Source organism: Psammomys obesus, unplaced genomic scaffold (genome assembly GCF_907164565.1).
Source record: "Psammomys obesus unplaced genomic scaffold, mPsaObe1.curated_primary_1811, whole genome shotgun sequence".
Taxonomy (NCBI): domain Eukaryota; kingdom Metazoa; phylum Chordata; class Mammalia; order Rodentia; family Muridae; genus Psammomys; species Psammomys obesus.
The window spans coordinates 507790-623317 of NW_026586589.1; the positions used below are offsets into that span (position 1 = coordinate 507790).

Sequence of the window (115528 nt, forward strand, 5' to 3'; positions counted from 1 at the left end):
GCTACAGGGAATCCAGCACCTTTTCAGGCCTCCAGAGCACACCCACAGGCATGTGTACATACTTACACACGGTCACATACACAGAAAATATGTAGGACCAGATACAAACAGTAGACTAGTGACGACCAGAATCCCTGAGAATGTTAGGAACAAGGGTAGATTAGGTGAGCTGGAAGCCTAGTCTTCAACGTGCAGACCTGAATGAAGGCCTTTGTACTTACTGCTGCAGATCACCAGATGCAACAAGCCTGAGGTAGTTTATAAAACTGAAAACATATTTGAATGCAAAGCATCCTTGAATGGTAATGTGCTAGGAAGGGCTGAAGGATGTGTTTCTGCAGGAGCCCACAGCACCCAGACATTCCATAGCTACCGATTAAGATGCTACTGTTGCAAACTTTTTTTTAATATAAAACTCTTTTATTTACGTTTCTTATATCTTTTTCTCCCTTCACCCCAATCCCTTCCAACACCCCAACACCAGGTAAGAGAGAGGAAGGGTTAGTGGGAGAAGGGGTGCAGTTCTCTTTAGCTGCTTCCTGCTGGTTAGGGTTGTCTGGTTCCTTGGAGCCAGTCCAGTCCTTGTTTCAGTAGATCTCCAACGTCTTATCTCACAACAGCAACCAGGAGCAGCAAGGGGGAAGCAGGAGCAGTCTTGTTCTTTCTCTCTACTCCACTCTCTGGGCTCTGACATTTATTCTCTCTCCAGAGTCCTCAGATTCAAACTATTTGCAGCTAGCAAAGAGCTCCTCTCAGAGCCGGCATGAGGCAAATAGTCTGCTGCTGTGGATGATCTGAATCAGACCCACATCTCACACCTGTGGCCAAAACAAAACCATGTTAGATCCACAACACACTACAGCTGAGTCTGGGGAGTGGAGCATTTTTGCTTTTCTCCCTGCATGCAATGGTCCATAGTTTTTTCTTGACTAAAACCTACAATAGCTGGCACAGCACTGAGAGCCCATTCCCCTGCTCTCTGATTTGGATTAATAACAGTGCTTCGTTCTTTGGTTAGACTTTCTTGTTGGATCTGTTTAAGACCATGTAGGGGGCCAAAAATCAATCAATCAATCCCTGCCCCCCCCCATGTGTATGTGTGCACGTGTGTGGGTGCATTCGCCTGTGCCAGCGCAGAGCCAGAAACTGACGTCAGGCATCTTCCTCCATCTCACGCATTTATTTTTGAGACAGAGCCTCTCAAGGAACGTGGAGCTACTGTTTCAGCTAGTGCTCAGCCAGCCCCTGGGATCCACCTGTCCAATGACTGTTCTTTGAAAACTGTGTCCTGGGTAGGGCCCAACTTCTGTGGTCTCCACAACTCCTCTCATCAAGAGGCAGGTGACTTAGCAGGAGTGTCATCCTCCGGGCTGGCTGGCTTGGAAGGTAAGGGCCTTACCTTACCTGACATCTTTTTAACCTCAAAAAATTTCTCATCTTGGCCCTCAAAACATGGTTTCTGGACACTCAGAATGGTCTGTCTGTCTTCTCTCTCTCTCTCTCTCTATATATATATATGTGTGTGTGTGTGTGTGTGTGTGTGTGTGTGTGTGTGTTGGAGTTTAAACCTTTATAATTTTAACTTTTGTATAACTGTAATAGATAAAGCTTAGACACATAACACATTTAGCTCTCAGAATGTGTATTTATAGTTACATGTTTGCACATACACCTTAATAACCTAAACAAATATTTACTTAGCTGGGACTGTAGATTAGTTAAGGCCTTAAATGACAAAGAGGACAGACTAGGGGTTCTGGGGAGATGGACAGCTCATCACTGAAGAACACTGATGCTCTCCAGGGACCCAGGTTCAATTCTCAGCACCCACAGGGTGATTTGCAAGTATCCTTAACTCCAGTCCCAGGGGAATCCAGTGCCCTCTACTGCCAGAGGCCCTCTTGTGGTGCACAGACATACATGCAGGCAACACACACACATAAATAAAATATATATTATTCTTTAAAGAAATATATATTCTTTAAAGATGAAGTAGTAAAAGATGAAAACTTAGCAGAAAGCACAAGTAATTATTTTGTTTTTTAAAAAATTGGGGGATGGAGAGATGGCTCAGCAGTTAAGAGCACTGGCTATTCTTCCAGAGAACCTAGGTTCAATTCCTGGCACGCACATGGCAGTTCACAATTGTCTGTAACAAGAGTTCTAGAGAATCTGCCACCCTGGCACAGCCATGCAGGCAAAACATCAACACATATAAAATAAATACATCTTTTTAAAAACTGTTGTTGTTTGGATCTGTGTATGTGTGCGTGTGTATGTTGTGTTTCAGACAGGGTCTCCCTGTGTAGACAGTCTTCTTGAACCAGGTATGTAGCCCCAGCTAGCCTCAAACTCATAATAATCCTCCTGCCTCTCCCTCCATCATGCTAGGATTACAAGCATGTACCACTATGCCCAACTAAAAAAAAAAAAAAAAAATCAGTTTTTTTCCCCTACCTGCTTCTTGATTGCTGTGATCAAACACTGACCAAAACTTGGAGAAAAATGGGTTTGTTTGGGTTACACATCCCAGTCACAGTCCATCACCAAGGGAAGTCAGGGCAGAAACTCAAGCAGAAGTAAAGGCAGGAATCCCAGAGGAGAGCTGCTGACTGCTTGCTGGTTTCTTCAGCTACCTTTCTCACACAGCCACCTGCCAAGGGACGGGACCATCCATAGTGGGCTGGGCCCTCCCACATCAATCATCCACCACGAAAATGCCCCACAACACATCCACAGGCCCATCTGATGGATGCAGTTCTTTAGCTGAAGATTCCCTTTTCCCGGGTGTGTCAAGTTGACAACCAAGATCAGCCATCGTAGTTCTTCAAGCTGTTTTTATGAATGTTACTAAGAGAAGATCAGGATTAGTTCTTATCGATTTTTGGTTTTAGCTGGAAACAATCCTCTTTTAATCCAAAAGCATTCATTCATATATATATATATATATATTCCATACCTAATTTTTAAATATAATGTCTCTTTCCTTTTTCTTCCTGTATATGTGTATGTTGGCAGGTGTGTGTGTGTGCCATGGTGCATAGATGGAGATCAGAGGACAACTCTGGGGAGTTGGTTCTTTCCTGCCACTTTGTGAGATCCAGGAATTGAACTCAGGTCGTATGTGTTCAAATGTCTCTACTCCTGAACAATCTCACGACCAAACGAAACAAATAAGCAAGCAAAACTTATGAAAAAAATGAAAGGTGTGCTGAAGGCTGGGCCAGGTGCTGTAGTCCTAACAGTCCCAGTGTGAATCTGAGAGTTCTGGGTTACGTCTGTGAGTTCGAGGCCAGCCTGGTCCATATAGCAAGTTCCAGGACAGCCAGGGCTACACAGAGAGAGCCTGTCTCAAAAACAAACTAGTAATAAATAAACAAATCTCAGAACAATAGAAACACATAAATAAATAAATAATATTTTTGACAAGCTATATTTATGATAGAACAAATAAGGTCACTTGTATATACAAGCAACCTCTAATAATTTTTGGGTGTTGTAAGTGGTTCTTTTCTGGGGGGGGGGAAGAGTCAGCCTAGGTTTCCTCAACCCATAATCTCCCAGCTTCAACATCTCCAGGGCTGGGATTACAGGTCTGGATCAGCATACCTGGCTAAAGGCCAGTCTTAAGCAAGCTTCATGGCTGCCTGGATTTTAAACGGTCACTTTTGAACCCTTCCCTGGTTTTGGGCACTCCCTCTTGCACATCTGTGTTCTGCATAGGACTGATTTGTGATAACCTTGCCAAAGCTGAATTTTCAAAAGAGGCAGCAGAAGAGAATAAGCTCAAAAAATCAGAAGCTTCTCAAATGTAGCCCTGGAAACACACACACACACACATTCACTCACACACACACACTCACAACAGTATCAACCTAGATATGTAACATGAGCTCAGAATGAAGCAACTGCAGGCTGCCCAATCCTGTCTTAGGCCACATCAGCAGAGGCTCATTTTGATGGCTGAAGCAAGAGGGTGTGTTAGGCAAGTGTTTGGGCGCTGTAAACCATGCTTCCGAGAGTCCCGAAGGGTCAGACGTTCTCCTTCAGCTGTCTCAGAAAAGCACCATCCCACGGGTTGACCTCCAGAACCCATGGAAAACAAAGTCTGGCTTGGCAGTGTGTACTTACACTCCCTGCACTGGGAAGACAGACGGACAGCTCCGTGGGGCTTTCTGACCAGCCAGCCCAGCCTAACCCACAAGCTCCAGGCCAGCGAGAGACCCTGCCCCAAAGTAAGACCGATGACACCTGAATAACACTTGAGCTTGTGCTCTGGCCTCCACACATCGGCACGCACACACATATATACACACATATACATACATACACAAATACATACAAACACAAATATAAAACAGAAAAACACAGACCTTAACCACATGGGAAGAACATTTATACCAGCCCGACAAGAGGCACTGCCCAGTTCCAGAAACCAAACTATTAACAGATCCAAGAGGGCATGGGCTGGACATTAGCACTTGAGAACAAAAGGAAAAAAAAATAGAGTAATGCTTCCTTTCCAGTGTGGGACTAGACAGCCCAAGGAGGAGTCCACAGTAGGGAGCAGGGCTGTCCATCCTGCTGAGTCAGCTCACTTTTTGTGTCACTCAAAAGAAGAGGAAGAGGAGACCAAAGCACTCAGTCACTCCCAAATTCGGAAGTCATATGACCTTTTGACCTTACCCTGGGATGTGGCTTCTGCATTTCTTTTGGAGCCTGAGTGTCCTCAGTGACAGGGGCAGTGGCTGTGTTTGTAGTGGAGGAGAGCTTTGGGCCTAGCCAGGACTCCAGCATGCTGGTGGTGTTCTCAGTCAGTGAGGACCCCTCTTGCTCAATCAAAAAAAAAAAAATTAAAAAAACAAAACAAAACAAGATCTCTTATAGCCCAGGCTGGCCCTCACACTTGCTATGTAGCCATGTGTGATCTTGAACATCTAATCCTCTTTCCTCTACCTCCCAGGCACTGAGATTACAAATGTGGGTCACCATGCCTGGCATGGGTGAGGTCTTCAGACTGGGAGGAATGTACCTTTTGAGCTAGAAATGGATAAGGAGTAAACCGGGCAAGTCATCTGATAACCCACTTATTAAATGCTTTATAGCTGAAACCAGAGTGGACTGTGAAGAAAGCGGAATGCAGAGGTTAAAGGGAAATCAGTCCAAGGGCTGCTTCATCAGAGACTGAATGTCCAAAGAAGTCGGAATACAGAAACTCCCAGAAGGGTTTTTCTGAACCGTGAATCAAATGACTGAGAAGATTCCAGAAGAAAACAAGAGATGGGGTGGAGTTGATCCCATGATCAAGGGTACAGTACAGGGAGGGTGTGGGCAGAGAGACACAAAGGGAAAGAAAAGCCGGAGCTTATATAGTCCCTCCCTGCTTTCTGGGCGATTGAAGACCCACCTAAGACTAGAGGCTGCCCTCACCTGGGAGGGTCGGTGGCTATAGCTTGGGGAGGATTGTCACATTCCTTGTTCTCAAAGTGTCCTTCTGGGATCTGGCCAAGAGCTGCTCAGTGGTAGCTGACTCAGCGAGGATGGAGCCCATGCTGCCTGGCTTCTGTCTTGACTGCTCCTTTCTCAGTGGGCTTCAAGGATAAGTCAGCCAAGTGCTGGGCTCTTGAGTTACCAGGACCCACTGGTGGCAGGAGCCTCTAAGACCCTTCCCGGCCTCGTTCCCTGCAACCATCCTGGATGCCAGCAAGATGAAGCTTCCACTGTATCACATGTGGAACCAGCAGGGGCACAGGATGGAGGTTCTCCTGTGGCGACCGTCTCAGCTTTGGAAAACTGGCTCCTTATTTTGGGTTCCTTGAAGAGTGAATGGATCTGGAAAGCACTGAGTCAGGTGCATGGTTTATGGGGGAAGTTTCTCACAGAGTCACCTCATGGTCAATGGGGCTTTCTAGGTGTCTAAGAAACCTTAGAACGACTGAGATGCTTGAAGAGACACACGGCCAGCCTTCATATGCTGGAAGTCCCTCCACCTGTCCTTCTGGTGTCCGTCTGTAAGAGACCACTGCAGGTCACAGATCAATATCCCAACACTGCGCTCTTCTAAGAGGCTGCAAGGAGCAGCTTCTCTTCCTATTGGAGCAGAGCTCTCCTGTAGTAACACAACCAAGAACAAAACAGCAGGTCCCTGACCAGGGATGTATCTAATAAATGACTGATGTTTCCATGGACTACCTCAACTGGGGATGGCAAGATGGCCATCGGGGATGACACTTTTCTGTGCAAGCATGGTGACCTGGGTTCCACCCCCGGACCCATAAAGGTGCGCTGGGAGAAGAGGAACTAAAAGGCAACATCACGTTTAACAGGTGGCCAGGTATGTGGTAAATGTCTTTAACACCAGCATTCAGGAAGCAGAAGCAGGCAGATCTTCACAAATCCGAGGCTAGCCTGGTCTAAACAGTGAGCTCTATGCCAGCCAGGCAATATAGACCCAATCTCAAAATAAATAAATAAATAAATAAATAAATAAATAAATAAATAAATAGATAAATAAATAAATAAATAAATATTAACATGTTAAAAAAAATGAGTTTTCTAAGGAAGACTGGAAGCTCTCCCTTATCCTAGCATCAACTAAATGGACCCCCCCCAAAAAAAAAATACAAGAAGGAGGTGGAGGCTACAAAAGACCATACACCTTGTGGCTAATGCTGTTGTGGGCTCTTTCCTTACCTCATTAGCTCACTTCCATCCTTGAGAGCGGCTATTCTATCTACTGTTTTTTTTTAATGTTTTTAGTATATGTTTAGTATATGTGCATTGCTGTTTTGCCTGTATGCATGCATGTCTGTGTGAGGGTGTCAGATCCTCTGGAACAGGAGTTACAGACAGTTGCAAGCTGCCATTGTAAGCTGGAAATTGAACCCAGAGCCCTCTGAAGAGAACAGCCAGTGCTCTGAACCACTGAGCACTCTCCAAGCCTCTATACTATTGTTTTTAATTTGTGTGTATGTGTGTGTTGTTGTTGTTGTTGCCCTTGGAGGCCAGAAGAGAATGTTGGATCCCCTGGAGCTGGAGTTGCAGGTGACTGTGAGCCTCTTGATGTGCGTGCTGGGAATCAAACCTGGGTCCTTTCCAAGAGCAGTAAGTGTTTTTAACTGCTGAACCATCCAATATACCTCTTCCTTTTTAAAATAATTTGTCTAGTTCTACTCCATATCTAGCTTAAAAGATACAAGCTTTCCTTTGTCTCCTTGATGGCTGCCTGGATTTTCACCTAACCTGTACTGTTTTTCTTCTAGGCTCTAATCAAATTGTTCTTGAGCCTCCTTTTGAATCTATTCTGAATTCTTATATTAATGCGACTAAGAACTTCCACAGGGAGCCTCAGTTTCTTTGGTAACAAAGGAGAGAGGAGAGAACCAACTCCACAAAGTTGTGTTCTGATTTGTAGTCCCCCTGTCTCTGTCTGTCTGTCTCTCTCTCTCACACACACACACATGCACATACACATAAATAAAAGTTAGACTAAAAGGTCCTGAGCTGTTTTGCTTGCTTGCTTGCTTTAAAGAGCAGCCTTGCTTTCAGATCTTCCTGATTGTGGGGAGAGACAGCAATGCCCAACCCCTACAGAGACAGAGGAGAATCCAGTTCTTCCTGCTTCCTCTAGAGAAAGTCCAAGGACAGCACAAATATTCTGACTTCCTCCAAAATATCTGGAAGCTTTGCCTCTCGGAAAAAAACTCACACCAGCTTCAGTCATGTCTGTATTTTGGTCTTGCAGCCCCCAAAGGTCTATATGAAGGCTTGTTCCCCAGGGTGGTACTATTGGGAGATAACAGAGGCTTTACAGAGGGTCCCATCCTTCCTAATGCTACAGCTCTTTACTATAGTTCATGTTGTGGGGATTCCTAACCATAAAAGTATTTCATTGTTACATTGTAACTGCATTTTGCTGCTGTATTTTGTTATGAATTGTAATATAAATATGTAATATGCAGGGTATCTGAGATATGACCCCAAAAGGGTCACGACCCACAGGTTGAGAACCACTGATTTAGGTGGTGGGTTTCCGGAGAGGTCTTCAGGTGGATTACTGGAGTTGGGTCCTTGCAGTGTGAGTGTTTGTCATATGACAGGAAAACAATATAGCTGCTTCCCTTGATCTTGGGAAATTCAGAGTTCAAGGCTAGTACCAAGTACCAGGTTTAGAACAGGCCACCAAAGTCAAGGGAAAGGTTTATTCCACAGTCTCTCTATGGTCATCAGAAATCTCACCCTAAAGCACAGACTCCCACAGGATCGTGATAGAGCTACCTTCTGGGATGTCCCTACACTTGGAAAACTGAGGCAGAAAGAGCTTCGGTTTCAAGCCATGCTGCTGTACATAGCTAACCTCTGTCAGAGAGAAGAGTGAGAGAGGGTCAGCAGAGGTCTTTGTGTAAGACCTGGGGTCTCACAGCTCAGGAGTTCAAGATTGTGCCCTTCCCAGAAACTCCCCCAGACCAAGACTCGGTTTGCAAAAGCAAGAGGTTTATTAACCATTGCGCAATGGGGTCACCCCTGCCGGTCAGCAAAGAGTGGCACAGGGAGACAAAGGCCTTTAGGTTTTTAAAAGAAAAATTGCGGGAGATTTGAAGTTGCAGTCTTGGCAATTTAGGATTGGATGAGAAAGCTATAAAGTAAGATAATTGGTTAGTCTTAGGTGCTCAAGCTTGGCGAGTCCCGCCAAGTGTGGATGCAGCTGCAATTGAAGGTGGGGTGGTTAGCTCATCCTTGAAGATTAGGGGCTTGGCTGGAGGTCAAAAACTACTCAGAAGAAGTCTGGGTTCGTTGCTAAGAAACACTATCTCAAGGACAAGGGTCTGGTCCTTCTTTTTGCTGAGTGAAGGTCATTGCTTGCTTGCCTTTTTTCTATCTGTCCTCATAGATAGGGTCACATTTCTCCATTCTCTGGAAAGGTACTAAGAGGCTTTAACTTAACCTGAACCTAAAACTCAAAACTATAGGCTTTAGAAGACATACAGGTTACAAAGTTAGTCTAACCCTTTCATTTGTACCAACAATGGGGTGGCCAGCTTGAGAAAACACACTTGCTTGTTTCTCACACGACATGCTCCAAGAGGCACCAAGAACTCTATTCTTACAGAAGAAAAAGAAAGAGCACAGGGAAGGCTGACCCTGGTCGTTTGTTGATTGCTTGGATCATAGAGGACAGATTAGTCAATGCTCACTTACAAATTCCAAGTAGTGATAACAAGACATTTTTCTAATCATTTATAGTCTAATGGCATCGGTACTCCTACAGGGAACTAGGTTGAAATGGCTCAAGGTCCCGATTAATTATAGAATCAGACTTTGGAATCCAGGAGACTGTGGCACTATCTCAGGACTTCTATCTACCAGGCCTGCTGGGAAATGCACTTTTTCTTCACGTCTCCAAAGGTGAAGGGTGTGGCCTCCCTAGCTGGAGGACAGGCAGCATTCCAACAGACTTTCATCCACTGAGTCACTTAATCCTTACAATCACAGGCTGAGGTAAAACCTGGATTATATTCTTATTTTATAGATGGGGAAAGTAGGACAGAAGTGAATTGAAATTATGTGCCTGAAGAGACACAGCTGGAAATGGCTGGAGCTGAGCACTGGACTGGGCATGCTGAGTCCAGAGTCTACTGTGGATCCCTTCAGCATCTGTCATAAAAATATGGAGTTGGGAGACGTATGTGACAGCAGACAGTAAGCACTGTGTGTGTGCATGTGTGTGTGTGTGTGTGTGTGTGTGTGTGGAAGGAAGTATGTATGTGCATGTTGGAGACAGAGGTGGATGTTGGATGTCTTCTTCAATCACTCTCCACCTTAGTTTTTGAGGTAGAGTCTCTCACGGAACCTGATGCTCATCAATTTGGCTAGACTAGTTGGCAAACAAGTTCCAAGAACCCTCCTGCTCTGCCTCCCCAGGGCTAGGATTGCAGGCACAATTTCATGTGAATTCTGGGAACTGAACTCAGATCTTCATGATTTATCAACTAAGCCATCTCCCTGACCTCCAGAGAGTAAGCTTAAGCCATGTGGACACCTCCAAGATGGCGCCTACAGAGCATTTTGGTGGGCATCAGCATTTCTGGTTTTCCATGCCGCCGTTTTGGTTTTAGAACTGAAAACCCTGCACCTCGGGGAAACTCCGTCTGGGAAGGCTGTCCACTTAGTTATTGGCCTCTTCCCTGTAAGAATCACAGAAGGCCACTAAAGGTTTCTGACACCTAAAGACACATGCTATCCACACCACAGTCTGCAAGTTTTAGTGTTTTGAGACAGAATCTCACTAGGTAGCTCAGGTTTGTCTCAGACTCATGATTGCCCTGCCTCAGGCTCCCATGTGCTGTGGCCACAAGTCTGTCCATAACCCTTGGCTGTTCACAGCTTCTCTCAGATAGGTGAAGGCCTTCAGGTCCCCCTAGGGGCATGGGTACTGGATCCTTACTGCAGTGGGAACATACCTCTAAAAAGAAATCAACTGTAGCATTCCAATTTAGAAATAACATTCTCAACCCCATCTTTGAATTGTAATTCACCAGAGACCAATCTGATTATCTAAGGAGTGAGCTAGGCCAGAGTCTCATATCCAGTGGCTTGGGGGCCTGCCCAATCCTGTCCAGGTTCAAGGAAGAATAGTTAGATTCTGCCCCTTAGCAGGGATACAAGCCAGAGCTGGGATGCAGCTCTGCCTTGGAACAGAGAGAGAAAAAATCCTGTGTGTGAGAGTGCAAAGGGCTTCCAGAGCTGAATGAGGAAGATGCAGCCAGGCTAGGAATACTACAGAATGTTCTGGAGCCCTGAGGCTTCCCCAGACAAGAGCATAAGCCAGAGGTTACTAGCTAACTGTGGCTGACTGCAATCGCTCATCTAATGTTGTCACCATTCTCTAGGATTCTGAGTGAATAACAAGGAACTCGAGTGCACAAGCAAGCACATACATACACAAACACACATACATGTACACACACATGCACACATACACATATCCACTGACTAGGACAATGACACCCTGTGAGGTGATAACAGCAGCCAAGAGGAATCAACTATACTGTGTATACTATAGGGCCAATAATGAATAGAAATGGACAAAGAACCCAGGGCCAGAGACCTGGATATTTCGGGGAGCCACTGAGACTCAGACTTCCTGAGATCCCCAAAGGCTGAGGGGCTGAAGGAACCAGGCTCTTCTGAAGACCCATAGATGAAAGGCAGACTACCAGGGGAAGGGCTGGCTGGCTATGCTCTGAGGAACAACTAGTCAACCAGGGCTCTTTTCATAATGGACACAGACAGGATGGGAACCTTTCCAACCGGAACAGGAGACTCCCTCATGTTGTTCACATCAATGCCCTCTTCCTGGCTTGATCTCTTATTTTTTCTTCTTAGTCTTATTTTTCTTCTTAGACTCAAGGACATATACCCAGAGAAGGCACATGAACACCAGTGTCTGGCTTCCTGCTGCCATACTTTCTTCCTCTCCTTACCCTCCTCAATGCACCAGACCATTTGATGAGACAGAAAGGGCTCCCCACACACACACACACACACACTGGGTAACATCCTCTCGCTTGGTCTTCTGGGCTGAGCTGTCTTCACAGTCACGGCCTTATAGCCTGCCTCTGGATTTCATACAACAGAGAAAGAGAAAATTGTCTCTTAGTAACCGCCATCATTTGAGGATTTCCTGCTGTGAAAAGATGCTAATCCTATTTTATAACCTGAGGTGAGGTCCAGCCTCTCTCTGGCTCTTTTCCTACTCAGAGATCCAGGGAGGTCAGCCAACAGAGACTGGCAGTATGGAGTTCACAGGGGCCAGTCTGGAACACAGATGTTTTCTTTAGCTCCTGCAAAGTTTAACTAATTAGAAAACACTCGAAGGTGTGTTCTGTTATAATTCTTAGTGAGCTATTTGCTGCTGTTACTTTGTTGCTGTGGGTTTGCTTGTTTGAAGCAAGGTCTCAAGTACCCAGGCTGGCTTCAGGCTTACTATGTAACTAGTGATGACCCTCAATTCCTGACCTTCCCGCCTCAGTTGTCTGAGTGCTGGTGTTACAACATGCGTCACCACACCTGGCTGATCCAGGGCTGGAGACCGAACCGAGGGCCTTGTGCATGCCACATGAGCACTGTACCAATCCAGCTACATCCCCAGCCCTTGAATATGGCTGAAACTTTGGAGTCCAGAATTCTGGGCCCTTTAATGGCTGGAGGCTACTGGGCCAGTATTTCAGCACAGCATTATTTTACTTGTTTTTGTTTATTCACGACAGGGTAGCTCAGGCTGGCCTCAAACTCACTACTGAGCTGAGAACTACCCTGAACTTCTGGTCCCCCTGCCTCAGCCTTTGGAATGCTGGGATCACAAGCATGCACCACCACCACGAGCATTTAGATGAGGCATCTGCTACCTCCTTGCGATGCTTCCTTATCAAATAAGGATACTCTCCTTCGCCCAAGAATGGCTCAGACTATGAGCAGACAGGTCTACACTTCAGCCCTGAACTAGGCATGGCTCTGGTGTATCCAGTGAGTTAGTGACTCCGTCATCTCCATTAAGCTGAAGCAGACACAGGGGCTCCGGGCTTGCCTGAGGCTGCAGGCTGCAGGACATCATGAGTTTTGATCATCTGTACCCCGTAACTGCTCCAGCATGGATCTTGCAACCCTGAGGTTCCCAGACGTGTGCACAGCCTCACAGGGGAAGAAGACAAACTTAATGATCATCATCATCATGGGTCACATTAGGAGGGGACAGCTCACCTGAAGAACTATGAATGTTCTCAGAGCCTGGCACAGAGTCAGCCCAGAGAGCTATGTTGAGCCAATGCGGAAGCCACACTCCACTCCTCAGTCACCCGGCGTCAGAGCAGAGGCAGACCCGGGGGATTCCCTAGCTGCTGCCCCACCTCACCTGCTTTCCCCCACGCTTACTGCCTAACATGTTCACACTCAACCCCAGTGCATCTCCCACCAGCAGCCAGCTTAGAGCTCTGGCTCCTCTTGAAATGAGGGGCAGATTGCGGTCCTTGCCCTTTAGGACTGCAGGGCCACTGGGAGGACTAGATGACATCACCTATGATACGAAACAGTAAACAGCAGGCCTCACTGAGACACATTCTGTATGAAGTTAGGAGGTGTGTTGTATTTAGTTGTTATTAATATTTGCTATTGTATTTAGTTATTGATATTTGCTATTGTTTTATCTTCTTGTAACGCTGCTGTTAATCCTCAGCAGCTGTAAAACCAAATCACCACACAGAGACTGGGTTTTTAGTTAACCTAGAACACAATGCTGGGCAATATTTACTCCCTCCTCAACCTCCAAGCCCTCAGTTTCCTAACATTTAGATTTCCCACATTTTACTTGCTTTTTGTGAAATCTTAGGTCTCTCCTCCCGCTCTGCTCTCCTCTCCTCCAGCTCCTCCTCCTTCTCGCCCCTTCCTGTTCTCTAGCTCCTCCCCTCTTTCCTGTCCTCTGGCCCCTCCCATTGCACAACATTGTATCTAGTTGCTTTATTTGTGTCCTGTTTACACAAGAGTTGAGACAGGATGCTTATCACAATGCAATATCCAGATTGAAACCAGAGAGTTGGGGCTGGGGAAATCAGCATTTGAATTAACAAGGATAAGGCATATACATTTTAAAAGAACATTATACCAACAGAGGTGCAGGGGACTAACACTGCTACCTGGACAGCCTCACCGGCAGCCACCTACCTAAATCTGCACAGGGATGCACCAAGGCCCTGCTCAGATGACGGTCCCCTCTATCTCGGAGGTGTCACAATGACTGGGGTCTCCCCTGACACTCCATCATATACACGCCACAACATACAAGCTTACATTCTCAGACCAGGGCCTCAGCTTGGATTGCTAGAGAGAAGATTAACCTACCCACTGGCTACCAAAGTCATAAGACTGTCTTCTTTGATTAGTGGACATTAATTGTACAAGATAATGGGAAGAGACATAAACAGTGTGCTTTGAGCACATTTGAGGTAATGCACCAGTTACCTTCTCCATTTCTCCTCCTGACCCTTGTCTAACCAACAGCCCCTTATGATAATTATTCTGTACTTGTAATCTACTTTTCACTTTTAACTTGATTTATTTGACCTGGTGATTTTTGGTTCTATCCATTTTCCTTCTAACAGTATGACATGGAACTTTGTTTTCTGTTTTTGCTTTTTGTTTGTTTCTTTGTTTTTGGTTTTTTTTTTTTTTGAAACAGGGTTTCTCTGTGTGTCCCTGGCTGTTCTGGACTCATCCTGTAGATCAGGCTGGCCTTGAACTCACTATGTAGCTCAGGATGACCCAATTCTTCTACCTCCACTTCCCAAGTGCTGGAATTACAGGCATGCACCAACACATTCATTCTTCATAGGACCTTTTTTTAGATTGAGATTATATATATGTTCACACAACATACACACACACACAGTGGGCATACATGAGTAAAAGTGAAGTTACAGGCAATTACAAGTCAACTCACATAGTGCTGAAAACCAGACTCAGAACCTCCGCAAGACCAGGGTGTGCTCTGGACTGCCAAGCCTTCTCTCCAGCCCCTCACAGGACTTTCTGACCTCGTGAGAATGGTAGCAAGTCTTCTGGAGAGGGGAACAGCAAAAGGACTTCCTCAAGGAAGATACTTTCCTACTCTGGCCAACTTTGGATGTTGCTGAACTACATTTCCCAGCCTACCCCATCTCCTTGCACAACTCTGTGCTAAACCCTACTACAATGACTCCTGCTACAATGACTTAAATGTGCTCCTTCTGAACCTGGCTTCCTCAAACTTCCTCTTCTGACTGGCATAAACCTGACACCCAGGGTGACCTTGAGTCCCCAGTGCTGTAGATTCAGCAGGACCGGAGGGGACCACTCATCCACTCACCCAGACTAGACCAGCCTTGAATTCAAAGATCACCTGCCTCTGCCTCACGAGTGTTTGGATTAAAGGCCTGGCCTGGCAGATTGTAGTTTTGTTTTTGTTTGTTTGTTTTTTAGTGAAATGTGAAACTTTGTTAACTTTGTAATATTGACTGTTTGGCTATTGAGTTACTGCATTATTACCCTGACTCTAGTCTTAGCTGGAGCTCACCCCTAAGCAGTTTCCATAATGCAATTTACTTGCTGGAATTGGATTTACATATATTTGAAGTAGTGTCTCACTCTCAACGTAGCTCTTAATTTTGTGGCAATCTGGCTTCTACCTCCCAAGCACTAGGAATCCAGGCATGAACCACTCCACCCTAGCTCGGGTTAGACCTTGAGCTTAGTTTTGCAGGGAGGCTAAGAGAGCAGAAGTTCCTGTGTGCTTGGGAACCTACCTCAGTAACAAACTCTGTTGGGTGCAGAATGCATTTGGGGGAAGGTGTTTCTCTCCATCCCTCTTCCAGCTCTCAGCCTGATGTGTGTTGTGTGGAGAAGCTCACAGCCAGTCTGTATCAACTGGCAGGGACCAAATGACACACTCAAACAGAGTAATGGAGGAAAGCTTACCAGACTGTCTGCAAAGGTGTGAACTGTGCCATGAGCTGCCTGAGTAATCTGGACGTCAGTGTACATGGTGAAGACTACTTTCCACTAACACCTGGATGCCCCTGGGTGTGTCTCTCTGCTGCAGATACTAGGCAGCCACTGGAGCAAGCTTAACCATGTGAACTAAGCGTACCAAGAAGATAATGGAAGTAGCCTTAAAACAAGACCAGGACACTGGGAGGCGGGGAGAGATACAGTGTTTGCCTGCCACTCGAGAAGTCTAGGGTTTGATCTTTGCAAAATCTACCCACAAACACACCTGATAATGGAGGAGAGTCTGTGGTTAAGCCCCTCACTCCCTGGATACTCAGCTGGGTTAACTGCATAACCCATAATCTCCCAGAGGCTGATTCCAGAGCCCAGGCTGGTCACGTGCCTGCTACTAGGTTCTCTCACTGCTCTGTCTTTTTCTGCATTCTTCTTGTGGTGTTTCCTTAGATCTCTTTAAATAAACCCCAAACTTTGTCTCGGGATCTGCTTTTAAGAAAACCTTAGCACAGAGAGCCGAGCCCAGGGAAAGCAGCCATACATGGTGCAGTTCTTGGGGCTATTGCCTTGGAGACAGGGCCAAGAGGGGAGCGGTGGGGGTAAGAGTGGGGGGGGGAAGCCTGCCAGAAGTTACAGCCTTGCCAGAAAGACAGTTCTCTTCAATGACTCAGGGAGTGGAGGGAATAAGCATCCTGACTTCTCCCTCCTGTCACCTTCCGCCCCTCTGCCTGTGTCACAGGCAAATGAGTCCATGGTGCTGAGGACACTGGGAGGTTGCTTTGAGTACCCAGTGGTGAGGCCTATCAAAGGCTGACAACCCACCACTCAGCTATTTTCTGGAAGTTTGGTCCTGCCTAGAGAGCAGAATTTCAACAGGCCAGAATCTAGAAACTTCCCCAGGTCTGGTCAGGATGGAGACACTATGGATCTGGAGGGGTGTGGCAGGTGCAAGTACCTGCTACCAGACTCAGTAGCTGATGAGAAACACCTGCCACTGCTTTGTAAGTCAGGAGTGTGGGCTGGGCTCGGCCCAACACTGACTGAAGTCAGCTGGTCTGCTGAAGGGGTGGCTTTACAATGGTGGGGCTTCAGGGGTGGCTGACAGCTGGAGCTTGGCCAAACAGCCAACTGGAACCAATTGGAGTAGCTGAACACCACTGGAGTAGCTGAGCACGGACTTCCCGCCAGTGGCAGTGTCTTTTGGTGGATCACGTTCCTAGGGAGAAAGACCAAGAGTGGAAGTCAAAAAGCCCCAAACCCCTCCAGATAAGTAAATTCAGTAGCCTCCTCTGCCACGTTCTACCAGCAAGCCCTTCAGGCCATCCCAGGGCAAGAAGGCAAAAACAGGATCAGTAAAGAGTTGTCACCTCTTGACAGGTGGACCAGCAAGTCATCACAAGGCCTGAGCTTTCACATGCTAGATCCACTTTGGAGAATAACTGGGCTGTTAAAGCCCAGGTCCAGCTCTCTCTACAATGCACTAATTTTCCAGGAGCTCAGTGGGCTATGCCCTCTTGGGACCTCAATGACTTCATCTATAGACTGTAACAGTCCCTGCTTCACAAGATTGAATGGGATGATGGTTTTATAGTGCTTCCAGGACACGAGACATGGAGGGACTGCCCACATGTGGTGATGGTATCTTGTATCTGAAGTAACAAAGAAATCTCCCACAAAGCTACAGTACTTTAGGCATTTTTCTTTTTTGAGAAAAAAAAAATTCTCAGTAGTAGCCCAACATCCTCCTGCCTCGGCTTCCTGAATACTAAGATTACAAGTATGTATTACAGTCCCTGTCTTAGAAGAACCATTTTGATCCACCCTCTCCCTCACTCCCACCTGAATCCCAAATCCGGATTCTGCTGCCTGCATGTGCCATGGAACTGAATCTACCATCCTCCCACGGTGCCCACTGTCTCTCACCCGAATCCTTCCGGGTGTACCACGCTTCTTCAGGGCACCTCTCTTGCTGTCCCTTCATGTCAGGGCACCCAGGCAGCTCCGCCTCAAGGTGCACACACGTTGTTTAAGGATCTTGCTAGAATACAGCACTCCCTGTACAGCACTCCCCACTCCCCCCAAAAAAACCCCCAAGAGTATATTTCTAAGCAGCTCACCTATGATGTCGGCCTGGCTAATTTTCTAGACTTTAAACAGTTTGGAGGGGTTTTTCCAAAGAAAGGTTTGACGCTGTCCCGAACCCACTGACAAACTTTTCACTCGCTTCCCCAGCACGCTCACGGGAAGGGCCAAACCTCAGTGTGGTAACTTATTAGGAAATTCCACCCTGCCTGCTGGCCTCAGCCTTCCACTCTCCAACCTCCCCCTCCCCTTATTTATAGGTTTGTCTATTTACAGATGAACGGGGACACTGCCATTAAACTGGCGTTTCTACGCGTCCCTTTCTTCCCACAGACTTATCAGTGTCCCACCCCAGGGATGTCAGTGCTGAGATGTAAGGGTGTCTTCCCTAGCGTTACCCTTCACCTCATGGAAGCACAGAGCTAAGCATGTATTTTTTTGGGGGGTGGGGGGGTGTTTTTATATTCTAGAAGTTGACCATAGTATATGAAGTTTTCTGCGACGTATCCTTTCTGTCCCCGTTCATGCCTGTGTCTGAGTACACCTGCTGTGTTTTGGAGCTGATGCTCACTTTACCGCCGTATAATAATACTCTCGAGGACACAGTTCCAGAGTATTTGCTCACGGCGCCGATGTGAGCATTCTGAACAGGTCTCGATACGTGGGCACAATTCTCCGACATAACGGCCTCAGGAGAGATGAACTGTGCGTTCCTGCCCAGCCCTGTTTTCTCCAGCCAGCCATCACTCTTAGCTCCCGGGAGTCTCTCACACAGAGAACCAATGTCATCTGCATCCCACTCGCCCTCACCTGGTCAACTCCAGCCGTCGAAGACTCCGCTAAATCTCCCTAGTTACAAACTTCCGTCTCGTGATTCAGCAACAAGTGCGACTACCCCCGCAGAATCCAGCCCCACGAGGCCTTGGGGCTCTGTGCCTCCAGCTCCTGACGGTACACAGTAGGCGCCTAGGCAACCGTGGAAGCCTCGGTACAGAAGGGGCCGCGAAGGGGCCAGAGCTCGGTGAGGACACTGGGGTCGCGCCTACTGGGGGGGCTCACCTAGGAGGTTCCCAGGGTGTAACCGCCTGGAAGTTCTGGGGTCCGGAATTCCGGAAAATGCGCTCCAGGGCTTCAGGAGAGGCTGCAGGCGGGGCCCAGGACCCGGAAGGCGGGGTCTCCGGTGTGGGCGGTGCGCGGGCGGGGCTGGGCCGGGGCGGCCCGGTGAAAAAGAGCGTGGCGGGCCGCTGTCTCTGAGAGCCCTCGGGAAGCGACCCCGACGCCGAGCCAGCGCGGACCCGGAGAGCTTCGGCGGAGGGAGCCCAGCCGAAGGCGCACTCTCGGCACCATGGCCCAGACGCCTCTTTTCAACCTGCCCAAAGTGAGCACTGAGGGGCTCGGTCGCCCGGCTTCTAGCCCCAGACTGCCCCGGGGCTTAGCGAGGCCCAGCCCTGGGCGTCTTCACCCTGGAAGGATTGGGGGGACTCCCGCAAGCGTCTCCCCCTGGGTCCAGGCCTTGGCTCGCTTCCGGGATGTCGAGCAACAGACAATGTGGCTGGGAGAGTCAGAACCTGGAGGTGCTTCTTGCCGGCCTTGGGGTTCTACTGCTGCCTGTTCCCAATCCCCTCTGGGACTCAGCCTGGTCTGTCAAATGGGCATCCAGTGAGGTGGGGTTGCGCTACTGTGTGAGAGTGGGTGGGGACCTGATGTTTGAACCTCAGTAGAATGGGGCCCAGGGTCTCTAGCTGTTAAGTGTTCTGTGAGTGGCTTTATCCTTCATTGTTATGATTGTTTTGTGGGCACCAGGTAACATGGGTTTGTGGTTGCTTCCGCGGGGAAATCTGCTATCCAAGCCAGGAAAGCTCACCTGGGAGGAACCCAGTGCATCCTGGGCCTTTGGCCACAATGAGTTCATTTGAGGTCAAGCCATGGCCCCAGTGGAGAACCCCTTGTCTGTCTGCCCACAAACTGTGGCTTCTTGGGAGAGTCAGAGAGTCAGGGAGGGTCCAGGTTCCCAAGGCCAGAATTGCAGCCCTTACAGATTCTGCCCGGCAAGGGACTAGACCCAGACGTCAGCCAGGCAAATTGAATTAGTCAACAGTGTGTGGGACTGAGGACTCAGGGGGAGGAATCAATCTGCCTCAGATTTACCCCTCCAAGAGTGGGGGTGCCAGACACGGCAAAGGCGTTGGGTAAGAATCCAGTGCATAACTTGTACAATGTATTTATAGGTGGAGGGGCCTGGAGGGAGGGCAGGTGTGCCTGTATCCTGCCACCCGTGCTCTTAACATGGAGAACTCATTCTGCCCTTCTAGCTTCCGGCCCAGCCCATTCCTCCTGCGCATCTTGTCTGAGGCTCCCGACCACTGTTAGTCAGTTAGTGTTCCTTGCCATTGAAGGCTCTCCCACCCCGCCTTTTCTTCTTTTGATGATCTGAATTCTCTCCACCCTTGGTGGGGAACCACTTCTCCTGATGGGAGCCCGAGGTGGTAGATGCAACTTCCTGATGGGGTGTGACTAGAGATGCGCGGCAGGCCACACTTCTGTAGCACCTACAGTTTTGTAACGGCTCTTTGAGGAGAGCCACTGTATTGTGATCCCTGGTACTGTCATTTGGTCCATGGTGGCAATGTCATTTCCTCCCTCGGGGTCTTAGACTCCACACCTGGGGAAGAGAACTTCATTGCTGGGTCTGCTGGCACTGACTGCTATCTGGGTGTTAGAAGGTGACCGCGTGAGCAGAAAAGGTAGCGTGCTGGCTGCTCTGTCTGCGGTGTGACAGACAGGTCTCCTGTTGTGATGAGGAAGGAGTGCTGCTGGAGCTGACAGAAGTGGGATGGAGCCAGGGCTGATCAGAGTCTGGCCAGCCTGTGTGGCTGTGTTTCACCAGCTGAAGCTTACCAAAGGCCCAGCCTATACCCCGTAACTGCCCACAGCCAGTCCGTCCTGACAATGACTTTCCATCCATCCCCATGTACAGGTGAGGAAACAGGTGCAGAGAGCTTAGCTAGGATCTAGCCAAGCTGGGAGATGAGCCCACACTGAGGGCTGCCTTCAGAATCCCATTCCCTAAGTCAGGCGCCATGGTGCACGCCTGTAACTCCTATCAGTTGGACGGCTGAGATAGGAGGATTTTTGAGTCCTAGGCCTGAACTATATTGCAAGATCTTGTTTTTGGATGAAAAAAAAAAAAAAAAACACATAAAAGCCAGAAATCCTACATCTCTGTCTTTTGTGGGTGGTCTCTGCAAAAGTGTTAGGTGAGATAACACTGCACCTGAGCCAGGGGCCTTTGCTGGGTTCTTTGGTTTCTCATGCCTACCACTGGTTAGAACTTGGGGCTTAGACAACTTCAAGATGAGCAAATGATACGTTCCAAGTTTGCTTTGTTTCTTATACGTGTATGTGCGTGCAGGATGCGTGTGGAGGTCAGAGGACAGATCGGGGTGTCCATTTTCACCTCCCAGAATGTTTGAGATAGAGTTCTCTGTTGCTCAACACTGGAACACCAAACTATCTGCCCAGGGATTCTCCTGTGTCTCCCTCACATCTCACGGCAGGAGTGCTGGGTTGTGCCACTGAGTTGCCACAGCCTGGCTTTTATGTGGGCTTTGTGGATTTGAACTCAGATCCACACGCTTGCGTTGCAAGCTCTTTACTCGCTGAGCCATCTCCCCAGCCCTGCCTTTCAGGTTTAGATGCACAGTGATTCACGGCACCTGGCTTTAACTGTGCAGGCTGTCACGGAGGAGGTTTGGGTGGGGTTGAGATTCTCTTGTCAGGCCCCAAGCAATGTAAAACAGCTGGTCCATCAGCCTGCTAAGCAAGACCCAAGGCACCTGCTGCCTGCTCTGATTGAGTGCCTGCTAAATGCTTGCTTCCTGAGTACTTGCTGGGCACTAAAGAAGGTGGGGGGGCGTGCATGTGCGTGCGTGCACATTCTGACTTCATGCCTCTGGCTGGGATGAGCTGAGGCTCTTCCGAGCGGTTGTGGGGACCAGCAGCCTCATTCACAGAATCCTGGCTAAACAGGCAGCTGTCTGCCCCCTATTTACAAGTAGAGTTTTCCAAGGCCTGGCGAGGAGAAGGGCTTGCTCCAAGCTGTCTGTACACCTCACATCTGAGACTTGAGGGAACTGGCCCAGGTTGGGAAGGCTGTTTCTAGTGGGTCTTTCCTCCTGTATAGGTTCATATATAGCTTGAGTTCAGTGAGCCTCTGCTCTCCCACCCTTGGATTGTTGGTTCTGGACCAAGAGTGGTTCTAATTGCTTTGTATGATGGAAGTCACGTTTCCTTCGCAACTGCCCTCCAGGATAGGTCATGTTATCTTCATTTACATAGGAGGAGACCGATACAGAGAGGCAAAGGAACTTGCCAAAGCAGCACAACCAGAAAGCAGCTGAGTTGACCTGCAACTGAATGGAGTGCTAATTAACTGCTTTGCCAATCAATTTGTCATTTTCCTTTTGTGGAAAAAAGGGGGGCGGGGCAGAGTGAGGGATGTTACAGAGCAAGGAGTCAGAAACAGCGCCTTGGCCTTCAGGTGGACCAGGGCAGAGCCTCTGCCTCTCAGCTTAGCATCACGCCCCGAACTTCAGCTTCCTTTAATAAGCTGGGACAGAGAAACCGGTGTTCGGGGCCTTGGGGAAAACCTACACCCCCATGGCTTCTGCTACACTGCCTGGTGGGTGGCACGGGTCCCCAAGTATGCGCTTCCTTCCGGAGGCTGCAGCGGGTGCTTCCTGGACTCTGGGTCACCCTCGCTTCTTGTCTTGCAGAAACGAAGTCCCAGGTGCACTTCTTTGGGTTCATGGTGTCTTTCGGTTGCCAAAGCCACCTGCGTCCTACCTCCCATCTGCCGGGGAGGAGAGTGTCTCATCCGGTTTGACGCATAGTGGCAGTTGTTGGGGAGGGGACAAAAGGAGATTTGGTTTCATGGAAGGCTTTGTTTGACAGAAGCATGACAAAGGGCCAGAATGGGGAGGGGGTCTGTGGTCACACAGGGAGGCCAGCCACACTCCTGATTCCAATCCCGGGAGGCTGCCCAGTCCTGAGTTTCCTGTGGTGTTCTCCCCCGATCCAGGGTTGGGGAAGGCAGCACTGTGGGATATCCTTGGACAAGGGGTCCTCAACATGAGGTTGAATGCTGTATTTACCATGGGGCTAGGGTACGGGTGAGCCATGCCCCAGAGTTGGGTCAGCATCTATGTTCCGGTGGCCAGGGCTAGGCCTGAGCTGTCTGCTTTCTGCTCTCCCACATAATTACTGGAGTTAAGTACCTCACTGTGCTTTATTTGTCTCATTAAATGGGAAGTATACCCATGTCACAGACACCACACGTGGGCCTGCTTAGAACAGACATGCCACTGATGGCTGCTGTCTATAGGGACCAGCTCCACTTTCCCATCATCTGCCTAGCACCTTGCTTTGCAGGATGCAGGGAACATATTGCCAAACAAACAACTCCCCCCCCCCAAAAAAAAAACCCTCCCAGCTTTAGGGTTATTCGTTAGTTTGTAATACTCTGTCATGTTCGCCTTTGAGCCTCAGTCTTACTACCTATAAAGTGGGGGTAATCAAACTGCATTCCTAGACTGTTGAGTCATAAGATTTCCCTCAGGCAGAGATACTTCTTGCTGGCTGAGAACTTCTAGGATGGCTCATGAATAGCAGTGGAGAGCTCTACCAGGCTCTAAGGCTGCAGGGAACACCGAGGGGCTGCTTAGCTCCTTCCTGTCTGTACCTTGGAGCTATAGGAGCCCAGAAATGGCAGAGCTTGGAGGGCTTCCTGAAGGAGGTAGGGCCAAGACAGTTAATTTGCCCAATGCTGCCTTGTTTGTTGGTTTCATCCTAAAAGTCAGCCAAGAGGCCATGGGGCATGAGGCGCTGACCGCTGCTCCATTCAGGCCATTGCTAGGAAGGAGAGACTGGGGCTGGTAGTGGGCACCTGTGGTTCCTCTGGGTTCTGGCCATGGTACTCAGGGTCTGGCTGTTCTGGCCACCTGGATTCCCTACCAGATCTGCTATGGCTGACATTAAGCTTCGGGGGAAAGGGGACACTCAACAGACCCAGGAATGGAAATATGCAGCCAAGGAGTCCAAAATTTAGATCCTTGTCTTGGTTCTGTCCTCTGTCCTAACATGCCTTGTGACCTAGAATGCTGGGGGCAGGGGTTGTGAATGAGCCTCTCTGGACATCACCTGTGTGGCTGACATCGCTTAGTGCTTCCTTAGTTCCTGGACACAGTAATTATCTGTTAGTTGCTGAGCTGCTTCCTGTCCCCAGCAGCAAGGGCTTCCTGCCGCCCTGACAGATAATGGCCAACTATGAGCCAGTCTTGCAGAGTGACTACCCAGAGATGCATGGAAACTCCTCTCCAGAGAGGCCGGAAGGTTGGACAGAGGCTCGGCGCCAGGATCAGGGTGTTACTGTGGTGGTGAACAAGACCTGGACTTTGAGGCAGAGTACGTGGGAGGCTTTTCTGAGCCCGTTTAATACAGCTCCTCTTGTTGCAGCAACCCCCAGGCCTAACATTATTTCACTGTTACTTCATAGCTGACATTTTGCTACTGTTAACGAATGTAGATCTCTGATATGCAGGATATCTGATATGCCATATGCCACGCCTGTGGGGGTCAGGACCCACCCAGCCGAGAACCACTGCTCTACTGAGTCTGTGCAGCCCTGGGAAGGTCCTAAAACCCCTGTAAGCTTCCCTTCCCAAATCCAGTTACAACAGCAACCAGGTCTAATGGGAACCTTGCCTAGTGCTCAAGAGAGAATGCGATGAAGGGTCTGATGACAGCAGGAGCTCCAGGAGCCTCAACACTATCGCCATGGTTCGTCCTGTCTGCCTGAGGTGGCAGGCAAGTAGTTAAGAGCTCAAGGGCAGACTTGGGTTCATGACTCTGAATCTTTAGATATTCCTTTGAGCCTTAGTTTTCTCTTGTATGAACGAGATGTGGAGTCCTTGCCTTCAAGGACACAGTAGATACTCACACAATATGCACTCGAATGTTATTCTTCCTACCTGCTTTTTCCAGAATATGGCCGGGAGGACAGGCTTGTGCCCCATGCTCACCTGTGGTGGTAGATTGCCTTCTCTATGGCGGCTTTCTGGAATGTCCACTGGGATACCCATCTAGATTTCAGGCTGTCTGTGGAGAGACTCCATGCTTCTGCTCCCCCTGCCTCCAACCTGCTCCAGACGGCAGCTTCCATGAAGCATGGTGGGCAGCTGGCCCCGGAGGTACCATTACCCGAGGCTGGTTCTCTGAGACCCTCCTTTGGGAGCTGCTGCGTGTTGGACTCCAGCCCACTGAGCACCTACCGTGTGTACCGTGCAGCACACCCTGTGTGGTAGCTGGCCCCCATCTAAGCATTAGCAGTCCTCTGTCGAGATGTACTCCCAGCCTGCTCTCCACCCTGGAAGCCAGAGGAAGCTTTTAAAGGATGACTCTCCTGTTGGAACTCTTTCTGTTGAAAACCACGTCTGTGAGCAATTCCCAGCAGGCTTCCCCATTCCAACAGCCAGTAACTCCTTGGTGCTTGCTTCTCTCTGGCCTACTCTGCGCTCTGGGTCTCCTTCACACGGGCCTCCTGGACATGCTCTCTATGCTGTGCCCCTTGATGTCTGATGTTCTTTACCTCGTGGCTCTGGGTTGTGGGTATCATTGTAGCCTGGGAGACTCTAGCCTCTATGGGCTTTTGTTCTGGTAAGTGGGACAGGACAGAGCAGTCCAAGACAGCGTGGATGTTTCTAGACCTGGCTCATTGGATATCTGCCTGGAGCTTTTCGGAGCCTTTCTGCTCACAATGGTCTCCTGGGGCCTGGCAGGTGTGGCAGTCACATCCTGATCGTTGTTGCTATTACAGTAGAGAGCACCGTGGAGGCATCTTGTCTTGACACGTAAGTGCTTTCCCCAGAGTGGCCTTGCAGATTCCTGGCACCCACTGATGGAGTCACAAAGTCGAGAGATCCTGCCCTGACCCACTGTCTGAGCCCCCTGCTCATAGGCCAGGCCTCATTTTGCCTCCTAACCCTCCTCCCGTTTTCTAGTGACCTCCTTTACCCCCATCATCCATCAGTGTCTATTTGTGGCCAACTCACTTTCACTTTAAAAGAAATGAGCTGCTGTGACTCACTCTCCCCTGGCCCCTTCTGAGCTACATGCCAGCCATGCAGAAGTAAGGTTCATAGGAGAGCCATCTAGACCTTCTCCACTTCCTTCTATCCACACGTTCATGCCTTTCCCTAATCTGGATTCTGCCCTTGCTTGGGACTCTGGCACAGGGCTCCAGGCCACTCTTCTCAACCTTGGGAGGAAAAGCAAACAAAAAAGATCTTAAGAACAAAACAGAGCTGAGGGTGTGACTTAGCAGTAGTGTACCAGGCCTGCTCAAGGCCCTGGCTTCCATCCTCAGCGGCCCCAAAATACAGAAGCACACAGAATCACACAATTGTGCCTGAACATACCCAGAGGACTGAGGCAGAACTGATCCAGACATCAACGACTTTCCAGTGTTATGTGGTGTCCTGAAGGGTTCCACAGCCTGAGTTCTGAGACTAAAGGGCATCCATTTGTCCTCCTAGCCGTGGCCTCTAGCAGAGCCTGGCTGTATGAGATTTCTGTGGTACCTGTAACAGGTGACCACATGCTAAGTGGCTTCAAAGCCACAAAACACCCCAGGCTCCATCCCCAGCACTGAAAGGACAAAATAAAGGCAGTTACACCCCTTGCTCCCAGCCCCCACACACTGCAGTTCTGGAGGCCAGGTGTCTAAAATCAAAGTGCCAGCATGGCCTCACTCAACCTACAAGCTCATTGAACCAGCCTTTTGCTTCTTTAGCCTCTCATAGTGTCAGGCATACCAAGCTTATGCCTTCCTGGCTCCAATCCCTGCCACTGTGGTCACATTGCTGCTTCTTGTCCTGAGCATCAAAATCCTCAACTTCTGCGATGAAGACAGGAGCGTCTATCCAGGGCCTGCCCAGAGAATCAGGATACCACCTAAGATTGTGGCTCATTCCAGGTGCTACCATCTAAGAGCGTGGATGATTTCACGTGCTAACATATAGGTTTGTGGCTGATTCCATGTGTTACTGTCTAAGGTCCTCGTTACTGGTTCTAGGGCTTGAGCTGCAACTCCTGGGGCCCATGCCTGGCCAAGTGTTCTGACCCAGGGAGATCACTGCTCCTCCTCGATAAGCCTGGTGGACTATATGCCATCTCCTCCAGTCTACTATCTCTGGCCTCTATTCTCCGGGTTCTGCCTTGCCCGTACTAAATGCTAGCTTAAACCAGGGCCTGGTCCTAGACCCCAGCCTCAAACTCTTGTCTTTGGTAGCCTCTCTCCACCTTTACACATTATACTGGCCTCTCTCTGCTCTCAGCCATCTTTTTTGTGGTTACTGCCCTACTGTTCCTAATCTTTACATTTTCCTTCTCTCCACCTGGAATGTTCTGCCCTCCTCCTCACCTTCACTTGCCCAGTCAGTTCCTTTTCGTCTCTTGTGCTTGGCTCAGGCTTTCTGGGAGGCTGCTTACTGCCTAGCTGGCCTGAGTTTGTTGCTGTCTTTCACAGCACCGTGTGTCCTGTGGGAGCATCTTGGTTTGTAACTATACATTGATTCATGTGTCTGGTTTGTCCTTTGCTGGACCGTGCATGCTGAAGGAGCAAAACTTTGTCCCTCTTGTTTGCTCCCAGCAACATGTGAAGCTCCCAGCTTCACTATTTTTATTTACTCAAATCAAAAACTCCTGACTGCTAGGTAAGGCCACTCATGCCCATAGTCCTAACACTTGGCAGGCTAATGCAGGGGAATTGCAAGTTTGAGGCCAGCCGGAGCTAATAGTGAATCTCAGGCTAGCTTGGGCTACATAGTGAGATCCTGTCTCAGATAACAGTTTTTTTGAGAGAGAGAAAGAATCAGGAAGGCCAAGAGTTCCAGGTAATCCTTGGCTAAATAGTGAATTTAAGGCTATTTTGGACTTCATGAGACTACATGTACATAAAAAGAAATAAATGGCATGAATTAGGCAATTGCTATATGTCTGGAGCTTCGTGACTGACTGTCCACCTGGCCCTGTTCATGAAGACCTAGAAGAAAGGTGTACTGTTCTCCTCATGTGACATGAGAAGCTAGAAGCACAGAGTGAAGTATCTTTCTCGGGTTACAAAGGAACAAACAGAGGCCACTGTGTGTCATGCCCTCCCCAAGCACTTGGCCCTGGCTTCTGGGTGGATACTGCCCCCTCCTGCCTAGGTTAGAAAGCAGAGGCTCAGAGAGAGGAGAGAGGTGAGCTCACTTGCTTTAAGGAACTCGGCTCCACGGGCCTGTGAGCTAGGGTTCAGGTCTCAAAGAAACTCTTGGCCAAGTGGGGAAGCCAACAGCTAGTGTGATCCTAGCTGTGTGTGTGTGTGGGGGGGTGAGAACCACTCTGTCTCTTCCCAACTGGATGGCCTTACGAGTGATCTGATTGCTCTAAGGTCTTGCCAGCTGGAGGACCTGGCACTGCTGGGCCTGGTTTCTTCTGCTAGAAAAGCAGGTTCTGTGAGAGTTCCTGAGAGCTGTCCCTTAGGCCAGCAACGCCCAAATGTTCTTCCTCTCAGCCAGGCCTGCCAACTTAAATTCAGTCACCAATTTCCAGAAATGGTCCTATCCTTGCAACTGCTACTTCTGGTTCTGCCTTGGTCCAGGAAGTTTCCCGAATCTGGCAGATGACAAAGTCCCTTGGGTCACTGGCTCTGGCACCTGTTGTACTACTTAACAGCTTGGGGGAAAGACTGCTTCCCAGAGACGCTGACCGCTTCCATTGGGCCACACCTCTCCACATCCTCTGTCTAGAATCTTTGTCATAGTTATTGTACAAGAGTGTACTATCCCACACCGTTCAGTTGACGCTTAGGCCAAACATCTGAGCTCAGGCATACAAAAGTAGAGCTGGGAGTTTAGACAGATGGACTCTGTCCAGAGTCTCTGCTTGTAGCCTTGGCTTTGTGCACAAGGTGTCATACATGGGGCTGGACAAATAAGAAATGATCACCAAGACCTTTCTAGAGGACTTAGCTGTCAAATGTGTTCCTGGGAAGGTAGGCCTGACTGGCATCTGTTTGGGAAACAGCCTGGCATTTATACGTTTGCACTTACTTTGCAGTGCTAGGGTTAAAGCACAGGGCCTTCCACACGCCAAGTGTGGACTCTACCACAGGGCTATAACATGCCCCCCCCCCCCGAGGGTCTTCTATTTGAGTGTGTATGTGAGTGAGTGTATGCCTATGTGCTTGCATGTGGAGGCCAGAGGTCAGCATCAGGTGTCATGCCTCAAGAGCCATCCACCTTATATTTTGAGACAGGTTCTTGCGCGGGGGCCAGGGTGCTTGCCGATTAGGCTGAACCATCTGGCTAGTGAACCCCAGGGACCCTCCCCTCTCCATGTCCCTGCTCTGGAGCCACAGACGTGCACCACCGCACTTTAGGTGAGTGCTGACCAAACTCAGGCCCTTGCACTTGTGCAGCAAATGCTTCAACCAACCAACCAAGCTTGTGTCCTCAGGCCCCAGAGCCTGAGTTTGAGGCTGCAGTCGGCTCTTTCTGTGACACCCAAGTGTTGTCTGAGTGAGGTGGCAGAGAGCGGCAGCTCTGACGCAGTGGCGGCTGGCTCCCACTGGGACTGTGGCTGGCCTCAGGGTTCCGATCACAAGCTTTGGGGTTGGGTTGGGGTTAGAATGTTGACTCTGCTACTCCCCGGCTGTGGCTAAGGCAAAGGTTGGGTCCCTGCTTCCATTACTTGCTTGCTGTGTGACTCTGGACAAGGCATTTAGCCTCTCTGAATGCCGGTAACTACATAACACAAACACTTGACCATCCCCCATACACAAACAGGTGAGCTTAGGCGGCAGCGTCCTTGTAAAGTTGAAGTCTATTGATTAACTATCCAGGAAAAGGTGGCTTTGGAAGGGTCCTCATGCTCTGTGGTGCCTCATGCTCTTTCTCTGCCCCTTGCAGGTAGAGCTGCACGTCCACCTCGATGGAGCCATCAGGCCGGAAACCATCTTATACTTTAGCAAGTAAGTCCAGGGACAACCACATTCCTCTCCAAGATCCAAAAAAGTATTCAACTCCTATCAGGGGCCCTGGAGATCCCAGGGCTCAGCTCATTCGTTGTGGGAGTCAAGCCAGCCAGCCCTTGATGGAAGATGACGATGTTCTGCCATCTTTCCACTCCCTGCACTCCCATAGGTTGAGGTGGAAGACAAGCATCCTTCCTCCTGAGCTGTCAGGAAAAAGTGAGCCCCTCCCTCAGCATCCTTCACTCCTTTATTGTTAAGCATTCCATGTATGCTGGAAGGACGGAGCTTTCTCTCACTGTGCCCAGTGTTTAGCCTTAGCTCTACCTCTGTCCCATGTGACAGTCCAAGTGTGCTCCCAATTCCTTGGGAGGGATCTGTTTGGCATTCTTTCCTCCATGTTGTCCTTCTGGCAGCCTTTTCCTGCCCTGGTATGTGGTTCTTCAACTATGTGACATAAGCACACCACCTTGGCTGTGCTACACTGAGTTAGCTTAGTGACACAAACTCCCAAGCTGTGGAATGTCTCCATGGCTTGGGGGGCATTCTCTTGCCCACTCCCCTTTACAGGTGGGAAAATGGGAGCCATGGCAGCCAGAGGCGTCCTTGTGAGCACAGGGCAGGGTTTTAGTTCAGGGGTCCAACAGAGTCTGCGCTACTGTCACCAATGCAAGCAGAGATTTCTGTGAAGTAAGCCATGAAAAAGGAGTAGCTCAGGGCATATTGGATCACTCCAGATGTTATTATCAGTACCTATATGGCTTTAGTGTCAGGGGGAATGGATGCCTCTTGTCTTATCTCTGTGTGGCCTTTGGTCTTTTGGAGCTGGTAGCTATTGCCACAGGGCCTTGCTGAGGACATTTGGGTGGGGATACTGAGATTGGTTCTAATCAGGCATTATTAAAGGTCAAAGAAGGCTCATTATCCAGGTCAAAAAGGCATGAGTTATTCAGGGTGGGGTGGAGTGAAAGAGCAAGAAGTGAATAATGGGAGGCTGGTGTGATTTTTTCCAGCCTCAGCGCCTGCCCCCAAGGGGTTGCCCCGGATTATTGTAGCAGCAGAGAAGAGGCTCTGGCTTGTGGTGTATAAGGCAGTGACACCTTCTGTGTTTTGGTGACTGTGTTGGCAACCATCGCTTCTTCCTCCAGCCCCTGGGTTCCTGCCCTCTGTAGTGCCTCCTTCCCGGGCCCCTTCATCACTCTGCAGCCTCTCTACAGAGCATACTGAGGATCTAGCCACCCTCTGTTGCCGTCATTGTACTATTCTGAGCCACCATTGTCCCTTCCCTTCTCTACCCGCAGACTGTCTCAGATGCAAACCACAGCCTCGCCTTCCTCTGGGCTTTCAGGCTGCAGTCTGATCTTGTCTCCGAACATAGTTAGCAGTATGTCCCTCTGAAGGCTCTCCAGGATCACCATGGCTGTGTGTGGCTTTAGGAGGGTGTCTTGGAGGCAGTCTGGCCAGCAGCAAAAAGTTTAACCTGGAAGGACCAGGGGGTATTGAGAACCTCCCTCTTTGTACCAGGACCACAGCAGGGGCAGACACTATATCCCCACTGTGCATTGTGGGGACGTGGGACTGGTGAGGACTCATGACACACGGGCTGGAGCAGGGTCTAAAGGTTTACCTACTGGGAAGCCACAGGGACGAGGGCTTTTTTATTTTATTGAAGTGCTGGGAATGGAACCCAGTGCCTTCTGCATGCTGCGAAGCTGCGGTCTGAGCCCCTCGGTATTTCATTTCTTCAAACAAACACACACACACACACCAATACTACTAATAATAGTGATGATAAAATAGGAAAAACCAAGGCCTAGAGGGACCCTGTGGACCGGATCTGAGTCACAGTGGGTGGAGACAGCAGTGCATGTGCAGAAGGCAGAAACTCCCCCAAGTTCGCACCAGCTTCTTGCAGTGCATAGGGAGGCAGAGCTCCTGGTGCAGGAAGAAGGCTCCAAGGCAAAGGTGTTGGTGTGGAGATGAGACAGGGTTCTGAACTCGGGGGCTAGCACAACAGGCCTATGCTGGGTGGGGCTGTGACGTGCCAGCCAGGAGGGCAAAGGGAAAGGTCCTGCTACCAGCTCCTATCCTGGGAATTATGATACTGCACGGTAGCTGCTGTGTCTGATAGCTTCTGTATGGCCATATGTCCAGCCATCTCTGCCTGCCCCTGGGCCTGATGACATCATGGGCTTGCCATGGTATTCACCCTGGCATCAGCCTACCTGCTTGAGATGTGTTGCCTTGCCTCTGACCATTCCACCCTGAATGTATTTCATCTTGGAAGTCAAGCAAGGCTGACATCCTTGGATGGGAGGTGTGATTTGTCATGGCTTCTGGCTAGAAGTCTCGGGAGGCCTCTACTCAGTTCTCTAGGCTTTGGAGCTCAGTTTCCTCATCTGTGCCAAGGAAGGAGCTAGATGGAAGGATCCTCTGGTTTCTTACTGGGGCTACCAGTCTATTCCATGCTGCCCTGGGAGACCTGGCTGGATCCAACCCTGGTCATTTCACAATTTTTTTATTTGCTTATATGTTTTGTTTTCATATGTATGTATTTAAAAAAAATCATTTTATGTGTCTGGGTGTTTTGTCTACAAGTAAGTATGTGTAACACAGGCACGCCCGATGCCTGCAGAGTAGGCCTGAAGGCATGGGGTCTCCTGGAACTGGGGTTACCGATTGTCATGAGCCTCTGTGTGGGTGTTGGGAAGCAAAACTGAGGTCCTCTGCAAGAGCAGCCAGTGCTCTCACCCACCGAGCCCTGGCTGCAGCCCCTCACCCTCAGTTCTATTTTTAGGAAGAGAGGCATCCCCCTCCCGGCAGACACAGTGGAGGGGCTGTGCAGCATCATCGGCATGGACAAGCCCACCTCGCTCCCGGGCTTCCTGGCCAAGTTTGATTACTACATGCCTGTTATCGCGTGAGTTGCTCCCAACCCCTGGGTAACCAGGACCAGGCCTGAGCTGCTGCAGAAGGCACCATGCAGCTGCAGCCCACCTCCTTCCCACAGTGTGCATGTGAATCGGCCTCTCCTGTGCCTTTGGGCTCCTGGGTTCACCCCACCCAGAGGTGGCTCCCATCTCAGGGCTGAAGCCCTGTGCCAGCCAGGCTGTAGGATGTCTTGTTCAGAACTCACTGACCTTTAGACCTGATCCCCCAGACCTGTAGATCTTACAGAAAGAGCCCTAGTCCTAGGTAAACCGAGGCTAAGGAAAAGCATGGGTGCAGAGCAGGGTAGGGCGTGAACCAAGTCCCCCAGTCTAGAGCTTTGGTGGGGAGCCAGTCCAGATACTGGAGTGGGAGATGGAGACAGATTTGGGTCTTTCTTTGATGTGTCCTGAGTTACTGGATGAAGGAGGGCCATTACTTGTAACCGAGTTTTGCTACTTTGTGGGTTATTTCTCCCACCCTTTATCCATCCCACCCCCCTGTTTCACCCCCTATCACTATATGGGAGATAAATAAGGATAGAGAGGGGAGAGAGGAATTAGGAAAATCCCTGAATCTTAATTTCTTTCTTTTTGTTTCTCCTTTGACCATGACTACTAGCAAACTGCAACCAACCTCCCTAAATGACCAATAAGCACCAACCCTCCCTGTTGGAGCCCTTGAATTTATGTGCCCTCTGAAAAGTTCCCAGAATTCCAAATATCACACAATCACAGAAATTGTCTGCAGCTGGCAAAACCACTTTTTGCTAGAGCACGAGGCAAATCATAGTCAGCTGCTGTAGACAGTCCAAAGCAGCCCTAAATCCCTACACCTAAAATTAAAATGAAAGCACATTCTTGTAATGTTTCTCTGTTTTTTTAATGAAACAAAAATCCCAGAATTCTTAAAAATATCACTACAATTACTAGTCTCTGAGAAGGCCTAGGGAATAGTCAGTGTCAGAGAAAGGACTCATGACTTTGAAAACCTAAGCCAGCCTCTTGACCCAAATTTACCAGCGCCTCTCTATGTCCCACAGAGCAAACACCCAAAACCATATGACAGGTGCATGGGTCCTACAACTTTGAGCTCTTGCTTTCATGGATGCTGGCTCCTCCCCTGTCCTTGAGTACTAGCACCCCACTCCCCACATCTTCGGTCCTCTCTCCTTGTTCTCTCAACCTGGAATGCTGTTCCCTAAACGTCCATGGTTTGCCTTCTGCACATACCTCAGCGAGGTCTTGCTGACCGTGTTGTGTCGTGACATACCACATGGCCTCCTGGCTTTATCTGTGTTGACAATGTTCTTGTCTGATAGGAACATTGTTTTCCTGTGCATTTTCCCCGTACTTAAAGCTGGATCCCCTAACACAAGGTGATAGGAAGGTGGGGATCCTAGCTCCTCTTCACTGTGTACTAAGGGACTCGGTACCCACTTAGAGAATGAATGAGACTATAGCCATTTGAGAGCTGTGGGGGGCTGGGGCTGAGAAAGGCAGTGAGCATGCTCCTCACTATGGCAGAGCTGAGACAGGATCCTCCCTTACTCATTGACCCTCCTCCTAGGAGTGTCTCCATTTCCCCAGAGGTGGGCCCTGTCTTCTTACCCAAGGGCCGTTGGGACACTTGCTTGGCTTCCCTTGTTCATTCTCCCTACTCTGACATTTTCACAATAACCCACAATAACATAGGGTTCTAAGTAACAGAGAGGCTAACTGACTAGCCCAGAATCGCACAGACTGTAAGTCCATGACAGAAGATCAAGTTTGCCCACTCCAGAGTCCCTCTGGATTCACCCATCTGTGTCCTTTTATCTGCCCTGCCAGCCTTATATCCATTATTCAACAAATATTTGGCTACTGTGTCCTAGGTACTTCCTTGGCTGAAGTATCCCAGCAATGACAAGATAGGTCTATCTTGTCAGGGGGAGATGGAATCAGAGGGAGATAGGATATAGCCCCTCAAAAAGCATGTCTGATGTCAAGAGGTGATCAGGGCAAGGAGGAAGGATACCAAGAGAAGATGGTCTGAGGAGACCTGGGTAGAGGACGTTAAGCTGGCCTTAGGTGGAGGCAGGCAGAGTGTAGGATGTTAGAACAGTCAAGGAGTCCATAATCCAAGGTCCTGAGGTGGGAGGACAAGCTTGATGGTCCTTGGTCAGAGGACGAATGTGAAGCACAAGATGCCAGGGAAGCTGGTGACTGTGTGTTTTTGGGCTGGCATAGAGTCAGGTCTTTCTACACAACTGGAAGCAGCAGGAGCTCAGAGGAGAGGAACAGTTGGGCCTTGGTTTCCTCTGTTTAAAAAAAAAAAAAAAAAGCAGCAGTAGGGGTTGGAGGGAGGGATGCTAGATGCATGCCCTGCCACGGAGCTATGCCTCCACATCCTCATTTACTTTTCTTTTTAGATTGGGGGGAGGGTGGGGGCGGTACCAGAGGACAACTTGCAGAGGTCTGTTCTCTCCTTCCATCCTGTGGATTTTGGTAATCAAGCCCAGGTCTTCAGGCTTGGTAGCAGGCACCTTTTCCTGCTGAGCTATCCCACTGGTCCTCCTGGTTTTCATTTCTTTTAACCCCCTCTCACTGCTTTGTGGAGAGTGGAGTTCAGGGCAAACAGGAAGACATGCCACTTAGGGGCAGTGTGGCCACACCGGGGGAGGGGTCAGAATGAGTCTGCAGCTGGGAAGTACAGATGCTAGGATCTGCCAGGTGACTTGGCTCCTATCTGCAGGTGTCCAGGCAGTAAGAGCTTGTGAGCTGGGACTAGGTTGGATCTGAGCAGTGTTGCAGGTACCTCGTTTGCTACTGGAGCTCCCAAGGAGCTGAAGAAGGTTGTTGCTGATCTGTGTGTTTCCCTTCCCAGAGGCTGCAGGGAGGCCATCAAAAGGATTGCCTATGAGTTTGTGGAGATGAAGATAAAAGAGGGCGTGATGTATGCGGAAGTGCGCTACAGCCCACACCTGCTAGCCAACTCCAAAGTGGACCCAATCCCCTGGAACCAGACTGAGTGAGTGACCACACTGGACAGGGCTGTGATGAGAGAGAGGCTGTATTCCAAGCCCTGAGACAAGAGTGCTGAGGATAGGTCCATGGACTCAGAGGGACTCAACTTGGCCATAAGAGGCATGATTCCTATCCCTTTGCTTGTGGCTATGTCTGTCCCTTAATGAAGCTCCTGGCTAACTGCCCATGACTCTGTCTGGCTTATCCAGTGACTTCTAGAGGCTTTGCTCCTTCAGTGAGTCTGGCCCATTCCTTTCTTCTGGTCTAGACCTCTTGCATCTTGAAGTATCTTGAACCCCTTATTCCTTCCTTCTGAACCATGATTCTGATACATGTGGAAAACAGGAATTCAACAGGCTCCAAATTTAACCCCCTCTCGATCTAGAAATAGGGAGGGATATCTGACTTCCCCACACTTGGATTTGGCAATACCCAGACAGGAAGTGAGCCACTATATAAGGGCTTGAAATCATGTCCATGTCCTTGAAAGACACAATTCAGGGGCAAGGCTGTTCCTCCCTGCTCCAGTTCCATGGCTGCCCGTGGACTTCCCTTAGCCTGAAGTCCTCCCCCCTCCTCTCCCCACACAGAGGGGACCTCACCCCTGATGAGGTTGTGGATCTTGTGAACCAGGGCCTGCAGGAGGGAGAGCAAATGTTCGGCACCAAGGTCCGGTCCATATTGTGCTGTATGCGCCACCAACCCAGTGAGTACCACTGTACCCTGCCGGCTACCTGGCACAGGGCTGTGCCTACTGTCCCAGCATCCCCCCCACTCATATTCTAGAGCTTTCTAAAAACACCAGTGAGTCTCCTTAACAGGAAATCTGGGTCTTGACAGCCACATGACCAACAGGAAGTTCACAAACCTAAACAGTAGGGAAACATCTAAGACCACAGAACTCTGTGGTCTGACCCCGTCTTATCTGGACCACAGACTCTTGCATAGATCTGATTTCTGAAGTATCTGGGGTCCTCTGTGTTACCAAACTGGTCAAACCTCAAAGGATCAAGTTTCAACCTGTAACCTTGGGCAAGTCCCATCACCCTCTTGAGGTCTTACATACCTTGTCTGGGGATGGTCACAGTTACTTCATGCCCCTACCCTAAGGATCAGAGGGAACCAAAGCCAAGAGCTGATGTTAGGTTACTTACGGGGCCTTCTACAATGGGTCATGGCCTGCATGTCTCCTCTCTAACCCTCGATGCAGTCTGGGGACTGAACTCAGCCACTGGGCTTAGGACTTTACCCACTGAGCCATCTTGTTGGCCCATATCATAACTTTATGGGGCTCTTAATATAAAAGTGCATCAAACTAATTACCTAATTATAGCAATAAACTAATATTAGCAATAAATTTTAATATTCATGTCAGTTATATTCTGGGCTAAATGTCAGGCTCTATTTTCCCAACTTCTCAGTGAGTTAAGCCTGTCATGGGTGTTGGTAAGCACCAAGGGAATAGCCTGCTCACTACTTACTGAGCCCAGCCTGTGTCAGCAGACCCTTGGGATGACCTGTGCGGTGTGGCGGTGGTGACCTTCTGGGAAAGGGCACTCTGGGGCTTGGGTGGGAGGACCTAAAGACATGATACTGGATCTTATGTCTTCTCTTGCCTCAGAGTAGGAAGTAGGACAAGCCAGTGGGGCCAGCTGGCAGGCCCTACTCCATTACTGTTTGATAAAGCACATTGGACCTTGCTCCCAGGCTGGTCCCTTGAGGTGTTGGAGCTGTGTAAGAAGTACCATCAGAAGACCGTGGTGGGTATAGACCTGGCTGGTGATGAGACCATCGAAGGAAGCAGCCTCTTCCCAGGCCATGTGGAAGCCTACGAGGTGGGCCTGAGAAAGGGAGAGATGGCCCTGGGGGAGCTCGGCTGGTGAGCTTGGGGTCTCCTGAGTCCCCAAGGGTGGCTCTATAGGGGCTAGGGACTCAGAACAGAGTGTAAATAAAAGCCCCTCCAAGGTGTGGGAAGAGCCACCTTGCAGTCTGCATCTGCCTGTGTTTGGCTGTGTGAGCCTGGGCAGGATTGCTTCTTCTCTGGGTCTCATTTCCTTGATTCTAAACTTGTTAGACCTTGGTCATGTTAACTTGACTTTCTTGACCTCCACCCTAAAATAGTGTAATAGTTGCTATAGAATACGGGACAGTATGTTTAAACCCTTCAAACAGTATCAGTGCCCAGGAGCTGCGGCAAGAAGGGTGCTTACCACTCTATTCATAACTTGGGAAGCCAGGCCACGCCCTCCTATGTACTAATTGAAGTAGCCTAGTCTGGTTCTGGGAACAGTCACACCTGCCAAAACTCAGACTCCAAGTGTGGCAAAGACAGGGCTTTCGAGGACCCTCTCAGAGCTACCCCCAACCTATCTCTTTCCCTTCCAGGGGGCAGTGAAGAGTGGTATTCACCGAACGGTCCATGCTGGGGAGGTGGGCTCTGCTGAGGTTGTGCGAGAGGTAAGGAGCCAGTGACCCTCAGCCTCTTCTTCCTGATTCTGTTCCTGCTCCTGGACTCAGCTCCCCTCTACTTCTCCACAGGCTGTGGACATACTCAAGACAGAGAGGGTGGGCCATGGCTACCACACACTGGAGGACGAGGCCCTCTACAAGAGACTACTGAAAGAAAACATGCACTTTGAGGTGAGGTGCCAAGGCTGAGTGCTGACTCTGGCTGGCTACCCCATGCCTTTTGGACAGAGGCGGGACAGGCAAGCTGAGCGGGGCAGCTGCATGGTGGATGTTTCATGGGGCTTTTGAGGCAAGGAGGTACTCTCAAGTCTGGCAAGAATGGTGCCACAAGCAGGTGGCTGAGCCCCTGCCTGGGGCCCACTATGCCAGCCACACACTGCCCCTTGCAGGTGTGCCCCTGGTCCAGCTACCTCACAGGCGCCTGGGATCCCAAAACGACGCACGCAGTTGTTCGGTGAGATATGGTTCCTGGGACCCATTTGGTTCTGTTCTGGAAAGGAGAGAGAGGGAATATAGGAATGGGTATGTGGCCATCCTGGTTCTTAGGAATGACATCAACTTTGGTTGGGAAGTAGGAATTGCTGTCCTAACATGAGGATTGTGACACTCAGATGAACCAACCTGACTCCCTATCTGCTAACTAGTAGAGCTGGGGCCTGCAGTTCATCAGCCATAAGCTTCTGCATTCTTGTTAACCAACTGTCTGTTGGGCTGTGGGAAGAGGAGTCCACATTTGTCTGCGTGTTCGCTGCTCTTGATGTTACTGGGTGCTCCCCTGAAGGCTGGCTTGAAGCCTTTTCCTAGAGGTCTCTCCCATACTCCCTGGTTCCCACCAGCAACTAAAAACAAAGCCTTCCTGCCCTGTGACCAGGTCCTTATCAGGCCTCATGAGAACAAAGCTGTCTTCTCCCAAGGCCAGGTACAATTGGCAAGAACTTGGGCTGACAATGGACAGACAGGCCAGCACTGGTCTCAGCTAAGCTTACACAGGTGGAAGTGGTGTACTCTGATGACAACTGTCTCCTGGGTTTCCTTAGCACACGGCTGCATGATGCCTGTGGGACAGCCAAATGGCAGCCCTCGGAGGCACATGGGTCTACAGCATGGTGGGAGGAAGGTTAAAAACCTCTATGCAGATACAAAGGTTGAAGAGCAGACTCTCTGGGAGATGGCTGATCAAGAGGACTAAGGTCAGAGCCTACAACAGTGGCATGAGGGACAGGTAGACAGATGGAAGGAAAGCCAAAAGCATGTCAAGGTGTCATAGGCTGGTAGACAACACAGTACTGAGTGCTTGCTGTGCAAGCGTGAGACAAGAGCTCACATTTCTAGCAGCCACACAAAAAGCCAGGTCAATGTACACCTGTGACCTTAGTACTAGGGAGACAGGAGGATTTTTGGCTCAATATAGTGAGCTTCTGGTTCAGTGGGAGACTCTGTCTCAAAGGGATAAGGTGGAGAATCATAAAGACACCCGACACCATTCTCTAGCTCTGGGCACCCCGAACACGGCATATACACAAACAGAAAACAAAAGCTTAAAATAATTTTCTTAAAAGTATGGTATCAAGAGAAATCCAGGAATGGTGCTTTGAGAAGAGTCAAGTGTCAAATTCTGGGACTGGTAAGATGGCTCTGTGCGTACAGGTGCTTTTCACAAAGCATGATGATCTGAGTTTAATCCCAGGAACCTATATGGTAGAAGCAGAACACTGACTGTCACAATTGTCCTTTGACCTCCAAACATGCTCTATAGCATGCACATCCAGAGCCATAAATAAATTAAAATAAGTGTTGAATACTGCTACCCAAGCATTTAAGGTTGGTGCTAGCAAAAACCAACCAATTTCGACACAATGGTTCATGGCTGTGCCAAGAGGTTTCTGTGTATGTTACATACAGCAAGGACTGAGGACTGACTGAAGAGGAAGGTTGGGTGTTAGCCATGCTCCAGAAGGGGAAGGCTGAAGAGCATGGGAGCTTCAGGAGCTGTTGCTTCCCCAGCTCTCCAAATCGACCTTCTCCCTGGCTGTCACCTCAGGCCATTCTTCTACCTTTGCCTCTGGGCTGGCAGGGTGGCTTTAAATAAGTTCCCAAAGCTAGGTGTGGTGGCACATGCCTTTTATCCCAAAACTCAGGGAGGCAGAGGCAGGAGGATTGCTCCGAGTTCGAGGCCAGCCTGGTCTACAAAGCAAGTCCAGGACAACCAAGACAGAGAAACCTTGTCTCCAGGGGGGTGGGGGAAGTAGCAAGATAAGGTTTTCTAGATATTTCACTCTTAGTACAAGAACACAGTCTTTCATGTTGCAATGCTGTGTAAAGACTGAGGAGGGCGGAGGGTGGATAGTGACAGTTCTTGGGAGCGGTAAAGAGGCTCTTTTCTTCTTACCTGACCCCTCCCCCAGTTTCAAGGATGATCAGGCCAACTACTCACTGAACTCAGATGACCCCCTCATCTTCAAGTCCACCCTGGAGACAGACTACCAGATGACCAAACGGGATATGGGCTTTACTGAGGAGGAGTTCAAGCGAGTGGTGAGTAGTTGTGAGCTGTTACCCTGACACCCAGGTACATGTCTGAGAGCTGCCTGGAACTCCTGGAGACCTACAGTGGGTTTGCCTGACATGCCAAATGGAGCCCAGCACCCAAAGTCTCCCACAAAGATGCCTTGGCCCTGATACCCCCAGCTTGGGCTGAACCCCTTGGAAAAGTGTCTGGCTGTGGGAATTTTTGCACTATTTGGGCTGTTCCTAGGCTGAACCCTTAGTCTTGGGTTCTGAAGTCCTGAGTGAATCCCTGCAAGGGCTTCTGACGCACACTCCACACTGTGGGGGCCTGTGTTCTCTGCTATGGCCTGTGTTGTCCTGGCTCCCGAGGCTGCTCCCTTCCTTGCTCTTTGACGCCATGGTTTCCTTCTAGAACATCAACGCGGCAAAGTCCAGCTTCCTCCCCGAGGACGAGAAGGAAGAGATTCTGGAATGGCTCCACAGGGCCTACCAGTAGCTGCCACAGGCTGATGGTATGCTTCTGCAGGAGCATGGCAACTGCCCCACCCTGTCCCTCCTCCTGTGTGGCTTGTGGCAGAAGTCCTTGGGGAGTGGGGACATCCCTGAGAATAAGAGAACTGCCTGGCTTCTGGGCACAGTGGTCAGCCTCCTGTCAGGGTGGCTACTTCCTGAGCAGCTACTGTTAGGACAGGCTTTCTGAAGACAACACCAAACTATAAGGGCAGCCTGGAGTGTGATCTGATCAAGAGTTGCCCTAGTCCTAGTTCCAAGTGTCTTCATTTTCTCCATGGCCTTGGCAAGCCACACATTCCTTTTCTTGAAGCCCCTGCCTTGCTGTCTATGGGAGGAAGTTATTCTCTGGGCCTGGAATTCTGTGCCTTATGTTATGAGTGGTCTGAACTTTCTGCTTCTCTCATTTGACCAGCAGGGCAGGTCCCCTGAAGATGGCAAGGCCACTTCTTTGAGCCTTATCCTCTGGATGTAGTCTTCACAAAGCTGTGACATGCTGACCTTCATCCCTTTCAGGCGTTGGAGTGGCCAGGTCTGTCTTCTGATTAGGTGTCTGGCTAGGGACCAGGGGCCCTGCCAATTGTGGGTATGAACAGGAAACCTTCCTTCTAAGGCTAAAAAGTCTGGTGTTCAATAAAGCAGCCGGTGACTGGTATCTTGCAGCACATGGCGAGTGTGGTCTTGGGGCTGCTGGCTGCAGTTGAGTAAAAATGAAAGGATGTTGAGGCCCCACACTGGGTATCAGGCTGGGAGGGGTCAGGACCTCTTTTCTCCAGAAGTGACACTTTCCCTGAGGGGCTGTTTGAGCAGATGCTCCTGAACCCTTTAAAGATTTGCTTATTTTTTGTATAAGTATTTTGTCCACATGTATGTATATGCATCAGGTGTGCCTGGTGCCAAAGGGGTCAGAAGAGGTCACCAGATCCCTCTGGGACTGGATTTAGTTATAAACTACCATCCATGTCTCACATACATGTGAGGACAGTATGTGAGAGCTGCTTTTCTCTTCCCACCATGTCAGTCTCGGGGATTGAACTCAGGCTGTCAGGCTTGGCAGCAAGTGCCTTTCCCCACTGATCCATCTCCCAGGCCCCTTTGAGGTTGCTGCAGCTGCGGGCTGTGTGAGGGTGGGGTGAGGCAGGGTTCATCAGATGCCACATGAGGAGTTGTACTGGTCCCCACCGAACAGAGGGCAGCAGTGGAACCCTGCTGGCTGAGGATGTGGGGATGCAAAGCCCAGCTGTGCACTTGGTGGTTAAAAGAAAGAATCTTAAGCCAGTCACACAAACCACCAGCATTTATTTCCTGGGCCTATGTATCAGGCTCTTGGTACAAAGAATTGGTCAGCTAGTTTTGAGTCCAAATCCTTTCCCCAAGCTGGATCTGTGAGGCTCCACAAGGGAACTTAGAGCTGCATAGATCATTACAACTAAGCTTTAAAAGGCTTTCAAGACAAACCAAAAACCAAAACCAAAACAGAAAAATTGATTGTTAGTTCCCCTTCTCTGCTGAAAAAAGATTGTTTTTAAAAAATGTAAAAGAGGTTTTAAAAAAGGGTTAGGGAAGATCTTTCCAAAGTAGACGGCTGGCTGGAAGGGATGAGTGGTGGCCGGACAGTCCCTGTCCAGGTCAGGGCTGCTGACCTGGGGGCAGCGCTTGGCTCAAGCCCCACCTAGCTGAATAAATAACATGTCATGGTGAAGAAGGTGTCTTCAAAGTGTACCTGGGCACCGTGGGGAGGTGAGGGACAGTGGAGCCTGTGGTGTGGGCAGAGGACTTTGCTGGAGTAGAGGCCACAGAGCCCCCATGAGGCTCTCAGTCGGCCTGGCGAGCCTGGGCTATGGGCTCAGAGAAGAGGCTGCAGGGCTGGGCCAGGGCTCCAGTTCCAGGAGGGTACAGCAGGTTTCTCTTCCGGAATCAAGATGAGGTGCTAGTGGCACTGCTCTCAGGCTGGCTGCCGGCCTCCTTGCTGGGGGCACTTCCCTCTGCCTGTCCTCCTGTAGGGGAGAAGAGGAATACGTTTTCTTGAACATTTACACACTATGAAGCACAAGGGGTCTGGAAGAACCAGCCAAACTGATCATTGTGGCCAGCCTTTGGAGCAAGCTAAAAGAGTGCACTGGGGAGGGGGTGACAAGGCCAGAGAGACATTAGCCTGCTCTCTCATGTCTCACTTTTTACCATGGAAAGGCTGCCAGGTCTGCTAGTACAATAAGTCAGAGGCCAGGATTATGGACAGGTGCTAAGCAAGTTCCCAGCAAGGAGGATGGGAGTTTCCGTGAGCACCGTATAGGAGACTCAACCAGGCCAGCTCAGGAGTGCCCACTGTGGCCTGCACATCACACAGTAGAAAGTGCCTGACTCAGCACACCACTGGCAGCATCCATCCCTGATCTACTCCAGCCAGCCAGAAACCTTGGCTAGAGTAAGGCACAGACAGCGGGAGGGTGAGAGGAGCACCTGGCCCACAAGTCCCTGAGTAAGCCAGGTCTCCTCACCCCCAGCTTCTCTCAAGCTCCACTGGAAGGTAGAATCAGCAGCGTCTGCCTCACCCACTTGATAGCAGAGCACCTGGCTTATACTCTGTCCTCATCCTCCCAGGGTCAGCATCCTCCACCTCACAGCCTGGCTATGGGCAAAGCTCAATAGTGAACTTTCAAACCCCATGACACTGTGATGCCACTGAAGGTCTACCTCATTCTGCCATTAGACCTATGCCTATGCGGAGCTCTGGGTCTGACCACTGCGGGCACTCTGTCAATCAATCCACATAGCAACCTGAAGGTGTGGTTAGGGTCATGACACCCATTAAAAAAAACAGGCCCAGGCAAGTTGATGTACCTGAAGTCAAAGGGTGGAGAGCCTGCTTACTGGTGAGCCCTACTCCTTCCACTAAGCAGAATTCTCTGGCATCCATACAGGCTTGTTGGCAGGAAGGCCTCCCAGGGCCCCACAGAGTAGTCTTTGGCCCTGGGTGTTCATGGAAGTAAATAGTGTGGACAGAACTTGGCACTGTGGCTCAAATGTGCCAATCTGAGCCTGCCTGGCCTGAAGCTACCTCCTCTGAGGATGGTGGCTGAACCAAAGCTCTTTCCCACGAGGTTCTTCCGGCCTCTAGAGGCCTAATACCCAATGACTGCTCCAGAAGTAACATTTGCATTTTGTGAGGCCCCCATGAGCTGGGACCCTTTAAACTCCATTTTCTCTGCTCTGTTGCTGGAGACTCTGCACATCACTTTGCAGTAAGCAGTCTGAAAGACGAGACATGCTACAGAGACTCTGTATCCCTCACCTTGGCTGTCAGACTACTGAAACAATGGACCCCAGGATCTCCTGCCAGAGAAAAGCCTAAAGTCCAAGCCAACCAGAGGGATTTTTCTCCTGGAAAGAGATCTGCAACTTGTCAGAGCTTGAGGACTGTGGGCTGTAAACAATGAAGGATCAGTTATATGGGAAGGATGTCTGTGCTGGACAGCTTAGGTATGCACAACTCTGGTCTCTACTCAATCTACCCTCATGGCAGGGTCCCAAAGATGAGTTTGGAGCGGTTACTTGATCTCTTTGTCCCTCTTCCCAATGTGGCCACACTGAATAAATTTCCTTTTCTTGCTCTTCATATTAACTTGGCCCTTTTAAATTTATTTTTATTTTTCATGTATGAGTTTTGCCTAATGTATGTTTTGCTTCCATGTATTCATGGTACCTTTGGAGGACAAAAGCTGGTATTGGATCTCCTGGAACTAGAGCTGCTATGAAGTAGCCTTGACTACGGAGCCACTGCTCCAGCTCCTAATTCTGCTCTTGCAATTGGCTTATTGAGGACTGGCGTCTAAATCTGGTTTGTTGGAGCATAAGCTGTGAACCTAAGTCCTCTCAAACAATCATATTTCCTATGAGCCAGCTCTCCCTTAGTTGGGGAGAAGGTCCTCTCCTATCAGTCCCAAGGAGGAAAGAAACTTGTGCTGCCCAGGGTCAGTAAAAACCCCCACCCCCGACTGGCCTGTGGTTTTTCTTCCTATTAGGCAAACTAAAGCAACATCTGTGCTCCATGTCTGAGAAGACACCAGGGACAGACAAATCTGTGTACAGCATGCTGGAGAGTACTCACACATCAGGCAGGCCACAGGCTCAAGGAGACCAGAAAGCCAGGACGACTTCTACTATGAGAACTATGGTCCTGTTCTACTTAGGTTATGATTGGCCCTTGGAAGTTGGGGCAGAGAAAACTCTGGGACCCTTGGCCTGCCAGGTCAGAATCTCAGGAGAAGCATTTAAGGCTGTGTCCTCGGCCTATGAGTCTGCTGGACTCAGAAATGCCTGAACACAGTTTACTGTGAGGCCTTCATGCAAGGTTTCTCAAAGCTGGTCACTCTGCCTCTACTCTTATCAGAGGTGCTCTGATCTGTGGCAGCGAGCACTGTTCTGTCCTCATGTCTTCTCTTTAGACATCAGTCACAGTGGCTAGCAAGCACCATGTACTGGGAGGACCTAAAACCCCAGAGACTCTCAGGCAAGGCAAACAGTATTGAAAGGGCCTGTATGAGGGACCAGCAGCTGTGATGGCTGAGGGAGGGAGGAAGGAAGGCAGGAGACAAAGCTGATTAGGGCACAGAAGCCTTGAAGAAACCCTTGGCACTGTGCCTGGTGTGCCAGCTGGGCACACTGCTCATTCTGCTGGACAGTAAGCAGCCACTGAATCACATGCCAAACACTGCCAGTCACAGAGGGGATGAGACAGCCTATGCTGGAGCATCTCAGTTCAGAGGTGGTGCTGTGCTTACAGGGCCATGGAGACAAAGGGAGAAAGGAGGCGCCTCTGCTTGAGACGAGCTGTGGTCAGGGAAGGCCTTAGCACAAAAGGCACCACAATGAGAAGCAACTGCCACATGAGAACCAGGGAGTCGGTGAAGAAGCCCACTATGGCTTTGGAGAGCCTGCAGGCCTTTACTCTGACCGGGAGATAAGGTAAAACGTGAGGAATAAGAGTTGAGGATGTAGAGGAGTATGGCATGAGTACCGTGGAGATGTCCAACCCTGAGCAAAAAGTAGGGACCCGCACAAGGGAGGACAAGGCCTCCATCAGAAAAACTGGGTGAGTCTCCAGGGGAAAGAGGTCAGGCACTCTCTCAAGGCATAGAGACTGTCATACTATGACCACTTGCTGAATGAGCCTAGGAAAACTTGCAAATTCTCTTGGCCTTAGTTGATCTATCACATGAAAGGTTGAATCTGCTCTTTCTTCCTCAGTCACTTCTGGGCAATGAGGACCAAGAACTCTAGACTAGGGCCACACAATGTGGCAAAGACAATGTTATGGATCTGCAAGGACCAGCTGCTACTGGAGTAACACAGTAGGAAGCTGCAGTGCACTCTGGGAAGTGATATAGCAAGCGTGGTCTCCATGCCTGCAGCAGAGAGGAACTGGTAGGGAAGGCTTCCCAAGCAAGGAAGGGTCTATGGCAAACTGCAGGCCTGACCTGAACAGAGTACTCTGGGGGAATGGAGGGAGAAGTGGAGAGCAGGGTCTCCCAGACAATACTGGGTCCTCTTGGTTTCTTTTTTAGGTTATTCAGCCTCTGGTTACAAACTGCCTGCCATGTAGAGGAATAACAGAGGCCCTCTCTCCTGGAGCTTAATGTCAAAGAAAAGAGACCTCTGAGAATAATGTGACAGGGGCAGAATATTAGCTCTCAGGAGGCCTCTTGGAGCATCTGCTAAACTTGACCGGAGAGTAAACGGGCAGCAGGTGGCCCCAGCTCCACTTGGGGCTGATCTATTCAGGGGCAACAGTGAGGTCAAGGCCCTGACAAGGAAGCCCTTCCCCATTACAGAGAACCAGACAGATGGGGGCGGGGGGAAGGCGTGGGTAACAAGGCATGAGTAGAAGCCAAGAGCAAGCAGGCTGGCCAGTAGTGCATGACTTCTGCAGAGCACTAAAGAGCAGCTTGGCTCTGAGTGTTCCCAGGGAGTCTGGGGCAGAAGTCTGAAAGGACGGGTATGGCTGGCTAATCCTGCTATCTGCTGTGCAAGGGAAGGGACTCCTAATGAACAAATCATGTGATGTTGTGTGGATGGGGAAAGGCATGGAACAAGGCAGAGGGGGTTGGGATCTATCACAGAGATCTGACAGGGCTTATTGGTGGAGTGGGGGCAAAAAGGAAGGGAAGTGCCCTAGATGTCCACTGGAGCCCTCAGAACCAGGATGCTGGCAAGCTCCACCCTAGACATTGGCTGGGCTCTGCCAACAATCACGGCCAGCCCCAATTTAAATGTAGCTGCTTCTCTGAGGAAGTGCAGGACCCAGAGGCTACCAAGTGCTCGCACAGTACCTCCCCACCTGCCCATGGGGATGTTGGGGCATTGGCTCTGACCTGCCCCCTCAAGTGCTAGCTCGCCCATGTCTCCAGCTAGCTTCCGCACGCTCACAGCCTCCGAGTCACCCTGGATGTCAGGGACTGCATTCCGACGGCCTGTCCGGTCACAGGAGATGAAGTCTGAGTAGGAGGACTCGACCTCCATCATGCCTGTTGCATCGCTCCTCAGGCCTGTGGGGACAGGAGCAGGAGAGTAGTAGTGAGACACTAATATTCTCTGATAAAATAACACTATTGCCTTTCCCTGAAGACTGAGCACAGAAGGCACAGGAAACCGAAACCAAACATAAGAATGTAATTCCAGTTAAACTGCTATCCTCATCTTAAAGAACAAGCACATGACTTTAATCTCAGCACTCAAGAGGCAGAAGCAGGAGGGATCTCTGCAAGCTCCAGGCCAGACAGGTCTAATGAGTTCCAGGACACTGAGGGCTATGTAGAGACAAAGAAAGAAAAAAGAAGAAAAGAAAAAAAGAAAGAGAAGAGAAAAAGAAAAGAAAAAATAAAGGAAAAGAAGAGAAAAGGAAGGAAGGAAAGAAAGAATGATTATGCATGAGGACCAGGGAGATGGCCCACTGGGTAAAGGTGCTTGTCACCAAGCCTGAAGATCTGAGTTCAGTCCCCAAAAACCATGTGGTAGAAAGAGAGAACTAACTTCTGCACATTATCCTTGGACAGTCACACCTGCACTGTGCACCTCCTGGATACACATATGCACACACGCACGCGTGATGAAATAAATGTAGAAAGTATCTTTACAAAGAACATGTATTCCATCTTCATTCAAAGTAAAGGTGGTGACCAGCATTCCACACTTACCATACCCCGTGCCCAGTACTGATAAGAGACTAAAGAGGGAGCAAAGAGCAAGTCAACACCATTCTCTACCTCACAGAGCTTAGAGTTCACCATTGCTTAGGTCGAGACCATGTGTTCAGGGCTTCAGGGACCTGAACAAGACTGAGACTCGGGAAGTGACATGTCAGTCGAGATCCAAGGGTGGCATGGGAAGACTCTGAGCATGGTGGTTTACACCTGTAACCCCAGCACTGAAGAGACCGAGGCAGGAGGATTTCCGAGGCGAGTTTGAGGCCAGCCTGAGCTATACAGTTGCACAGGGAGCTCTGGGCTAATAGAATGAGACCCTGTCTCCAATAAAAATTTAAAATATAAAGAGAAAGGCAGAGAATGTCCCAAGGAAGAGAACAGCAAGTACTAAGGCTCCGAGGAAGAAAGGGTATGGTAGAAGAGCAGAGAAGTCTTGCAGGAGGGGACAGTGACATAGGGGGACACTAAGGGTGAGCAGAGGCGGACATCATCCTGGAGGAGTTTTAGGTAAGGTCACGAAGACAGCCATGGTTTGTGGGGTACAGTAGGAGGCTTCTGGGCAGGTCAGATGTGAGAAGGCTGCAGGGACCACACAGGCACTGTGATACAGGGAATTTTGGTTTCTGACATACGTCAGGAGTTGGACAGAGACGTGGCTACTGAGAGGGGACTCACGGAGGAGCACTTGGGATGCCAGGAGAGTGGAAAGCAACCAACTGTTCACTAGTTAATTCCCTGACTGGCTTCAAGGTTCCCATGAGTCTTCCAATGGAGACAGTAGGGAGAGCACATGGAGGACGTTGGAGTGGAAGAAGGGCGTGAAACCAGGAACACTCGCTGCCATGTGGTGGACAATGGTCCAGAGAGAAGAGAGCCAAGGATGTAAGGAAGGAACATACCATACATTATACATTATACTTCATAGCCTATTAGGAGCAAACACCCTGCCTCTCTGGCCAGTTTCCCCATCTGTAAAATGAAGGCACGGCAAAATTTTGTGCGAGGCAGTACCCCCTGCACCCAGAAGATGGCGCACCCTGCCTATCTGTCTTAGCTGTGGCAAGGGTCTCTGCTGAAGAAATTCCTGGAGGTGCTTTCTTCTACTGGTCACTCTGCCTCCCCTTCCTTTGGGAAAACTGAAACCTTAGCACAGCTAAAACGGCCTGTTAAAATGGTGATCACGTTGTAGCAACAAGTACAAATGACAATGCTGCCAGTAGAAAGAGTGGTGAAGACAGTCAAGGAGTGCCGTTTTACTTCATCCCTCTTGATGGTCCTCGATGGTCCCACCCAGGAAATATATGCACTGTGTGTGCTTTATACCCTGACCTAGCGGGGCTCAGGCTCAGATGTTTCCCCACGTGACACCAGCTGCCCACAGGATGGGTCAGATCCTGGGCGCCCCACACCATCTGTTGCAGCCTCTTTCCTCAGCTCTTTTCCAGTTAGAACATCAGTTCCATGAAAAAAGGGATTTGAGTCTGGATTTTCAATGCACCAGACTGAAAGGCCTGATCTTGGCAGCTAAGCCAATCTGCTCTGCTGCTTCCTTCCAAGATGCTCCACTCGGCACCTGCTACAGAGGAGGGCTCTATAAATACACCTGGATCACATTGCTTTCACCCACCCACTCCCAACCCCTACCCCGCCTGCTCCCTATCTGTGGGATAATAGAATGACCCCAGGGGCTGCAGGAAGGCTGCACTCATCTTTCCAGGATTTGACACCAGCAGGAGTTGCCTGCGAATCTGAGGTGCTAGCCTCTCACTGGGACAGACTCCCTGGGGCTCTGACCTTGCTCTGGCTCCATCTGACCTCTGGGCTGCACGGGGGCAGAAAGCTGATGCTGTTGCCACAGAGAAAGATCACTGCCAAGCTCCAAACCCAGTCCTGGAAAGCACCTATCCCCATTTCCCCGGGAACAGTGATTCCAAACACAGCTCTGGGGAATTTTCTAACTCAACACACAAACATCCAAGTTCACTTTTCTCTCATGTCTGTGTTCTTCATCCTGTGGTGGCATAGGCCTGGAATCACAGCCATTTAGGGTGCCAGGGAAGGATGATCTTGGGTCCAGCTGGCCTGAGCTACATAGCAAGATCCTGTCTCAACAGACAGACAAACATGAGGAAATGTTCATATATACCATTAAGTAAAATAAAATCATATAATCACATGAGTATTTAAATTGTGATTTTGTTTTTGTTTGTTTCTGAGACTGTTTCTCTATATAGTCCTGGCTGTTCTGGACTCTCTTTGTAGACCAGACTGGCCTTGAACTCTGAGATTTGCCTGCCTCTGCCTCTCAAGTGCTGGGACTAAAGGTGTGCACCACCACCACCTGGCTTTAATGTGTAGCACAGGCTAGTCTCAAAGTCAGATCCTCCTGCTTCCACCTCCTTCAGCAAATCCTACAAGTGTGTGCCACAACTGGCAAAAACTGATTTTTGAGTATTTTTTTTTTCTTCTCTACTTTTCTGAGATGGTCTCATGTAGCACAGGCTGACCCCGAATTCACCATGTAACCAAGGCTGGCCTGATACTCCTGATCAGCCTGTCTCTACTTCCCAACTGCTGGGATTACAGGTATGCAGCACAGCTGGCTTACTTTCTAAATCTTCCTTAGGGAAATGATTTGCTTTTATTATTAATTATTATTAGTGCTGGAGATGTGCCCCAAGGCCTTCTGCATGCTAGGCAGTGTCCTACCATTCAACTACAACCCTAGCCCATAAATTATTGAGCTTTAAGATTGTGTGCATGAGGAATAAAACAAAGTACAAATGGGAGGATGCAAGAATTGAGTGTCTCTACTCCATTCCAGTCTCCCCAATCACAGTATACCTTCCAGAAAAGTCTGTGACACACAAAATCCCTCCCTTCCTCCTTCCCTTCCTTTTCCCTTAAGATTTTTGTAAACAAAATTTTCAGTTATTCTTTTATATCTTTATTATTATTGTGCGTGTACATGAAGTGGGTGTAGGTGTGTGGGAGCCACATGCTCCCATGGGAATCAGAGGACATCTTTGGGAGCTCTCTCCATGTCGTTCTGGGGTCTGAACTCTGGCAGTCAGGCCTGTGAGGCAAGAGCCCCTACCCACTAAAACCATTTTCCTTTCTCTTCTTCTTGGGGGAAAGGTCTCACACAATGGACCAGGCTGGGCTGGATCTCACTCTGTACCCCAGGTGGGCCTCCAACTCACAGCAATCCTCCTGCCTTAGCTTCCCAGATGCTAGGATTACAGGCATGAGCTACTGTGACTGGCCAAAACTTTACTTTTCATCTTGTTTTCTCCATTTAAGCTTATGTCTTATAAATAAGTCCAAACTACCCCGAGAACCATGTACAATGATTACATCAAAACACTGAAACTACATCCACAGTCTTCGCAGTCCTCAGCTGCTAGCCGCTGAGTGAGCCTCTGTGGTCACTGCCCAGACTGATTCAATTACCCTCCCCGTAAGACCTGGGGTTTGTTTCCTTAAAAGCAGAACTGACACATCAAGGGCTCTGTGCTTTTTCACTGTCAGAAGTCCTGCCCAATTCTTCTCCAGATGCTGTTTTATTTTCATTTCCATTTCAACCCACCTTGTGCTGCTAAAACAAAATACCTAAGCCTGGACCACCTCAGCCCCATGTTTCATATGAGTACAGAATGTATACAGAATCAAGATTTGAACGACCACTAGTCACTCTTTTATAATCTCCCTGTCACAAGGGCAAACACCATCATCTTTCCTACTTAACTGAATAAATAATAAACTATTAATAGCCAGAATCCTACTTCAGAGTGGCCATGCTGGGTCACTGTCAGCAGCTTGTGCACAGGACTCTTCTAGCCCCTACTTGAGAAATGAGGAAACTGAAGCTGGGAAGTAGAGTGACTTCAACTTCTCAGATCACTGACGTTCTTCAAGGCCAGCACCTAACAATGGTGCCCCCATGCTGTCTTTTTCGCTCCTCAGTGTTTCCTCTTGTTGCTCTGTACATCTCTGAATCCTGTGGCATGGCCATTCACTTGCTCAGTATCAACTCACTCATGCTGAGATGAAGACACCTAGATGACATCATTATGAAGAACAACATCCTCTTCCTTCTTAGGCTTCTCTTGCTTTTTCTTTCTCCTTGGCAACGTGTTACCTCTATAATCTGTTGCCCAAAACAAAACTCTATGGCCCTCAGCTCAGGCCTCCCTCAGTTTCCTCTCTCAGGAGTCACCTGCACACAGCACCTACACATAAGCCGGAGCACCACACAAGCTGGCCTTTCCTTCTCGCATTTTCACCTGCTCCCTACCTCTACCTCTCGCTCACCCTTAAGTCTTTCATCCTCTGCTGGCATGAGGGGAACTCAGGAAAGGAGTCAGGCTCATGATCATACCTGGCTCAGAAACATTCAATGATTAAAAAGAGTAAAACAATGCTGAGTGTGACTGTGTATGCCTGCAATCCCAGCACTCAAGAGGCAGAGGCAGGAGAGTCAGAAGTTTAAGGTCATTTTTGATGGTACAGTATATTCAAAGCCAGTCTGGGCCACAAGAGACCCAATCTTAAAAAAAAATTAAATAAGGCACACACCTGATCCATTCACACACACAGACATAAGAATGTTCTCAATAAATGGTCACTAACATGGGGCATCTGTGCTGCTTTCTCCCCTTAGCCTTGGCCCAGCAGAGCAACATCTTTGATGCATTCAGGATCAGGACAGGGCCTGGCCTATAGCAGGTGCTCGACAAATATTTGGTCAGTTATCAGAAAGCTTATGGCAAAATTAACTGATAGACACTCCAAAGCCCACCTAGAAAAGGCTGTTTTTTTCAAGCCTCAGAAAAAACTGAAGCTCAAATCAAATGAGATTGCTAGAGGGTCATAGTGGCACACACCTTTAATCCCAGGAGACAGAGGCAGGTGGATTTCTGTGAGTCTGAGGCCACCTGGTTTACACAGGGAGTTCTAGACCAGACAGGGTGACATAGTAAAGCCTGATCATAAGTAGTAATAATAAGAACAATAGGAGAGTGTTTTACCCAAGGTTCTAGAATCTACAGGTCCTAATGCCTAGTGCAGAGCTCACTGCTGTCATCATTCCTGCTGACATCGCTGAGGTCAAAGGCTGCCAGTGTGCTGCAGTGGAACTCATCTAGGGCAGCTGTCCAGCCAGCCTCCCTACTTACCACGTGGGACACATTGGATGGATGCTGCCCTTTGCCCCTGCGCCATGGGAGCAACCAAAACTCTCTTGAAGTTTATGGGCTGAAGTGAAGATGCGGTAAGGATACAAGCTTACAGGGTCTGAAAAGTTCCCTGAGATATGAGAGGTGCCAATGAATAAAACATTGCTGTGTCCCACTGTAGCTGAGCTGCCAGTAAACCTTCCCTTCTGACATTTCACTCGGCTCCTTTGTTTACTCTCTGTTTAAAGGTGCTGCAGACAGCCAAAAACCTATACCTTCTCCTGTGCTTTTGCTGCTGGGTGGAACAGAAATTCTACCTGTCCACAATCCTGGCCGGCATGTGCTCTATTCTACCTGAGAGACCTAGCTCATGGACAGAGTTCAGTACGTGATGACCTGTGTTCTAGACTCTAGGGGGAAAGAGCAAAGAATGGGCCCTGCATCACAACAGCCTTGAAGGTCTGCCCTGCCCTCACAGCCCTCACACAGGAGGCAGACTCCCAGACCACCCTCTCCTAGCTTCCTTTCCTCCATCTGAATGATAATAGAGTGTGATCTTGAAGTCTCATCCAGCCTGGACATTTCATTGTCCACTTCGACCCATGGATATACTAGGCACCTTAGTGGGTGTGAGGTACACACTGGAGACGAGACAATGTAACCCAAGAGAAGGTTACTGAATGGGCTCATCTACTGTGGCAGATTATAATACTGGCGATGAAAGGAAAGGGCTCTCCAGATGTACACATGGTTCACTTAAAGGTGCTTAAGGTCACCTTTAAGTAAATTGAAAAAAAAAAAAAAAAAAAAAAAAAAAAAAGGTGGTATGCGACATCTGACTATAATCCTAGCACCTGGAAGAAGAGGATGACTCCCAAGACAGTCAAGGCGAGCCTGGTCTACACACAGAACTGCAAAGGGAGACTCCTCAGAAACCAGACAACCAAACTAACAACAAAAATTCTATCTCATACAAACTGAAGATGGCTAGGGAATAATCCAGACAGAGCCAACAGCCAATGTGTCTAATAGCTGCGATCTCAGCCTGTGCTCTGTGGGGTGCAAAAGACCAAAGCTCTGCCTCAATCTCTAGAGGCTTGGGCACCTCTGTGGGCTCTACCTGACCTTGAACACCCAGGCTTGAAAAGAAAAGCCCTTATTTTCAGAGGCCTTGATGTAAGAGGACAAAGCCCCCATAGATGCTTGCTGTCATCCCCACAGGATGGCATCTCCCTCGGGGCTCTCTGCTGCTCTCCCTGGCTCTGGAAACTAAAGAGGCCCTGGGCTGTGCCAAGAGCTACAGTCTGTTCAAGGTTGCAGCTCTTAGTCCTCATTGCTAGGGCAGATTCCATTACAACCCTAAACTGCTTTCCAAATACACTTGAAAGGTCATTTCCTGCCTTTTTTTTTTTTCCTCTTTGAAAAGATGAAATATTTTGCAGAAGTTACAAAAAAAGCAAGCAGATTTTTTTTTTTTAAAAAAACAGAGGACATAGGGTATGGGAGTGTGAAGTGACCTTACGAAAGGTTTCTCAGGGGGGCAAAACTGCCTGGCATCTCTATAGGCAATATGAGCTGTAGATACCTGATGGAAAAGCCAGGATCTACTAATTCAGTAGTCCCCAAATCCTCCCTGTGAAGGAAGCTGGTAGCAGACAGGCAGACAAATCTGGCATCAGAGTGCTCCCTAGTGCCCTAGGGTACGTGCAGTGCAGGACCCAGCATTCAGTACCCATGCAGGGAGCAGTGCTGAGTATGGCTTTGATCAGAGGCCCCAGCAGGCTCCCAGCAGGCTCCCAGCCTCCGCACATGGAAAGCCCAGACTCCCGTTGTCTGAGTGGAGCCGTGAGACCTGCTGTGGGAGGTGGTGTGACAGAAGGAAAGGGTAGGATGATGGGGCATACAAGGGCATCAGTGACTTCCACACTGATAGGGGACAAGAAGACCTTTCTATTTGTTTCTTATTTCTCTGGTCACATTTCCCAAGGGGTACCCTGACACCAGTTCCCTCTGGGTCTCCTGCCTCCACTGGGACCTATATGTTAGAGCTTCTCCCCAAAAACCTCAGTCCTACCATCTGTGTGACAATGGGGGGGGGGGGGAAGAGAGCAATCCCTTCCTTTAACTACTATATGTTCATGGCCCTCAAAGAGCCCCAAACTCTCTAAGAATGTGTGATGCTGCCCGCTTTGTGTGTTACTGGGCTTCCTAGTCAACACAGCCTGTGTTGACTGTCCCTTCCCAGCCTGCCCCTGTCACAGACTGCTGGAGCTGAGAGCTTAGAGCCATTCTTGATTCTCCTCCTCTGCCACCCACCTACAGTTTGTCAATGGATTCCATCATTTCTGCTTGTAAAACAGTTTCGGTGTGCCCACTATATACCCACTAAGTGCCATGCAGAAGCCCTCAACACAGTCCTGCATCCCTCTTACCCCAAAGGCAATTTCCCATGCAGCCCCAGGGTTGTTATTGAAACAGAAACTGGGCCGTGGATTCCTCTGCTTCATTTAACATCAGCAGAACCCTAACCCCTCAAGTGCCACACTGACCCCACCCTGCCTTCCTCTGCAGCCTTTCACCATTTCTACTTTCTTGCTCTGCCACACAGGACCCTCTAAATTCTCAAGCCCAATGTAATTCCTGACCTTTCCAGGCCTCTTCCCTCCATCTGAAGCATTCTCAGCCACTCTCAGCAACTGTGCACTGTAGGTAGGTGGCACCCCTGCCTGGAGGTTTTAAAGGTTCCTGCCTCACTGTGGGAGTCAAGAAAGCCTCATGGTTGGAGGGTATTGCAGTGGACACAACCAGGGATTTGGAGGCTAATGTCTGTCCCCTCAGAGTGGCCTCTTATGATACTGGCCAACTTCCTTGACCAAGGGACAACTGTGAAATATGGGTGTTAAACTGCCTTGAACGTGGCTATGAGGACTCTCAAAGCTCACTATTAACAGAAGTCTAGGTGGTCTCCCTGATTGTATACCATGTCTAAGACAAAGAAAGCATTATAGAGACGGCTTTACTAAAGACAGAGGAGGCACAGAGAGGTCAGTAGCTTGCCCAAGGTCACATGGCAGATGTGGAGCAGGATGGGGTCTGTAAGCAGGCTTAAGCACGGCAGTGACCTGCAATGGGGTCTAGCATCTAGTAAGATTTTTTTTTCTTAAGTGTTTATTTCCTTTCTGTCACTTTTTTGTCCCCTGCCCACCCAGCTACCCCAGTCTCTAGACTCAAAGAAAGAATTTAAAAAAATGGAGCAGGAAATGGGGAGGCTCAAGAAAGCGGTCTTCTGTGCCTGCCAAAACAAACACCAGATGCAGTAACCACGCTTAAGCCAAGTTCTGTGCTGAATTTTCTCACTTGTGGTTTCTGATTTTAAGTCAGTCTCATGATGTATCCCAGGCTGGCCTCAAACTTCTGATTCTCCTGCCTCAGCCTCCCTAGTGCTAAGAGTACAGGGCAGTACTACCACATCTCGACCTCTGCATTGGAGTTTGTGCTGGAGATCAAATTCTTCAGTCTTTTCACCGATGTTTGGTTGAGTCTATGAATTTGCCTTGCAATTTTTAATACACAGCAAAAGAAAAAAAAATACTGTGGGATATCAATTTTAAATCTCACCCTCTCAGCAGCTGTGCCCTAGCCAGCAGGGCCATGTTGTGATTTATGTAGGGCAGGGGGCCTACAATCTGTCAGTCTGTGGCTCTAAGCGGGCCACTGGGATGAAGTAGTAAACAGTCTCACTGGACTTCTTGGTGGCCAGGCATGCTGCTCCCTCGCTCTCTTGCCATTCGTGCCTTATCTAAGTTGGTTGGGGCTCAGCTGCGAAACAAAACTTCCAGAAAGGGGAAGCCCCCTCTACAACAAAGGGAGGGGCAGGAAAGGAAAGTGAAATCACTTCCAGGCAGGCTCGCCAAGGTCCCGGGCTGGGCTGAGCTCCAGCTCTGCTGGTGCCAGGTGGGTGCCTCTGGGCATGGCTCCCCCAACCTTAGGGGTCTCAAGTGCAAATGAAGGGAAGACAGCCATCTATGTTTGTAGTAGTTCTGCAACCTGTCTACAAGTTGTTTGATGCTGTCTAACATGACTGACACCTAAAAGGTGATAGAGCACTAGCCTAGCATACATACACTGAAGCTTTAGCACCATCAAGAAAATTAAAAAGGCGATGGGGGGAGGGGGGCGGTTCCTAACTTAAATCCTTTTGAATGAGTTATGAGATGGCTTTTGGACTAACTGCTCTTCTTCCTTCTCTTTCATTTCTTCCTCTTTCATTTTCGGGAGGCGGGGAGGGGGGAACCCATCCAGGGTCTTCCACATACTACTGAGCTATACGCTAGTCTCTAATTTCTAACATAAAAGGATCAATGGTATCTGTCTGACTCTAGGATGAAATTAGTGGGTCTCATACAGAGTCCATCTGGCTCTTCTGGGATGCCTGTCTCCAGCACTTGAGCAATAACAGAAAATCAGAGGCTGACATACAATGAGGAACCCAAACTAGCTCCAGGAAGTGACCACCCAAGGACGCCTGAGCTGCATGCATGGTCAGTCACTAGCTATTGCACAACCCTGTTAATCCAACTCCAGTCACTACCTATGCATGAGAGATAAACGCCAGAATTACTCAGGCAAGCTGTCCAAAGTTCTAACCTACAGAAATCAAGAGAAAAGTTACTACTGCTGTTCCCACTACTGCATACCAAAGTGATGTGTGGTGCAACAGTAGAGAACTGGAGCAAACTGGAATCACTTCCAGCTCAGGTTCCTCTTCAGCTCCTCTAAGAGTCCTGCCAAAGTCACCCCCCAAAATACACTGAGTAGGATGAAAAGAAGCAAGAAAGTATTACAATAGTTCTCTACGATATTCATCCAATCATCCAAACATTTACTGATCACTCACTGTGTGCCAGATTTGTGACTGCATGTTATGGACAGAAAAACAGCTTGACACAGTGTGGCCTGAGGAAGCTCCTGGCGTAGGGAGGGAGACTCTGAACGTTAACTCTTCACAGGCCACAGTGTGTGAGGCACACGGGAGAACAAGAAGCACTGCATTGCTCTCAAAGTCCCTGCCTATGGCTCTGTAGACGACAGGAGGGGTGGGGTGCTAGTACAACAGCCCGTGCTGACATTCTACTGATGAAAAGCATGACGGCCCGCATACCTGGTAAGTGGGCAGAGTTTAGGAATACTTCAGAGTATCTTACGTAAACCTTTAAAATGTCACAAACATTGGTAGCTAAGAGCTATAGCAAAAAGGAACAGACAGAATGACGAGGACGCCTGGCATCTTCTTTCGGTCTCTGCGCATGAGCACACTTCTGCATACACACACACATACATAAATCTTACAAAACCTCCTGCCCCTTGCCTACATCAATCCCAAAGTGAGGTCAATCAGAGACATGCTCAGAGCTTCTTAGCTAATAAAGCCATCTATTACATATATTAGAATCAAATTTCATTTCTCTTAACTATTCTCTGAGGAAGGATACGTCCCCAACACCATGATTCTCACACTGCGACTCTCTAAGTGTCGAAGTCCTCATCTGCAGACACTAAGTAGGTCAGCAGCTGCCTGGGCAGGGAGGGAACAAGAGGGTGGCGGCAAAACAAGCAGGGTTTCTTTGTGGGTGATGGGGATGGCAACGGATGTCCAACTAGGAAGGGCACTGACTTGTACTCTTTACTAGGTGAACGCTGTGGTGTGTGAGTTCATAAAGCTGTAGAAAGAAAAACTCCCTATCTAATCTGACGGAGACATACCCTTCTCCCGCAGACACCAGTGCTTCACTGCATTATGCCCGAAGCCTTCTCTCAGGATTTCCCTGTGACTGTGGTTTCTCATACAGGCTAACACACAGCGATGTTCTCAGTATCACAAGTTCTGTGGCTGTATGTCCTATGTAAAACAGTTTCTTTTTCTGCTTTTTCCCTAAAAATAAGGCAGGTGAGCTGGTGTGCGTTAGTTACACATTTCTAACTGGCTCACTTGTGATATAATCTATGGCAAGTCACTCAGACTCCTACTATAGTCAGTTTCTCCACATGTAAAACAACAGTCCCAACTTTCTTGGGGCATTATGGCGGTTAGGTACAACAGCATGCAAGATGCATTTAGTGGTACCCTTGGCAGTGGACGCCAGACAAAACTGAAGCTCACAACATAATTTTAGTTTGTTTTGTTTTCGATTTTTTAAGACAGGGTTTTCTTTCTGTTTTTGTTTATTTGTTGTTGGTGGTTAGTTGGTTGGTTTGCTTTGTTTTGCTTTTTGAGACAGGGTTTCTCTGTGTGGCCCTGGCTGTCCTAGAACTCTCTTTGTAAGCCAGTCTGGCCTCAAACTCCCGGAGAGCTCACCTGCCCCTGAGTTCAGGATTAAAGGTGTCTGCCACTATGCTTAGCCCCAACACATTTCTTGCCATTGTCAATTCTCTCAATGCTCACAACACCAACGCTCACTATAGTCCTTCCGTGGACTCAAACCAGGAAACTCGAGACATGTTGAGAGCACTAGAGGGCTGTGTGCAATGAAATAAGAGCCAGGTTGTGCACGTCACGGTGGGAGTCTAGAACATCCCACAGGGTAGCTATGAGCTTTGGCACTATTTGGCCATCTATCTCTGCTCACCTTTGGCAGAAATACCACTATCCTGCACTGGATGTTCAGATGGTCCACAGCACTAGGAATTCTCTCTAGATTAAAAGTTCATATCTGACAATCTAAGGAAAACTATGGAAAATTACCAAGAAAATGTGCATATGCATGTAAGTACCAAGCTGTGCTCATGACGACAGAAGCCTTGGGGTCCTTGAGGTATCTCCACAAAGCCCAGTAGTGTCAAAGTGCTCAGGGCTCTGGCCCTGAATGTTCTAAAAGCAGCTGGAGCAGAGGCTAACCCTCCTACACTCCATCTGAGTAGAAAAAAACATCTGGGAACTGACATTTTCAACCAAGTCACTGCATACAAGCATCTAGGGGATTCCCAGAGGCCCTAAGTCAGAGAGGACACAAGCCTGGGGTCCTGGGAAGCAGCTGGCAGGCGGGTTACAGGCTCCTCTGATAGGCAGCTGGAGAGACCTACTCTCACGTCAGCTTCCCACTGGCTCTGCAAGCAGGGAAGAATCTCAGCAGAGGGGCTGGAGGCAGGAAAGGGCCAAAAGCCCCCAAATCCTGGGACTACTAGAAAGTGAAAGAGAAAAAAGGCTGTAGATTCTGCCCTGGTTACACAGAGATGGTGCTGAAAGGAAGTGGGAGGGGTGAACTGTGGGTGGGAAACTGAGTCACAAGTTCCATGAATTACCACATGTGCCAAGGGAGCAAAACAGACCATTTCTGAAGACTGCTGGGAAAGTAATAAAAAAAAAAATGGGGGCTGCTTTCTCTAAGTCCTTTCCTTCTATACCCCTGAAGAAGCAGGGACCAGGAGGTAGAGGATGAGAGTTAGAAGCTGTCTCTGCCTACAGAGAGTTCAAATCCTGGTCCAACTGCTTAGTTAAGGAGACTCCTAACCTCTTTAAACCCCTAGTTCTTCACCTGTGAAACAGGGATAACAACTTCCCTACATGACTAAAATAAAAACTAGAAATATTAAGTGTATAGCACTTGGCCTAGACAAGAGGTTCAAGGCAAAAGCTACTATTATCACTTATATTACACTTATAAGTGGATATTAGCCATAAAGTACAGGTTAACTGTGCTATAATCCACAGTCCCAAAGAATCTAAGTAACAAGGAGGGCCCATGGGAGGATGCTTGAATTTCACTCAAAAGTGGAAATAGACATCTAAAATAAATGAAGGGAGGGAACTGGGTGAAAAGGGGGGGGAGGGGAATGAGGGGATCAGGGGGGGACTGGGAGAGGGGGCATCTCTGGATAGGGGAGGCTCCCAGAAATCTATGGGGGATGACCCTAGCTGAGACACCTTTCACCAGGAGTTAAGGAGCCTTAAGTGGTCACTTCCTATAACTAGATGGGACTTCCAGTGGGAGGAGGGGGACAACAACCCACCCATAAAACCTTTGACCCAAAATCTGTCCTGCCTACAAGAAGTATAGGGATTAAGATGGAGCAGAGATCGAGGGAATGGCAGGTCAATGACTGGCCCAACTTGAGACCCACCCCATGGGAGAGAGCCAACCCCTGTAACTATTAATGATTCTCTGCTATGCTTGCAGACAGGAGCCTAGCATAACTGTCTTCTGAGAAGCTTCACCCAGCAGCTGATGGAGACAGAGGAGGAGACCTACAGCCAAACAATAGGCTATAAAGTGATTAAATAAATAAATAAAATTTTAAAAGTGAGGTAAAATCTATGATGTAGCCTTTATGTAGTTGAAAAATAAAAGGCATAGATCTTAAAAAAAAAAAAAAAAGGTTTGGTTTTACCACTTTGTGGCTCTTGATTGTTGGTTAAATGATGCGATTTCTAGACGCCTAGAGTTCTGCTCAGTAAAACACAAAATAATAACATGAATTGCCGAGTAAGATACCAGGAAGAATGTGGCCCATGCTACATTCTTATTTCTGCGCTAAAGTATAAACCATATTCTAGACGATGCAGCAGCTCAACAGGGTTAAATGATGGCTTCCAATGAACTGGATAGATGTTTAAACTTTTTTAGCATTATAGTGGTAAAATTCAAAAGTAAAACTTTCGTGTGCGTATCTGTATGTATATTCATGATATACAGTGTGATGTTTATGTATTTCTGGGCATATATATATTTGCATGTATATACTAAATCGCCTAAACGGTTACCACATTTATCTAATATGTATCCGTCACCTCACTTTTTTTGTGGTGAGAAGACCTAAGATCTATGCTCTGAGCAACTGTCAAGCATGTAACACTTTACTATTAGCTCTAGATATTGTGCCGTACATTAGACTTATCATTCATTTTATAACTGAAAGTTTGCAGCCTTTGGCCAACACCATCTCATTCCTTAGTCCTCAAGCCCTGAGAACCACCTTCTACTGTTTCTCTGAGTTCTTTACACTCCATATAAAAATGAAATTATGTATTACTTCTTTTCCTCTGCTTGCCTTGTTTTACTCAGGATAATTATGCTTTCCATGCCCATCCTTGTTTATAAATGACAGTCTATCCTTCCACTTTAAGCAATATTCACATACATATGATACAGATATATATATAAGATATACACATACATATATATCATATTTTTATTTTCCTTATCCATTCATCTGTCACTGAACACTTGTTGCTTCCATATCCTGGCTACTGTGAATCATACATAACGCTATAGTAAACACAGGACTGCAAATATCTACTTAGGAGACTAATTTTATCGCCTAAGACAGTTCTATTATTAAGTTGGGGTGTTAGTTTACTTTTAAGACAGGGTCTCACTATGTGCTCAGGCAGGCTTCAAACTCACAGCAATTCTCCCATTTCAGTCTCCTGAATGTTAAGATTATAGGTATCAACCACCAGACCTGGCTATGTTTAATTTTTTGAAACTCTTGCCAGTTCTCCATAACAGCTACACTAATTTACATTCCAACATCAAACAAGGGCTTCTTTGATCTCCCAGAACCTTTTATCACAGTGCTTCTAACACATGTGAGGTGGCTAACTCACTCAGTTTAAGTTGCGTTTCCCTAATGATTATAGATACAAAGATCTTCCCATACATCTGTCAGCCATTTGTATGTTACCCTAGAAAAACTTACTTGGGGGGGGGGGGTGGAGTAGCACAAACTTGTAGTTCCAGCCCTTGGGAGGTAGAGGCAAGAGGACTGTGATCATAAGGCTAGCCTGGACAACATAAAACCCTGTCTTAAAAAAAAAAGTAAAAGGTCAGATGTGTAGCATATGACCAGTGCCAGCACTTGGAAGCAGGATGCAGGAAGATCAGAAATTAAACAGAACCTGAGCTACAGACCAAAAGAAAATGCCCAGAAAACTAAGCAGACACACTCCCAGCTGCCAGGGAACTTGCCCACAAGGCAGAGAGATGGCCTCGATGCACCTGGAGAAAAAGTCTTAGAAAAAACACTGAACAGACAAGTGGCCCCAGGGCTCAGATCTATATCATGCGTTAGTCACCAATGGCCTTGCTAAGACTTATGGCTCAGGAGAGAGCAGGAGCTGTGTCTCTGTTTCTCCATGGCCTCTGCCATGTCTGAATGTCTACAGTAATACACAGAAACGGCAAGTGCTACAGTGGGCAGAGAGGGGCTCTTCTACCTCAACTTGTGCCACCAGAGATAAGTACTGTCACCTCTAGGCAATTTGGTTTCCTTATCTGTAATACTTGGGTACTTCACAAGACTAAACTAAACGAAGTTAAGAAGCTTTAAAGTAACTCAGATGTAGTGGTAGCACGCCTTTAATCCCAGCACTCAAGAGGCAGTGGCAGGCGGATCTCTGAATTTCAGGCCAGCCTAGTTTACAGAATTCCAGGACAGCCATGGCTATACAGCAAAGCATGATGCTTACTAGTTCTAAAAACCTTCTCTTATGGCCATGGCCAAGCACACACCTAGTCTTCAGTCAGCATTTGCTTACTCCTTAAAAGTGACATCATGGGAGAGAGAGGTCCTTAACATAAGACAAACAACAGCTAGTGAAACCCCAGTATCCTGGTGAGGATTTCAACAATACATATGTGACAAACAAGGAAGAGAGGTTTCTGTAGAGGCCCTAACTGGGCATGTAAACTACCCACAGTGGAAGGAAACAGAAGAAAGGTAATGCCTGTCATCCTTTACTAGAAGAGGCAGTGGTGCTCACAGGTATGAAGGGACTTGTACAGGGCTACCTGTACCTGCTTTACACTCAACGACTCTCTCCACCCCCACCCCTCACCTCCTCAGTCCCTCTATGGAGATCATTTGTCCCAGACTCTGTCATCTCTCCACATCAGGGTCCACAGGCAGCAGGAGCACAGGCCCTGAGGAGAGGTAATGAGAGCGGGTGGGGAGGGTAAGAAAATTAACCTGACCCAGTTTCCGAAAGGGTCACCTTTCTAAGCCTAACTCAAATGGCTCCTGGAATACCATTCAGTGTCTTTCTGCTTCAACCATCACAGTAAAGCCTGAACTCATTTGCAGCCATCTGCAGACTCAGCTTCAGCCCTGGCTCCTCCTCTGCATTACACAAGCCCATGAACATGGACACACAGGCCCCTCCAGCCTCTGGGCTTCCCTGTGCTGCTCCAGAAGCCATGAGGCCTGCAGCCCATTGGGCACAACCCTCTGCAGACCATTTCTCACTGGCTTCTATACCTAAGCCAGACAACAGTCACTCATCTAGCAGCCAGACCCCTAAAGCTTCCTGATGAGAAGTACTGTGTCTGACACTTCTGAGGTGGTACCCAACATCCACCTCACACTTGCTGATGAAGTGAGATAAAAGACTATTTCCTGATTGAGTCTAAACAACTTCATTACAGCTGTGCTGTTCCTATAAGACCATCCTTCTCACACATCCCTAGCTGAGAAACAAAAACACAACAGATCCAATGGGCTCTTCAGAAAGAGATGAGCTCAGCACCAGGCTCTCAGCATCTTGCTGATAGTTCTAGTTGTGGAAAAGAGCCGGGTAGACCTGGGTCAGCTGGGCACAGGTGGCCTTTCTCACTCCCTTCATAGTTACAGCCTTGGGCAGTTCATGGCTGGGCGGATGTCTGCGGACCACGTACTCCCAACCTGACGATGCACAGTGTGTCATGGGATTTTTAGATGTCTTAGGTGAAAAGCCAGGTGTGGTATACTGATCCACACCTTTCATCCCACCACTTGGGAAGCAGAGGCAGGTGGATCTCTACGAGTTCTAGGACAGCCAGAGTAACACGGTAAGACCTTGCATCAGCGAGCGGAACAACCCTGCTGCCTGGTGTAGACCAGGCACCGCCACACCTCCATGCCAGAACACCTGGCCGTCATAAAAACCATGGACACGACCCTAGGCAATGCACTTCTAGGCAGCCTCTTCACACTGTGTAACCAGTTTGTCTCCAAATGGAAGGTGCCTGCCCCCTCCCTCCTCAAAGGACTGCTGGGCTGTGCCCATTTCTTTAAACTGGGCTTTGCTTCTGTTGGTAACTCTAACAAAGCCTTAAAACGACAATTCCTATAATATGCCTGGTTATTGTAAACATTCCTTCATAACAGAAATGTGCAGAAAAAGTTGAAGTCACACCCAAAGTTGCTAATCAGCTATGTATGACTCCGTCTGTTTGGGTACATGGCTGAAAAAACCTGCTAAAACACCGGAAGGAAGCTGTCTTTCCAACACTATGAAAAAATTGCCTGGATGAAAATCAGGCCTGTGGCACTGCAGCATGATGTTATGTAACTACTGCTAAGAGCCACCCTGCCTTTTCTTCAGGCGACTAAAATTCCCCTTGAACTTCATTTAGAACCTATTGGCTTTCTTCAAGCAAAAGGAAGAAAGGGAGGGAGGGAGGAAGGGAGGGAGAGGGAGAGACAAATGAAAGAAAGAGTGAGAGGGCGAAAGAGAGAGAGAGAGAGAAAGGAGGTGTAGGCAAACTTGTGATGGGATGGTACAGAGGTATGAACTCCATAGTTACCCACTTAGTTTAATTTCTTTTTCCTGCTTGCATTTCTTCCGATTTTTCACTCTTGATTAATCAGTGTAGAAAGTCTAAGAAACCAGAAGAAAAGAAAACAAGATTAGAGCCAGACATACTCTGGGCTATAAACTAGAACAACCTTTGGGGAAACAAGTTTTGCAGAGTCTGTTAACATGAAATGAGTGCATCCTTTGAGTGGACCCAATGCTCAGGAACTGATGCCATAGATATCAAATGAGGAAAACATACTGTGTGGAATTAACTGTCTATATGGGGAATGGAGATAAATGCTTAGGTATCAGGATGCCAAAACACTACACAGCCATTTCAAAGTACAAAGAATTCACATGGAAGGATGTTTATGCTTGGTTGCTTAAAAGACTATTGTGAAATTGCATATATTACTGCTGTTTTTTTTTTTTGTTGTTGTTGTGGGGGACAGTCTTCCTATGTAGTACCAACGAGCCTCACAATTTCCTCCTCAGTGCTGAGGTGACAGGTGTGTGACACCATACACAGCTACCTACTTACCTGCATGTGAGGCAGTAAGTTGCGTTTGTTTTCACGTTGAGAGGTGGTGGTGAGGATCAAAACAGAATAGGTTTTCTGATCCACTGTTCTGTTTTATTTTTTTGAGACATGTTCCTGGCTAGCTGGAATTCTGTGCTGGCATACAGATTACTGTGAACTTCAGATCAGCCAAGGCTACAAAGTGAGACCCTGCCTAATAAACAGATAAAGCCTAAAAGATAAATCCTTCGCCCTCCCCCCACGCAAGCCAATTCCATCCAGCCCTGGTTGTGGCCGGCTGCTGGGAAGAGGGTGTTTTAGACCACCTCATCTCTGTTCGCTGGCTGGCTGCTCCCAGCACATGCTCTGGCTTCCGTATCTGTGAGCCCAGGAGCCCAAGGAAGAGAAATGTGAATATTGTTTGAATCATTTAGACAGGAGGACAAAAAAAAGGGGAGATGATAAAAATAAAAGTGAAAAAAGCTAGGCCCTCACAACAGTTGCCTGAGAGAGAAGTGTCTAACTGAATTAGCCATTCAGTTCCCTGCAGAGACTCTCTTCTCCTTTGCTGCAATGCTCTGCTTCTAACTGCTGCTTAATTGATAATAAAGATTTCAGTAAAAATCTTTATTTTTACTGCAGTGACACCTCCATCTCTACATATCCTACGAAGCATATTGTGCTTTGGCCTCTACACTTCACAACAGCAACCACCATCTTCAGGCCCTGCTGCACTGTTAACTTTCAGCCATCGCATTCCTCCCTGTCCTGTTGCTTTGCCTACATTGGCCTCCTTTCAGCTTCTCTAACATTCTACAAGTTTTTCTGCCTCCACCATCTTTCTTATGTGCTCCTCTCCCTGCTGGGTTAGTTTTCTGTCTCCATGACACCCTTAACCTTAATTCTTGGCTCTTGGCTCATGGCATCAATGCCTCCTAAACCCATTTAAACACCACCTCTTCAAGGAAGCCCTGGCCCACACTCTCCTCTATCTCACTTAACCTGTTTCTGTAGTACTAACACCTGTTCTTGGTCTGGGTGAACTTGACTTGGGGAAGGACTACTCCTGTTTCCTTTTATACTCTCCATCTATCACCTCACCCAGCACAGGTGATGAATGAATACTGACTGACCACAGGAAAATGCATCAATGTGAACCGAAGGTACAGCTTCTGTGCCACAGATCCTCTGCCTTTCAGACTTGCCACACTCTCTGGGTCCCTCCCAGGATACATGACAACAAGTTCGTTTTATTGAGATACAGCCTTTTGTAACTGAGCATTTACTCCTCTTTCAGACTGTAAGCAAGTGAAAAAAAAGAATATTATTCCTAGGAGGCTGGCTCAGTAATTATGTTCAGGTCCTGGCACACAGATCACTCACAAAAGCCTATATACCTATAACTCTAGCTGCAAGGGATCTGATGCCTCTTCTGACCCCTGTGAGCAAATATATACATACAAATATACACACAAATATGTGTGTGTGTGTGTGTATATATATATATATATATATATATGTTTGTTTTACTCCAAGTTAATTATATTTGTGTTTACATTTATTTTTTTCTATTATTTTTTTAGTTGAAATGGGGTCTCTATACATAGTCCTGGAAATCACTATCTACACCAGACCTGCCTCTATAGAGTTCCACCTTCCTCTGCCTTAGGAGTGATGGGATTAAAGGCATGTATCAGAGCTGGTTTCCTTTTATTTCTTTAACCCCAGGAAGGTTATTTTTTTTTTTAATTTTTTGCTCTGTTACTTTGTTATACATTTAGTTTAGTTTCAATTTTTTGTGTCTCTGTGTACATGCCTCTTGTGTGTACCTGTGTGTGCATGTGAGAGAGAGAGAGAGAGAGAGAGAGAGAGAGAGAGAGAGAAACAGACAGACAAAGAGAGACAGATGGGGCAGGGGTTAGAAAGCTATGATCCATACTTCACAACTCAAGAATTTTCAGGAACTGAATGGTTGGCCACCATCTTGGATGGTAACTATGTATCTTTAAAAAGCTTTTTTTTTTTTTTTTTGCTTTAAAATTTGTTTTTGGCCTTGTTTTATCTGTTTTTAGAGACAAGGTCTTGCAGCTGTAGCCTAGGCTATCCTGCAACTCTCTGCACTTCTCCTGTCTCAGCCTCCTAAAAGACAAGATTAGGGATGTGAATCGCCATGCCTGGCAGGTTTTGCTCTTTTAAAATATGTTCCCAAGTGTCCTCGAGATACAGCACAACTAAGAACCACAAACATCTTCCTCCCTCAGAAGTGCAGAACTGTCTGTAGTTAGGAGATGGAAGAAGTTTATTGTTTAAGTTTATTGTTTAAGTTTATCTGAGACTGTCTTGCTCTTTAGTCCAGAAAAGGCCTCAAACCTGTGATCCTCTTGCCTCAGTATACTGGAATTACAGGCATGTGCTACCACATCTGCTTAGTTTTTAAAAAGCTTTTAAAAGAAAGATCTTGGCCAGAGCCAGACATGGTGGCGCAAACCTTTAATCACAGCACTAGGCAAGCAGAGGCAGGCAAATGTCTCTGAGTTTGAGGACAGCAGAATTTACACATCAAGTTCTGGGCCAGCTGGGGCTAGCTACATAGTGAGACCCTGTCTCAAATCAAACAAATTTAAACAAATAAAAATGCAAAAGGTCATGTCCGCTTCATATTCCTCCCACAGCACCATGCAGGAGGCCTAACACCCATGTTTTGACTAGGGCAAGATGAATGGAGGTGGCGGCCCCACCCACTCGGACAGTAGTTCTGCCTGTATAGTGGACTGCAGCCCAGAACATGCATGCCTCCAGGATACACAAACGCACTAGGCCCAGGGAGAAGCATGACAGTGTGAGGAGAGGATGGGGAAACGGGTACTCAAACAGAGATGCCAGAAGCAAAAGCACTGAGCAGTGATTTGTGTATTTGTCTGCACTATCTAGCTTTCCTCCCTAATGGGTCTAAGTTTGTAATGGGGGCATCACAGTAAACACTATAAAAATAAAGTAACACAGCATCGCTGGTGACTTCAGACTCCAAGTCATCCATCCCTAGAGTTGGAGTTCTCAATCTGAGGACATCCCAGAAGGGGCCCCTGCACTTTGTGAGGAAGCATTCCTTCCACTCCTCTGAAGCACAGCAGACAAGAAGGTGAAAGAGCAAGGGCCTTGGCTGCAGCTTGCAGCTCCCAGTTGCTCCCAGCAACCAGAGCTGCAAAGCTGCAAGGACAGGAACTGGAGGCAGAGTGTGGAAAAGACATTCAGCTCAGAGTCTCTGTGGGACCCACTGTCTAGCCCTCCACAGATTTTTTTTTTTTTTTTTTTTTGTACCACTTGGCACACTTGAACCGTAGTAACTGTTCACTCCTCTGCTGTCTTCCCTGAATCACTGGGCTTGGGAGGTAGCCTCATGATGGAGTGCTTGCCTGACATGAACTTAGTTTAACCATCAATGCTTCATTTAAACAATACAAACAAACAAAAACCAACCAACCAACAGCAACATCCCAGGAACCATGTGGAATTCTGTGCAGGGTTTGGTAGCACATACCTATAATTTATAACACAAAGGGAAGAAGAGGCAAGAAGATCAGTAAAGGTCAGCCTCAGCTATCTAGTGAGTTTGAGCCAGCCTGAACTACACAAGATCCTGTCTCAAAAACATGGAGGGAGATCACACAACTGTAGCTGTGTCTATGATTCTTTTAGACAATGCTTAGTGCCATGGGACTGTGACAGCCAGCCCTAACTTGACATTGCCATTGCTTGCCCTGGAAGAAACCACTCTATCCCAGTCATTAATGACACTTCTTTCTGTTTTCCCTGGGTGGTCTAGTTTGTGTGACAATTTATATATGACTTCCCTGTGATGGCTAAAAAACTTAAGCAGGTACCAGGCACCCCTTATATAGCATTGATCTTTGTCCTGAAATGCCTGTGAGATCCTAGGGGCCTGAAAATGGTGTTACTGCTGTGACACCATTAACTGCTTAACTAATTAACTGCTTCCTCTGGCTTTCATAAACCCATTTATTGCTGTGGGACAGGATGGAATGGTATCTTTATTGCTGCATAATGGAGACAAGAAGCAACTGAGGGGCATAAAGCAATTTTCTCACCCAGCTCTGGACACCACAGAGCATGAGGTGATTGCGATGCCCACCTTTATAAACACTTCCTTTAGCTCCTTTTGGCATGGCAAACTCCTGGTTTGGCTCTAATGCTGCCGTTCTTCTTAATTTATCTTAATAATAAATTCATTTAATCTAACTATGAATTGAGTCTAATTCTTTGGTCTTTGCCAGTGGATTCAAACTCCTCCGTATCAGTGTGAGACCCCTCAACACACATTTACAGAATAGTAGGACCACACCTATAAAGTACTACATAGAGCTGACCTAGAGCCCTGGGACTTAAGTGTGCACTAGCCAGCACCTACTTCCTCTCTTTGGGGCTCTGAAAGTCCATTATCCTGTCTAAAGAGCCAAATGGAAGCAGTAATTTCTCCAAACATCAACAAAGCTTCTCTTATGCTGGGAAATGCTGGCTTCGTAGAGTGGTAAGTTCTACTCTGTACTTCACAGCTGAGTGTGCTCCCAGGGACCCAGTGCCTTTTAGAGGAAGCCACGCCAGTGTTCTCAGGCATCATAAAGGGTTTCTGGGAGATGGTGAGCACAGCCGTGAGCCATGAGTAATGACTGTTTCCAAGAGTTCCCACTTCTGTCTTTGCTTAGGAGTCACTTGTGGCGCCTCTCACTCATCTGGGTAGATGGGGTGTGCTCAGCGTCTCAAAGCTTCGGCAGCCAGTAGTAGGCTTTTCTTGCCAGGCCCAGGCCCTCTGCTCCCATAAGAGCAGCACCTACTTCTTTCTGCCTCCATGCTGCCAGCTAACTTGAAGTTCAGCATTAGATGTCTGGGACACAGAAAGCAGCCCTGAAGCCTGATTTGTAGAGCCAAGGGGCATTCCTGCGGTCTGCACGTAAACACCCACCTCTGAGTGCAGGCATAGATGCCTGGGTACACCACTAACATTCTTGCTCATGTTGTAAAACAGCAGTCTAGAGTACACAGTTCGGTTTTATTTTACTGTTTTGTCATTTTGTGGTGGTGGTGGTAGTGGTGTGTATACGTGCATGACAGTACACCCCTGCCATGGCATGTATCTGGAGGTCACATGGCAATTTTCAAAAGTCAGTTCTCTGCTTCCAACATGAGTTCTGAGGATGGAACTCAAATGGTCAGGCTTGTGCAGCAAGCTCTTTTACCCACAAACCCACCTGGCTGTCCTTGTGTTTTGTTTTTATTTTGTTGTTTGCTTGTTTGGGGATAGGGTATCACAGTCTAGGTTGGCCTGGAACTCTTTCTACATAGGTCTGAGGCTCAGGATAGCCTAAAACTCATGACCATTTTCCTGCCTTAGCTTCTTAAGTGCTGGAACTACAGATGTGAATTACCATGCTCAGCTCAGAGTTTGGCACCAATCTATAGGTGCTAATTTACTGTATTTCATCCACTCCCATGACATCCGATGGGATAGATCTGAATGTGATTCCAAAGGCAGACAGGCTCCGAAAGAGGAGTGAAGCTGTGTCCAGGGCCTCTGAGCTAAGACAGAGTGAAGCTGTGCTTTTCCTCCTGTCTTCCAACCAAACTCTAAACCAAAAGCACTGGTAGACTACAGACACCAACTAGTCCAGGGATCCCAGAGGCCCACTGTGGCCAAGGGCTAGGAGCCAGGCAGCAGACTAGAATGCATAGTAAACTAGGTTGGGGGTGGTAATGAAGCACTTGGCCTAGTCATAGCTTTAGGCCAAAACACCACTCTGTACAATACCCCTCTTGAAGCAGAGAGAGAAACTGAGCCACAGGGAGGTACTGTGGACAAGACAGCAGCGTGGGGCAAGTTCAACGGCGGCAGGGACAGACTATTTTCACTCAGTACTCGACCTCTATCACCTGCTAGATGTGAGAGCTGGGCAAGGCAGTCCCCATCTAGGTACCTCTTTCTGTGTAAGATGGAGAAAACCTCTCACATCACTGCTGTGACGATTAAAAGGGATCAGCTGAACTGAGAAGCCTAACCTTGTATGTAACACACATTTGAGGAAGACAGGAAACCCACACAAAAGCTCAACACAGAAGTCCCTTCCACAGCCTACCTCTATTCCCAAGATACCCTAAACTCACTGCCAGGATGGTGCATGTTAGGAAAAGCCCTGCAATGGCACTATGATAGCACAAACAAGAAACTAAAGCCACTGTTCCTTGCATATGAAGAAGGCATGCCACCACTTTCCACTCCAGCTTCCTGGCGGGGAGCTGATAGCCCAAGCCCCACCCTTTCAGAGCATCATGGCCTCACTACCACCTTAGAAAGAGGGATGGTCTCTATCCAGAGTTCCTAGCTTTTGGGGCCAGGCTGGGTGAGGCACAGAACAAGTCCAAGCCTGTCCCTGCCCTTGCTACAGGGTAGCTACAAGTCCACCTTAGATGGTACAGCCCCTGGGGAGGTCTGCAGCTTTAAGATATGCCAAGGGGCTGTGAGAACTCTCCCTCTAACCCTGACCTTACTTCAAACAGTTTCCAAACAATACATCCTCCTGAGGATTAGGGTCTCTGCTGGCCTTAAAGATAAAGAATTAACAAGCCCTGGAACAACAGCTGGCTTTTGCTTTTGTTTGCATCCCAGCCTAGATATCCTTTCCCTACAGCAGTGGTGGCCAGGACACTAGGTTAAAAGAAAGGGCACAGAGGCGAGCACTGGGATTTTCCCCCCCTTCCACCTCTTATTTTTCTTGCCAAACTAGAGCGGTAGATTTTTAAATTGAAATGGGATTGTTGAGGCTGGGAAGATGGCTCAGCAGTTAGAAGCACTTACTCCTCTTCCAGAGGACCCAGATTTGGTTCCCAGTGCCCAGGTCAGGTAGCTCACATAAACACCTTAACTTACGTTCCAGGGGACACGGACTTTTACCTTCTTTCAGGCACACCAAATGTGTAGAAAAGCACAAAAATTCACAAGCTACTTAACAGTGCCTGCTTTCTGTGTCTGTGTGTGTGGCGCATGCACATGCATGTACAGGAGGGACATTCGAGTGTGTGTGTGTGTGTGTGTATTGTTTAAGGCAGGGTCTCTCACTGAACCTGGAGCTCCGTGGGCTGGCTGGCTAGTGAGCTCTATGGAAACACCTATCTCCACAGCCCCAGCTCTGACATTAAAATGCACTTGCCATTACACTGACTTTTCCATGTAAGCTAGGGATCTGAACTCAGGTCCTTGTGCTTATACAAGCAAGCACTTTACCCACTGAGCATGTTTCTTGCCCAGCGGAACTTGATTTTCCCACCTGGCTGGTTTTTAGCCAATCTGGAATACTGGACACCAAGGGCACTTTGGCCCAAAAGCTATAATGGTAAACCTCAAAAGAAAAGAATACAAAAGCTCATCTGGTTTTGTGCCCTAAGAAAACTAAGGTCCAAGTGTACGAAAGGCCTGCCCAATGCTGCATACTTTCCTTGGGTGGCTCTTTATAGTGGCTTTATTTTTCTGTAGTCTGGGGATGGAAACCAGGGAGGCCCTGTATATGGTGACAAGTGCTCCACCCTGAACCTAGTCAATCCCTGCTTTTTGCTTAAGGCTAGAATATTTCCCTCTTAGCTGCAACTTCTCAAATGTATTTAACCTGCTTAGCTCAACCTATGTAACTGCAGTTTCAGAGAACCCTGTGCCCACTTCTGGCCTTTGTAAGCACCAGGCATGAAAGTGGTACAGGCAGACCTCCCAAGTATACATTTAGGCAAAACATTCATACACATAAAAAAATATAATAAATAAATAACTTAAGAATATATCAAATATATGTAACCTGTTATTTGGGGAGATGGGTAAGCATGCCATAAGCCAACTCTAGCCACCTAAAGACATCAGCTGAGACCCAACAAGGGACCTACAAGGGTTAAGGAGCCCTCCCCCAATCTCCGTGGCTTGCCTTGTTTAAACAGACTCCAAGAAAAGGAAAGCCTGAGGGCTTATATGGTCTGTTTATTTCCTAGACACAAACAACAAAGTTTTAAAAGGCAAGAAAAGGATCACAAAGCCGAGGCTAAAGTTCACTCTCCTTCGGAGCCTGGAGTTCTCCACACAATTGCTACAATATGTGAGAGATTACTCCATGAACCCAAGCAAGGTGGTAGTCAACATTTAACATATTGCCAGCACTTTTCCATGGAGGCAAGAGGATTAGGAGTTTTAATATACCAATTTTATGTGTGTGAGACAATTCTTTCTTGAATTCATAAAACTTTTTAATTGGAATTTTTAAAAAACCTTTATAATAAAAAAAACTATTAAAATTTTACTGACAGCAATTTCTAAGGTTAGACTTGGCTTTTTAGCCTGTGGGGTGGGGGTGGGGGACAAGGGGGTTCCCTGAAGGCTGTGGAGACTGCTGAAGCTCTCTGGAGAGGAAGTCTTCGGTGGGGATGGGGCCTGCCTTCGAGAATGAGGCTCACACTCAGCAGCCCTGGTCAGCTGCAGAGAAACCTGTAGTGTTGGAAGCAATCACCCATGCATCATAATATAGAAACAGACCCTCTGTAGGCAGCAGGCTGGGGTGGGGGCAGGCAAGGCAGTGCAGCTGTACTCACAGGAGCCAAGTCTCCTCCGCAGAGGTCCTGGGTCAGAAGGGAAGGGAAGAAGCCAGAGTTCAAGAAGGGCAGTGCAGACAGGAGCAGGCAGCCTTTTCTCACTCCCTGTGTCTCCTAAATGAAAGCACTTCGAGGTTTTAGTGGGTGTTTCCCACGTCTCTGGCCAAGTAAGTCCCCATTTGTTGTAATCCAACTCTCAGCCTGATGATGTCAACCACTCAACCCACTTGCTCAGTTTCCACCTCTCTGTCCATGGGAGAGATCTATTTCCTTCGGACAATGAGCCAGGAGCTGTAACTGCATCCCAGGCCCGTCACATTTGTCAAACATCCTTCCTTCAATTTTCAGCGCTGCGGCCTCAATGACAAAAGGCTTCCTATGTGGTCAGTCAGTTGCCAGGACTCCCAGCGTAAATCCCTCTGCTTCTCAGTCACTGGGAAGACTGTGGCTGCCTGCACTCTGCTGGGCTTCCATTCATTTCTTTGGTGTGTAATGTGCTAATTAGGCTAGAAACTTCTCCATGTCTCCTCCATTTCTGCCCCTCTGCCCATTCCTCCAAGGTGTTTTCATTTCTCCAGCTTCCTAAGAGTGTGCTGGGCACAGTGGTGTGTGTGTGTGTGTGTGTGTGTGTGTGTGTGTGTGTGTGTGTGTGTCCTTATGTCCTTATGCAGGAAAGACTTGGACACAGCACTGGTCTGTTGCCTGGAGAATTGGCTTCATGTCTTGGCTCCGCCTCAAGCAAGTCACTGGACCTCAGTTTCACCAGTAAAATGATAACATGAGTGTCTTTCCTGTTTGAAATTCCATTGGAAGCCAGTGTGGGCAGAGCTTATTATCAAATGCATCTTGGAGCATTTTACTCCAGACATATAGCCACATGCCTGAGCAGGAGGAAACCCTGGCCCAAGATGCCTGGCCTTGTGGGCTTCTGGGGACCCCTTTATAGTAGAGTTAAAACAGTTCTCTGGGAGAAAACCTAAAAGAATTCACTGAAGGCGTCCCAGAGGACATGAAACAAGAAAACAAAAACTACTAGATAAGATAAACAAGTATGAGAACTGAACTGTCCTTAGGGACAAAGCCAGCAACGGTTAGGCTAGATAACAAGAATGTTGCATCTGCAGTGCACTCTACCAGGAAGATGCGGCAAACCTCTCCCTCTTGCCTGTGAGAAGCAAGGAGGCCTAGGAAAGGCTCCCCAGACCTCAGCCTCTCTCCCTCTCTCTCCCTCCTTCTCTCTCTCTCTCTCTCTCAATTTTCTAACTGTAAAATGGGATGCCAGTGGCTTCATTTTAGGATTCCAAGAAGTGACACAAGAGGACTGAGCCAGTGGTCAGCACAGATGAAGTACTGGACAGATGTTTAGTCCTCACTGTTGTACGTCACCTGTTCTGAGTCTCACCACATCCCTAGAAGAATTATTATTATTCTCTTTCCTCAACAAGAAAAGGAAGCAAAGAAGTTATGTGATACGCTTAAAGTCACACAAAAGGGCCAGAATTAGCAACTCAGGCTCCTAACTACTAAGTCAGAATGACTATCACACACATGCCAAATGCTGTTCTTAAAACAGACATCCCACCCAGCCTGACAAAAGCACTCAGGCCATCAAGTCAGACAGGGGGCTTACTGGCTTTGTGGTCAAAACACCAGGTGGTTCTAACTGTCTCTCCCCAAAGGGGTGGAGTTAACATGTGTGTGTGTGTGTGTGTGTGTGTGTGTGTGTGCGCGCGCGTTTGTGCGCGCACGATACTTCCATGGGGATGGGAAGTTAGGGCTGCAACTCTGCTGGTCACAGCTCTTTATGGTAGATGGGGAGGCTGTGGCCCTTTGTAACTTAATAGGAATTTTAATTAGTTCTCATAGAACTTTGATGCTTATCAGGACTCAAGCAAACAGACTCTTCTTGGGAGAGTGTGTGCCAACCACAAGGCTTTAGAACAAGTTGGTGAACTGTGGTGGAATAAAAACCACCAGCCTGAGAACCCTGTTCTCATGAGAACCCATGAGAACATAAACAACTGGGAGGGATGTGGGGGCCGGCAGGACCTTCCTCCCACCGTGGATGACCTAGGGCAATCCATTTGTGCCTTGGATGTGGAAGGGAGGATGGGATCAGAACATAACATCATAATTTCCCCTAATAAGTTCTTTGTGTGTTCTGTGCTGTATGCGAATACACGTTTGTTAGGTGTGTGTACATGTGTACACATGTACGTGGAGGCCAGAATTATATGCTGGGTGTCTTCCTCAATCGTTTCCCAACTTATCTCTTTTTAGATGTATTATTTTATTTTAGCGTATAAGTGTTTTGTCTACATACATGTATGTGTACCAAGTGTGCCTGGTGCCTATGTAGGTTGGTCAGATGGGGACACTGGAATCCCTGGAACTGTAGATATGGTTGGTTGCAAGCCATAGTGAAGGTGCTGAGAACCTAATGCAGGCTCTCTGTAAGAGCAGCAAGTGCTCTAACTATTGAGCAATCTCTTCAGCCCCTCCGCATTATTTTTGAGGCAGGGCATCTCACTGATTCAGCTAGACAGGCCGGCCAGGGATCCAGGGATCCTCCTGTCTCCACCCCAGCACTGGGGTTACAGATGTGTGCAGCCACATCTCACAAGCATGTGGGTGCTAGGAGTCCAAACTCAGGTCCTCATGCCTACATGACAGGCGCTGTATTGACTGAGGCCTCTCCCCACACCCTTCCAGGATCTTGTGAGGATTAAGTGACTAACACACACTATAAATACAAAAATATTTCAAAAATAAAAATCACAACATTTTAATGGTAGAGACATGATTTTCTAATTCTGATTCAGTTTCATGGTTCTCTGCCCTGGTGATGATGCAATAAAGTCATTGATATGAAAAAGAAGCAAAGTTGAATAAGAGAGAGCAGAAGAAAGAGACTGTATTTCTCCAGAATGTCAGGCTGGGTCCTGCACAAAGGCCCTCTGAGAGCTGCCCTGAATGTTCCCCAGCCTGGTGGGGCAACAATGGGCTGGTTCATTCTTTAGCTGTGCTTCATCCCACAAGTGCAAGGGGCATCAGGAAATAAGGTTGCATTCGTGGGAAAGGTCACTTTCCTGACATCACCTCTGGCTTGAAACAAAAATAACAGGAGTTCATTCACAAAGCATCAGTTTCTCCAGCACGTAGCTCCTAACACTTGCCTTGTAGATCTAGTAACTATACATCTGTGGCAGAATGCATAAAGAGAGAATTCTAATACCACCAAGCTACAGTCATGACACACTCATGCTGTGTCACAGCTGATGACAGTAGAAACACATGTAAACTAGGACCACACACAGCCAAGCCCCATACACATGTCACTCCATGTAATCCTCAGGGCCTCTGATGAGTACTCACATAGGACAGGCATGGAGTTGGGGAGGGATGGGCTGAGAGAGCTTCTCATAAGCCCAGGGGAAAAAATAAAGCAGCATGGTGCTCTATCTCAGGGATCTCCAGGAGCAGGCATGGACAACCCTGATGATCTCACCTCATGGCATTGCTTCTGAAAGGGCCTTTCCACTCCACAGACAGCAGTATGGACCCCATGTGAGACAGAAGGAAGGGAGGAAAGTGGGCACAGAATTGTCTGAGGAGTTTACACAGCCCTTCACCATGAAGCTGCCCTTCACCCTGCCCTCCCTAGGCTGCAAGAGCTTGGCCTGCCCTCAGAACAACCTCAGTGCTACCATAGCCTTTTCTTTTCATTTATTTGCTTGTTTTTGTTTTTGAGACAGAGTTTTTCTGTGTAGCCTTGGCTGTCCTGGAACTCACTCGGTAGACCAGGCTGGCCTTGAACTCACAAGATCCACCTGCCTCTGCCTCTGCTGGGATTAAAGGCACAAGCTACCACTGCCAGGCTTTTACCTTAGCCTTTTCTCCTCTGAGCCACCTTTATTTCCAGGTGAGTTTTTACTCCTTTGCTAGAATCTTAAGAAAAATATCTGTTTCTGAGTAACATTTTATATAGATTATGAGACATTAGTAGCATGAGAAAACCCATAAACCAAAGTATTTGTCAGAGGACTGGAGAGATGGCTCAGAGGTTAAGAGTACTGGCTTTTCTTCCAAAGGTCCTGAGTTCAATTTCCAACAACCACATGGTAGCTCAAAAGTATATCCATCAAAAGTGTTTGTCGGATATTTATCCTATGCAGATGAAATCGTCTATGTGCCTGTATACATCACCTCACCAATCCCCACAGAGCTCCTATGAGGGAGGCAGAACTGTTCCACTCACACAGACCAACTGGGCCATCTGTTCAGTTAGCAATTCACTGGTATTTCTTTTTTGTTTGGTTGATATTTGAAGATTTTCTGTCTGTCTGTTTGTTCTGGTGAGCGTGTGTGAGCGTGTGTGTGTGTGTGTGTGTGTGTGTGTGTGTGTGTGTGTGTGTAAAGGGATGCTGTTGTTTTTCTAGTGATCTCCAGTTTTTAGACTGGCTCTCAATCTGTAGCCTGGGCTAGCCAGGAACTCATGGCAATCCTCCTGCCTCAGGGTCCCAAACATTGTGAATATAGGCATGAGCCACCACAGCTGGCAACGGTTATCTCTTGACAGGAAGGTATACATGAATAGATTCTGGCTATCACTATCCACTTTCTTGATGCACAGGGCTGGTATAAACTATATGATGTTTTGTTTGGTTGGTTTTTTGAGACAGAGTCTTACTATCTCTGGCTGTCCTGGAATTCACTATATAGACCAGGCTGGCCTTAAATACACAGAGATCGCCCTGACTCTGTGCTGGGATTAAAGACATGTTTGACTACACCCAGGTGTGCATGCTTATTTTAAAAAAAAAGTGTACCTCATAAAGCCATTCCAAGTGCCTCAAACAGTGCTGAGTAGAAACACACACACACACACACACACACACACACACACACACACACACACACACACCCCTTGTACATTATAAGCAAGGCCCTCCCTCTGGGAAGGTCATTAGAGAACAACCGATCTTTCTTCAAATAGCTTCTAAGAAAGCAATGCCAGAGTCAGGCATGGTGACATACACCTGGTGGGACATGAGAAGCAAACTGGTATGTGGAACCCCAAAGAGCATCTCAGCCCGGAAGTTACAGTAATGGGGGACTTGGAAGACCCTCCAGCGGCCAGCCAGCACCCCCCCCTGTTGCACACAGCGTTGGAAGCTCCACACCCACAGGCAGACAGGATGGTTCCTTATATAAGCAGGGATGGCCTAAGGCTTCCGCCAGAAGCCTGGCCTCTTCACTATGACATTTGAGGTATCTGGTCTACCTGCTGAGCCTATTGGTGTGCCCTGAAGCAAACCACTCTTCCTACCCACAGGTGTCCAACAATTTTCTAGGAAGAAGAGGCCTCTGGAGCAGATAGCCAATTCTAAAGGAAGCCAACAACCTATGCCTAAAAGGAGTCTTTCATTATTGATCAAGAACAACCAAGAACATTATCACAAGAAAACCGTCAGCACAACAAAGACTAAACTAAAGAGAAATAGATCCAACAAATACAAGAAAATCAGACAAGTGAGAAGGGTTTTATAAACTCTGGTCTTGAGGAATTCTGAAGACACTGTTTCCATAAAGCATAAAGGAAACTGATAAACATGAGCTCTTGAGAATGAACACTATCAATATGGAAGCTAACACTTCACCAGGGGGCTAGGGAGTGAGGAAAGGACAGTTCACAGTGCAGAAGGAGACACAAAGCAAAAGGAATCTTGATTTTAGAACAATCCCAGTAGTTCAATGTGTCACAAATTAGGAATTCCAGGAAAGAAATGGGGCAGAGAGAAGATAGGAAAGTATCTTAAATTCTGAGAAGTTTCCAGAGCTGAAGGAAGAGAGTCTTCAAGCTCAAAGTCAAAGCTGTTTGAGTAGAGTATGGCTAACAGCCACTTAATCTTGCCTACTTCAAAAGAAAAGGCAGGGAGCTTTGCAGAGGAAGGGTACTGTCAAAAATAAACAATATGCCCAGGTCTGAAATCCCAACATTTGGGAGGCTGAGGCAGGAGAATGCTGAGTTCAAGGACAACCTGGGTTATATAGTGAAACTTTAAAAAGGGGGAGGGGGAACTAATATAGAAATATATGGTCTTGTTTGGTTCTGACTAGAAAAATGAGTGTCTAAGCTAACTGGAGATCTTTGTCAACAACAAGGGGTGTTAAATTATTGCAGGTATGATATTAAATGTAAAAAAGCAGGGTTTTGTTGTTGTTTGTGGGGCGGCAATGTTGATGTGAGGTAGCTAGTGGTAGAGGGCTTGCTGTGAGGCCCTGGCTTTGATTCAAGTATCACAAAATAAACAAACAGACCACAGTGGAACACACTTGTATTCCACTACAGAGGCAGAGGCAGGAGGATCAGTAGTCTAAGGTCATCTTTACCTGAGTTTGGTCCAGCCTATGATATACAAGACTACATAAATAAAATAAAAGGCAAGTTATACTAAAATAAACAGTTACCTTAGAGTGAGGACATAGGAGAACGATGCCTTTTTGAACTCATAGTTTGTTTTCTTTTTTAAGTTGGTCATAGCCAGGTATGGTGGCACACATCTTTAACCCCATCAATTTGGAGATAGGAAGGAGAATCTTTTGTGAGCTCAAGATTGGTCTACATAACAAGTTCTAGGCTAGCCAAGGCTACATACATAATGAGACCCAGTCTCAAAAACAGTAACAAAATTCCCTTCATTCATTTACAGTTATGTCTTACCTATATTTTATTTATTTGTTTGTTTGTTTGGGTTTTTCAAGACAGGGTTTCCCTGTGTACCTTTGGCTGTCCTGGAGTCAATTTGTAGACTAGGCTGGTCTTGAACTCACAAAAATCTGCCTTTGTCTGCCTCCCTAAGTGCTAGGATTACAGGTGTGCACCATGGCACCTGGCTGGTATTTTAAATTTTTATCTTTTATTACCAGTTATTACAATCAACTTCTAGTAGGCCCTTTTGTTAATATCAACGTTTATAAACCCAATATAACTTCAAGGTTAGAACCTCAGTCACCTAAAGGACATTACTGCAACTACTGCTGTTGGTACCCCCTCACTCTGTTCTACTCCTCATAACAATCCTAGCCCCAGTCTTCACATTCTGCTGCTTAATTTCCCGTAAATTTTCCCATCAACCCATAAAAACAGGGGTAAGGACTATCCTCATTTTAAAACGAAGACTAGAAAAGGGAGTAATTTGCCCAAGAATTCAGATTCCCTGATCCTTATCTGGTGTTCTTTCCACCAGACCTTATCATCTGTCCCCCAACCCCTCTGCAGCCTCCGTAAATGAATACAGCTGAAGGGAGATCAAGAGCAGGCAGGAGCTAACAGGGGAAGATTTCAGTGCAAAGAAAACAGACTAGTCAACCACGGGATGTCTTCAGTTGCTCTGTCAGCATTCTGCGTGAGTCTTGAAGGGGCTCTGGAAATGCCAGCAGCCAGATCGTGGTACACACACCAGCTGTTGGTACAGACAGATCAGATACTTCTGATGACTGATGTCACTCTTTTGGGTTTCAAAAGAAACAGCCATGCCTGCCTCTCCTCTGAAAGACACTGCCCGTGCCTCTGAAATCTCCTTCAGTCCAGCCATGTGGCCCAGGGCTTTTCATTCTTGCCAATAATCTTGGCTAGGGCTGGTCTAGAGCAGTTCGGCAAGTTAAGAAAGCCCCACAACAGGCTGAGCCAGACAGGAAGTCCACTATGTGGAGATAAAGTGGGCAAACACCTGACTCCAGTCACTTAAATCGTGAAGAAGCTGAAGGCTCAAGAAGGCCAGGATTTGGGTGCAATGCACTGAGCTGTGCTGGTGCTATTCCCAGCCTGTTCTGGCATGTGAATAATGGCCAGACAGCAGCTAGGGGAAGAGGCTGTTTACTTGAGTTCAAACTATTTATAGCATCAGCAATCTGCACATATTTGGATGACAAATCTTTGGGCTTCAAGTGAGCTGAGCTTTGCTCCTGGACAATTTCAACAAACACATTCCCTCCCCACGCCACCCCCAAGGCCCCCAACACGTGTTGCCCTCAGGATGTCTAACTTGAGCTGCTGAGCTTCTAAAGATTATAAAAAGAAATCACATTTCAAGACCATGTGACTTTTAATTCATCTATCTATGGGTTTGAAATATATAATATTTCCTTTAAGGCTTAAATCATAAATTCCAATCCATGCACATTTTTAACAGTATTCAGAGATCCCATAAACTGACAAACAATATCTGAATGACTATAATCAGCATGCTTTGTGTTGCTAAAATGCTATCATGCGCAGCTCAAGACCTACACAGAGAACATTTCTTATGACACAGTTTGTGTAGGAAGATAAAGGTTTTCAGAAGTGATCCACAAATCTGTAATCACATATGCGTGCCAAGCAAACAGCAGAAGCATTACCCACCGAGTGCAGAGCAGAAGCAGGCAGTGTGGGACTGCCAATGCCCCCGGAGCTCACTGTATGCCACATAGGAGGGACTACAACAAAAAGCATGCAGAACCTTCTGCAGCTTTAACTCACAAACAGTATGGCCAAGGAGTCTGTTTAGAAAAGCTAGCTATCTGCAAAAGCTTTGTTTTTAGGGCTAGGCATTGTCTAACTCTGAAGCAAGAAAAACAGTTGTTAGATCTATCTGCGGGGTGGCTATTTGTGTTGGAGGCTTGCAGAGCCATCACACAATACATCCAACAAAAAATAAAAAGCTGATCCATGAAAAAAGACATCAAGTGGGGAACACAGCTGTCATTAAAAGGACTGACCTGTTTTCTAACCATTTCCTCTTGCTAATGACATTCACTAGAAAACAAATGAGTGTTTCCAACAAATCCTGAATTTTTGTTTTGAAACAGAATCTTACAACGTGAAGCTTACTGTGCAGAATAGCATGGCCTCAAATCTGGGGCAATCCTCCTGCCTCAGCCTCCTCCAAAGTACTGAGATTACAGTGTGTACCCCATGCCCAGCTTATACTTACTGGATTGCTTGAGGATGAAGCCCAGGTCCTTAAGCACGCTAGGTAAATCTCTACATTTGCAGCCCCAGCTTTCAATGTGATTCTCAATGTGGAAATTTATCACACAAAGATGACCAGACAAGGACACCTACGTAGATGCATCCATCAGTAGCACAATGTTTATAAAGTGTTGGTGACATGTTTACATAAGCCATCAACCATCCACAAACCTCAAGTCTACTGACTGGTAAGCAGGGGCCTCATCTCAGAGATTCAGAATTAACTGAGACAACTCCAAGCCCCCAGTTCATAGTTTATGTTTTGTTACTATTCCAAGAAACATTTACATCTGTAGAAGGATATATACACAATATACAGAATTGCTAAATGAGGGCACCTCTGGACAGTAGGCTGCAAAAGGCATTCATTAAATTATGCACTTCCATAAGACCTTAATTTTTATAAAGTGCATGTTAAGGCTATATCTGTGAAAAAAAATAAGTCATTACTCTCAGGACAAGAGTGTAGGTAGAAGTGGAACTCAGGGGCAGAGCACTTGTCCAGCATCAACAAGGCGCTGGGTTTGATCCCTAGCATCACAAAAAGAAAAACAAAGGATGAAGAGAATAAAACTGAAAAAACTTAAACAGGGGACAAACAATTTGGGGACAGGAATTGGAACTGGCTTAGTAGATCTCAAAAAAAAAAAAAAAAAAAAAAAAAAACCACAGTTCTTAGTGGGCAGTGGTGGTGCACACCATTAATCTCAGCACTTGGGAAGGAGAGGGAGGTGGATCTCTGGGTTTGAGGCTAGCTTGGTCTATATAGTGAGTTCCAGAATAGCCAGGACTACATAGAAAAACCCTGCCTCAAAACAAATCAAACAACAAAACAGTCAGTGAGTGGTAAAGGCACCTCAACCAAGCTGACAACCTACATATACACACACAGTTTTAAAAGTTATTTTGTTCTAGGTGAAAACAAGATCTCCAAAGTCCTTTCTACTGTGATGGGGGACACTCACAGAAACAAAGAGCATTACTCAAAAAACAATCAAAACCACCTAGGGGATTTATTAGGACAACCTCATAAAATTCAAGAAGATATTACAACAGATATACAAAATCTGTATATGATTTTATACAGATTATAATCTTATCTGCCTGCTAATAAACAGGCTTCTGTCAACTGGCTAGATCTCATGGCTAAGCACCATTTGAGTTCAGCTCTGCTAAAAGTAATAGAAATAAAAGCTGCAAGTTTCAAAGTAGCTCTGCAGGGCATGAAAGGAAGAGCTGAGGTTTCAGGAACAATCTGTGGATAGAAACAAGAGGATGAACTAGGAGACATATGGATGGCAGAAACTTGGGATCCCATCCTGGGACCTTAAAATCACCAGCCAACAATACTTTCAATGCATTTTAATGACTGTGTTCTCTGCTCTGGAAGAAAATTTTATAGGAGGAAGATCATTTCAACTGAGAGCTGACAAATTAAGAAACAGAGAAAGGTGGCTGGAGAGTATAGCTCAGTTGGAATGCTTACTTAGCTTGCAGCTTCAACCCCCAAGCTACAAGAAAGGAAGAGAAAGAAGAGAGAGAGGAAAGGGGGAAGGAGAGAGGGAGGAAGGATGGATGGGTGGAAAAAAGAAACAGAAGAGAAGGGACCGAGGTGACCTAAAGAAGCACATGCCACACTTCTTCAAGAAATCTACAGAATCCTGGGGAGGCTCTGAGCTTCTGCAAGGCATGAAACCAGGGGTCTAGATCTCAGAGAGCTGGGATACCTAGATCACAGACTTTTTTTCAGTTATTTGTTCAGTTTTAAAACAGGGTCTCATATAGTCCAGGCTGGCCTTACACTTGTTATGCACCCAAGGATGGCCTTCTACTTCTAATCCTCCTGCCTTTACCTCCCAAGTGCTAGAATTGCAGGTGTGGCCTGCCATAGCCCATTTATGCAGTACTGGGAATCAAATCCAGGGCTCTGCCTGCATGTTAGGCAACTACTCTACCAATTGGCTAAATCCCCAGCCCTTGGACATTTATCTAATAAGTGGGTTCAAGGGATAAACACATGATGGTCAATTCTGATCTCTGACTTGACGGATTAAGACATAGCTGGGTAATGAATGAAGCTCACTCACTGCTCTGTGTGTGTGTGTGTGTGTGTTTGCACTTTCAAAGACAATTAGATCTTGAGGCTCTGTCCTCATAAAAGGTTTAATCCCTTGATGGATTCTAATATGATAGCATTATTGGTAGGGGGTGGGGCTAGTTGGAAGTAGGTCACTGGGAGCATGACCTTGAGGCTGTATCTTGCCCTAGCCATTTCCTGTACTCCCTTCTCTGTTTCCTGTGTTCTGAGAACAGCTAACCTCTGCCACATACCCCTACCATGCTCTACCCAAATGCAAAGGGTCAAATGACCATAGACTGAGCTCTTAAAACTCTAAAATCATTCTTCCCTTCTGGTTAATTATTTATGTCAGGTATTTAATATATGACACAGAAGCAACTAACATGCACAAATGTGCAAAAATACACTGATTAGCCTCTTCTGTATCAGTGAAATGCTGTCCTACTTTAGAGTGAGTCCTACTCACTGTAGAGTATGTGTCCCTTCACGAAGCTATAGAAAATGTGTCTTTTCAAACAATTTTTCTTTCAAGGAATTAATAGAATCTGACCACCATTTCCAGGTTTATCAGAGATCACATCCAGGATCTCTCAGACTCTTAAGAAAACTGCAACAGTTTTGATGGACATTGCTTATCGCTGGTAAATGAATATCAAGCCACTTGCAGTATATACAAAAGGCACCACAATATTACCAACCTCCATTTATTAATTTATAAATATGTGCTGGGGCCAGGTATACCAGATCCCAAAGACATAAGATGCATGCAGTGTGACCTCTTACAGGGTTAACAAAGGACTGAGGGGGCAGAAGAGCAAACAGACCCCCACTATACGGCAGGATGTATCAGCACACTCATCAGACTGACCTCACCCCTCAATTTCCTGTTTGGCTCCAGGACTTACTAGCTATGAAACAACAGGTGGAAATGATTGACAGGACTACTGAATAGAACAGAACGAAGTAAGCAGTCCAGACACTGTGGTGCCATTGTTAAAAACGCAGCCTGCTCTGCCTGTTGACTGTTGGACTATGTATTTACTTAAAAATATCTCAAAACAAGAGCCAGAATAGGTTTCTTGGGGCTGAGAAGCTGAATCGCTCCATAAAGTGTTTGCTGCACAAACAAAAGAGCCTGAGTTCAGATCCCCAGCACCAGCCTTAAAAGCAGCAGCCAGGGATAGAAATGCTTGCAAGCTTTGTCCTGGGGTTGATCCAGGCTGGCCTTGAACTCAGAGATCCCTCTGCTTCTGCCTCCCAGGCTGCGATTAAAGGCATGTGCTAACATGCTTGGATCCAGATATTCCTTTAATGGTATTTCAAGAAAAAGGAATTTTGGGCTGGAAAGATGGCTCAAGTTAATAAGCCTTGCTGCTCTTGAAGAGGACCCAGATTCTCAGCACCCACACAGTAGCTCACAAGTGTCCAGAACCACTCTGTGAATTTGATGCCAGCCTGTTCTACACAGTGAGATCCTGTCTTTTTTTTTTTTTTTAAATAAAACCAAAAATTACATGTTTGTGTATATTTTAGAAATTCTGGGGTAATTGTTTGTTTGTTTGTTTGTAGACAGGGTTTCTCTCTGTAATAGCGCTAGCTGTCTTGGAATTGTCTCTGTAGACCAGGCTGGCTTCAAACTCATAGAGATCGTCCAGCCTCTGCCTCCTAAGTGCCGAAATTAAAGGTGTGCGCCACCACTGCCCTGGCTCAAAAACAAAAGTTACAAGGTTGAAGTAAAAAGCAAAGGTCTTTAGAGGGTCAGTGGAAAATGAGATTCTTAACTTTCTCCCCTGATGTCTGTTTCAGGTTTTTTTTATTTTTTTACTTGTTTGTTTTTGTGGTATTAAGGCTCTGGCCCTTATGCATGTGAAACAAGATCTCTACCACTGAGTTATATCTCCAATCCTTTAAAATATTTTAAAATATTATTTTAGGGCTAGGAAAATGGCTCAGTGGTTAAGAGCACTTGTTCTTCTTCCAGAGGACCTGGGTTCAGTTCCCAGTACCCATATCAGACAGCTCACAACCTCTGTAACACATATATACTCAATAAATAAAATTGATGAGGCTGACCTTGAATTCAGTCTATATCCCAACAGGCCTTGAACTTTAAAGCTTCTGCCTTGAGCTCTGAGTGTTAGGGTTACCGGCCTGAAACCCAAGCCTCACAAATCTTCTTATTCTATCTGATGTTTATTTCTGTGTACCTGTATTACTTTTACTGTTTTGTTTAGATGACAAAAAGAAAGATGGTAAATGCCATCATTACAATTAGAATGGATGAAATATAAATGTAAATTTCTAGAGGATGAAAATTCAGCCTTAGGGTGACTAGAGCGGACGTTCTGCTTTGAGTGTACATTATCAAAGACATCTTTTAATAATTCCTGGTGTTGTGAAGACACGGGGAAATATAAGTCAAATGGAAAAAAGCCAGACATATAACTCCAGCACAACCAGAGGTTGAAGCAGGTATATCACCATCAGCCTGAGGCCAGTTTGGGCTAAAAAATGAGGCCTTGTCTCAAAACTAGCAAATGGCAACAACAAAAGATATAATTTTTCCTTGTTCTGTTGAGGCAGAGTCTTGTCCTAGAGCTTAAATTAGCCTATAACTCACTATAGAGCCCAAGATAGCTTCCAACTCACTTTGTAGCTGAGACTGGCCTTCAGGTAATGCTCTTCCTGACTCTACCTCCTAAGTGTTGTAAAGATGGGTCTGGTCATGCATATCTATAACCCAGTGACAAAAGGGGACCCTTGGGCCAGCTAGCCTTGTTTATGCAGCAGTGAACATGAGATCCCTGCCTTAAACAGGGTGGAAGGTGAGAACTGACACTGTTGTCCTAACTGAGGCTGTCCTCCAACCTTCACATACACTCTGTGGCATGTGTGTCTGTACTCACACACACGAATACATACATGTAGTACCAGCTGGGTATAGTAACATATGCCTAGCACTTAGGACAACCTAGCATTTAGGATGTGGAGGAAGGCTGATCAGATTTCAAGGACAGCTTGGACTATATATTAAGTTCCTGGACAGCCAGGGCTACAGAGTAAGATGTCATAGCAAAGCAAAACCAAATTGGTTGGTGAAATGGCACAACAGGTAAAAGTCCTTACCACCAAAAATAAGGCCTTGAGTTTGATCTCTAGGACCCATATGGCAAAGAACAGATGTGACTCTTGCAAGGCGTCCTCTGATTTCTACGCTGTGGCACATGTATATCCATATACACATCACATATACAAACACACAAATAATAATAAATAAAATTTAAATATACATAGGGTTATTTTTCTTTTATTTATTTTTTGAGACATGGTGTCTTAGTTACTGTTCTATTGCTGTGAAAAGACACCATGACCAAGACAATGCTTATAAAAGAAAGCATTTAATTGACAGCTTGCTTACAGTTTCAGAGGTTAGTCCATTATCATCGTGGGGAACATGGCAGCACATAGGCAGACATAGTGCTGGAGAAGTAGCTAGAGTTCTACATCTTGATCCATAGGAAGAGAGAGAGAGAGAGAGTGAGAGTGAGAGAGAGAGAGAGAGAGTGTGTGTGTGTGTGTGTCCTGGCATGGGCTTTTAAAACCTCAAAACCCACTCCTAGTTGCACACTTCCTCCAGTAAGGCCATACCTCCTAATTCTTCTAATCCTTTCAAATAGTATCACTCTCTAGTAACTAAACATTCAAATACATGAGACTATGGGGCCCATTCTTATCCAAACCACTACACACAAAGTCACTATATGGCCCTGGTTGAACTGGAACTCACTGTATAAACCAGGCTGGCCTTAAACTCACAGAGATCCACCTGCCTCTGCCTCCTCTATGTGCTGGGATTAAAGGTGTAAACATATAAAGCTATTTTTATGTTCCTTTAGGCAATGTATGCCTGTGTGTTATAAGCATGTACATAGTCTGACATAAATGAGAGATTTGTTATATCAGCGTTATTCACAATGCAATAAAATGGTAACACATCTGGCTACTAAAAATATGGAGAGACACATGCCACAGTGTCCTCTAAACCATTTCTGAACGGTGCTTTTACATTCCACTCCTATGGCCCAATCCAAGAGTGCTCTGCTCAGTCTGTGCCTAGCCAGCACTGCAATATAAACAAGAAACAAGCTGAGCTGGTGACACACAGCATAAACCTAGCTCCTGGGGAGCTGAGGCAGGAGGATCTCAGATTTCACACAATGCGAGCCTGTATCAAAAAAAGAAAGACAGAGAGAGAGAGAGAAAGACAGACAAACCCAAAAGAGAAAACATGCCAGACAGAGGAAGGAGGATGGTAGAGAGTCCTTGATTCCAGTTCTAATTCAGGCACTCCTGTGGGAATGACAGAGACACATATGAGGAGAAAGAAGGGAAAATCAGAGGGGAAAGGCAAAGTAAGTCCTGGAGGAAGAAGAGAAGAAAACAGGATTTCTAGAAAAGCCAGGAGGAAACAGAACAGAGAGTAAAATGGGAAAGACCAAAGGGCTCTTGAGCCAGGAGAGATAGCCTTAGGAGTGCTGAGCCAAGAGGCACTTTATTCACTTATATTTAAGGCCAATGCATACACAACTAGTTCTAAACTGACTTAAAAACCTAAGAACTGCCTGCAGAGATGGCTCAGAGGTTAAGAGCACTGGCTGATCTTCCAAAGGTCCTGGGTTCAATTCCCTGCCACCACATAGTGGCTCACAACCATCTATAATGAGATCTGTATACATAGTAAATAAATAATGTTTTTAAAAAAAAAAAAAAACCTAAGAAATTCTTAGACTTAAGTTATTTCGTAGTGTTTTTTGTTTGTTTGTTTTTGGTTTTGGTTGGTTGGTTTCTCTATGTAGGCTTGGCTGTCCTAGACCAGCCTGACCTTGAACTCAAAAAATTCTGCCTGCTCCTGCCTCCCTGAGTGCTGGGATTACAGGCGTGCCCCACCACACCCAGCTTGGTAGTGTTTCTTAAAATACTGTTCTGTAAATTTTTGTTGTTATTTTTGGTTTTTCCCTAAAAAGTTGAACAGTCCTGCATCTCTCAATGCATTTTAATGATTGTTCATTTACTTTTAATAGAAACTGAAACACTTCCTAAACCAGGCATGGTGGTGCACACTTATAATCCTGAAGCTTGGAGAAGTTCAAGGCTCACAGATCAGCCTCAACAACTTTGTCTCAAAATAAGAAAAACAAAAACCTGTATTGCTAAATAGCAAATTGAGGATAAATCTATATCCTGCCCTTGATTAAGAATAACAATGAGGGGCTGGAGACATGGCTCAGTGGTTAAGAGCACTGTCTGCTCTTCCAAAGGACACAACTGTCTGTAACTCCAGTTCCAAGGAACCTGACAGCTTCATGCCAATGCACATAAAATAAAATTTAAAAAATTTTAAAAAATAATGAAACCCTGTCTTGAAAAAAAAAATATCACTGAAAAAAATATAACTTTTTACAAATCAGGGCCTTTAATCCCAGCATTCTGGAAGGCAGAGGCAGGTGGATCTCTGTGATTTAGAGGCCAGCCTGGTCTACAAAGCAAGTCCAGGACAGCCAAGACTACACAGAGAAATCCTATGAAACAAAAACAAAAAGCAAAAAAAGGTAAAACAACAACAAAAAAGACAAATTAAACTTTCCCCTTCCTAAAAACATTCTTTGACAATTTGAAAACTAAAAAAGAAAGGAAGAGAAGGAGGAAGAGGAGGAGGAAGGAGAGAGGGAGGGAAAAAGGGAGGGAGGAAGAAAAGGAAGGAGAGGAGGGAGGGAGGAAGGAAGGAAGAGAGGACAGAGACAGACAGACTAGAGCTGGGTGTAGCTCAGTGGTGCAGAGCTTTTGTCTGGGCTACATAAGGCCTTGGGTTCAACCCCAGTGAGAGTTGGGTCAAAGAGTGGAAAATACTAACAAAAACAGCAGAGTACTATGTTAATAATTCTGGTTCCACATTAAAAACTCTCCTCTTAAAACAGAACACTTAAATGATGCCAAGCTTCAGTAAATCCTCAGCTCAAAACCTAACAATATGTTTGTACACTTGGAAAAGAAAGAAAGTCTCATGTGTGATAGACAACAGAAACATTCAAACCCACAGTGATTCTTCTCTGCTTCATCAATGGAGTAGAGAGGAAATCCCATCTCTGTACTGAGTCTCTCCCTGTCTACTCTTTTAGCAGACCTTTTACTTTCTTCCTTTGTGTGTGTGCGTGTGCATGTAAATCATGGCACACCTGTGAAGGTCAGAGGTAACTTGAGGGTGTTGGTTCTGGCCTTCTACTGTGGACACTGGGGATCAAACTCAGGCCTTCAGGCTTGTATAGCAAGTGCTTTTGCCCACTGAACATCTCAAAAGCTTGCTCGTTTATAAGACTTCAAAATGCAGGCTCCTTGGAGGCTTTCCAGGGACACCTTGAGGAACTAGTCTGCTGTGCTCTGTACAAACACTTAGGCTCCTATAAAGCACTGAGCGGTTTGTCCTCAAAACACTGACCAACAGCCAAGAGGCTGGTGTGTTCTCAAGCTTAGACCCCTGCCTACCCAGCAGCAATGGGCCCCTCCTCCCAGGGCTGTCCTGTTCCCCATGCTCACGTCCCAGTTTTCAGCCAGCAGCTGGTAGTAAGGTCCCACTGGCCTTGCACCAAGTTAAGTCTGGGCTGCTGGTTCTATGGGTGTGTGCATTTGCCATGAGTTTTCTATCATAAGCAAACTTCATTCAGGTGAATGAAATCTCCCAGCTAATGACTGGCCTCCAATTCTCTGTGTGACCTGACCTTGCTAATGTCTGCAGATGTCAGCATAACATTCACTGTCCTCTGTCACATTGACTCCTTTCAGTTCCTCCCAAAGCAAGCTCTTCTCCTCAACTACTTTAAGGCTGCCATAGTGATTATTTAGTCCCCAACTTCCTTTAGCCATGTGACCCCTACTTTTCCCCTTTCTCCTAATCAAACCCCTACTGGCCATCAGTCTCAGCCTCTGTGCCTTGCCCTCCAGGAAGCCTTCTTCCCTTACTTCAGCCACATACAAAAGCACATGTGCAGGCCAAAATGACACTATGCTCCCCTTTACATTTATAAAGCATGTGGATTAGGGTTGTAGCTCAGTCTCAGCATGTAAGAGGTCCTATCTCCGCAACACTGTTAACAGTAATGTTCAAGGGGTAGGCGGCAGGGAGACAGGCATACTCAATTGTCAGGCTGTGACAGCAGGCAGCACTTCTCTGTTACTCACTGCTGCAGCCCTGGTGTTTAGTGTGTCTCAGATGATCAGCAGAACACATTTAATGAATGATAAATGAAGACATAAGGATATTAGTCATTCTGCTCGGTAAGCCTTCCCCATTTTGTTCCTCTGATGCGTTGTCAGAATTCTCCTCTGCAGTCTTGAGCCCATTGTGAGGACATCAAAGCCCTAGCTCCAATCCCTCTCTCAAAGGAGGAAAATCGAAAGTAAAACAGAAATTAAGGTGACAACAATTTTCCGAGAGCAGGATGTTCCTCCTGTGTCACCTATACACTCTGCCACTTGTCCAATCACTCAGCCAACTTGTCTAGGCAAAACTATGCAATATGTTTGGCTACATGCTCACACTGGCTCTACCACAGTAGCATAAACTTTAGCCTCTCCTGAGACAAAATCAATGATGGATTTCAACTTTGTAAAGTTAAAAAAAAAAAAAAAAAAAGCTAACTGAATTCCCTAAAACTCCCTCCCAGGCAAGATCATTATGAGGCAGTAGGAAGGAAAATGAGGGTGAGTCAGCGTGAGTCAAAGCGAAGAGAAAGCACTTCTGGTAAACAGTTGCTCTTTTCCACACAGGATTAGGATTACCCAAACCCCACTGCTAAAAATACACAGATAACAGGTGGTATACATTATATAAGTACTTCCAAAACAGAGACTCGGTCACTGACTCTAAAAAGGGAACAGTTAATCAGAGTCAGCCAGGCCTTCCTGAGCCTGATTCTTCTTGGAGAAGCCCCAAGAGCAAGTAAATGTTTCCACTGAAGCTACGAAGACCCTAAGTGCCTCCCTAAGAGGCTCTAGTCCCTCACAGCCTAACTCTTCACAGCCTCTGTCCTCTGAGCCAGGGTATTGCCCTTGCTCTCTGAAGAACTTGCCTCCTTCTGCTGGGGATGGAGCCCAAGTCCTCCCAGATGCTAGACAAGCACTCTACAACTGAGCTGTCCCCTTAGCCACGAGACAGGGCCTCAACATGGAGCCCACACAGCCTGGAACTCCTGACTCAGGCCATCCTACAGCCTCCTCTGTTTGTTTGTTTTCATTTATTCTTACTGGGAGGAGGCACGTGTCATAGTGTGCACTTTGGATGTCAATTTTGTAGACAATTTTGTGCAGACAGTTCTCAACTCCCACCTTAATGTAGGTTCCAAGGATTGAACTCAGGTTGCCAAAGTTATGTGACAAGCACCTTTAACTGCTCAGCCACTTCCCTGGTTCTCCTACCACAGCCTGCCAAGTGCTGGGATTACAGGCATATAAAAGGTTCACTTCAAACAGAATGCTTTGTCTGATAGTAACTTCTGTGCCAAGGTAAAAGAGGGTGGGCCCAGTAAATTCCAAGCTACACAAGCTATAGGATCATTGGGGCATGCTGACAGATAGATCAAGGTACCACATGGGACCTCCTAGATATATCCAAAGCCCAATACATGTTGTCTTCCTTCCCTTTCCAGTAAACCCACCATTTAGCCTGGATTCCTTACTAGAAAGATCAGTGCGATAAAATCAGCAGGGGATATTTCAAAGTCTCTACTTGCCTCCCCAGGCTTCGCTCCTCCCAGATATCTGTATGTTCTTGTCACAATGAGGTTCCTCCTCCCTGCCCTCTGCTATCTCACTCTCCCTCCCTCCCTTGCTATTCTCCCTTCTCTCATAGGTAGCTCAGCCACATCCAGTCTCTTTCTCTCTGCTCTGGATTCTTCCAGATGCCTCTGGCTATTCTCTCTCTCTACAATAAAAACCTTCCTCTAAACTACAGCATGGACCAGTCATGTCACAGTTTCTTTATTGTGCCCCCTCACATACATCTGGTGTGGAAACCTGGGATTTGATTCTTCTAAGGTATGGATCATTTGTTTCTGCTGGCTTCTGCCACTCATCGGATAATATTTGACTCCAAATTCTGAAGTCTGCTTCTTCAGCCACTTCCCCCTCCCTGTTCTATCTACTTGTTCTCCTGGCCTACTCAGTATTTCTCCATCTCCGGCTCCTGGAGCCTGCTCTGCACTCCTGGGCACCCATCACACAGAAAGGCCATGTCTCTGTTGGCTCACTAGAGTCTGATGTATGATTCTCCACTATGGTTCAGAGCATCTCTCTGCTAAGGCATTTGCTCCCTCCCTCTACTGGAATCCTCCCTCTGGTGAGGTTTTTATGTGTTACCCTTTTCCCTAAGCCTCCCCCACCTCCTCTTGGCTCTACTTCTAAAGTCTTCTTTCCTGCTTGCTCTAACCATAAGCTTTCTAATTGAGAATTAGATGCACCAGCTCCTGACCTGCCTTCTCTAAGGTCTTTCCTCTTTGGACACAGAATTTCATTAAAGCTTCACTGTCTTTCTGCAAAAGGCTTGGCCCCCAGTACAGCTCAACGGCAGAAAATGGCACCCTTGATTTCCAAACTCTAGAAGATTATAACAATTATTGCTGTTGCATAAGCAAATGATCCCAAAGCTCTAAGCCTTCTTTGCTCCCTGCTCTTATCTTATCTGAGCCTTCTTTGCTCTGCTCACTCTAGTTGCTTTCTCTGATCCTAAATTCGGTTTTACAAGGATTCAAATGTCTCCTGGGGATGGACAATATTAACAATTGTCACATGCTGTTCTACTTCATTAAAAAAAGAAAAAAAAATGGCTCTGGAGTTGGGTCATATATGGTCCTCCCTCTCCACACCCAAGCATGCTTGCTTAAAAGTTTCCTCCAAAATCTCTGTCCTGGATCAGGTGGGCCACATGACTCTGTGACAAAGAAAACAAGACAGATAGCCTCCACCCCACAAAAGACACTATGTGCTTTAAAACAACTAAACAATTCCCCAAAGGGATTACTGCTGTTTGTCTCATAGTCTTCTTTTTGCTTTTGTTTAATGCTCTAAACACTCCCCTCTTTTCCATCTCTAAAACTTTTGCTGAAGGATAAACTTTGTTTTATCTCAGGATTTGAAAGCCCATTAAGTGTGTAAAATCTATAACAAAAAGTTATCTTAAAAGCTTGTTTAAAAAGGGGGGAGGGGCTGGTGAGGTGGCTCTGTGATTAAGAGCAATTGCTGCTCTTGCACAGAACCCGGGTTCTGTTCCTGACACCCTGATGGTGATTCACAACTATCTTTAACTCCAGCTCAGGTGATCTAACACCCTCTCTTTCAGCTTCCAAGGGCACTAGGTACATGAGTGGTACACATGCAGACACTCATATACACATTAATTTTTTTTAAACTTGTTTTTTTTAAAGTTGATAGCTTAAAAAAATCTATACATAGGTAATCTTAATTTGCTACAGCATGCTTGTGTGTAACTTGGATTCAACTCTTGTTTAAAAAATAGATCTACTGCCGGGCATGATGGCACAAACCTGTAATCCCAGCACTCAGGAAAAGCAGAGGCAGGTGGATCTCTGTGAGTTCAAGGCCAGCATGGTCTACAAAGTGAGTCCAGGGTTTCTACACAGAGAAACCCTATCTCGAAAAAGAAAGAAAAACAGATCTGCTATAGCATACTACTATATATATAACTGGGATTCAATTCTTGTTTATGAAAAATAGAACTTATAAACAACAAATGATTGATAATTAAGGTTTATAAATGCTTAAAGGTTGTAAAGGTCTACTCAGAATAACAAAAACTGACTTAGAAATATAGTCTAACCACTCAAACAATATATATCTTATGATTAAGGTTTATAAATTCCTCAGGTCCAATCAGGCTAATGAAAACTGACTTGAAGATGCATGTCTAGCCTCTCTGTCTTTGCTAACTTGGTTAAGCTTTTGCTATCTGTATAAACTGAGTCATATAAAAATATTATGATAGTCTGTGAAAGTACACTGTAAAAAGATCAGAAAAATAAGGTTCCCAGTCTCTCTGTGAGCTGTATTTATGGTTTAAAGTTTTATTTTAATGCTAAAGAATCTTCTATTCAAAATTTTAAGGCTCAAACTTAACAGGAATAAAAATATAAAATCCTAATCATATAAAAGCTACTAACTTGTAGACTGTTAAAGATAATTAAGACATGCAAGTTAATGGTCAAAAACCCTATAAGTGATCAAATCCTTTAATGTGCTCAGTATTACGCTTATAGTCATGATAAGTACAAATGTAATTAACTTACAGGGACAAGCTTTAGCCCGCTGTAATGTTGTCAGGAGCCTAAAACAAGTAACTAAAAACAAGTTGCTGAGCGCAGTGACATCACAGGACTTGGGGAGGCAGAAGCAGGCGGATCTTTGTGAGTTAGAGGCCCGCCTGGTGTACAAAGTGAGTCCAGGACAGCTACACAGAGAAACCCTGTCTCAAAACAAAACAAAACAAGTAAAGTTTGTTTAAAATCAGGTATCCGTAATAGTTTAGATCAGTGGCTCTAAACCAGTGGGTCGGGACTCCTCCAGGAATCGGGACCCTTTTTATAGAGGTAGCATATAAGATATCCTGTATATCAGATGTTTACATGATGATTCATAACAGTAGAAAAATTATAGTTATAAAGTAGCAACAAAAATAATTTTATGTTGGGGGATCACTACAACATGAGGAACTGTATTAAAGGGTTGCAAGATTTGGAAGGTTGAGAACCACTGATTTAGATGATGGCCCTCAAAGCCCTCAGAGAGAATTACTAAATATGGCATTTAAGGTGTAATGAGAAAGGCTTCCCCAGACAGAAAATACCATCTTCTGGTAGCAGTAGCTGAGACTATCTCCAAAGAAGAAGGGCAGCAATGAACTCCACCTGGGCCTTGCTTCAAGTGTGGTAATGCTGACCAGTGGGCAAAGAACCACTCCATATACTACCCACTGCCAGGACCCTGCCCAAACTGAACACCATTGGATTGACTACTCCTACTCTGCCTTCGCAGGGTAAGCCAGTTCCCAAATGTTTCCTCCTCAGGAAACTCTCTCAGATCTTCTGGTCTGGCATCTGAAGGCTGATGTTGTCCTGTGTGTCAGACTTATAGCTGCCCTATGTGGCCGTCAAAGACTGACAAACTCTGCCTCCAACAAAGTCATCAATCACCATGGAGGATCCCAGGCTGGCTGTCCAGGAAGCAGGTATGTTTCTGTCATTTAAACTGATACAGAGGGCACTTGTTTTATACTTCCCCCTCAAATGTATCCTTCTCACTTGTCTGTGATGGTGTTGATACTATAAAGCACAGTTTAGCAGCAGCAAGCCAACCTCAGTCAGCATCTCCACCCAAGACAGCAGAGGATGAGGCACAGTTAACAGAAAGCACTTAGAGTTGGGAGTGAAATGATCATTTTCCATGCTTTTCAAAGATCACTATGTGGACACATCTAAGTCTGTAGCCGCTGACACTGTCTGAATCTGGCACACACTCATGTTTTGAGCACTCCTAAGAGATGGGGTCTGGCTGGCAGATGTGGGTGATTAGGGGCAGGCCTTTGGCCAACCCTAGTTCTACCCAGTGTTGTTGGCTGGCCCCTCTCCATGTGAGGAGCCCCACTATACATTCCCATAACCACGAGCTCTGCCATGACTTCCCCTTCTGACGGACTGCAACTCTCTGGAACTGTGATCCAAAAGAAAACTTTCCTCCCTGTTCCTGTCAGTCATTTTGTCACAACCAGAAGAAAGTAAAAATACAGCTGTGCTGCATCCTGATCATAACGATGGAGTATTTATTTTTCAAGATGTTCTTATTAAAGGAGACTAAGAAACAGGGTAGCTCGCTCTGTCACTTCTTAACAACTGCACCTAAGTATACAATTAAACATGTTTGTTTGTTTGTTTGTTTGTTTGTTTGTTTTGAGACAGGGTTTCTCTGGAAAGCTTTGGCTCTCCTGGACTTGCTTTGTAGACAACACTGGGCTCAAACTCAGAGACCTGACTGCCTCTGCCTCCTAGAGTGCTGGGATCACAGGCATACACCACCTCATCCAGCACATGTAAATCTTATAAGGCAAGAAGCTGGGTAGGGTAGCTCACACTTGTAATCTCCTTTGAAAGACTGAATCAGTAAGAATGATTCTAGTTCAAAGCCAACCTGGACTACAAACTCAGTTCTAGCAGTCTACAGACTGAGACTCTGTCTCAAAAACAAAACAAAACAAAACAAAACAAAAAGGTCTAAGGATGTAGCTCAACACTTGGTATAGTGCTGGCCTACCCTGCATGAGGCCCCTGGGTTCAATTCCCAGCATCCCATAAACTGGGTATGGTACTGTACGCCTGTAAACATAGGCAAGAGGTTCTAAAGTTCAAGGTCATGCTTGAATACAAAACAAACTCAAAGCCAAGGCCAGCCTACATTATATGAGACCACACAAACACATATATGCACATACACATGCATGCACACAATGAAGAGGAATGACTTCAAAGGATAGTGTGGGCTATGTAGAAAGACCCTATGTCAAAAGCAAACCAACTAACATCCTGGAAAGGAAGAATAAACTAGAAGTGATGCATCTACTAGTAAGACACTGCTAGATAAGCAGAGATGATTTGTGCCAGCTCCCTTGAAAAGAAGTATCAACCAAATACACTGAAAACACAGGAAAAAGAAGTCTACAGTGGGAAATGGCGAGTTCTACATGCCAGTGTATTTAAATGCTGGCCTGGGGCACTGCTCTTTTTGAGATAAAACTGTATCTTACACTTGTTTGCTGGAGGTTGGAGAGTATAAAGTTGAGGTTTAATTTCCTTGAAGTTTATAAACTACAAGATGGTATGAATCACAAATGCTAAGGCGGCCAAACTTATGCTATCGAAAACAACAATCCAATGTTTAAAAAGTCAAGCCTAAATGGTAAGTAGTTGTTTGTTTGTTTCAATAAATTTTTAAGTTTTAAAACTTCCTGAGAATTCAGATCTAGTGCATTGGCTTTCTGGCCTGGGTTTCTGTGACCCAGGGGATGTGAACGCTGACTGTTCTGTCCAAACAAGCGTGCAGACGTTTATTAGAACCATCAGGATTAGTCCATTTCTCTTCCCACAGAAGCAAATTCTTATCTGGGACAGATAAGTCTGTGTGTGCTTGGAAGAATGTTCTGCATAATCAAAATTCTTTGCAGCACTGAGAAGAAGGCAGTTGGTTTAAAACTCAATTCTCATTTAAAAGAAAAATAAAAGACTACTTTATCTATGGAAAGCCTGGCTTTTGGGGAAAGTAACACAGTAATCTGTGGCTTATGGAGAGATCTTTAATTAGGGGTTGACAAATGACTGTGAGAAATCTGGACAAATAAGGATACTGTTTATATTTCAAAAGAAGATGGTGAAACAGATTCTGCTACAAAATTTTCCCAACACTGCTCCTTAGCCAAGGACTACTTAGGAAAATTATTTTTATTCCTTTGTCAACTTGGTTGATAAGAATTTCAACTTCAGTGTATATATGGACAAGCTATAGAGCAAAAGTGTTTTAATGCTTTAGAAAAAAACATTTTAACAGGGCTTGGTGACACATGCCTTTCATCTCAGCACTTGGCAGCAAAGACAGGTAGGTGGATCTCTGAATTGAAGACAAATCAGGACTACAGAGTGAATCTCTCTTTCTCCCTATCACTCTCTCAGGCCTGCTAGTGCATACCTATAATTCCAGCACCCGGGAAGCTAAGGCAGGAAAGACACACTGAAACCAGGCTGGTCTACATAGCAAACGTTACCAACCAAGGGTCCACAGAGTGACTCTATCTCACACACACACACACAAAAAGCATACCTTTTTTTTTTTTTTTTTGCAAATGAAAAAAAAACTTATTGTGTTATATAAGGTTTATTTGCTTGGCTGACAAATAGATCAGGGGGTGAAGCTCAGGAAGTCTGAGAATGCAAAACCATACAAGGCACTAACCTAACACCCCAAAACATTCCTGGAGTGATTCCCTCAAAATCAGAATACTCTGTAAAACTGTCCTCAGTGTCTATCCAGAATACATTACATCTATTACTGTGATGTTCTGACGGTTAGATGGCTTGGATGGAAAGGGTCACTAGTTGAGTGCCTCAGCTGTCACACTTGACCTTCTCCCGTGTGTGTAGTAATGATCATGATGCCAACAGCAGCAGTACCACCTAAGTCTCACTCAAAGAGCAGTGGGCACTGCTCTTTGCACATCTGTATGTCAACTCAGGTAATGCTCACAATACTCTTTCACTAGCCTTTCTTTGGGCTACCAGCCTCCTTTTTGTCTACTCTCACTCACCTTACATGCCCTGTATCTCCACCCAGAAACCCCAATGTTCTCTCCACCTTTATCTCAAGTCATACTTCATTCTAAAATACTAGTAATTATTAATGCTGGAAGGTGGGTGGTAGGGACTATTTTATACTATTTGTTCTTCTTTTGGTTTAGGTTGGAAATTACCTTATAAACATTTGGTTTTCCCCTAACACAGAAGGCCAGATGACCAGCCTCCACTAACAGTGTATTCAAAGACAGTGTTACTGAAGAGGGCCCTGCAGTAAAAGAAAGGGCATTATTCATTCACTAGTTCCAAGAACACAGACTGATCCCCAGTTATGTGTAAGGCTCAGTAGAGGCCCAGTGAGGAACTCCTGTCCTATACCAAGCTAAGAACTGAAGTTCAAAGTGCTACAGGAGTTAGAAAAAGAAGGAAATTCCATTATACAGAACTCTCCAGGACAGTCCAAACTTTTGATATATTAAGCAATCTTTAAATTCAGTAAATAGCTCACAGAAGAGTGGGTGCTAAATGCAAAAGCAAAATCAGGTCTGGAAAGCCATATTCTCTCTTTTATAGTATTATGGTGGCTTACAGAGAGGGACTGGTGGCAATTCTTCTGCAGTCTGGATCAAAACTGAGATTAGAGAAGATGTGTGTATACATGCATGTGTGAATGTGTGTGTGTACACACATGGGTGTTCACACATTTGGAAGCCACAGGTTTTGTATGTATGTTTAAGGGAGCTGATGCCTGGCACTAAAACCTGGTTGAGAGCCCATGGGTGGAGAGATCATAGGCTCTACAGAGAAACCTACTTTTGTTGTGTTTGCTAAATTTTTCATGCTGTCAAACTGCCTTCTAAATATTTCTATCTATATATCCATGCTGCTCTTAGCCTTACTCAGAGAAGCTTCTAAGCAGTGGTTAATGAAGAGTCATAACTGTCAAAATGCTGAGAATAAGTGACGGTGAGTACTCAGCACTGAATGGGACACCTTTATCACAGTCCTCATGCTCAAGGCTTGAGGAGCACTGAAGAAAGGAAAATAAGAAGGTAAGAAGTTATGAAGTTGTAAAGGTAAGTGTCGTGAAGTGCTTCCTCTGGACATAACATGGTGTTTACAGCCATGAACTCACTACAGCTGTGGATACATACACAAACCCTGCACAAGATCAAGGCAACAAGACAGACAGACAGACACATAGACACACACACTCAGACACATACCACACACACGCACACAAAAAGAACACGAAGGTAGGACAGGGCATATTGGGGATATGAGGGGAGTGAGAAAGGGGTAGTTGAGGAAGACAGGATATACACTGATAAATTAGTCGAGTATAAATAAAAGACTCTTTTTAAGTTCACCCCTGTCTGTACCTACTCTGTAGAACACAGAACCACAGATGCTGCCATCTTTGAACAGTTTCTCCAAGAGTGAATCAATGTGAATAAAAAAGCTGGGAATCCTGGTGGAGGGGTACGCAATCAAAAGGAGCAAGATGAGATTACTGTAACTCCCAGGGTGCCTTTTCTAAAAGGTATTTGAAGTATCTTCTCCAAAAAGTACTTACAGAATTGGGGCTCGGGGTCTGTCTCAATTGGTAGAGTGCAGAAGCCCTCAAGTTTCATTCCCAACACCACGGAAACCTGTGTAGGGCGGAGCACACTTGCAGGTTTAGAAGTTCAAGGTCATCTTCTCCTATTCAGTGGGAATTCAGACCCGCCAGGGCTAGAGATTGTCTCTAAAGAAGCATGGGACCAGGGCTGAGGGTATTTATTGCCCGGGATTACATCATTTGTCTAGCCCTGGGTTTGTTCAACATCCAACTAAGAAGGAAAGGTGAGAAGGAGGGAAGAACAACAAAATTACAGGAAGAAATAGGAAACACGAAGGATCCTGCCCACTTCACAGAGCTGCTATTCGGGCAGATGAGAGCACAGACTTGCATCTTTTAGAAATTCAAAAATGCTGAGCTATTTACAAATGCCAGCACGGAGGCCATTCCCTCTAGTATGCTCTGAAGCAGATCTCAGGGATGTGGGACTAGATTAAGGAGTTATGTTTTGAATTTTTTATTGTTTTATTTTGGGGGGACAAGGTCTCACTATGTAGCTCTGGCTGTCCTGGAATTCACTCTGTAAACCAGGTTAGATTCAAACTCACAGAGATCCATCTGCCTCTGCCTCCCAAGTGCTCGGATTAAAGGCGTATGTCACTATACCTAGCTAAGATTTATACGGCCAGCGTGAGCAACATAATACTCTGTTTTAAAAATTGGAGAAAATGTGCTGGAGAGGTGGCTCAGAGGTTAAGAACACTGGCTGTTCTTCCAAATGTCCTGAGTTCAATTCCCAGCACCCACATAACAGCACACAACCATCTATAATGAGATCTGTTGTCCAATCCTGGTTTGCAGGCACATGTGCAGGCAGAATGCTGTATAAATAATAAATAAATCTTTCAAAAAAAATTAGGAAAAATAATATGGTATGGCGTGGTGGTGAACCTTTAACCCCAGAAGCAGAGGCAGGTGGCTCTCTTAGTTCTCTTAGTTCAAAATCAGCCTGGACTACATAGTGAATTCAGGCCAGCCAAGGCTACATAGTTAAGGCTCTGTAGTAATAATAATAATAATAATTATTATTATTATTATTATTATTATTATTATTATTATTAATGAGGCACTGAGTAAAGAAATGTTTCCCCATGAACCTACAACAGAGACACAATATCCTTACCGTCTTCATACACTCACAGCAGTATTAGTCCTAAGAGCCAAAATGTGGAAGCAGCCCAAGACACCAACAGAGAGATGGATAAGCCAAGAGCTAAAAGCACACAATGAAGTATTATTCAACCTTAGAACGGAACCAGAACTGGTGGCACATACCTGTATGCTCAGAATACAGGAGGCTGGAGCAGGAGGACTGCCTTGAGTTTGAGGCTACCTGTGGCTACTTAGAGGAAAATCTGGCATGTGATAACAAGGCTGAACAATGAGGACACTATGTTAAGGGAAATAACTGAATCACTAAAAACAAACTGAATGAGTGACTTCACTTACGAAGGCATCTGGGGAAGTTAAACCCTTAAGGAAAGAAGGAAGGAAGAAGGTGAGAAGGAGGAATGGAGAGGGGAAGAAAGGAAGGATAGTAGGTAGGTGGGTGGCTGTAAGAACTGAGGGAGAGGGAAAATGGAGATTGTAATAAGTATAAATTTGAATTGTGGGAGAAGGCTGAAGTGATGGTTTAGATGATGTGATGCAGTTAGAAGCACTTACTGCAACTTTAATCCTAGTACTTGGGAGGCAGGGCCAAGTTGGACCTCAAGTTCAAGGCCAGCCTGGTCTACAGAGCAGGTTCCAAGACAAACAAACAAAAAAGATATATGTGTTTGGCCTACGTGTGCGTGTTCGTGCACGCACATGCGTGTGTATGCAAAGGCCAGAACAGATTGTCAGCTACAGATGTTTGTGAGCCACAACATAGGTGCTGGGAATTAAACCTGGATCCTCTGGTAGGGCAGCAATTACTTTTCTTTCTTTCTGGGGAGGCAGGGATTTAAGACAGGGTTTCTCTGTGTATCCCTGGCTGTCCTGGAACTCACTCGGTAGACGAAGCTGGCCTTGAACTCAGAGATCTTACCTGCCTCTACCTCTGGAGTGCTAGGATTAAAGGCGTGTGCTACCAGTATTTTAAAATTAATCTCCTGAATTATGTCAGCACATACTATGGAAGGCACAGAATTATACCATCTAGGTATTGACTAAGGGTAAAAACTCTGGGATAGGGAGGTGCTCAGTGAGTAGGAACACTTGCTGCACAAGCATGAGGACCTGAGTTCGAATCCCCAGTACCCACAGAAAAAGATGAATGTGGGACTAAGAGATGGCTCCAGGTTAAGAGCAGTTGCTAGTCTTACTGAGGACCCAGGTTGGATTCCCAGCACCCACATGGTAGTACACAACTCCAGTTTCGAAGGCTCCTGACTGCATGTGGTGCACACACATACACATAAATTTTTTAAAGAGAGAGGTGTGGCTGCGCATGCCTGTAACCCCAGCACTGTAGTGGATGGAGAAAAAGGAATCCCTAGGGCTCACTGGCTGCCAGCCTACCTCTGGGTTCAGTGAATGATAAAGAGTGATAGAGCAGAACATCACACCTGCACACACAAGTGTATATACACCACACACACAAAGACTAAAAGCTCTGGACTCACTCAGCAAACCAAAGCACAGGACCCGAATATAATGGGATTTGGGTTAAGTATTTTAGCGCAGTTTTCATCCATAAACTGGAGATCCTAACAGGGCCTATCCCACAAGGTTTTTACTAAGATTGTACTACTGAGAGACAGTAGAGAGCTTGCCCAGAACACTCAAGCCCTCAGTTCAATCCCCAGCAACCCCGCCCACCAAAGCAAAAGGTTATATTGAGACTAGTGCAAGAGCAGTGCTTAATATACTAGCTCCAAAAGGCCTGCTCTCTGCCAATAGTGAGAGCATGGTCTGCTCTCCACACTAACACCTTCTGTCTTAGGTTGCTGCCTTCCACTGGTGCACTTCTGTTGGCAATAACCCCTGTCTAAGCCTATCCTACCTTCCAGAGAAAGTTGCGCTATTGAGAGTTCCCTTCCACTCCAAGTCTTCTCAGCCTTTCCCTCCCACCAGCTCTGTGCCAACTGCATTTAAGCTCTCATGCTAAAAAAAAAAAAAAAACCAACCTTCCCTTACTCCTCAATCTTGCTGCAGCCTTCTCCCTCCCTCCACAGCCACCCTTCTTGGAGCTGCCTACACTCTTGTCTTCTCACATCCCACTCTTACCTCATCCCACTGATACACCAAACCTTTCGAAGCCGGGACATTATGGATTCCGCCCCCAGCACTTCACCACATCTGCTCAGTCAGGCCCCTAGTGACCCCTGGAACTTATTTATTCAGATGGCACATTCCAACTTTAACTGCTCCTACTTGCCACCTTTGTGGCATCTAGCAAAGCTGACCTCTGCCCTTGTCTTCACTACCATACTCTCTTGGTTTCCTCTTACTTCAAGAGCCACGTCTTCTTGGTGTCACCTAAGGGAATAGTTCTCCTAAAAGTGTGCAAAGCAGCAGCCCTGGGTCCTTTAAAAAAAAATCTCTCATTATCTCTCACTATTATTTGGGTATGTGGGGGGAGGGTTGAGATAAGGCCTGGCTATGTGTGTAGCCCAGGCTAGCTTCGAACTCCTGATCCTCCTGCTTCAGCCTTGAGTTCTGGGATTGTGGGTGTGAACCACCACAGTTGCCACTTCTAGTTGAAGTGAACCACTTTTACCTCCATTAATAAACTGCTAATGCCCAGTGTGGTGGCAGATTTTTAATCCTAGGACTCTGGAGGCAGAGGCAGATGAACCACTGTGGGTTTTAGGCCAGCCCAGCCTACAAAGCAAGTTCTGTACCAAACAGGGCTACACAAAGAGACCTTCTCTCAAAATAAACAGACTCACTAATGAACTTGTGTGTATACATGTAAGTGTTGAGATAAAATCTCACTCAGCCCAGACTAGCCTTGAACTGGCTATGTAGCCAGTGCTAAAACTCTTGTCCTCCTAACTCCACCTTCCAAATGCTAGGAATACAGGCAGATACCGCCATGCCAGGTGGGCTCTGTGACATTGCTTTTGAATGTGTTTAAAATACTGTCCCTTTTACCAATCTCATCATCTCTCCAGATGGAGCTAATTCACACTGCTCCCTCCTCAAACCTCCAAACTAGACTGTATTCACCAGAGCAGAAGTACCCTATTAATACCTCCCATTACACAGCACTCGACAGAGGCATAATTTCCTGACTGGGCTCTATCTCCATGGTAAGGACCAGCTTTCTCATTATGGTGCCTCACAATGCCTGGTACCTCACACTTGCTATGGGTTAGATGTGGTTTGCATGTATCTCCCAAGGGTTCATGTGCTGAAATTTCATTCCCACTGTGAGGCATGAAGAAATTATTTGGAAATTATCTGAAAGCGGCATCTAAAGGTGGGACCACTGGAAAGGAATCAGCATTAGATAAGGTCATTAGGTTGGAGTTCTTGGGACTGGATACTGGCACTCTGTGAGGAAAGGCTAAGGATATATATAGCTCAGAGGCAGAACATCTGCCTAATGTGGGCACAGGTCTCTTCGACCCCCAGCACCACACTGAGGAATCCTCAAACTCCCCATCTCGTAACATGCAAAACCCCAGGCCATCTCAGGACTCTGCTATAAGAAGGCCATGGTCAGAAGTGGGCTCCAAGAATCTACATAAGTTTAAGCTAAACAAAACCTGTTTTCCTTCTGAAGCTATCCAACCTCAGGTAGTTAGTTTTAATACTGAAAAGGGGTCTAAGACAACATTCTATATTAAGTTTGTTTGTTTGTTTGTTTGTTTGTATTACAATAAATAACTGGCTGCAAAGTGAAAAATAAAAGTGGTAAGACCAGCCAGGCCAGGTAGCTCACACCTGTAATCCCAGCACTCAGGGAGGCAGAGGCAGGCAGATCTAGGTGAGTTTGAGGTCAAGCCTGGTCTACAAAGCGAGTCCAGGACAGCCAATGCTACATAGAGAAACCTTGCCTTGAAAAAAAACAAAAAAGAAAAGGAGTGATAAAACCAAAGAGAGTGAAGGATCTATTTCTGATCAAGCACACACACACACACACACACACACACACCTGACTAGAATATTCTACCAGTTCACACCTGTATCCCAGAACCCAGGAGGTGGAGACACAAGGATTAGGAGTTCAAGGCTAGCCTCAGCTACCGGGCAGCATTAAGGCCAGCCTGGAGCCCATAAGATCCTGTGTAAAACAAGCCTCTCCCTTGAAGGCCCACAAAAAATAAAATAAATAAACTTCCCAAAACTTTACCCCGCCCCTAAAAAAAGTCTGTCTCAAACATCAAGTAGAGATGATTTCTACCTTTCAGATTCCCTTCCAGCCTGAAATTCTTGGGAGAGTCTCTAGAAGTTGGGTTGTCTCCTCAAGGCTGTCTTCCTAACACTGGACACATCACCAACCTCGTCTTCTGGCCAACACAGCCGCAGGCTTCAAATCTTTTTGGAATTAACCTTCTTGTGTAATCTCTCTCTAACCACCACACTCGCCTCTGAAGGTCTACCGCATTCAGTAGTTTCCTCTACGTGCAAAACCGTATTTCAAATTACACCAAATTCCTGTCCACAGGTCTGTTTCCTACCGATAGGAGTGGAGTTCCCTAAGGACTTTTTTTTTTTTTTTAAACCGCTGGCGATCAGCCCGGGGGCCCTGGTTCTCAATAAATACTCAATGATGCTCCTCGCAGTAAGAGCAACAAGAAAAGCTCCCACGTACTGAGGATTTTAAATATAAATATACTTTGTGATCATCTTACAAGACAGGCGTTAGCGTTATCCCCATTGTGCAGGTGCGAACACTGACGCAGAAAGAGGTCCAGCCTCACCGACCCCCACCCTCGGAGATCGACACAAGCACACGTTCTCTTCAGTTCCTAGTTACCCCGCAACCAACCCTCATAGAAAAGGAGCTTTTTAAAAAAACACTGTTTACAAGGAAAACTTTCGAACGAGGCTCGAGAGATGCGTCAGAATGAAAGCCGAAAGCGCACCCACCGGAACGCGCCCAGGGTCAGAGGACGTCGCGGGCGCCAGCCGGCTCGTGGGCCCAGGGGACGAAGGTCCGGCCCTCTGTCCTTGCCCGGCGTCCCCGCGGCCCGTCCCTCGCCGGTCGCCTGGCGAACCGCTCCTCTCCGTGCCGCGTCCGCCCGCTCTACCGCCGTTTACCTGTCGCCTCTTCGCCTCGCGGAGCCACGGCCGGCGGCGCGAGCGCCTCCCCGGGGCCGCCTGGCGCCCGCAGCCCGCCGCGGAGCCGTTGCCTAGGCGACGCGGCGGCTGCCGAACTTCCGCGTCGTTTCACGCTACGGCGGCCGGGAAGGGACCGTGTAGGCAGGCGGGTTCGGCAGCAGCGAGCAATGGGCGGAGGAAGGAAAGCTGTGCTGAGGCTGGGGCCTTAGCTCTCCAGAGGGGTGGCCCGACAAAAGATGGGCATGGGGAACAGCGAGGCTCTAGGTGAGGGCTTGGGACCTCGGATGCTGCTTGTGCCTCAATTCGTCTTGTGGAGGAGAGGGGCCTTTTGTTCCAAGTTTACTGGGTTCCAAGTTTAAGTTTACTGGCAATATATGGGTTTGGGGTTTTTTTGTTTTGTTTTTTTTTTTTTAGTTTGTCTTTGGTTTTAGAACTAAAGGGAGGGTTTATCAAAGATGGGCATCACAATTATCTCATGCTCTATGGAATTCCCAGCTGGGTGATAGAATTCCTTTACTCCCTTCAGTTGTTTCTCATCCTCCTTATACAGATAGAGACCATCTCAGTTAATTAGCTCACAGCAGCAACACCGTCTTTCTAATTCTTAACTCACATACATAACACCTGCAGAGCCCTAGGCTCTCACATTCATTTCAGGACAAAGGTCAACAACTATTAGGGAGTGCCTGAGTTAAGCTCTTTAGCTATCACAGGGAAATCATGCATAAACTGTCCATAAACCAGACCACTTTGGAAAATAAAAATAGAACACAAGCATCATTAACACCTGGGATAGTTTTCTTCCAATGACACCGTGCCATCAGGTTAGGGCTGGCCATCACAAACTCCATTGTTTTTAAAAGCAGGAGTTGAGACTCAATGTACATTGCTAGGATGTTGAGCAAATCAATGGTGGTACACCCATAAAACAGGTACATCCATAGAAAAAAATAAGAGAGTCAAACTAGGCATGGAGGCTCACAACTGTAATCCCAACAACTGGGGAGGCTGAAATAGGAGGGTCACTGAGAGTACAGGACTAGCCCGGGCTACAGAGTGAGTTCAGCAGCTGCCTGGCCTAGACCAAACCCCAACTAAAACAAAATCCAAAGTCACTGCAGCTGTCAACAGTTTACATGTCGCTCTACCTGTCTATGGGTGTAATAATAATCTCCTGGTTTCCTAACTAGTCCTGTTCTTGCTTCTACTTTTTTTTGGAGGGCTGGGGGGGGGGGGGGGGGGGGGGGGGCGTGGACAGGGCCTATATATAGCCCTTGCTGTCCTGGAACTCTGTCCATACACTAGACTGTCCTGAAACTCAGATCTGCCTGCCTCTGCCTCCAGAGTTGTGGGATTAAAGGCCTGTGCCCACACACCCAGCCTCATTCTCAGCCTTTCTTTTATTTTTGCAATGTTGATCAAACCCAAGACTTTGCACATGCTAGGCAAACACTCTGCCACGGACTTTTCCTCAACACGTTCTTTTGTGGTTTTTAAGCCAATCAGGCTTCTGTCTCAAGCCCTTTACTTTTACAGTTCTGTATCCAATTCTCACTTCCAGATATCAATACAGTTTGTCTCAATTGCTTTGTGCCTCTGTGCCTCTGCACCTGTGTCCTATGACCTAGAAGACCTGACCTGATTACCTTTAAATTAGTAGATTCCCCACAAATTCTCTCTTCTTTTTCACTCTCATCCAGTGTCTGACAGGTGTGTTACGTATTTGTTTATTGCTTGTTTCTTTCCACTAGAGCATACACTCTTTTAAGGACAGGCGATTGGCTCCCCAGTGTTTGCTATCTCATCCCTGGGAACAGTGCCTGGCACATGCAAAAGCCTAGTAAATATTTATCATATGAATAAGCTGAATATACAACACCATGTGTTTGGAACCCTACCCCATGTAAAGAGAAGCAATAGATTATATATGTGTGTGTATATAGACCTGCACATATATAAATATGTATATTGCCAACATAGGCAAAGGCTAGAGACAGTTGAAGGCTGTCTGCTGCAGCAGCCCAAATACTTCTTTTTAGAGACCTCTACTTAGGTGAAGCCAGGATTATTGATTTCACAGAAAAAAAAAATTTCAGGAGCCAATATGAAACTTACCTGCAATTTATTAAGAAGAGATTTTTAACATCAATTTAAGCATGGGGTTAATAGAAAGAGAGGCACCCAGGAAAAGAATAGGTGTGGGTGTGAACTCCCCAAGCAAGAGTCATCACATTTGAGTGACTGAACTATAACTACAAATAATTTTAGTAGCTTCTGAAGTTATATCTTACAAGGGCTGCTGAAGAATTTCTTTTCCTTTCTTTCTTCTCTCTCTCTCTTTTGTAAATGCCAAACTTTGGGCAGAGTGCAGGGAATCTTATGGAAGAGGGAAGAGATAGAATGACTTGGAGGGGACAGGAGACCAACAGAGCCAAAAAATCTTGGCCCAGGGGCCTATGCAGAGACTGATGCACTAACCAATGACCATGCAAGGAGAGGACCTAGACCCCCTGCTCAGATGTAGCACATGAGCAGTTCACTCTCCATGTGTACTCCTTAGTAAAGAGAGTAGGGGCTGTCTCTGACATGGAATCTGTAGCTGGCTCTTTGATCACCTCCCCCTGGGGGGGGGGGTGCAGCCTTCCCAGGCCACAGAGGAAGTGGATGCAGCCTGTCCTGATTAGACCTGCTAGGCTAGGGTCAGATAGTAGAGGAGTAGGCCCTCTATATCAGTGGAGTAGGGGAGGGGCATGGGGGGAGAAGAGGGAGGGAGGGTGGGACTGAGATGAGATGAGGAAGCAGGCTACAGCTGGGATACAAAGTGAATAAATTGTAATAAGTAATAAAGTTTTTAAAAGTAATAGAAAAATAAAATTCTTATTTGAAACATCTCTATACAAAAGGATTAGTGTCTCTATGTAGGCAGCTTTCACAACAAATAGTAATTGTGTTGGAGGATTTTTCTCATTTTGTTTTAAGACAGAATCTCACTGTGTAGCCCTGGCTGTCCCTTTAATTATTCCTGTCTTTCCATCTTACTGTTAAGGGGTTCAGGAATAGCTGCATACTGACCACTTGGACACCAGACTCAGATCAAAAGAAGTTTATTGAAGCTGAACAAAAAGCTGACCAGCCAAGGACACTTCTAGTCTTGGGAACCAGGCAGTGACACTGAGCCATTTTCAAAGTGACTTGTTAAAGGGAAAAGCCACAACCAAGGAGGAACAATCTTTTTTTTTTTTTTTTTTTTTTTTTCAGGTGCAGTGTGTTCATTCAACTGAGAAGAATTAATTTTTTTGCTTCATAGTCATTGTATCTAGGTAACTAGACAAAGTACTTTAAACTGATTGGCTGAGACATAGTGTAGGGGAGTCCTGGGTGTGTGGCTTTCAGCTTTCTGGGAGGAACATAGCAGGATGTTGCAGTCTTAACCCTTAACAAAATATACATTTGTCTTTAACTCAAGCAGAACATATATTTATCATCTATTGTTTATTCGAAGTAGCAAGCACTGAACTATTGAATAGTATCCTGGTCTCAGGCACATAGGGCCTGAGAACTTGAACTTATTTTCACCTTATGATCATCATGGAGATAGGGAGGCAAAATGGCTTCTGATATGCCAAAAGCAACTGCGGGAGTTAACAGTTATGCTAAGAACTAAACTCAATGGAAGGGTTTTAGTTATATGAAAAGATGAAACTAATAACAGCACTCACAAGGAGGAGATCTAGGAAATGGGAGTGGTGAAACACACACACAAACACACACACACACACACACACACACACACACACAAAGAGTTCCTTTGTGATAAGGTCCTATAATAAAGCTTAGCCTAAGATAGAACTCAGTATGTAGTTCACGTTAGCCTTGAACTCATGACAACCCTTCCCCACCCTACTTGGTATGATTGCAAGCGTTAAGACACTATGTCTGCCTTTATGTAGTTTTGTTTTTTGTTTTTTTTTTTTTTTAACCACCTGTGTACTCTGTCTTTTCAAACAACATCTGGAGGGAAATGGCCTCGTTTTGATGATGGATATGTGCATATGGAAGAATATGCCTTGGGTAGCAGTGAGCCCCACATTCTAGAAGAGATTGAGGTCGGTCTTGCATGAGGTGGGAAATTAGATACTTTGCCTCTTTACCAACTAAAAGGACACCATATTTAGGGCTAGAAACCAGAAGAGATGAGTGAGATTTCATACTAAGGATTACAGATTTATGGCACCAGTTCAGCTTAAATTCAAGAATTCTAGGGGCATCCAGAAAGGTTTAGTCATTCTGAGCAAAGTGACTTGGATGGGTATGTGTTATGAAAATCCAAAAGAGGATGGACATAATGTCCCACACCTTTAATCGTAGCACTTAGGGGGCAGAGGCCAGTGTATCTTTGTGAGTATAAGGCCAGCCTTATCTACACAGAGAGTTCTAGAACAGCCTAGGCTACACAGAGAAACCCTATCTTGAAAAACCAGAAAACAAAACAAACAAAAAGACAGGGTCTCTCTATGTAGCCCTGGCTGTCCTGGAACTCTCTGGGTAGACCAGGCTGGCCTTGAACTCACAGAAATCCACCTGCCTGTGCTTCCTCAAGTGCTGGGACTGCAGGCTTGCATCACAGGGCCCTGCGAGAGACCTTGTCTTTAAAAAAAAAAAAAATCCAGAGTGGACAGGAACTCAAGAAAACCAACAGAATCAACTAACCTAGGCTCATAGGGGCGTACAGAGACTGAAGCACCAATCAAAGAGCATGCATGGTGTGGACCTAGCCCCCAACACATTTGTAACTGATGAGCAGTTTGGTCTTCATGTGGGTCCCCAAGCAAGCAGAATGGGGGTTGTCTCTGACATGGACTCTATTGCCTGCTTTTGGATCACTTTCCCCTAACTGAGCTACCTTGCCTGGCCTCAGTGGAAGAGGATGCTCTTAGTCCTGATTCGACTTGATGTGCCGGTGTGGGTTTATAGGGGTCTCCCCTTTCTGAGGAGAAGGGGAGGGGGGCTGAATGAGAATAGCCCCTCATAGCCTCATGTGTTTGAATGCTTCATCATGCTGGAGGAGGTGTATCACTGTTGGGAACATAGCCCTGGGACCCTTCCTAAGGGCCTGACCTGCCAGATAAGCACTGGGGCGCCAGCAGGCCATAGCTTCTTACAACCCATTGTTCCCAAAACTGTTTGCTTTGGGACACATCCGTGACCACCGATGTGACCACCGATGTTATCTTTGGGCCTTGTAACTCTTTAACCCACCTTCTTAGCCTTGGGAACTTCCCACCAAGGGTCTTGGTATTTTTCCACTACTACTTCCCTTTCTCGCCCCTCTCCCCCACCCTGCCAAAACCACGTTTTAAAAGAAACACCAAAGTTCAATAAAGCTGACACTTGACCGGCAACCGTCTGCTTGTGTCCTTTCTCTCTCTCCCCCATCTTTTTCAAGATTGACCCCCTTCGCCCCCACGAATAACTGAGTCCCTCGGGATGGGACATATCACTGGGGGTGCAGCGGCAGATAGTTTCTGCAAATGTATGGCATTTGGAATTCTGAGGACCATCCATCTTGTTTTTGGGACAGGGCTTGTTACTGGGACCTGGGGCTCACCATTTAGGCTAGGCTGGCTGGCCTGAGAGAGCATCCTTTCTCTGCCTCTCCAGCACTGGGATTATAAACAGATGAAACCACACCCAGTTTTTTATACATGGCTGCTGGTAATCTGAACTCACTCATGGTGCTGTGAGAGTTTTGGTTTCTTGAGAAACCCCGTTATGTTACTTGAATATGTTTTTGTTTTAATCCCAAGTGTGGAGTAAGAGGCTGCTTCAGAGCAGATGATTACGATTTGCCTCATGTGCTAGCAGAGGCATGATCTTTGCCAGCTGCAGATAGTTTAGTTCTGGGGACTCTGGAGAGGGTATAACTTCGAGAGCCCTGAGAGGGTCTGTGAAGGCTGTTCTTCCCCCCTGCCACTGGTTTGTCCTGCTCCTGCGATTGCTGTTGCATTTCC

The 115528-nt window shown here is 46.7% G+C and overlaps 2 protein-coding genes and 1 long non-coding RNA gene across 6 annotated transcripts; 1 reads left to right on the forward strand and 2 right to left on the reverse strand.

Moving 5' to 3' along the window:
- Positions 1-13266: 13266 nt before the first annotated feature.
- LOC129672787 (uncharacterized) lies at positions 13267-18766 on the reverse strand. Its single transcript, XR_008719554.1, has 2 exons — positions 18424-18766; positions 13267-16747 (listed from the first exon to the last, which is right to left on the reverse strand). It is a non-coding gene; the product is annotated as an uncharacterized LOC129672787 (long non-coding RNA).
- An 83-nt stretch (positions 18767-18849) lies between these two features.
- On the forward strand, positions 18850-41758 carry Ada (adenosine deaminase). 2 transcript variants are annotated; one of them, XM_055602216.1, is made up of 12 exons: positions 18850-18991; positions 29622-29683; positions 32481-32603; positions 35477-35620; positions 36207-36322; positions 37324-37451; positions 38002-38073; positions 38155-38256; positions 38475-38539; positions 40491-40620; positions 41006-41105; positions 41519-41758. In XM_055602216.1, the coding sequence occupies exons 1-11, from the start codon at positions 18959-18961 to the stop codon at positions 41087-41089; spliced, it is 1059 nt and encodes a 352-aa protein (XP_055458191.1). In that variant the 5' UTR covers positions 18850-18958; the 3' UTR covers positions 41090-41105; positions 41519-41758. The 2 variants fall into 2 exon arrangements, with proteins under 2 accessions (XP_055458191.1, XP_055458192.1); XM_055602217.1 differs by having other exon boundaries at positions 41522-41758.
- A 627-nt stretch (positions 41759-42385) lies between these two features.
- Pkig (cAMP-dependent protein kinase inhibitor gamma) lies at positions 42386-109570 on the reverse strand. 3 transcript variants are annotated; one of them, XM_055602218.1, is made up of 4 exons: positions 109326-109568; positions 66047-66116; positions 47475-47648; positions 42386-43100 (listed from the first exon to the last, which is right to left on the reverse strand). In XM_055602218.1, exons 3-4 carry the CDS (start codon positions 47623-47625, stop codon positions 43021-43023), a joined length of 231 nt encoding a protein of 76 aa, XP_055458193.1. In that variant the 5' UTR covers positions 47626-47648; positions 66047-66116; positions 109326-109568; the 3' UTR covers positions 42386-43020. The 3 variants fall into 3 exon arrangements, with proteins under 3 accessions (XP_055458193.1, XP_055458194.1, XP_055458195.1); XM_055602219.1 differs by lacking the exon at positions 109326-109568 and adding an exon at positions 75190-75281; XM_055602220.1 differs by lacking the exon at positions 66047-66116 and having other exon boundaries at positions 109326-109570.
- Between the last annotated feature and the right edge of the window lie 5958 nt (positions 109571-115528).

What these genes read in the sequence shown, in the direction of transcription:
- Ada (XM_055602216.1), top strand. Translation starts at nt 18,959, where the DNA reads ATGGCCCAGACGCCTCTTTTCAACCTGCCCAAA. An exon ending in CTGTATGCGCCACCAACCCA is followed by an intron (nt 36,323 to 37,323) that starts GTGAGTACCACT and finishes CCTTGCTCCCAG; the next exon opens with GCTGGTCCCTTGAGGTGTTG. An exon ending in CTGCTGAGGTTGTGCGAGAG is followed by an intron (nt 38,074 to 38,154) that starts GTAAGGAGCCAG and finishes ACTTCTCCACAG; the next exon opens with GCTGTGGACATACTCAAGAC.
- Pkig (XM_055602220.1), bottom strand. Translation starts at nt 47,625, where the DNA reads ATGATGGAGGTCGAGTCCTCCTACTCAGACTTCATCTCCTGTGACCGG. An exon ending in GCTAGCACTTGAGGGGGCAG is followed by an intron (nt 43,101 to 47,474) that starts GTCAGAGCCAAT and finishes TCTCCCCTACAG; the next exon opens with GAGGACAGGCAGAGGGAAGT.